At 34.3% G+C, this 141,466-nt stretch overlaps 22 protein-coding genes and 1 long non-coding RNA gene across 28 annotated transcripts; 11 read left to right on the forward strand and 12 right to left on the reverse strand.

Moving 5' to 3' along the window:
- The first annotated feature begins 5,664 nt into the window (after positions 1-5,664).
- On the forward strand, positions 5,665-8,518 carry LOC113774681 (WAT1-related protein At4g30420). Its single transcript, XM_027319281.1, has 7 exons — positions 5,665-5,884; positions 6,023-6,091; positions 6,183-6,299; positions 6,925-7,165; positions 7,237-7,395; positions 7,487-7,635; positions 8,090-8,518. Exons 1-7 carry the CDS (start codon positions 5,706-5,708, stop codon positions 8,313-8,315), a joined length of 1,140 nt encoding a protein of 379 aa, XP_027175082.1. The 5' UTR covers positions 5,665-5,705; the 3' UTR covers positions 8,316-8,518.
- A 6,569-nt stretch (positions 8,519-15,087) lies between these two features.
- Positions 15,088-17,308, reverse strand: LOC113773384 (tetraspanin-8-like). The gene is made up of 2 exons (XM_027318018.1): positions 16,605-17,308; positions 15,088-15,694 (listed from the first exon to the last, which is right to left on the reverse strand). Exons 1-2 carry the CDS (start codon positions 17,100-17,102, stop codon positions 15,392-15,394), a joined length of 801 nt encoding a protein of 266 aa, XP_027173819.1. The 5' UTR covers positions 17,103-17,308; the 3' UTR covers positions 15,088-15,391.
- Positions 17,309-20,291: 2,983 nt separating this feature from the next.
- LOC113775576 (cytochrome c oxidase subunit 6b-3) lies at positions 20,292-24,867 on the reverse strand. The gene is made up of 4 exons (XM_027320516.1): positions 24,757-24,867; positions 21,633-21,721; positions 20,910-20,991; positions 20,292-20,576 (listed from the first exon to the last, which is right to left on the reverse strand). Exons 1-4 carry the CDS (start codon positions 24,763-24,765, stop codon positions 20,523-20,525), a joined length of 234 nt encoding a protein of 77 aa, XP_027176317.1. The 5' UTR covers positions 24,766-24,867; the 3' UTR covers positions 20,292-20,522.
- Positions 24,868-26,719: 1,852 nt separating this feature from the next.
- Positions 26,720-28,216, forward strand: LOC113773634 (tetraspanin-15). The gene is made up of 2 exons (XM_027318267.1): positions 26,720-27,439; positions 27,887-28,216. Exons 1-2 carry the CDS (start codon positions 26,720-26,722, stop codon positions 28,214-28,216), a joined length of 1,050 nt encoding a protein of 349 aa, XP_027174068.1.
- A 696-nt stretch (positions 28,217-28,912) lies between these two features.
- On the reverse strand, positions 28,913-32,711 carry LOC113776434 (protein FLX-like 4). 4 transcript variants are annotated; one of them, XM_027321587.1, is made up of 5 exons: positions 32,582-32,711; positions 31,797-31,870; positions 30,042-30,665; positions 29,501-29,640; positions 28,913-29,407 (listed from the first exon to the last, which is right to left on the reverse strand). In XM_027321587.1, exons 3-5 carry the CDS (start codon positions 30,578-30,580, stop codon positions 29,142-29,144), a joined length of 945 nt encoding a protein of 314 aa, XP_027177388.1. In that variant the 5' UTR covers positions 30,581-30,665; positions 31,797-31,870; positions 32,582-32,711; the 3' UTR covers positions 28,913-29,141. The 4 variants fall into 4 exon arrangements, with proteins under 4 accessions (XP_027177388.1, XP_027177389.1, XP_027177390.1 ...); XM_027321588.1 differs by having other exon boundaries at positions 31,797-31,889; XM_027321589.1 differs by lacking the exon at positions 31,797-31,870 and having other exon boundaries at positions 30,042-30,656.
- Positions 32,712-34,265: 1,554 nt separating this feature from the next.
- On the forward strand, positions 34,266-35,054 carry LOC113776107 (glycine-rich protein 5-like). The gene has a single exon (XM_027321189.1). It carries the CDS (start codon positions 34,386-34,388, stop codon positions 34,818-34,820), a length of 435 nt encoding a protein of 144 aa, XP_027176990.1. The 5' UTR covers positions 34,266-34,385; the 3' UTR covers positions 34,821-35,054.
- Positions 35,055-37,187: 2,133 nt separating this feature from the next.
- LOC113774663 (glycine-rich cell wall structural protein 2-like) lies at positions 37,188-38,077 on the forward strand. Its single transcript, XM_027319260.1, has one exon. The coding sequence runs from the start codon at positions 37,300-37,302 to the stop codon at positions 37,840-37,842; it is 543 nt and encodes a 180-aa protein (XP_027175061.1). The 5' UTR covers positions 37,188-37,299; the 3' UTR covers positions 37,843-38,077.
- Positions 38,078-49,725: 11,648 nt separating this feature from the next.
- LOC113774777 (UDP-glucuronate 4-epimerase 1) lies at positions 49,726-51,563 on the forward strand. The gene has a single exon (XM_027319395.1). It carries the CDS (start codon positions 49,931-49,933, stop codon positions 51,230-51,232), a length of 1,302 nt encoding a protein of 433 aa, XP_027175196.1. The 5' UTR covers positions 49,726-49,930; the 3' UTR covers positions 51,233-51,563.
- Positions 51,564-56,686: 5,123 nt separating this feature from the next.
- LOC113773635 (protein DOWN-REGULATED IN DIF1 11-like) lies at positions 56,687-57,199 on the forward strand. Its single transcript, XM_027318268.1, has one exon. The coding sequence runs from the start codon at positions 56,687-56,689 to the stop codon at positions 57,197-57,199; it is 513 nt and encodes a 170-aa protein (XP_027174069.1).
- Positions 57,200-58,020: 821 nt separating this feature from the next.
- On the forward strand, positions 58,021-63,671 carry LOC113776054 (HD domain-containing protein 2). Of its 2 annotated transcripts, none has more exons than XM_027321125.1 (8): positions 58,021-58,426; positions 58,781-58,905; positions 59,010-59,047; positions 60,453-60,536; positions 60,649-60,728; positions 60,962-60,998; positions 62,855-62,896; positions 63,224-63,671. In XM_027321125.1, the coding sequence occupies exons 1-8, from the start codon at positions 58,172-58,174 to the stop codon at positions 63,289-63,291; spliced, it is 729 nt and encodes a 242-aa protein (XP_027176926.1). In that variant the 5' UTR covers positions 58,021-58,171; the 3' UTR covers positions 63,292-63,671. The 2 variants fall into 2 exon arrangements, with proteins under 2 accessions (XP_027176926.1, XP_027176925.1); XM_027321124.1 differs by having other exon boundaries at positions 58,024-58,426; positions 60,426-60,536.
- Positions 63,672-68,075: 4,404 nt separating this feature from the next.
- LOC113775850 lies at positions 68,076-68,928 on the forward strand. The gene is made up of 2 exons (XR_003468944.1): positions 68,076-68,128; positions 68,481-68,928. It is a non-coding gene; the product is annotated as an uncharacterized LOC113775850 (long non-coding RNA).
- Positions 68,929-75,085: 6,157 nt separating this feature from the next.
- On the forward strand, positions 75,086-75,571 carry LOC113773637 (pectinesterase inhibitor-like). Its single transcript, XM_027318269.1, has one exon. It carries the CDS (start codon positions 75,086-75,088, stop codon positions 75,569-75,571), a length of 486 nt encoding a protein of 161 aa, XP_027174070.1.
- Positions 75,572-78,338: 2,767 nt separating this feature from the next.
- Positions 78,339-78,932, forward strand: LOC113773638. Its single transcript, XM_027318270.1, has one exon. The coding sequence runs from the start codon at positions 78,339-78,341 to the stop codon at positions 78,930-78,932; it is 594 nt and encodes a 197-aa protein (XP_027174071.1).
- Positions 78,933-80,298: 1,366 nt separating this feature from the next.
- Positions 80,299-84,281, reverse strand: LOC113775235 (transcription initiation factor TFIID subunit 13). 2 transcript variants are annotated; one of them, XM_027320025.1, is made up of 6 exons: positions 84,091-84,281; positions 83,326-83,448; positions 83,189-83,226; positions 82,107-82,166; positions 81,926-82,000; positions 80,299-80,586 (listed from the first exon to the last, which is right to left on the reverse strand). In XM_027320025.1, the coding sequence occupies exons 2-6, from the start codon at positions 83,426-83,428 to the stop codon at positions 80,476-80,478; spliced, it is 387 nt and encodes a 128-aa protein (XP_027175826.1). In that variant the 5' UTR covers positions 83,429-83,448; positions 84,091-84,281; the 3' UTR covers positions 80,299-80,475. The 2 variants fall into 2 exon arrangements, with proteins under 2 accessions (XP_027175826.1, XP_027175825.1); XM_027320024.1 differs by having other exon boundaries at positions 83,326-83,517.
- Positions 84,282-102,558: 18,277 nt separating this feature from the next.
- On the reverse strand, positions 102,559-103,930 carry LOC113774738 (putative GDP-L-fucose synthase 2). Its single transcript, XM_027319349.1, has one exon. The coding sequence runs from the start codon at positions 103,785-103,787 to the stop codon at positions 102,849-102,851; it is 939 nt and encodes a 312-aa protein (XP_027175150.1). The 5' UTR covers positions 103,788-103,930; the 3' UTR covers positions 102,559-102,848.
- Positions 103,931-106,136: 2,206 nt separating this feature from the next.
- LOC113773639 (late embryogenesis abundant protein At1g64065-like) lies at positions 106,137-106,784 on the reverse strand. Its single transcript, XM_027318271.1, has one exon. It carries the CDS (start codon positions 106,782-106,784, stop codon positions 106,137-106,139), a length of 648 nt encoding a protein of 215 aa, XP_027174072.1.
- Positions 106,785-108,734: 1,950 nt separating this feature from the next.
- On the reverse strand, positions 108,735-109,382 carry LOC113773640 (late embryogenesis abundant protein At1g64065-like). Its single transcript, XM_027318273.1, has one exon. The coding sequence runs from the start codon at positions 109,380-109,382 to the stop codon at positions 108,735-108,737; it is 648 nt and encodes a 215-aa protein (XP_027174074.1).
- Positions 109,383-111,402: 2,020 nt separating this feature from the next.
- Positions 111,403-111,936, reverse strand: LOC113773641 (late embryogenesis abundant protein At1g64065-like). Its single transcript, XM_027318274.1, has one exon. It carries the CDS (start codon positions 111,934-111,936, stop codon positions 111,403-111,405), a length of 534 nt encoding a protein of 177 aa, XP_027174075.1.
- A 2,470-nt stretch (positions 111,937-114,406) lies between these two features.
- LOC113773642 lies at positions 114,407-115,000 on the reverse strand. The gene has a single exon (XM_027318275.1). The coding sequence runs from the start codon at positions 114,998-115,000 to the stop codon at positions 114,407-114,409; it is 594 nt and encodes a 197-aa protein (XP_027174076.1).
- Positions 115,001-117,808: 2,808 nt separating this feature from the next.
- LOC113773643 lies at positions 117,809-118,402 on the reverse strand. Its single transcript, XM_027318276.1, has one exon. The coding sequence runs from the start codon at positions 118,400-118,402 to the stop codon at positions 117,809-117,811; it is 594 nt and encodes a 197-aa protein (XP_027174077.1).
- Positions 118,403-124,294: 5,892 nt separating this feature from the next.
- Positions 124,295-124,912, reverse strand: LOC113773644. Its single transcript, XM_027318277.1, has one exon. It carries the CDS (start codon positions 124,910-124,912, stop codon positions 124,295-124,297), a length of 618 nt encoding a protein of 205 aa, XP_027174078.1.
- A 5,314-nt stretch (positions 124,913-130,226) lies between these two features.
- On the forward strand, positions 130,227-130,859 carry LOC113773645. Its single transcript, XM_027318278.1, has one exon. The coding sequence runs from the start codon at positions 130,227-130,229 to the stop codon at positions 130,857-130,859; it is 633 nt and encodes a 210-aa protein (XP_027174079.1).
- Positions 130,860-135,488: 4,629 nt separating this feature from the next.
- On the reverse strand, positions 135,489-137,758 carry LOC113775685 (S-adenosylmethionine decarboxylase proenzyme-like). The gene is made up of 3 exons (XM_027320663.1): positions 137,514-137,758; positions 137,206-137,363; positions 135,489-137,097 (listed from the first exon to the last, which is right to left on the reverse strand). Exon 3 carries the CDS (start codon positions 136,912-136,914, stop codon positions 135,751-135,753), a length of 1,164 nt encoding a protein of 387 aa, XP_027176464.1. The 5' UTR covers positions 136,915-137,097; positions 137,206-137,363; positions 137,514-137,758; the 3' UTR covers positions 135,489-135,750.
- Between the last annotated feature and the right edge of the window lie 3,708 nt (positions 137,759-141,466).

The raw sequence follows: 141,466 nt of genomic DNA on the forward strand, positions 1-141,466 counted from the left end.
TTTGTTCTCCTCCAATTCCCACATATTTTTATATATGCTCAAATTGCTTCCGCTGTGTGGGGCGCGTGATTTTTCGTGCCAATAAGTGATATCAGAGCTCTAGACTTTGATCTTGGGGCTTGTTCGTGAAATTAAAGTATGGATCCGTATTATTGATCATGTTGTGGTATTTTTATCTTTGATGGTAAAAATGATTTTGAAATTTGGAGTTTGATGATGAAAAGATTTTTTCATGTTATTGGAATTTGGGATACTGTTGAGAAGGGGTTCACGGAACCTAAAGCAAGCTCAAAATCATTAAACGATCTAATTAAAGAATTAAAGAGGAATAGACAATTGGATTGTAAGACATTTCACTATCTCAACACTCAAATCCAGTTGCATGTAGCGAATAAATTTATACACGCAAAGACAGCAAAGGAGGCTTGAATATTTTTAATATATTTCTATAGTCATGGTAGAGAAGAAATTTGTGATGAAAAAGAAAAAAAAGAATATTTTAATAAGTCAAAGAAAGAAGAAATTGCAGGAACACTTAAAGATGAAGAATTTGTGATTGAAAAAAAAGTTCGCAAGTGTTTAAGAGAGAAAGTGAAATTAAAGATGTGATTGAAGATTATGACAATACAAAGATTATGACAATACATAAGTTATTAATTTTGTCGAGATTGATGATTTTCTTGAAGAGAAGTGATAGAATTGATTAAAAACAGTTTGTGAAGTGGACAAATTAATCGAAAGTTGTGATACTGTTAAAAGTGATGCAGTTGTTAGTGCTGAAAAAGTAAAGGAAAAACATGATGATGTTAAAAACATTGGTAGCGGCAACTATGATTTTTTGGTTTTGGGAGATTTTATTAGTGATGTAGCTAAATTAAATTATGAAGCATTGAATGAAGAATGGGTGGATATGTTTGAATTTTTTCATAAGAGTAATCAAGTCAAGAAATTGATCGAAAACTACAAATTTCGTCCATTCTTGCGCGTGAAGATAAAATTGGAGATCAATTACAAGTTGGAGTTCCACGTCATCTATACAGCAACCAAGTTGTTCATGGAGATTCAAACTCATGATGGCATTGGAGATGACAACATTAAGAGCTTTGTTTAAGGGAAGCAATGAAGAAAATTAAACCAAACTACTTTAATATTTATTTTCCTAATTTGTTTTGATATCTTATTTATTTAGTTTCCGTATTGGTTTAAGAAATCTAAAATTAATTTTTCAAGTAAGTTTCGGTTTACAATTATATTTGTTGTAGGAAATTTTGGAGTTTATAAATACTACCAATTTAGTAGGTTACTACTCAAAGAATTAAGTTGAGTCTTGAAAGTAGGTTTGAAAGAAAGTCTCATAATTGAAATTTATGAGTTGTCATGAGCCAAAAGCTAAAACTTGATATTGTTATTGGTTGGGTTTTGTTGAGATTTGAGTTAATTAAATTATTGAGTATTTATTATTCCTTCTCTTCCCACATATTTTTATATGTGTTAAAATTGCTTTTGTTGTGTGTGCGCGCGATTTTTCGTGCCAACACTCTTTAATAGAGTAGTTCATGAAGTAGACTATTATAATTAATCAGTATGATAGTAGAAGTTTTTCTTTAATATGAACCATCTAATTGCCACGGCCAGTCATGGTAACCTACAATTTTGAAAAGAACCCGCTTTTAGTAGCACGTAATTAAATTAGATTGAAACTTTCATATTGTTCCGCCAATCACCTAGGGCTGTCAACGGGCCAGGTCCGGGCCGGAATTCATTATTCCGGATCCGGACCCGAATTACTATGCCGGATCCGGATCCGACCCGTTTACCCGACGGGTCTTTTATTCTATGTTCCGGATCCGGATCCGGGTCTACCCGAACAAATTTACCAAATTTATAATTTCTAATAAAAATGAGAAAAAAATATATTTGTAAACTAATTTCTAACTAATGCAAAGAAAAAACCAAATAAGAAAAGAAATCAAATTAACTTTATTAAAATACATCACCCTAATCAAATTATATTGATAAATATATATTTTTTAAATTATTAATTTATTTATATCCGGATTCGGGTCTAATACGGGTCGGAATACTATATTCCGTATCCGACCCGTTTTTTTGTTTGACAAAACGGATCCGGATCCGGGAAACGGAATTAAATCCCTACCCATACCCGCAATAATTTCACGGATCGGTCCGGATCCGGGTCTAGACCCGACCCGTTGACAGGCCTACAATCACCACAAACCAAGTGTCTTAAAATCACTAGCCTACACTGGGGATCATTGTGAAAGTTAATAGTTGTCAAAAGCACTAACCAAGAAGCAAGTTTCTCCAACTAAAATCAATTTCCAGCATTATGCAGTAGTAGTGCAAAGCCACAAACGGACGTAGACTTGATTTGACTTATTGATTAAAAATCAAAATGAATAATACAATTGATTTGAATTTATAGAAGAAAAATTTGAAACCCAAATTTTCAGAGCATGTTTCTATTTAAGCAATATATACTAAACCACAAATTTTTAGTGGTTTAAGTAGCATTCCATTAATTCTAAAGATCCTACTAAGATTAGGATCCACTTTATAAATTAGATCATAAAGTTGTAGGACCATGAAAGCAAGATGAAAATTCTAACTATGCCCCACACTCCCTCTCCCCTCAAAAAGGGCAAAAAAAAAAAAAAAAAGATTCCGTCTTTTCTATAATTTCCATTAGTGTACCACCCTACAATTTTTCACACCAAATGTCAATACAACTTTTTCTGGCATTTGCTCTATACTACTTCAAAGCAAAGATAAATTATCATATAAGAAAAAGGAAAAAGTATTTGAAGACTTAAATCCCTACACTTACCACAATTAAACATTGCCAATAACTTGACTCTAGATTTTTTGTGATAAGGAGGTCATAGAGAGACGGTGGTATCATTTTCTATTCTCAACTTCCCTGGAGTTTACTTAAAAGATATGTGAAGGGATTTATTAATGAATTGTATATGCCATGCATGATGCCTAACCAAAATTTGGAATAAAATATTTTTGTATGTTTGTCCCCTGATAAGAGAGACTCCATCATTTTTAATACATAGTGGGCAGTCAAGAATTTACGAATAAACTAGGCATCTTCTGTTCTCGTTCTTTCCAATCATTTGTTAAGTGGCTCAAATGTCCGAGAGGAGAGGGGGACAACGTCTTACTTTTGTTTTAGTGGTTGCAATTTGCAAACAATGAAAAGCCCAATGACAATTGAAGGCGTTAGTTTGCCTTAATAGTGTGTGATTCCGGTTTGGTTTCTGGGCTGATCTGTTTTGGATAAGGAAGCAGCAAGCCTTGTGTGCTTTATGTTGCTTAGGCCCATCTAAAAGGTCGTTTGAAGAGATGATCCAGTTCTCAACAAAATCTGTCGGCAAGTTTCAACATGTGTGGGCCAACGATTGCCTCCGAAATCAATAGGGTAGGCTTGATTGGGATGTTACTGGCATCCTCTTGGAATTCGCTGACTAGTGATTTGACAACTTTTGGCTGGAATTCGCCCCATTTTCCACTCCATTTCAACTCCAGCAGCGGGCACCTGTCTCCGTCGCCAGCATATTTTAGTTAGTGTTGTGACATGGTGGGCTTACCCGTTTTGAATGCGTCCCCTTTAGATTTTTTTTTTTTTTTTAACTTTTCTAACGGGCACTCGTTAACACATTTAAATCACATCTAACTTATCATATAAATATACACACTAATAATTATTACCCTTCTTTATATTTATAGATATTCTCTAATTAACTTTGCTTTTTCAAAATTTTAGTACCTTATTAAGTACAACTTAAGGAATGACCACGGAGTGCCCATTAGGTAGATTTTTTTTTTTGTTTTTAATAATGCTTTTGATGCATTTGGCTTTGACTATGATTTGAAATGAGGACGTCACAGCTCCTGAGATAATTCCAAAATCACTGGGGCTAGAGTTCATTGTTCCTACATATCATCATTTCGTTTACACACAAACTCTAGGGGGGGAATGGGGGAGGGGCAAAAAGGCAAAGCTACAAACGAATTACCCTGCAAATTTAAATATACTTCCAGCAGTTTCAAGTAAGGTTGTGCATCACAAGGAAGTACGTACTATGCTTTCTTTGTTCTAAAAAAATTTAGAGAGTACAGTAATGTATTTGTTTGATCTTGAGCTTCCTCTTCATTTCTAATACAAGTCCAATTGGACTCCTCTACTCTTATACATAGTTATTAAACCCGATCCGACCCGACGTGAAATATATAACCGAAGCTGTAAGCATGGTGTTACACTGTTACTCAAAGGGCCTAAGCTACTTCACGCAGAGTTTCACTTTGATCCCATTCATTCACTATTCAGCAAGGGAGGTGAGACTTGATTGCTTGGTTGTTTACTACTCTTGGGAAGCAATTGTTGCTGGTCCATTTGGATGATTCTGCTGGTATTTAATTAACACGATGTTATGCGAAAATCACCTAAACCATGTTACATTTTTTTTTTTTTGTAATAAGTCCCTGTATCGAAGAGGTTTGCATCCAACTGAAAAAGAAATAATTAAGCTCAAAAAATTACACTTTATAGACCGCTGACTAATTGATAATACGCTCTAGGCTGGAATGTCAGCAATTCCATTCTTTGTTCAGTGTTGGTGCTTTTCTAAAAGAGGGCTGCCTTTGAATTCATCCACAACATGACAAGCTTGATTTGGATATCTTGGCAGACAATAACGCTATTAGTGGTTTGTTACAACCCACAATATGCAATTTTTTTTTTTTTTTATTGTTCGAATTCATACCATTTTGTAACTGTTTAATAAGACATGATATGACAAGCAAAAAAAAAATTTTTCAGCTTGTTAGGTGCAATTGCTGTAATACTTGGTCTATACAATGCGTAGTAAGAACTTCTGTTGGGATGTACGAATTATCTTTCTAATGTTTTTCGGGGAGAGGCATCAATTTCAAAGGCATCATCATATGCATGGTTTCTCTTGGACCAATTGACCCGCGAAAAAATATTAATTATTCTATGACAAATTATAGTGCTATAAAACATTAGTAATTTACTCGGTTTACTAAGATTTTCTAACATCATTGTGTACTTAAAGTGTAACAAAGTATTCAAAATTATTAATCCCAATCGTATTCAAAGTGTCCAACCGATAGACATGTACTAATCACAGTCGGTAGTGTTATTATTAGTGTACAAATTAAATTACTATAGCACAATATTGTGTACAGATAATCAAAATGACAACTGCAAATGGAATATTCCCATTATATATCATAAACCGGGTAAATGCCATTGTCCAACTCAGCTCTTCATCAGAGCCAACCCGGCCTACAAATATCACGCTCGATGAGCATCATTTTTTTGGAAATATGCTTTGGCTGATGAAGCCTTCCTCATGACCCATCAGAGTTATTGAATGAATCATGATGGATGTGCCAAAAAAAAAAAACAAGAAGTTTTGTGGTCCTATCTGTTCATCTTGGAGGTTCATATGCACTACGTAACGCATATTGGCAAGTGACAAGAAACTTCCGAGAGCTTTAATTTGTCCTTTCAAGAAGCTGCATGATTAGTTGTATATCTTTCAGTACACAGAATTATTGTACAAAGAATATAATAAATACAGCGTGGTTGGAAGCCTAGCTATATAAGAGCGGTGCTGTCTCTAATTGTTTCAAATCAAGCATAGGCAAAGATGGGTTATGAAGATCAAAAGCCTCTCATTTTCATGGTTGTTTTGCAGTTTGTGTATGCAGGAATTACTCTATCTACAAGGGCTTCGCTCTTACAGGGAATGAGTCCCAGAGTTTTTGTGGTTTATCGGCAAGCCCTAGCCGCTTTGCTTGTAGCTCCTGTGGCATTTTTCAGGTCAAGGTACATTTATGGGATATCCAACTTCTTTCTATTCATCTTATGACATGAAATATATATAGATTTTTGAAATTAGGCCAAATCTAGCTCTGCTTTGATTATTTTAATTCTTTTTTTTTTCTTTTTGATTTTGGGGTGCAGGAAAGGAGGAAACACATGTTCTTTAGGATGGAAGAACTTCTGGTTAATATTTCTAGTTTCTCTTGTCGGGTAAGTTTTAGTTAAAGTATGAAACTGTATACATTCCGGACGGTACATGTGGCTGAATACTTGATTACTTGCCCATTGATTTCCTCTGCAGTGTGACGGTGAACCAGAATATTTATTTTGAGGGACTATACTTGGCGTCATCATCAATAGCAAGTGCAATGGGGAATCTACTACCTGCAATTACTTTTGTTTTGGCATACATTGTGGGGTAATTCCAAATAATTCAAGAATTAAGAAAAGTGTAATTAAGAAGTTGATTGTTAAAATGATCTACATCTTTGAATATAGACATTCATCACGAGATAACTTAAAGCTTTAAATGGTTTTTTTTAATGGCTTTCATCTTTCTTTTTATTTTCTTTGAAATAACTAGAGCTTTATTTGAGTTTAAGGTGTTTTTTTTTAAAAAAAACTTTTTTATTTTTCTCAAGTCTAGAGCAATAAACTCTAAAAGTAACTTCAACAACTCTAAAAACACAACATCTCAAACAGGAGGAGGGAGGAGGGAGAGGGGGGAGGAAGGAGAAGAGAGGAGGAGGAGGAGAAAGAAGGAGAGAGAGGAGAGAGGAGGGAGGAGGTGATGGATAGGTGGTGTAAATTTTTTTTAAAAAATATTTTAAAAAAATTATAAATTCTAAAAATATTCCAAAATACATTCGAAAAAATCCCCTATAAATACCCTTAAAACATCCTAAAAACATTTATAGTAAAGTTTTTTCATATGTAGAGTTACGGTAAGGTTTTTTAAAAAAATCCCCAAAAACAGCTAATAATAGAAATAACCCAAGAATATATTGTTCTAGTGTTCTTAATTCATATTTTTATATTATCAGACAAGAAAAAATAAACATCCGAAGCTTGAGAAGTAAAGCAAAATTCTTCGGCACGATCATATGTGTTACCGGAGCCATAAGCATGGTGTTACTCAAAGGGCCGAAGCTACTTAACAAAGAGTTTCACTCTGATCCAATTCATTCAATATTGAGATTGAGCAAGGGAGGTGAGACTTGGTTGCTTGGTTGTTTACTACTGTTCGCAAGCAATTGTTGCTGGTCAATTTGGCTGATTTTGCAGGTATACAAGTTCGAACATTGTTGAGATCATATTATGTGAAAGTCACTTAAACACGTTATATCTTCTCACAGGCACCGGTGTCCAAGAGCTATCCTGATCATTTATCTCTAACAGCATGGATGTGCTTTATTGCTGCCTGGCAATCGGCAATTGTGGCATTCTTTATCGAGAAAGACTTAGATGCTTGGAAATTACAAACACCTCTGGAACTTGGATGTCTATTCTTTTCAGTAAGTGTGAGGTTTGCATTCAATTGAAAAAAAAAAAATTATGTTCATAAAATTTTACTCTTAGACCACTGATAAATTAATTCTATTATAGGCAGGAGCATCAGCAATTTCGTTCTTTGCTCAGGCTTGGTGCATATGTAAAAGAGGACCACTTTTTTCTGCCATGTTTAATCCTTTATCCACTGTCATTGTGACCTTTATCGCCTCCACATTCTTTCGAGAAGAGCTCTACATTGGAAGGTAATACCTCTCGCTGTAATTTTGAACATCATATATTGTCATGGAGGGAATATTAGATGAATTTGAATGAAAAACATGAAGTGTTAGCATGTTAAAATCTCAAACAAATTCGAGTGTACAGAATTAGTAGCAATATATTCTCTCAGCATGTTACACAAAATAATGCGTTCGAATTCAAGCACAACAGAACAACTTTGATTTTAAATCCAGGCACACAATAACATACATTTGTTATTTTTTGGGCCCAACCGAAAATCCCAAAAGGTTGATTATAACTCTACCACATAAGGTTTTAAAAGCAAGTGATTGGTAGCAAATATGATTGAGATATAGATTGTCTTGAGTTTGGAATTGGCTGAGAAAACCACTTTTCTCATTAGTTCTTACCAATGCTTTGATTATTGTTTGTGATGGTTTAATATGATATCATCTGACAGAAAGACATCTTTTTCAGCTTGCTCGGTGCAATTGCTGTAATATTTGGACTGTATATTGTGCTATGGGGCAAAGCTAAAGATCACATGATTAACAGCGATGTAGAAAAGAAGCCAGAGGAGGAAAAAATTAATTATACAATCGTTGTCGATGAATCCACAGACAAATTGAGTTGTAGAATCGATTTGGAAGAACCCCTTTTGCATAAGCAGACAATAGATCTCAAAGATGATCAGAAACATTAGTATTGATGGGAAAAGTCTGTATTTCTACATAAATGAGGTTCAATATTGTGAAGAAGACAGGACTCCTCTTCTAAGAAGAGATTTTGTAATTGCGCTTCCGGTTCTAGGCATTCATCATTGGTGTTATTAGCCTTTATCCCCCCGGCAAGGGACAACTTGATTTGAAATTTCTAATAATCATTTGAGATATTTGATGGGATCTATATACAAAGAGAATTTCTTTTAGGGATAACTTCAGAAACCTCCCTCGAGGTTTCTGACAATTTCATTAAGCTCCTCTAAAGTTTGAAAAATAATACTTACCTTCCTTGATTTGATAGTTTTAGTAACAAAATCTTAAAATAATATTGACTTGGACAATTTTTTAAATGAATACTCAAAAATGCTCTTGTGGAATGAGTTTTAATTACTTCTCTACACAATTATGAGATTATTTAGTATAATTATAAGGAAAAGGTGCCAAATTTTTCATGTCTATATTTACTATTTGATAAACAACTATAATATAATTTTATTACTATGATATGATATTTTTTATGGCATTTTATTATGAATTTAAATTTATAAGATAGAAAAGAAAATGTTTAAATAATTCATTTGGAGTTTATAAATTTTTGGAATAGTGGTATTATCATAATTTAGTAGTGCTTTTGGGCCATTTCTTTTTGATTTATTGTTAATTTTAATACTAAAAACTAGAAAACGAAGATCAGCAAAAACATTGGATTACATATAAAATTACCTCGTCAAAAAAATCACTAGTTCGACATTTGGTTATAGTAGAAACTTAGAGGCATTAGTGGTAGTTCTACAATTTTATTGGCAAAAAATTTTAAAAAAAGGAATAAAAAGGAAAAAGAATGAAAAAATAATTTTAAAACTCATTCTAAGTATAAGCATACCAAATAAGAGAATTTCTTTAAAATATTTAAGGGTAAAATTGTCATTTTAAATGACAAAAATGACAAGGGAGGTATGTGTAATTTTTCGAACCTTAGGGGAGCTCAGTGACATTGTTAGAAACCTCAGGGGAGGTTTCTGAAATTATCCCTTTCTTTTACCATGTACAAGTTATTTTTCTCTTTCTTTCTTTTCTTTTTTTTTTTTTTTTTGGTTTTTTGGAGAGTCGAGTTGGTCGCTAGAAAATTCACAAAATAGTATCATCTCAAAAGCATCATGTAAATTCAAAGTTTCTCTTCAAACTTTGTGGTTCAACCAAATCAGTACATTTTACATGTGAATAATATTAATCAAACTTTCCGCAAAATTAGGTATTGACGATTCAAGTGCCAATCTCAGCATAATGAAGCATGAACCATACTAAACGCGCCATTGTTATTAACACAAATTACTCTTGTCATTCAACCACAGTTGTGCTCTTATCATGCTAGAAGTCTACTAAATGACATTTTCCAGCTCACTTCTACATAAGAGCCAACCTCGTTTCTACGAATGATCATGTTCGATAAGGATCATTTCGAAAAGATCCTGGTCCGACAAAGCCTTCCTGAGATGATTCATTATCAAATATTTATCATTCAATGATGGATGGCAAATTGTTTTACTGGCTTACGTTGACCAAGAAACAACATTTTTTGTCATCTTTTGTATAAATCTTGTAAGTTCATTTGTATTGCATCTGCACATTAGTTGCTGACAAGATACTTCAAAAAATTTTGGTCATTATATAGTTTGATAAATTTTGTACAAAGTGTGCCCACCCACATGCATGCTTGAAGCTTATATACAACAAAATGTACTCCGACGTCAGTCTTCATATGGTCTAACTTTTTCGTAGAATCTGCAAAATTGCAAATATGGGTTTTGAAGATCAGGAATCACTTCATCACTAGAGCTTCCTTGTTACAGGGAACGAGTCCAAGGGTTTTCGCGGTCAGCTATCTATAGCCACTTTGCTTGTTGCCCTTGTGGCTCATTTTAAACAGAGGCGTATTTATAGGAATTTTAAATCCTTTCTCCTCGTCTCAGAATGTGAAACATAAATTATGTACCGGATCAATTACACGAAAACCTATAGCCTCTTTGGCCGTTGGGTGGTCAAGTTTCGACCCTTGTCTCCCAACACTTGTTACTAATAAGTGGATTCTACAAATTCAAACGGGTGTGTAGTGCACCCGTCTGATCCGATAGTGGTTCAATCCCCCTTGATTCCCCCTAATCTAGCTAAACCCTCCCTTAGATAGGTTATAGTGTAGGAGCAAGAGCAGTGCAGAAAGTGATGATTGACCCAAAAAAAAAATTTACACAAAAAATTTTTTTTTTTTTTGGTTGGGGTTGCCCGGAGTAAAATAAGTAGATATTCTTTAGGATGGAAGAGGTTGATATTTTAAGGACAAATTCCACTTTGCACCTTTGAACTTATATCACTTTCTCACTTTGTACTCTAAACTTCAATTTTGAACACTTTACACCCTAAACTCTCAATTTGAGACACTTTACATGCTAAATTCTTAAGTTCGTCATATTTAAATCTAGTTAATAACAACTTTTAAAAAATTAACTGCGTAGAGGATCTAACAAATCAATGATAATGTGCCAAAAGTAATCAAAAGGTGCCAAGGTATTATAGCAAAAATAAAACAATACATTATCATTAATTTGTTTTATTCTTTTCATTATCATTGATTTGTATCATCTTTTATCTCATTAATTTGCTAATAATATTAATAATTGAGATCATATAAATAAATGATAATGTGCTAAACATGAGCAACAAAGCTAAGGAATCGTAGTCGAAACAAAACAGTACATTGTTGTTAATTTTTATCGCTCTTTATCTCATTAATTTTGCGAATATAATAGTTGATTGGACTTAAACGGAACAACTATGAGCGTTTAGGGTGAAAAGTGTCCAAAATTAAAATTTAGGGCGCAAAGTGAGAAAGTGATACAAGTTCAGCGGTGTAAAATCAAATTAATCCTTTTTTTAATATCGTCATATTTTGTAAGTTATTCTCTTTTGAGTATCTGTGTGTATGTGGAAGCTAAACTAATGTGAGTATCCAATTGATTAAGTTTTTCCTCTATACATTCCTTGTGCAGAGTAACATTTAACAAGATTCTCAATTTTAAGGGCCTATATATATTTGGCCTTATCTTCAATAGCAAGTGCAATGGTCAATTTACTTCCTGCAACTACTTTTGCGGCGGCCTACATTGTCGGGTAAGTATCAAGGAGATTAATGCAAATTTAAAGAGGACTGAGTTTACATTCATCATGAAAAAGTAAATGATTCTATATACAATAGATGATCTCATCCCTTTTACTTTTGATTGCATAATTATTATGTTATCTCAAAGCAACAGAAATCTATTAGCACAGTAACTTATATAAATTCTTTTGAACTCTTTTTGTCTATAATTATTTCTTAAATTTCACTCGAATACCGTACCTTAATATATGTCAATTACAGATTAGAGAAAGTGAATATCCAAAGCTTCAGGAGTATAGCCAAGATCATCGGAACAATCAGCTCTGTTGCTGGAGCCATAAGCATGCCATTACTAAAAGGGCCAAGAACTCTAAGCATGGAGCTTCAGCTAATGCATTCGTTATTCAAAAAGGGAGATGAGACATGGTTGCTTGGTTGTTTCATCCCCTTAGCAGGCACAATTTGCCGGTCAGCTTGGCAACTTTTGCAGGTGAAACCACCCGATATTTCTCTATTGGAATCACACAATTTGAGAATCAGTTAACAGTATATCCATATTTGTGTTGCATTTTCTCAACAGGTGCCGGTGTCCAAGAGCTATCCCGATCATTTACCTGTAACAGCATGCAAGGATGTGCTTCATGGTTGCCTTGCAATCTGCAGCTGTCACGTTTTTCACTGAGAAAGATTTCACAAGCTTGGAAATTGCACTCACCTTTGGAAATTGGATGCCCTTTATATACTGTAAGTTTTATACTTTAATTTGATAGTTTCCATTTTACAACCATTTTGTATCGAAGATAAATTTGAAAGAGTTCATCAATATTATACCTGGCTGGAGCACCAGCTCAATCTTGGTGCATTTCGAAACGAGGTCCAATTTTCTGTGCCATGCCATGTTTAATCCCGTAAACAACGTAACTATCACCATGTTCGCTTGTACGTTCATCTACAAAGAGATTTACTTAGGAAGGTATTACCTGCATTGCAAAAATTGATTAATACCTTTTATTCCTTAAGACTCCAGTGTTCGGATTTCTTTATTCTTTGGATGATAAATAATTGGGAAAATGATCGGTTTCATCCTTCACATTTCACAAAAATATTCTTTTCGTCCTTCACTTTTAAAACGAAACAATTTCATCCTTGACATTTAAAAACTGAAGTTCTTACATCCCTGAACCCAAATTTCAATGTGAATCAAACCACCAATCAACCTGATTACAAATTTTGAGAGTGTAATTGGTAGATCATTTGGTTAACTCAACTTGATATTCATGTAAAATTTAATGAACCAAAAAAGAAAAAAGAAAAAATTATAACATAAAAAAGAAAGATTAATACTTCCTACATTATCATTGTATACATTGACGGTTTTATGTACCGCCATATCATTTCAATTTAAATTTAAACACCAAATTTTATATTTATGATACACATCTAGATTCGCAAGCGGATATACTAACGGTGTATGAAAAGATTTACCAAAAAAAAAAAATCTCACTATTCCAAGACAAAGAATGGCCTTTTATGTTATGATTTTTATTTTTTTGGTTTAATAAATGTCATGTGAATATGATGAAATTGACCGAGTGATCTATCAATTCTATTTTCGAAATTTATTACTGGGCTATTGAATGGTTTGATTCAGATTGAAAATTAGGTTCAGGGATGTAATAGCTTTAATTTTTAAATGTCAGGGATGAATTTGCTTTATTTTAAAAGTGAGGGACGAAAAGAATATTTTTGCAAAATGTGTAGGATGAAACATGTCATTTTCCCTAAATAATTTATATATTTACTCATATTGAATTTTGAAGCCCTTTAAATTGATAACTTATCGGTTCCATCGGCCCCGAGGAATTTATGGCCTCGTTTTCATGTACCAAAGAAAGATCTAAAACTAGCTTATTTTCTAATCTAAGACGCAACTTTACCGCAATAAGCTAGAATTTCATAATTACGTATTACTTTTCCAAACAGCTCTTGGAAAATATCTTATACAGATTTGCCCAAAATATCAGTTCCTAGTTTCATCTGCTGACCAAGTCGAATTTGAGTTGAAAAATACAAGTTTGTTAGCTTGCGAGTCGGTTCGAACTCGAATATATACATATATATATATATTATTTTTTATTTTAATAATAAAATTATATATATATTCCTAATATTTTATTATTTATTAAGAAAAATTATTATTTTATTTATTTATTAAAAATAAAATATCTATTTTTTATCTTTTTAAACTCGAACTCGAATTTGAGTTTCGTAAAATTATATTGAGCCTCGACTTGATTAAGTCGAAGTTGGACTCGACGAGTCACCCCTAACTTGGCCTATACATTATGGAGGAAAAGGAATCTTAGAACATTTCAATTGATTCTTTATGAAATTCTTGAGATATGTTCGTCATGCCAATAGCTGGATGGAGGAAAATTCCAAAGACTCGAGAGAATTGGGAGCTGACTTTACATTGGAACTTTTCAATGCAAATTTTCTGTTGATTGTATAGAATATAGTGATTGTGATCAGTTTTATTTTCTTTGCTTAGTTGTATAGATTCCGGTACTATGTGGTGACTGTGCAAGTGTCTATATTTAACTTTTATTTTTCTTTGCATATTTCTCAAAGCTAAGTAAGTACTAAATGATTGTTTTGAGATGAAACAGTAGAAGGGGATGGTTGAAAGCCACATTACACCAACAACAGCACTAACAAAATTGAGCTACTCTACCATTCAGTCTAGCCAGCTTTTGAAATTTTAAAAAAAAAAAAAAAAAAAAGTCATCATAAGAAAGGCCAAATATATTGACTGGCAGGGAACATTCAATTGACTCTTGGGTGATGGTAATTACTTATTTCCATCAAAAAGCAAAAATTACATGTACGACCCCAACGAACAAAACCCACCAACAATGGTAGGTATGGAGGGGAGTGAACGACCAAAACCCAGAGATGATGGGTCTTTACTCTTTACAGCTTTTCATTGTTGGTCCTGCAAATAATTGGAGAGACAGAAAGGGACGTCGACTTCCATTAACTCAAAAGGATAATTTGAAATCTGACCCCAGTGTCCGGTGGGCTATTGCAAAGTCTGGTGGTGAAAGAAGAAAAAAAAAAATCCTTCACCACACAATTGGGGATAAAATCAATAAGATGAGATAGAAGCAAATGAATGCATAATCAGACTCAGAAACCCAAGGACAAGTGCGATGCATCCTAATCCACCTGACAACCTCAATTGCCTAGCCCTTAATAATATTTCTGCCACATGGTAGAACTTTTGGAGTGATCTGGATTTTGGTCAAATTGAATTTAGCATCTAAATCACAATAACGTAGACAATTAACAAACTGTACAGGACTAAAACTGGAGCCCGCCACAAAAGAAATCAATGCTTTAAGCAAAGAGAGGAAGAAGGGCATATCTAAATCAATGATTGTTGGCCACTACAATGACAGTGAGGAGCAACTTACCCTGTTTTTGCAGGTAATCAAGCAGAAAAATTTTTTATTTCTTAATTAGAAGAAAAGCACCAGAAAACATGGCATTAAGTACAGGAAGTCTTTCCTGCATTAAAGAGAGAAAGAATGGACAAAAATCCGACAAATTTTGAAGGCCAAAACTTTAGAGATCAAACTCAAGCATGCAGAGCAGAACCTGTTCAGAAGCAGATCTGAACATGGCAGGGAAATCTGCCAATGTTTTTGTCAAAGACTGAAAAGTCTATATAGAAACTAAGCATTAACGTAGGAAATTAATCATCCAACATGGTCTGAATGAGCAAAATCAAGCTATACATAGAAGCAACTAACAAATAGGTAGGAAGTTGTATTGCATACATTATTACAAAACCAGTTTCACTCCAAACTCTAATATCTACTCAGATATGAGCTTGATCGCTCAAGGGTAGCGCTTCCATGCATTATCCTCCCTGTTGTTTCTGAATGCGCAGCATCCTATAGAGTATACTATGATGAGGAAGACCAGCACTATAATATTCAGAATGGCCTCCTTCTTCCAATCACTCTTGATATTGTCCAGCAGACCAGCCTTGCATGATTGGCAGTTGTAGCATAGAACTTTCTGATCATTACCCCAAGCCGCGCAGTCTGGATTAGTAGACCCTGCTGTTCCTGGATTGGTCCAGTTGGTTGGAGTGACATAGGTGAATTTGCACTCATCTGGTGGCTTGCAGCATCCAGACTGGCAAGAGTAAATGAACAGAGAATGAGAGAGACAACATAAAAACGATTTAACTGCAAATGAACTAATTTCAATCTAGTCATATATCTGTGAAGAACCTTTCCAAGACATCGAGTTTAGGCACAGAAGCTGAAAATTTTACAGATTCTTTCACAGAAATTTGAGGCGCGCAACTAGTACATCAACCAGGAGACGATTCTCAAAATCACAAAAGGAACATCTTAGTTTATAACAACCTAGCAGTTCAACAATGTGTCAAATGTATTAAAAACAAGCTTCGAATTCAAAAATGAAAAATGCAATCAATCCAAAGCAGGACAATTTATGATTTTACAGCAAATAGTTGAATGCCATTATTCTCCTCTGGAGATACTTTGTTTGAACATGTATAATAGCAAAACAAAAATTGACAGAATAAGCAATAGGGTTAAGTAAATTGATATATCATTATTCTTAAAGGCACCACTTTACGCACCACACCACTTTTTGCAACAAGAAATATATACAAGCAGCATCACCAATCTGTCTCAGACAAAAAGCAGAACATTTTAAGTCGAGATTCTAGTCAAGTCTCTCAACTTTACGAAACTACTCAATAACCATCATTCAAATATAACAGATCCATGGCAGTTAGTGATTCCAAGTGAAGATCAATACCCTTTCTCAAGAAACTTAAAAGAGTAAAATTGCTATACCAACAAGAACAAACTACTGACATACAGTCACAGACCCTAAAGATATCTTCCAATTGAGTATCCAGATCTAGAGCGAGGCAGAAAAAACAGAAAACCCCTTATCCCCTCAAGTGAAAAACTCAAGTTTGAGCTCAAAAAGAAAAAAGAAAAAAGAATGACAACCATGCAGGTATGGAGAGCAACAAAAGATGCAATACTTATGAATCTGTACATACCTGAAGAGCAGAAAGCGTTTCCTTGTTAAATTGTCCTAAAGGAGTGGCACCTTGTTCAATCAGGCGCTTGCAGATCTGTGAGTCCTGAATACAACTTCTAATCCTGGGCCAATTTTTGTTCACCCTTTTCTGCAACCAAGTGTTGTAATCCCCAAGCCTGTACTCCTTATACCCCTTACCTGCAAGGGCCTCACCAGCACCTTTATTTGTAACCACAAACGCAAAGATTGTGAAGCAAAAGAGGAGCAGAATCAACAGAAACATGACCAAAAGGTACACCCAAAGAAGCCATGAAACTCTGCAACATGATCCAATGAGTCCTGCCAATGAAACCAACAGCAGAAACGCCCCCAATACTATCACTGGCTTTTCAAGAAAACGTTCACATTCAGTATTGGACTGCTTTGCTAGCCAAATCCCACCTGCAATTATTGGGATTGACAACAACAACGTCAGAAAATTCAGTATCCCAAGCAAACTGTTGCTGCAACGTGGCATTTTCTCTGGTATTCTTGAAAACGAACCAAAAATATCAGTAGTAACTTCTCAAGAAGCCAAGAAGCAAAAGGGATGATTAAACTCCAATAGTTATGTGCTTCTTAATGGTGAACAAACCTAGTTAATGGTGAACAGTTTTACTAGTTTTTGTAGTAGGATCCGATGGAAAATTGATCTGGGTTGGAGCTAAGAAAGCGAGAATCTGGAAAATAGAAAGGAGGATATGATGAATGGAATAAAGGGTAAGGGTGGTTATATTGGTGAAGACGGGCCGTTTAATTGCATTCTTAGTCCTCTAAGTTATCATTCTAGTCCATGTATCACGGAGTACCCTATTGCGCGTAATTGATTCATTAGCATTCATTTTACTATATATGATGATTGAATTAACTAAGAATTAATTTCACATAAATTTATGTCATCTTTCATAAATTGATTCTAATTTTTACTTTTTGTTTGCATATTTTTTTGTTTGTAAAGTCAAAGAACATTTTGTGTAAATTATTAGTAGTACAACTTTTTGTTTGGTCAAAAAAATTTAGATGGATTAGTCTTGACTCAAATGGAGTATCTATATTAGCAGGAGCGAATGATCAATTGTGATTAATTATTATGTATATATTCACAATCAATAAAAAAATTAATCCAATTTAGATGCTTACACATATTTAAGAGTAGGAAGGAAGTGGTATCTCTCTAATTTAAAGCTGAAAGATGTAGTCCCCTATGTTTCAATAGCTACAATTGTTTGTAGGTTTCAATTGACAAAAATGGAGAAGATGAGAGACTTAAGGTAAGAAAACCCAAAATGTTGGGGTCCCAAAATCGGTATGGGGAAATGTGAAACTCGTGGAGGTTGAGTTGGTCTGGAATTTGCTAAGGAGTTTCGGAGACGTGTGGCCGTTTCCAAAAAAATTTCAGCGTCAAGCGATAAGCCCAGTGCGCCACGTGTGACACGTCGTACTCGCCGTGTGAATTAATTGGACAAGCGCAACAATGAATCGAAACGGATGGGAAAGCGTGGGACCGGACTAGCAAAGCCAAAAGACTAGTAGTGTTTTTCTTTTTCTTTCTCTTTTTTGAGCCCATTAGAAGCCAAAAATGTAACAATAAAGTTTTGACGCTATGGTAAACTTGATCATTTTGGCTAGTGACTTATCTTGAAGGATGATGTGACTTTTGATCAAGGACAGGAACATTAGAAGATTTCCAAAATCTTTTAATTTTGAATGTCCCTTCCCTTTTATCCCAACCATTATTGTCTCGATGGAAGATGATTGAAAAATACTTTTGTTACAAGTGTTTGGATTAAAAAAAAGTAGACGAAGAAGAAGAAGAAGTCTTTATGATGTGATGTATTTTATGATAGTAAAAAAATGGTTAGAAAGATTTTTAAAAAAAGTAATAGAAAAACAACGTTTATTATGCATAGGATTGAAAAATAAACCAAATTACTTGATATTTGAATCGAATTTGACTCGTTAAGAACTCATTCAAATTTGGATCGCCAACTAGTCAAGTTAAGATTGAACAACATTTTATGTTCGCCAACATTTAAACTCGATAAAAAAAATTCCTTCAAACTCGATTTGGCAAAATAAATAAGTCAAATTTGCATAAAATTTCAAATTCGTTAAAATAATCAAACAAACTTGAATACTAGGGTATTTAGTTTGATTAGACTAGTTTATACCCCTAATTATGCATGTGAAAAAAATCTTTTTTTTGCAAAAAAGAATATATCCAAAATCTTTTGGTCACTTAATCTTTGAGACTAATATTCAATGCTGACTGACTCAATGCAATTTATGATACAAATTCAAATATCCACTTCATTTTTTTTTTAAAAAAAGAGTCTTTATACTTTAATTGCCTAATACCTTCTTGATTGGATTAATTTTGGTCTCACTTAGATTACAATTTTTTAAAATTTTTGAAGAAAAAAAAAATATATTCTAACACTGTGATGTACGAGACAAAAAGGTAATTTAGAATTATGTCAAAAAAATATTTTTTTTCTAAAAACTCACAATCCAAACGGGCTCTCAGTTATTGGAAGTCGATTTTAAATAGGAGAGATTCTACAGGATCATACACGCAAGTTAAATTTACCATTAAATGTGAATTAAGTGATGTTAAATTTCTATAATTTCACAACTTTAAATTTTCAACTGCTATTATCATTAAGGAATAGAAATTGAAGAAATGATTCCACGAAGGGACCATACAATTTCCCAAAGATTAGTATCAAAGTAGGTCCTCCAAAAGAAAGAAAAAGAAATTGTTTAAAGAAGAAATAATTGTTTGTAGCCATATATATATATATATATATATATTTTGTTTCTTGTTTTTCTCCTATTTGAAATTGGACGCTGACTTATAACTTGAAATCTGGTGAGTCCCGCGCGCCGTGTCCATCGTTTAGTGCATGTGCGTGTTTAGTAGTAATAAGTATAGAATAAATGAGTATGATGAAGTTACTTGGAATATTCCAAAGGCAGAGGACGATAGTTAAAGCCAATCAACTCTCTTAAGATCGTCTCTTTGTTTACTCAATTCCTTATCACACGTTAAGAGGCTTTTTTATAGTCTGGCGAAAGTTGCTTCTTCTTGAGCGGATACCCCAAAAAGAATGAGTTGTAAGTAAGTAATAGTTGAATTGACCAAGACATGTCGTTTTTGCTTAAACCTGAACCATGTTGAATAACGCGTAATCAAAACCAAACTTTTTGGCTGTGCATTGCAAAGGAGACAAAAGAAAAACAAACAAATACTAATAATAATAATAATAGACTGAGCCCTTCTTCACTTTTAGTCCATTTTAAGAATTATTTTAATACTTAGCTTGATAAATCCTCAACTAATGTAAATCAATATAAGTATCATGGACCAATTCAAAGGAAGATAGGAAATTTCCGTTTTTTTTTTATTATTATTTCCTCAAATTGGAAGATAGGAAATATTTTATTGTTCATTATGTGTGTCAGACGTTTTAGCCAATTAAAAAGGCATCAGTTATTTATGATCCCTAATTTTGGGGTCAACAATCACCACACTCCATAAAAAAAAATCTGATTTCACTTTGTTTGTACTGAATATAATTGCAACGGTTACGTGTTTTTTATGAATCAGTACTTGCAGCACAAACACTTTTCTCAATATCAATAAAGAAAGAAGAAACACACAGTGGAGCTGCATATCAAAGTTCCAAAATAATATGAATATGGACAAGCGTACAGAAGATTGGAAGGCCACAACAAGAACCTTAAACCCTTCCTTGTACAGTTGTTGTACATTGGAAATAAATACTACCTTATTGATCCATAATGCTGAAACAAAAACCCACAGATCAGCATCAGACAAAAGACATGCAAAACTCAGCTCCCAACGCAGGCATGAAGGCCTAAAGCAGTTTCAAAATCAAAGGGGCCCTGGGAAAGTTCCATTCTCCCTCTGCTCGTTCCATCTCTCAACCTGTAGAAATATAGCAGAAACTAGTTAGAATAGGGGATTTGGTAGATGCATTCAAAACTATGGTAAAATAGTTAGAATGTTATCATCCTATTGCATATGGTAAAATAGTAGTCAAAGACATTTATATAATAATAAACATAAAAAGTGGGAACGGTGGAAAGCCAATAAAAGATTTTGCAACCATTGGTGTTGTACCACTTGGTAATTCAAAAAGGCCATGCCCAATCACCCATTTAATATATCTATCTTCCTCAAACAACTAGTCTAGAGGTTTTCCATACGTCATTACCATGTCAAAAACCTCTAGACAATTCTACATATATACTTACTTACCCATTCACCAGGACAGAGGGACCTATAGTACTTGGCAAATTTTTCACATTCTCCAGAATCATCACCCTTGGCAGCCAAGCACCTGAAATCCAAAAAAGTGTTGAATCTGTGTAAACCAAATCATTATGATAGACCAACAAAAGCTTTACTGTGCTCTAAAGAGAAAACCAGGCAAGAGTAAAACCTATATCAATTACATATTCAACCGATAGAAAATCATCTTGAGTACGAAGATATATATTTCTGTACTCACTCTTTTCTTTTTTCCCCCCAAACATCAAACCCTATTCATGAGCTTCTAGATTTAACATGTTAGGGAGTAGTAATCTAGTCAAGTAAAAATATTTTAACTTAATCAGGCACTTTCAAAAGATATTTGCCTAAAGGTTTCAGCCTACACCTTCTTAACAAACACAAAACTAACTTAAGATTTCTCTTTCAACAACTGAGGGCTAGAATCAAAACTACATAAGTTCAATGGTTTTACCGGAGTTGTTCCATGACACAGAAAAAAAATTGGTTTCTATGACACACTATTAAGCAATCAACAGCCACTCATATGTAACAAAGTCCAATGACCAGAAAAGCCTTATGCAGCCACAACTGATAGAGCATGTCCTTTTAAGATAATTGGTTTTATGGCATATTATTCAACAACCACTGGTGTGTACCTAGTCCAATACCCAGAGATGCTTCATGCAGCCAAAACTGATAGACCATTACCTGTGGAACTCAATGTAGCGTGTGAAACAGTGTCTAGTTTGATTAGTTGTTGGGAATCGGAAGTCAGCTGGTGCAGTCTTCAGTTCAATCTGACAATATTAGCATACAAATATTACTAAGAAGAGTGTAAGACAACTGTTCAACACTAAATTGCGTCTTCCGCTTTCTCATCATAAATCACACACTTAAATTCACTACATAAAATGAAAAGGAAAACTATCAAAAGTTCAGAGAAGCAAACATTGTCACTTTAGAAAAAAGGTAAAAAAGAAAAGTATTTTAACAAGTTACTTAATAGTTAAAATATTGAATAAGCATGTTTCCACTTAAGACGGCGTTCTCCTCCATCATGCTTAGATTTCATTGTAATATTTCCCAAGGCATCATATCCTACCAGAATTCCAATAGTTTCGAGGCAGGAGACATCCACAGCAAGAATACATAGTTTGACCCGATTGTAATTATGAGATAAATCATGCTTTGCATGCTAAGAAGCTCTAGCCTAGGCACAGATAAAACATCTTTTCTCAGAATTAAAATTTCAACACATCATAATCATGAGATAGAAGACATTAAGAGTGTTCAGAACTAAGGCTTTCAACAAAACTGGATGCACTTCCATGCTTTTTTGAGTAAGAATATCTAATTGATAAAGAAAGAATTTTTTGAACAGGCAACTTTCAAAGAATGAATCAAAAAAATCACAACCTCAAGAAAACCTAATTCCTGCATATGACAGTTCTATTCTGAAATCAAAAAGAAGGAAAAAAAATTCACTCTTGAGGCTAAAGGACAGTCCCTCAGGCATTAAAGGTCAGACGAAAGAAAAATTGTTTGTGTCTATTGTGGCAAATGAAAAATACTTTAGCAGCAGACCTCACACACTCTGACATGAGATAAGCACCTCACACACTGTGAAATGAGATACTATTTGGCCCAAAGGACTAGAAATAAAAGTGCATTTACACAAAGGGCCAGCTATGGCTCCCTTTAGCTGTCAACAAGACTAGATAAAGAAAACATTTTACAATTGAGTCAAGAAAAGTAAACCACAATTTACATTCTCTTTCTATAAACAACTATTTGGCTAAAAAAAATTAACAAATATAAACCACAACCAACATGCTCTATGATGAGCAACCATTTGGCCAAATAATTAATAAGTAGACCATCTGGAAATGAATAAAGCCTAGGTATCAGAACCAGTAACTTAAAAGAGCAGGCAAGGATATAGAGATCCCCAGAGTAATATTCCAAGAAGGTAGATTTCTTCTCTCAGTCTGTACTAAAGAAGAAAGTCTACTTCAATCCTTATATCACCATGAAAAGAGAAGGGGGAGTCAACAACAAACTATGTCACCTTATAGGGATTTTAGGCTGGATTTTGAATTTTAATCTGCTTAGTATCCTCATAGTCATGAGAGAACTTAAACTATGAAAGCTCTTGCTTGGCTATTGGAGAAAGTGGGAAAGAAGGCATTCTGTCTCTTGGTATGGAACCCCACATTCACCTGTAATCTGAAACATTTTCAAGTATGACAATTAAAAAACAGAGCTTTGAGAGCATAGAGAACCAATATGGGATTAGCTACAACAACCCAATTTTCCATCGGCATTAGGAGTACACAATTCTTCCCTTCATGTATGGATACTCATAAGAAAATCTTCCTGACTTGATGGCACCCGTGGATGGGGTTTTCTTGTTTTTTTCATTTTTTTTTTTTGGGGGGGGGAGCACAAAGAAAAGAAGGAAAGAAATATTAAAAAGTTTACAAAGAGAAAGAAGGAAAACAAGTCTTTTAGTAATTTCCCATATCATATCTCAAATTCCAAACATCCAGGTAGCAGGACATTTCCCTTTCCTCAATAAATTTACTATCAAAGGAAACCCAAAACTAAATAAAGGCACAAACTTTTCTCTAAGAAAAACATAAAAGCAAATGTGCACAACATCCAACTAACTCTATGGTTTTGTTATAAAAACAACTCCATCATCCTTTCATACAGCTGCTTGCTTTCAACAAGAGTTCGTTCAGATTTGATAGCAATGTATTTCTTTACAAATACTTTGCTTTTAGGCCTCACTAGGTTTAACTTTTCAGAAAAGCTATACCAACAATCACTTTTTAACCTCTCAATATCAGCAAAATTCAGTACATTTCACGTTAAAAGAAAGCACTGCACCTTTTCTGAAGCTGTCTATTTATGCTTCCCCTACAATCATTGGAAATTTATTCTACCATGAAATTAAACCCCTAGCACTCCAAAATGGTTCTTGACAACAAGAAATTTGGGCTCATCTCTCACCAAGGCCTGACAAGGCACAATATGGCAATCCAATCCCAAAAATTCCAACTTTCTTGAAAAAACTAAATAAACATCCACTGCTTGACGTAATACTGGATATTGAAAGATAACACTTCAACAAGAACATCTACTGAATATCTGTTTGCTTGGGATTTCCAACAAGAAGCTGAAAACCCAGGATCATATATTGCATAAAAGCTAACATCTTGTTGAAATTCCTAACCACACCCATCTTAGAAGCAACTATACCATAGCTGCAACTTTGCCCCCTGGTAGGCATGAATGCCAACCATCATTTGCTTTTCCTCTTTAATTCTGAACCATATAAGTTCTATAACTAGATTCAAAACCAATTTCTTCTGTGTTAAAACTGAATGCCAACACCGCACTCTTTTAGTTCCCAATTTAAAATACCCATTAACCAATGCCTTTTACTGATTAATTCAACCATAAATCTCCATAAAATCATTCATTTCTTGGATCTCTTGCACATTGTTTTATACTAGCTTTTCACCCAGAATTTCCTTCACACTTAAACCATATTTTCACAATTTTCTGCCAATAAAATACATGCAAAGATAACAGAAAATACATTGACTGAGTGGGATATATATACATAACCACGTTGTATGAGTCCATTGTGTACAGAACCGGCAATTGAATCAAATCATTAACAGATCACATAAAAAGGATAATGTACATAATCTCATCAGCAATCAATTAAGACGAAATTGAAACCACAATAAAACAAAAGTAGAAAATCATAGACTAAAATCCCTTAAAAATTAATGGATTAATTTCATTATTTTCAGTTTACCTCAGCCATTTGACGAGACGGGATCGATCGAAAATGATGTGAAAATGAGACAGAGCACTTTCTTCTGGTCGGCGGGAGAGAGTGTTGGAAACTAGAATTGTTCACGTTTTGTTTCAGTGATTAGTAGTAGTAGAATTAGCTTAGATTAGTTTGCAACCCTTAATATTTTCTTAGTTTTTACTTTTCACCCTTCACCTTTTAGTTTTTGACACATAGCTCCCAACTGTCTTACAAAAGCTCTGGTAAAAATATTTTTTTTTTCCCAAAATAAGATTACATATACCTTACAACTGCAAGATCAGTACAACAAATTAGTTGTCATTTAATTTACAACTAATACCCGCACTTGATTTAGAGAAATGCCAAACTAGAAATAGAGCAATCTCTCATAATTAACTTGTATACAACTTATACACTTAATTTAATTTAATAGAAAAGGCATTCTTAATGCGTTTGTTCAAGAAAAGTAAATCATGCGGGAAAAGAGCAAAAAGAAAATGAGAAGGCAAAGGTGATTTATGCATTATTCCTTGGTTGGCAGTTTTTTTTTTTTTTTTTAAGTCACAAGTATATAAGTAGAATTTTCAAAACTATGACAAACGGGTCATATTGAATCTCTTGCTCCCAATTTATGCATAGGAAAATAGTTCTTGAAATACATTTAGCTCCAAATATAGTAGGGACTAATGAGCGCTGATTTTAAATATAAGGGAATAAGTGGCTAAGAAAAATTAAGACTACGCGTGGGTAAAAATTGAAGATATATTAGAAGTATCAACAAAACGTGTTTATTTTGCATGTTGGAGGTACACAACTCTAGACTTTTTAGCCAATTTCCTAATGTGTGGATTTTTTGGTATGAAGTTATAAGGATGGGAAATTTTGGAGATTAGTTATTGTTTTTGGTAATTGATGAACAACAAAAAGGTAAAAGAGTGATAAACCACATAAATATGAGGAAATTATAATGGTAAACGCAAAATTAGGAGGAAAACTTATAATTCAGCTTTCTCTGATCAATTAACTGTCTATTTTAGGTAGCATATCTTTTATTCTTGCTCCCACAAAAAAAAAATTTTTTTGTTGTAGAATAGCTCTAATTCTCATTACTTAAATCTTGCCAAATCCCTATAACACATATATTTAAAATATCATACCTCTATACTTTTTCTCATAAGTGGTAATGATATACCTCTTCGAGTATTCCTATCTTCCACATGTTTAGGTGAAATTTCTCTGATAGGCTTCGGCTTTCCCCGTTTAATAGGTCTCCATATTTAAGAGGAAGTTTGGGTTTTATATTGTTAGAATTTCAATTTTTGCTATTCATTCTCTTAAAAGAACTTAAATAACATTATTAACGATAATTTTTAATGCTTTTAGTTTACAAGAAGATGATAGCTAACAAGTAGCAGCATGTTCTTCAACTGATGATCAAATTACGAGACAGTGATACTTTATTACGAGACAGTGGTACTACTACATAAGTAGATGTGTTATTGCTGTTTCTAAAAATTGATATGGAATTCAGGTTAGTGAAACCCTATATGTCTCTCCACCGATGCAAAAGTTCAAAGGTGTCTCTAAACCAAAGTTTTCTTTTGTACACTCTCTCTTTTTTCTTCTGATCAATAAAAGCATGAAAGTTTACGTGTAAAAAAAAGTTTTTATTACATGTCAAATATCTTTATGATGAGTAAACCCTACATGCTTATTTACTCATCCCCAAACCACCAATCCTAAAATGTCTCAACCCCCGAAAAATTGCAGTTGAATTCGCATCACCTAAAAAATAGTAGACAGCCTCTTTCATGCACGTTGACTGACTAAGTAAAATGCTAAAAGAGAGAGAAAAGGAAGAAATGTTCAACAGAGTCCAGTAATAATACTTCATAAAACTACCTTCATTGATTTGTAAACCATCTTGGAAAGACCATTGTTGTTCCATACTGCATATTTGCTCATGGCTCAGAATTCTGCTCCCCCAGAAGAAGTTGTAGTGCCTGTTCCAGAAGAAAAAAATGAAGCCAAAGAAAAAGAAGTCGCAGTGACTATTCCTGAAGCAAAAAATGAAGCCGAAGAAAAAGAAGTTGCAGTGCTTATTTCTGAAGCAAAAAATGAAGCCAAAGAAAAAGAAGCTAAAGAAATCCCTGATGATACTACCACCACTGCTGCTGCTGCCACTACTAATACTAGTGTGGCAGCTAAAACAGATAAAATGAAGATTATTGTGCTTTCATTAACCGTACTTTCATTTCTTCTTTCCTTCCCAATCCTCTTTTCAATCGCTTGGTTGCTATACTTGAGACAATATGACTGTGAAAACCTTCTTGACTTGCCAAAGTTACAACTTGTGATTGTCATTGGTCTAGCAATTGTCTTCTTTGTGAGCAACTTTGTAGTGAAGTTTGGAAGCCGGTTTCCTATGCTTGGACTTCTCTTAGTTGTGGTGCCACTGATTTTGATGCTGATTGTTGGTCTTGGACTTGAGGGTGCTTTTGACATGGAAGCTCGTACCATACCCGGTACTCCTAGATGGCTTGAGTTCAGGGTGGATAATGACTACAATTGGAAGGATGTCAAATCCTGCTTGTATGCTACGACGACATGTAGAGAGTTGGCGTTAAGGTCTTATACCACCAAATCCTTTGACTTCACAGCAAGCAAATTATCATCGATTGAGGTACTAAGCTAATATAAATGTCACATGAAATAGTATACGTGTGCTTGAGTAGACACTACAGACAAAGAATTATTTGGCTGGTCGAATATATATATAGGTATATGTAAAATATAAATCACTAGTTTTGCATATGGCATATCCTAAAAACATGTTGAATGCTATTGGCTTAGTTTTGCATGAGAAAATTAGTTTTCAAACTAATTTCTACATTAGCAGAATACTTCTTTTTCAATGGTTCATACACATGTTATTAGGCAGTGTTTGATACTTTAATTCAACCAACAACTTAAAAAAAAAATTTATTATGATCGAATTTTTTTCAATAAATAGTGTGCTTAGTTTGAGTGATTTGTGTTTTCTTTGGTCATATCACTTCTACAATTGCACCTCTATTTACATTTTACATTTACTCACTGGACTATTTTTTACATTGGCGCAATTGTCTAGTCTGGTTGTTGTCTGCCGCCAACAAGCTGTGGAATGGAATACGTGAATGCCACATTCTGGAGGAAAGAAGATTCAACACTGGATTCGTCTAACCCATTGGAAAGGGATTGTGATCTATGGAAGAATGATGAAACCATTTTGTGCTACAACTGCCAAGCCTGTAAAGATGGATTTCTCAAACCATTACTTGGTAAATGGCAGAACATTGGGACCTTCCTCATTGTCATGGCTGCTCTGCTTTCAGCCTCGCATCTGTTGCTTTTTATTTCTACAATGTTGGAGCAACTTCGAGGATACCATAAAAGCAAATTAATCGCACTTTCATTTTAACTGACTAAGAGTTATTAGATGAGGTTTTGGATTTGCAAGCTATTTCATCCTTTGTTCTTTACTTTGTTGTACGTCTTTTTCGTGTATAATCGGGAACATCTTTGATGCTATGGTCATCCTCTGACAAAAGCAGAAGTTACCATTTTTTTCATGCTATCAAGCTCTTCTTTGATTGTCATATGGGCAAAAGTATGTTTTGGTTTATATACCACGAATTTTTAAGGAGTAGTAAGCTGTCATTTCTGGAACTCCAAAATCTTGGTTTCATCAGGCAAATCACACTGACTAATTAGGAGTGGTCAGTTATAAAACCTCCACCATTAGGTGCCAATGCGACAAATTTGTTTTATCATACACAAGCCAATTATCCTTATTAAGCTTTACCAAAACCAAAACTCTCCACCTCCCATCCTGAATTCATGCACAGTGCAGACTAGGATGAAACAAGATGATGCAAGGAAAACCACAGGATTGAAGAGACTGCATCTCTTCTGAGTATTCAATGACATGAATATCAGCATCCATGGGCGTCTCTTGATTGATAAGCACTTTCTTCAAGGTGATTAATATATTCCTTGCTATTTTCCAATCCCAAACCTTATTATGCCCCAACCTAACCCCAAGAGAGGGAGACCAAGCCGGAGAATAGAAGGGAGGAGACATAAGTCAAAATAAACTACACAAACATATCTGGACTGCAAAAGGACAATAAAAGAGGAAAGCTATATTATACAGAAGCTAACAACATGCTACAATTCTTGTAGTAAAATTTGGCTAAAGCCATGAAACAGGTTACGATAACTTACAAGGAATTCTCAGAGTTAACGAGTACAAGCCTACAAGCTAGTATTTGGTAAATCATCAACACAAGATTCTACTAAGTTGCATACGAAGGGACACCAGGATCCAGTTTTGGCTGATACATTCACCTCCGAGCATGCGAGGCATCATATGTTCCCGTCCATGAAGGATTCCCAGCAGCCCCAGTAACAGCTCCTGCTACAGCTCCAACTCCATCAGGAGCACCTGCAGTGACGGAACCACCATACGGGATCATTCCCGGGGATATAGGCCCAGCACCCATCGGAACAGCAGGTCTTCCATAATTATCAACATATCCACCACTACCATGTACAGCAGGGGGGTAGAATGTATGTGGATTGATGTTGGGTCCACCATACGTGTAGGGAGCTACACAGACAGCAAGCATTATTGGCTAAAGGGATCACATTGGAACTTGAGAAAATAATAACTTGAGAGGATTTCAAAAAACAAACTTGCTACCATGTGCTCTCTTCTCGACATTGAACACCTCGGCACGCAATCTTTCCAGTTCTCCATGCATGCCCACCATTTCCTTCTCCATGATTCGCATTTTTTCCACTTTTGCTATGTTTAAACCTTTTTCGTACTCAAATGTCATTCTTTTGCCCCAAAAGAAAGAAATTTGAATTAAATGCTTGCACTAATATCAGTTAATGGGTGATACCGACCAGAATAAGAAAGCCCAATATGTAGTAATCAGAAGCAACATTACTTTCCTGTTCACCAGAAAATTATTTATAAAACACACACATATCAAGCACAAAGCAACAGTTTCCAAATCTAAAAAGAGATGCAGGGTGAAAAGCACAAGTGATTGTTTCCACGCTTTTCCTGTTACTAACAAGGATAAATCACGTTTCGAACTGAAATTAAGCTTTACCACAAAACATAGCATCAAGGATTTCTTAGTCCATAACACGTAAAGAAAAGCTCAGAAGTGAATGTTTCATCTCATCAAAAAGATGATATTAAAACAATATGAACAGTTGACTCCACTCACCGTAACCTTTGATGTTCTTTCCTTAAACTATCGAGTTCAGTATTCATTTCCGGTAATTTTTTGACATCAGCACAGGCTTTCTCCAGCTCCTGACTGGCCTTTTGTACTTGAGCAGTCAGCTCTTTTCTAGCTAATGCCAGGCTCCGTGCCTCAGAATGTGCTTGCTGCAAGTCCTTCTTTACACTCTCACCAGCTCTGATGTCAACTTCCATTTTTGCTATCTTTTCCAATAATACACGAATCTGGATATCACTCTCAGTCTGCATGCTTCTAATATGATCTGCAAGCTTCTGTATTTCTTGCTGAGCAGCAACAAGATCCTGCCTCAAAGCCCCATGGGAGGCTGCCAACCTATGATTATCCACAGCAAGCTGCTCAATTTCCGCTGCCTGAACAGCCAATCTATTATCTAAAAGCTCAGGAGGAGGAAGTGGTTCCATCGGACGATGGCCAGCAGGCAATGCACCATGATGAATGAAAGCAGGACCTGGTACAGAACGTCCTTCATGTGCTGATGGTATGTGTTTTCTCGAAGTCATTGGATTAAAAAAAAGCCTCCTCAAGTTAGGGAGGCAAAGTATAACTTTCTCCCCGAGACTATTTAGGATAAATTACCTGCAATATCTTTAGAAGATGAACAATAAGAAAAAGTAAGAATCTCTTCCAGGTTCCATCTAGAGAGAGAAACACTTAAAGATGTACCCAAAAAGCAAGAAGCAGATACAGGAGAGTACAAATTATTCAGCTATTCGAACATGCATCATAGGACAAAGTGCACTTGAACTCATGGAGAATAATTTGGAATTCATATTTTAGTACACAAATTGAAGTATTGAATAAATACTTTAAATAAAAGCAACAACAACAACTAAAGAAGTTAAACTACCATTGGCCAATATCTCATCTATTAGGTCAACATCAGACAAACGAGCATCATTTACTGGGATTAGGCAAAAGAACGTTGTAGTGCCAACTATAATCATAAATCAGAGTCAAATCATTCTGATTGTATAGAAAATTTTCCTACCAAAGTAACCAAGCCAGATGCCTTTTTCTTCCACGATAAGCTGACCAGACAAGAAAGCAGATCCATAATCATTTTCAAACTCAGAAACCACACAAAAATTCTTCCTTCTGTGTCCTAGTACAGTTAAGGCCTGGGATTCCTGAGCATACTTTCAGAGACTACCATTTTGGAACAACTATGTAGTCTCTTTTTTGGGTGTAGAATCAAGCCATTTAAAGAATCACCCCAACAAAACAGCATTTTCCCCACTGAGAAGTTGTTCGGTGATACTGTTAATTTAACAATTAGAATTCCAAGTTCTTTCCTGAGAATCAATAATTAGCATGGTCAAAACTCCATTATCTAGTATTTGTCCTATTACATGACAAGAAGTCCACCTAAATGAGCATAAGGATCTAGGCATTGAGCATTCTCCACCCTCATCGAAGTTCATAATAATGAAGAATTTACCATCACCATTATTGCATGATGATATAGTGTCTATGGAAATTTTTGCATTGTAGAAGTAACAAAGAAACGTTAAAGAAAATCACAAACTCTCTCTTTCAACGACTATTAATCATCATTTGTCACAAGATAGCAAGTAGCACATTAAAGCATGCCTCAAGCGTCATTAACATGTTAATATTCAGAAAGTTTTAATATGTTGATTATATGTTCAACACATGCCTTAACATGACTGCAGTGTAAAGATCCATATCCTACAATGAACCAGAATTTAAACGTACCATTTATAAAAGTTGCCACGTTTCACACATCAGCATCTATCAAGCCTAGTTGCCATGCTTCACACACTGCCATCCTGCTTTTAGCACACGATTCTACATTACCACAATTTCTTATTACCTAGACTTCTCAATGGCACTTCCTAAAGATAGTCAAAATATTTAAGATCGAACTTCGCTCATATTTCCCCGTAATCTGAATTTGTATCATACTTCCCAATAACCTAAAAGCAACCCAAAAAAAGTTTTAAAAAAATCAAAACTTTATCCACAGTGTCCTGCTTTTCACGAAATTATGCATCACCAGTATTCCCTAAATTTTTTTCCAAGAGCCCAGTGAAAAAGCTTAACATTGAAGATACCTCATACTTTCCTATAATCTAAGAACAACAGAAAATAATAATACAACAAAAAATGAAAAAAAAAAGGATCAAAACTGTATGTTTCTTGTGCTCCTCCTCTAATTTCAAACCAAAGCCACAATTGCAAATGATCAAGATATGCCTATTTCACAGAAGGATGCAGCAAAAAGCTGCTGTCTCTCCTGAGCAGTACTCCTCCCGCATGCATAACCAATCAATGATTAATGCAACACAAACCCACGTAAAAATCTCCTTTTAAGGCTAAAATCAAGTGTCCCTTTTCCTTTTGCCATTAGAATGACAATTTTACGCTAAAGAAACAAGAATTGAACCCTGAACCATGAAAATTTTTTTCAAGACAAATTTTGGTTTCTTTAAGCAAATCGAAACAAGCCCAGATAAAGAAAACTGAAAGCAAGTAATTACCTGTTCTCAGGACTGATAAATCGGAGGGTTCACTCCAACCAGAGCTCATGAATTGGGAAAAATTGCAGCATTAGGTACCAACTCTCGTGGAGCCATGCCCATCATCTAATTGCACTCAAATCGTGGACTCGGGTCACCCAATTGTGGGCTTTTCTAACTCAAAACACTTATGGCCTTTGACGGGATAATTAAACAGAGGGCAGGGACAGCCCAATAGGTGTTGGGTTGACGAACCCTGGAGTGTATTAAGAGTGGAAAGTAAAGAAATAGGTGTCATAAAATTTTGCAGTTTTTATTAGTATCTTCTAGAGCCCTATTAATTTTTTTAAAAAAAAAATTTTCCAACAGGGAGGATTTGAATTCAGAGTGGAATTCAGAGGATTTGAATTAAGAGTAAGGGGATTTGAATTCAGAACTTCTAATTATAAGATGGAAGTGGAATATTTTTTAATTTGGGTTAGTACATAATAATAATCCAATTTTTTGGATAGTTAATTTGTTCTTCTTTTTTTTTTATTTAAGTTTTTCTCACATTACACATTCTATTGGAAGGTACTTGTAAACTTTTACTTTTACAAAAATGTTTTCCTCCCATTGCAATTCCCGTTTGTGGATTAAAAAGTCAAAACCAAACGAATTGATATTGGAAAGACACTCTAGTAAGAGGATCATGAGAACATATGGAAGATACTCCTTCCTTCCCATTTTGATAGTCCTATTTTTCTTTTTCATCTGTCTTAAATTATAGTTCATTTTCTAATTGAAGAATGTAGTTATCTTTTAATTTCTCTAAAATACCCTTGTTCAATGTAGGTTGTTATTAGTATAAACTACTTTATTTAATATAGATTGTTAACCTACCCCATATAATACATTTAGATTTAATATAGTACTTTATTTAGGTTGTTATTAGAATGAGGATTCATTCTTTCTTGACCATCAATTCAAGTTTTTATGAATAATTAATATAAAGTTGTATTTTATTTAATGTGAGGGTATTTTAGAAAAATAGCAACCTAATTTTGTTTTTCCAACAAAATTAACTATTTTTTTTAAACTGTGTGAAAGAAAAACTAAGACTATCAAAATGGGACAGAGAAAGTAATATTTTCAAACTAAGGCTCATAAAAACTATTTCTTTTGCTTTGAAAACAAATTAAAGTAGAGGGTTAAAGATAGGCTTAAAGCTCTCACACCTAAGTGCAATGTTAAATGGCATTTCATGGATTCACTTAGTTCATGGGAAGGAGGAGTTAATTCATGATACTTCCAAGTGTACCATCTCTAAAAAAAAAAAATAAAAAAAAAATCTAACGGAGACATTTGAAACTACAAGCTGTTCAGCAATTAGACATCCATTTTCCAACCCCACTTACTTAGTGCGAAGAATTAGGGCCGGCAAGGAGTGGACGCCTGTCAAAATAAGCAAAATCCCTGGTGTTTCAACTGATTATATTAGCCACACAAAATGCTGCAATGCCATTCTTGAGTAACAAGTCAGCTCCTCCATTCGAAAAATCACCAAATGTTTCCTTTGTGCTTCACTGCTTAGTTTACACGTACTAAGGTTTCATCATTCATTGTAAAATGCACCAACTTTGTAGTTGGCTCACCAACAGCTATAAATAGCTGAAATTGCATGCAATTAGACATGTAGAAACTAAACCTTATTCTACTCGGAGGATTCTACCAGCACCTTGTAAGTTACAACCGCATCACCCTTGACCGACTTTGTCTATCATTTTCTAGCCACAAGACATAAAATTAGACGATCTTGATTAGCTATAGACTTTGGTTGTGAGAAATGGCACCAATCAAGTCCTTAGCATTAGTTGCATTTCTTCTTGCATGTTCTGCTCTTATATCTGAGTGCAGGGTGGCGAGGAAAGACTTGGGAGTGGATCTTGGTGGTGGTATAGGAGTTGGAGTCGGAGCAGGAATAGGGTTGGGCATAGGAGGAGGTAGTGGTGCGGGTTCCGGGGCTGGTTCAGGATCTGGTTCTGGTTCAGGTTCCCATTCTAGCTCGAGCTCATCATCAAGTTCATCAGCTTCTTCTTCAGGGTCGGGGTCTGGATCAAGTGCAGGATCAGAGGCGGGTTCATATGCAGGATCTAGAGCTGGGTCCGGGTCTGGATCAAGTGCAGGCTCCGAGGCTGGTTCATACGCAGGATCTAGAGCTGGATCTGCATCGGGGCAAGGACGTGGTCGTGGTTCAGGATCTGGTGCTGGGCATAATTAAAGACTCTAGCTTTGTTCAAGATTATTGAAGTGGAAGTGGCAGAGACTAAAGATTCTCATGCAAAGCCTACTAGTAACAGTAAAATTTGCAGCAAATAATTATCGTCTTGCATCTAAATAAATTATGAGTAGCACAACCGCTTATCTACCACCTATTGTAAAAGTAGATGTGTGTGTCTTGAACTCTTACTTCAGTTGTAATCATTAGTTATGGATTGTTTAACAGCTTCTTCTTTTTTTTTTTCCTCCAAGTTTATGTTACCTCATCTCGTACAACGTTAGTTTCTGTTGGTTTATTGTTCAATGAGGTTCTAATATACACCTGTTTAATTAGGCGTAATACCAGTTGATCAGATCTCAAAATAATCATCAAATAAAAAAATGATGAAATTAAACTATATGAGAAATAAAGCATGGAAGAAAAGAGGTGGAAGCTAGTTATAATTTGTTCAATTTTTCCCTAACTTCGTACTGCTATTTACAGGGCAGTCGTGAAAACGAGACTTCGGAAGACAAAAACAAGATACTTGGCCAATCTGGGAAAATGTATCACTTAGGTACTAGGGACAAGGGGAGGATACAGGACAATCCCAATAAGAAACAGAACAAATTCGGCTCCTGAATTTATGTTGTTGTCTTTTCAGTACCAGGAGACCTTAAAGATAAATCATAAATGTGCTTAAACCTAGTGCTCTTGGCATATTCTCCCATCGTGATCTTTATAATGATGGAGATCACTATGAGCTACACACATAAGGATATGTTTTCTGATAGAAGAACACTTGCTTCAGAACAGACCAGCGCAGGTATTAGTCATGACAGGAACTCACGTCTGAGAATATCTTGGAATATTATTAACTAGGTTTCGCAAGGAATCCTCCAATGATTAAAAAGTCGACACCAAAAAACAAAAAAAAAAAAAATCAGATTTAACAGGTGAACCGCACCCGAAAAAACAAAAAATAAACCAAGGCTCTGGCATATGCATTCGTCGTAGGTAAATTATTTGGGATAAACATGTACCACTTTTCTTGGGTGTCCAGGTCATCTGTTCTAGCAGTTTCTGAATCGTTTGATACTTCACCCCATACTATTTAGAAGTTAATTAGAGTATTATGCAGCCCCTTGTTTTTCTTTTAAAAGTGTAAATTTAATTAATTAATGTAATGATTTTAGTGACTTCCCACATCTTCTTGGTTTGGATGGTTATCTTTACTTGCAATATCAGGCAACACCAATATCAAGCAAGCCCCTACCTAGCTGGACAATCTATGGCCTTACTCTCAGTTCATTATTTTAACTGGTTATAGATTCTAATATTGGATTATTAATTTTTATGATGCTCTCGATTGTTTTTGCATTCTGATTATAGATTTTTTTTATCACCAAAAAAATTAAAATTTATAATCATTCAAAGAGTAGCATTACTTGTTCTGATTTTCTCTATAAATAATTTCTATAATCAGATTATATAAAATCTAAAGCAATCGAGAAGAAGGCCTATGTGTAGAATTTAGAAAACAAAGCCCGAATTGTTTTGTCTAGAACAGACAGTTTTTAACATATTTAAGAACATAAATGAAGGTAATCAAGTCTACATTTTCCCTCCCCTTCTTGAACTGATTGGAGTTTGTTTATCACTTTATCCCCATTATTAAGTGTGCCAAAATACTTCTAGATTATTGATCAATCAACTTCCGAAAAATCAACCCATAGCATGATATAACAAGCCAAATTAAGCATGTCAATTGACAAGCCTCCATCTGAGAGGTTGACTTTGCGCTAATCATTTTCAACGGATTGCTTCTCTTACTGCACCATTTATAGCACTATAAAGGCATTAGAAGGACAATTATTGATACTAATACCAATTGTTAATGGAATTGTTACACCTCACCCTCCATTCAGAAGTTCCTTACTTTATCATCAATTTTCAATTTATTTTCGGGGGAATAATCATCCAATCTCAAGGAAACGAGTTTGACAAACAATTATCCTTTTACATTGTTTAGTCCCTTTCCATAGCACATTTTTTCATCCTTAACTAAAAATATTAGTACTATTTAGTGCATGCAAATACATCAAAAACTCTCCACTACGTTAGTGGAATTGTGGGTCGGCAGTCGGCACCATAACATGATAAAATGGCCGTCGCACATGACACTCCCTACAGCTTTTGCATTCCATGCGTTAGCTTTTCTCGTCCACAAACCTTGCTTCGTTTTCGTTCAACGTAAAATCTTCATCTTCAACAGTATTCTCAATAATATAATTTATACAATTGTCCCCCACTTCTTTTCTTTTGCAAGTTTGGAACTTTTCTCACCAACTTTGCTTCTTGTACAACTATAAATACCTCAATTTTTGATGAATGTTAGCACCAGAAAACATCCAAGCATTAGTAGCTATAGACAAGAGAATTGTATCATTCACATTGTTTAGAAGCTAAATTGTAATTTTAGCCAAATTTAGCATTAAAGATGACTAAGTTGAAGGCATTGTTAGTTCTTGTTTGTTTGCTTATTTCAGCTCTCGCTATGGTGGCTGAAAGCCGAGTAGCGAGAAAGGACTTGGGTTTGGACTTGGGGTTACCCATAGGGGTAGGGATTGGAGCCGGAGTAGGGATTGGTTTAGGAGGTGGGAGTGGCTCAGGAGCTGGAGCTGGCGCAGGTTCTGGCTCAGGATCTAGTTCTAGTTCGAGTTCAAGTTCAAGTTCAAGCTCGAGTTCATCAGGTTCCGGTGGTGCAGGCTCAGAAGCTGGCTCGTCAGCAGGATCATATGCTGGATCAAGAGCTGGTTCGAGGTCAGGCTCTCGTGGTGGAGGCTCAGAAGCAGGCTCATCGGCAGGATCATCAGCCGGATCAAGAGCTGCTTCAGGATCAGGAGGCAGTCGAGGAGGAGGATCTGGCCGAGGGTCTGGTTCAGGCCATGGTGAAGGTTATGGCGAGGGTTCAGGAAACGGAGGTGGCCATGGTGAAGGAGGTGGATCTGGATCAGGTTATGGTGAAGGAAATGGAAAATGAATACATGTCAAATGCATATATGTTAAAGAAGGAAATAAAGTGGTAGTCATGCAGTACTTGGACTCGTGCATTTTGTTTTAGACCTTGTGTAACTAAGAATGATCATTGCCTGCACTTTAAGTAAATTGAAGAAAGTTGAATGGTGTCGTATGTTTTCTTCCGTTTGTAGTAAAATCTATGAAATCCCTAGCTACAAGGGTAACAGCAATAAAATTATTGTCATTTTGTCACTGTATCAGTCAATTTCAGTTAAACTCCCATGCATGTCAATTGCAATAAACTCGTTGAAGAGGGAAAAAATCGTTTTCCTTGTTACTGTTTAAGACAAAATACCGAGCATGGTCATAAATCTTTGTTTCTTGATACCCTACCAAAATATATGCTTACTTACTAAACATCTCTTTTATTCTCTGATGGTTTTCTTCATTCAGGTCCGTCCCCTTCTTCTGTTTCTATCGTTTCCTCACTCTTACACAAGAAATTACTAAAGTTTTTCTGAACTTTTAGTTTCATCAACATGCATATTCTTAGATATCAAACTAAGTTTTATCAAGTTTCTGTTTAGCAAGCCATTAGGAGATTTTAATTAATTAGGAGGATTTCACCCCTCTTGTGAAGGATGCTGTGAGTCTGAAAGAGTTTGAAAATGAAACTTAAACAAAATTCGAAAGTTCATTGAAACTCTTTGAGTGTCGAAATATGACTTTCTTTTGTATTAAGGAACGGTTAAATTATGAAAATAGTATGTGAACATTTTACTACGACTACGAGAGATGCAGTTGAAAAAAGAAAGCTAAATCCAAACTACGAGAACCGAAAATCAAAATCAATTTAGAATCCTGAGTTTCCAACATATCGTTATGGAATGTCAATTTACAAGTAGATAAATTGTTAAAACTATTATTCATCTTCAATAAAGAGTGACAGGGCGTTAAACCCTCTGATCAGTTGATTTTTTTTTTTTTTTTGTTTCGAACTTCTTATCTGGGAGGTAAACCATGTCAATGTGCTCGTTATGAGTGTCTTTTGTAAATTGGCATAGCATCATTCATTTTCTGAGAGATTGTTCAGAGTGAAACACCCTTATTATTATCTTTGACACCGGTTTTCAAATTTCTAGGTTTGTAAAGCAGTAGATGATTAATTCTTCTACGGACTATAAACTGGACTTAGCCATTTGCAAGGATCATGAGTCTTTTCACAGTCGAATTTGTTGGTCAGAAAAAAGGAAAGGAAAAGAAAAAGAAAAAACGTAAGGACGTTAATGGCTCTTTAAAGAGTACAACCGAACAGGTAAATAGCAAATGGAAGATAAAGCTAGCAAAACAAATGTTTTTTTTTTCTATATATATATATGTTCGTGTATATATATGAACTTATCTGCGTGAACTTTTTTTGAAAGAAAATGCTTTCTTGATAGAACACTATTATTGAAAGTATTTTTGTTTTGATAGGATACTATTTTTGATGACCATAATGAAGTAGAGACGTGATTTTGACTGGTGCTTAGCCACCACCGCATTTGAGTTTAATGGGTCAGCCTTTCACAATTCAAAGTGTAAATATATGGTTCCACTCATTGATTATCCTTTTAATGGCTGCTTATTTTGTCTTCATTCTTCGTGATTCTGAAGTATCTTATATGCTTGTGACAGCTCGTTATTCTCAAGTCCTATCCTACGTGACTACTGATTTGAGTAATTATTTTCCTAGCTGCGGCCTATGAGATTTTCTTTTTTCCTGCAATTTCCTAAATAAAGCAATTCTACCCTTATCACAAGTCTCATTAGCAATTTTAAGCAACATTGTAGCTTCTATAATCAGGGTAAACTATTACTTATGAATGTTCAACTATATACTTCTTTGCAAATTTTGTCCTCAATCGTTGTGTAAGCAGCTTATCGCCAGTCTCTCCTTTGTTAAATCTGGTTCTTAGATTCTTGTTTCTAGTTTTTCTGTTTTTACTTTTCACTAGTTTGCTCTTATTGTTAGTGAATATATATACACACATACATATACATATATATATGTGTGTATGTATATGTATGTGTATATATATATGTATGTGTGCATGTATGTATGTATTAGTGATGTTACAGTCCTCGAGGACATGGATATCTTGATCACGGCCAGAAAATTCGCACTATCAGTTCTTTTTCCACTTCGTTGCCTCAACCTTCTTTTGACAACTTAGTGCGCTAAAGACGAGCAAGATTGATTGGAAGAGTCTTGAATCTCACCATTTTTAGCACCACTTCTGCTACACTTTTGGAGGATGCCCTTCCACTCGTCAAAACTCTTCTCGCGTAAAACCTTTCTATACATAAGGTCGCGCCGTTATGGATTGGGAACTCTACACTGACAGCAAATTGAATCATTCATAAGTTGACTTCATTTCCAACACTCTACCTTGTTGATTCATCTCTATTTGCAATTTGCAAAGGAAGACTGTGCCTCGTACACAAGGAGCAAGGGCAGCTTCTTGTTCCTTGTACTGATTGAACAAGTTCTTGAATTACCAAGAGCTGCGGTGCCATTGATAGCTCATTTGGCTGTTATGGTTTCTGATGCCATCCTTTCTACTAGCAGACATCGGATGTGAACTTCTCACATAAGCAAATAGAAATTTAATGAATGTGGTGATGTAAACTTGAATTTAGATTTGTCATGGCTTAAGTTGATGAGTGTGGGTATCATGGTTTATAAATATATGCAGTGATTTCGAACTTGGAATAAAAATTGTCTGGGTAACGAAGCAGGCTTAATCTTGGAACAATTTCCATAAAGACTTGTATTTTTTTTCAGTTCCTGTAACTGAGTCAACAAATCCTTCTGCTTTCTACGGGTTCCATGTTACTTTTCGTTGTTCTCTTTTTCCTTCCAAACAAGAAGAAAAAGTTTTAGTTCCTTTGCCATGTAAGAAGACCGGCAGCATTTCAGTATTTCTCCCTGCAACGGTCGTTTGAAACATATTGAACGATTTCATCTACTAACTCTGCCCTTTTACCTGATGTGGCCAACAAAGGTATGGCAAAGGAGGAAAAAAAGCCATACCTAAATAAAATGAACCCAAAAAAATAGTAGCTGTCACTCGTAAATATACATACATTTTTTTTTATAATTATGTATTTCACAAAAGATTAACAAGTGAGCTTGACAATACGTACTCAATAAAGCTTGAAACCTGGACATACTTCTCTGATTGGCGGGTAATAGACCTTGAACACATTTACCATTTGCCTGGAAAGGACTTTCGGCTGAGCTTAGAACTACCTTCTTGTTGCTCAAGATCACCCTGTTTAAACAAACACAGCCAGATGTCATCAAGCTAGAATTCTATATATTCTCAACAAGTTCTTTGCCAATATGTAACCATGAATGATGTCCTTTCATCAAAAACTGAGGCTTAATCCAGAAGACGCACTTTTTATAGCTGCTACGCCAAGCAAATTCGAGGCTGCAAGCTCGTGGAGAGTAGGCATCATAATTATAGTTGTATTCATCGTTAATTATCATGTCCATTTATTTGGCTGCAATTTTAATAGTTGCGAGTTTATCAAGCCATCAATTATATTGATGCAACGTGCAGTGAAATAAGTACTTTACAGTACGTACGTGGGGGCCGAGAGAGAGAGTGGAGACTCTGCTAATATTCTCTATTAACTTGAAAGTGTTGTACTGTGACGTACTTTTTTTGGTTTAAGAAAAAATAATAAAACAACCCCAAGTACTATGGCGTATTAGTGTTGTATTTCCATGTCACAATATTACACTAACAGATTAAGAATTCAGTTCAGTTTTAATACTGAAAGGTGTTTCAAGAAAATTTATAATAAGCTTTTGTCACTAAATTTGCTAGAAGTGGAAGCCGATGACTTATAATTAGCAATGTTTAGAATGGCTTCCATTAATTGAAATCCATGATTTAAAGAAGTCGTGTATATATAGTTACCCATAGAATGTGAACTAATTGATTACCTGAAATTTTGAAATTGATTGACAGATTTAAATTGTAAATTCTTATGTGTAGGGTCAAATCATACGCAATAAATTGAGGGTTATTACAACTAGTCGAATAAGTTTAACAAGCAGGATGAGATGATGAGATATAAAATTTGTTCTAGCTATTACATATATATATTTTGTAAATGAATATAGTGAACCACAAATAGGTAACATCACGTCAATTTTTGCTGTTCTATAGATCAATAAGTGGCAATAGCATTTCCCATAGTTGTGTTTCTTAAGTTAAAAGTCAGTTAAGAAGTGTATTAGATTATTAGTAAAATAAAAAAAATCACAGTCTAAACCTAAATATTGACTTTTAATTGTTGCAACAGATGGGCAAATTCATTTGTCTAACAAAGTTTGAGTACAATTATAGTAGATTTTTCCTTCCTCTTTCTTTGTCCTTTGCTCTTCCTTCCATTCAATAAAGTCTCTCCTAGGTTATCCTAGTGAGAGTTTTCTTCTCTCCTAGGGTGTCCTATTGAGAGTTTTAGTCTCTCCGAAACTATCTTAGTGAGAGTTTTATTTAGTTTTGTTCTTTACTTTTTCAGATCTTGGAGTTTTTTTAGATCTATATGTTAGATCTACAATTTCTTCAGTCTTCTCATCAGATCTCACTTTCAGTTTTGAGCTTGAACCAGTTGGATAGCAGATCTGAGGGAATATTTCAGATTTGGATCAATCTCGGCAGATCTCACCATCTTTATTGGACCTTACAACTGTTGATTAGCAGATCTGACGATTACAGCATGCACAAAGAGAACTGCAGCGACTTTTTCTATGATGAAATGTTTTTCAAATTTATGGTACTTTTTAGATTTGTTCTTAATTTCTCAAATTTTATGTATTTGTTAAATTGTAGATCTATAATTTTAGTGCATGTTTATCTGCCATCAGGGCAGCAATGTATCTCAATTGTACTGGACGATTTCCAGTAATCCTTTAATGAAATATGTTTTATTATCAAAAAAAAAAAAACAAAGTTTGAGTACATAATAGAATTTTTTGAATATTGAGAGATGTATAGAATCTTCAAGGGAAGTGACTGATTAGCAATATATAAACTTAGCCGAAGTATCGATTAAGGATCACGGCCAGGTTGCTCATCCTGATAACCATATATTTATTAGATTGAGCAAATCATAATCCACATGCCCAACGGTTCATGCTTCTAATCAATTAAGAAAACAAAGTAATTATGAGGGAAAATTGTTCAAAACATCCCTCGTATTTAGTTAAATGAATTTTGCCGTCATTCACTTTAAAAATTGTAACTTTACCTCCCTTACAATATCAAGTCGGTAAAATTTAGTTCTGACATAAATTTTTTTATTAATTTTACTCTAACTTTATCATATGACTCATACATGATCATTTTCTTTGGAGCAAAAAGATTAAATCTCATTTGTAATTAAATAAATGATCTGATCTATATCCATTGTTACCTCTAAAAAAGTAGGATTGGCCAGAATCATATTAATTTTTTCCCATAAAAGTAAAATTTGATCCAATCTATATTCATTTTGATCACTAAAAAAGTGGAATCTGACCTTTTTGTACATCAAAGTAATTGTATGTAGATCACTTGATGATTTCAAACTAAAAAGTGATTAAAAACTTAGGTTGAAATCAAAATTTTACTAACTTGAATTTGTGAATAACGTATAATTAATATTTTAAAAATAAATGATAAAAAAAATTCATTTGATAAAATATGAGCGATATTTTCAACTATTGTTCCTGTACATAAGACAACCATTTTCATCGACAATAATGTTAGTACAGCGAAGCATTCACGTACTTGCACTCGACTGCCGTGTGTTGACGGAATCGATGAGTGGTCAAGCATTTCTTCGTTGAACAAAATAAAAGGGATCCAGTTCACAAGTCTTGAGTACAAATTAATGAGCGTGTTCATATGGTGGTGGGAACTCGATTTTCCTGTAGTATTATAATTGAAGTTGCTTGTTAGGTTTGGTCTAGTCAAAAACTCTTTACTTGCAAGCAAATACATGATAATTAATCTCACATTCTATCTTATTTTTTAAGATTAATTATTTTAATACCACCACCACACCCACCAACAATAATATATATCAATCCATTGACCGTTAACTGGGACAACATTTATTTAGAAGAACAATAGCCATTATTTGCTTTAGAAAACTCCGAGATAAATGAACATGGAGGCACCAAATGTTTGTGGCTTTGCTTTGGTACTCCACTCCACATCCATCTTACATACATAAGCATCTGTTAAACACAAAATAAGCCCTCTATCTTGCAAGTATTGCTGTAGCATGGACTTTTACCGTTTCTTTTGGTTAAATGGAGTTTGTGTCTAATCAATATTTTACATTGGTACCTGTGGCAAGAGCTAGTGAATAGAAAAAGGAACTTCAAAAAAACTCTACAAAAATGTGAAAATGAACACAATTTTAAGATTTTTTTTGGGTATTACAGACAAAGAATTCACAATAATGAGAGAGCAACACATATAAATTACGATTCAACGATATTACAAAATAACAGACAAATGGTGGGATAAATACTAACATATAGCTACAAAAACTTGCATATGTCGCGATTTAAATCTAGATTGAGATGATTTCAGATAAAATAATTTGCTTCACGAATTTCAATCTTTTTTTTTTATCTTTACAATAATTATCTCAAATAAATCATCCAAATAAACTCTTATTCAAACAAACCCCTAGATCTCTAAGTGTCGTTGAAACTTCTGGTCACTGGACGAAAACCTCATCGATACAAATATACATGTAAAAGAAGATAAAGAAAAAAATACATTTTGTTTAACATACATTATGTGAATGAATGGATATGCCTTGCATGTCCTGCAATAAAAGCATTTATGAATGTGTGCATTGAAATTAAGGGATCATGGATTGCCAGTGAATATAACCCCCCAAAACAAAAGCCATCAATTAATCCGTGGTACAGTTATAGCTGTAAAGCCAAAAGCTGGCAAAGAGTGCTGCAGACTACATAGTACCAACTATCACACTGTACGGAGGGGATGGATTAGAAATTAGCAGAAACTGTGATGAGGGAAAGGATAGAGAAGTCAAATGCAGAAAAGAGCACCGCCCATATACTCCAAACCTGGAGAAGTGGGGACCAACACCGCCTGGCATTTTCCGGTTCCGCGTTTTTCTCTGGTATCGTCTCTGTCCAGAGCCAGAAACCGGTCGCCTCGAGTGCTCCTTGTAATTAAGTAGTTTTGATTAAACTGAAATTTAAAAATAAAAATATGAAATTTAAATTCGTCAAGTTATTTGATTATTAAATATTAAATTAATATATTTAAATATATATATCACATTAAGTGATAAATTAATAATTTATCACTTATTATTTAGAACAAATTTTATTTAAAGAATTTAGTGTTACTTTTATGTCCTATTTTTTTTATTATCAAATATGTTTGAATATATTAAAATTTGAATTCATTGAATTTAAATATTAAATTACAAGCAGGGGCTTGATGTCACGGTTGACGCGGGATCAGCCAATGAGATGGCCCCATGTTGTAGTGATGATTGCCAGGAGCACCCAAATTTACAGAAACACCCCGTTGAATGAATGATTCCACTAAAAATGGTTTTTACAAATTAAACTTTCTTTTTTCTTTAAAAATAAAGTCTTTCTTTAGCTATTGCACTCTTTTGAGGAGTATTGCTAGAAAAATCGACAGCACAAATCACGACATGCCTGTACTACTTATAATTTAGGGAAGTAAGAGAAAAATCATATACAAATAGAGGAGATAAAAAAATATACAAAACTATGACATGAGCACACATCATATTGTAAATTATCATTCTATTTTAGTTACATGACGACAGTTGTTTGCGTAACTCCTTGACATGTTAAATAATAGTTTGAATTTTTGGGCAATTTTTTTTTTAATGTTTTTAGGATGTTGACCGGTGGATTATTAGAGAAAAATAATTTGATTGATATTTCTTTTCCATTTCACGCCTTCGAGAAACTGACGTATTCATCAGTTACCACGCCATGAGAATTTTTTAGAATTGAATAGATATGGCTATTCCAGAATTTATACCCTATATGTTGTTGATGAAAAAGAGTTGGGCAAATGAAAGGTGCAAGGCACTAAAGTTCTTCAAGTTTGTAAAGGAATAAAATAGCATGGAAGTTTTGATCTGCACTCAAAACTTTAAAAAGTAACAGACAAGTGACATTTGACGTCAAATTTCCTACTACCTAATTTTGATAAACTCTCTTTTTTATTTCCTTCAATTCCTCCAAGAAGAAGTCCAAAGGCATGTTGAGCATTTGGTTGGAACCCAATTATTTTTATCTCTCTCTCTCTTTGATAAGATCGAGTCAAGTGAAGATAACTATCTTTTATCTGGATGTCTATCCATGAACGTGAGGAAGTGATACATATTTAACAATCCGATTGAGATGGTGCAACTTATTTTTTGTAAAATTGCTAAATAGTCCCTGAAGTATTTAGCATATAATCTCAACCCTACAAACATTTGGAATTTTTTGCCAAATAAAGTTAAACATTGCAAACAAATTATAGGTAAAAGAAAATTAGGGGATATAAGCTTATCAATCAACCCTAGACTCCCCATTATGAAAAATTTGCAAGTTGGGTAGGAAAAAGAAATAATATCTAACATCTCAATTCTCATATATGAAGTTTTAGCAGATATTGAAGTTGATTTGAAATGGATTGTTGAAGGCCTTTACATATGTTCAATTCCAGAGTATACCAATTGGCTATATGAAGGTGGTGGAGGGGTTTTTTTTTTGGTAAGAACATGCCTAAAGGAACAAATTGGACTCAAATAGAAAGAAGTTGGGGGCGGAAGGATGTATGAACAAAAGCTTTAGGACTAAGTAAAAAATCAGGGAATACTTTAAGACAAATTTAACCATTTGGCCAAAATATGATAGGATCCTAAAAGATCTTTTGGGATTGGAGCCGTTTATTGAGAAGTACTTCACTTAATAGAGATTTTTAATAAAAGTGCTTATTAAGTGTTTAAACACTTTTAACTATATTGTTTACATACATTATTCAATAAGTACTTATTGTATTGGACAATATGTAATTTTAAATAACTAAATTTGTTAAAATATAGGATAAAATAATACATTTATTTACTTCATAATATAGGATAAAATAATTAAATTTAATGTTTTATTTTTTAAAACACAAAAATTATTCCAAAAGTACCAAATTTTAGCTTGCTAGAAGCCTAGAAGTGCTTTTAACACCAAACATCTCAAAAGTTTTATGGAATTATGTTTACCAACCATCTCAAAAAGTGTTTTTAGCAATAAAATGTGCTTTTTTTTTTATAAAAAATACCGTAACTCCAAAAGTTCTTTTATGAGATCATATTTTTAGAAGTGTTTTTTTAACCAAAGCACCACAACGCAAATGAGGCCTAAATCTTCTACGAAGTATCAAATCTATGAGAAGTGTTTTGAAAGTCTTCAAGTGACATCTTAAATAAATAATGAAAATTACGAACTTGACAATCACAGGCCGCAAAAGTCCAAGCTCAAATTTGTCAATCACTGACTTTAAGTAAATTTTTAACTAAAAATTGTCAATTTACTTACTTTAAGTGAATGCTTAGCTCAAAATAATTCCATATACATACGTATAAAACACCAAAAAAAAAAGAAAAAAGAAATGAAATTTACACATAGTGTGAACTTGAGCCAAGTAAGAATTTAATTTACACATAAACGTGTATACTTTGCCAAGTGGAGCTTATTTAGAAACAGTCTAGTCTTAGGTGTTAAATTTTCCAAATACAGTTTAAATACAAGAATTTTGTGTGTAAATTAAGTAACGGACTCTCACGTCATCAACAAATAACTAATAACGAATAACAGAAAATGTTAGAATTTTTCTAATGGATGCTCTATAACATATCTAATATTCACCTAATATATCGTATATATATACATATTAATAATTATTATTTTTCCTTGAATTTATAGAATTAATCTTTCTTACACTGACAGTGTGACAGTGTATACACTTTCAGCGTTAGATGAATGATAATTATGCAAAATTTGAATTTGAAATTCGACTTTTGCATACATGTCATGAATCCAATGGTGATATTGTATACACTTTCAGTGTATATAAGATTTACTCAAATTTATATATTTTTTCTATTTAATCTTATCTACCCTTTATTATATTTATTTACTTTTTAATTAATCCCTTAAGGTACCCGTTGTACATGCTCTTTTTATACGTAATTATGTGTCTCAAACAACCACACATATTTCCTTTAGCAGAAAATTCCCCCCAACATTTTCAATCATTGTAGCGCGTACAGCCGTAGTCCCAACAGCTAGTCTTTGCAGTAATACACTTGTACAACACACAGAACACACACTGATCATTACTTTCTTGTCATCCTAATAGTCAAATCCATTACAGCGTTACAACACAGTCAATGCACTGCTATCTTTACTCGTTCTCACACATTTTCGCTTTTTCAATTTAACCGTGTAAACCAAATGCTACAACTAATATATATTAATATATGTACGCCTTGTACACCAATAAATTTAGTATATTTTAAAATGGGTAAAAAAATTTTAAGTTTGTTTAATTATTTTACCAATTCAAAGGTCATGTCTCCAACTACTCAGTTAAAAAAATTCAAAAAAAAGTAATTATTGTCACGAGTTAGTCAATAACCATTAACGAGTAGTTAGTATATCTTTGTAAGTGTGCTTCGCATAAATATTAACATATATACATCAAATTATTTTAGTAGTTTTTCTAAAACAAATGTAAAAATTGCTCATTTAACTATTTTACCAAATCAAGTTGTCTTATCTCCAGCAACAAAATAAGAAATTCAAAAGGTAATTCCAGCCAATTACCCTTGTTTGGATTGTGATTTTTTTTGTAAAAAGAATTTTATGTTTTTTGTAAATATATTTTTCAATCATTTTTTTACATCACATTCATCAAACCGTTAGAGTATATTTTTTTTTTATAAAACTTCTAAAAATAGCAATCAAAACGGACATAACCATAAAATATTTCATTTGCTTTTTGAGAAAAATATAGCAATTAAGTTTATTTAATTTATGTTATCAATTAAACCGTCATGTTTCTAATGACTAAACTAAGAAATTCAAGAAGGCAGATCAGTCAGATCGCAGATTACCTACAAAACAAGCCCATAACCTCATGAATATTCTGAGAATATTTTCGTCATGTTTTACTTAATATAAAAATATGCCTGATAATGATAAATTTTTTTTTTGAAGGACTGATAATGATAAATTGAGCTCGAAAAGAATTCTTTTTTTGTAAACGCCATAAGATGATAATCATAGTGGCTTGACGTCATAATCTTTATTATTATCATCTTAATTCACACGTCCATTATGTATATAAGTTGTCACGTACATCATATATGCATTCTTACGTATAATATACCATCCTCTCCGTAGGGGGGAAAAGTAATCCCAAATCTAAAATACGGCTTCTGTTCCCCTGCTCCCCGTCCCTTCCTTTCGTCGAAATTCCTTCACTGATTGGCTGTCCTCTGTGGCTGTCCCATTCCCCACTGACCCTTTTCCCTCTCTTCGGAATGAGATCCTACGCAAATACCTTCCCATACCAAAAATGAAAAAACCAACAATATAATAAAAAGAAAGAAAAAAATAAATAAAAAAGAAAAGTTTCTCATTTGCCATTTCTCATTTTCCAGTTCGATTAGTTTATTTCCTCCCTCGCATCCAGCCGTCCTTCCTTTAACGCGTTCACGCGTAGACTTGTCTCCTGCTTTTGTGGTCTCCCACTATATATATCTCACCACCATCCCCCTCCCCTCCTTAGCAGGTGCAGGCCTTTCTTCTCCGCCATCTCTGCATCTGTTAAAAATTTTTGGCTTTTTTTTTTCAAGAAAATACAATAATCCCATATTCACTTCCATTTCTCTTGATTCCAGCAAAAATATTTCGAGAAAAAAAAATCTTTTTCTGCCACTATATTCCTGTTGATAACAAATAAATAGTTAGCAAGAAACAAATAATGCCGTCATTGGAGGAAGAACTTTTCCCATCAACGCCGGGGAAGTTCAAGGATAGAGGAGGAGCCCATAGCATGAACCGGCAGTTCTACAGATGTTTCGCTTCGACGAGTACCATGTTCTTATGGGCTCTTTTCTTGATTGCTCTGACTGCGTCGTACTTGAGTTTCCAATCTTTCGTGGACTCCGGCTCCCGTTATTTCTCCTCCGCTTGGGGTGGCCACCATTGGGAGAAACAAGTTAAGAGCTCTGCCCAGATCCACCGGGCCAACGGGTTTTCCGTTCTCGTCACAGGTGCAGCCGGTTTCGTCGGGTCCCACGTCTCCCTCGCTTTAAAGAAACGGGGAGACGGCGTCGTTGGGTTCGACAACTTCAACAACTACTACGACCCGTCGTTGAAGAAGGCCAGAAAAGCGCTTTTAAACTCGCACAACGTTTTTATCGTGGAGGGAGATGTAAACGACGCTAAGTTGATAGCGAAGCTCTTCGACATTGTGGAGTTTACCCACGTGATGCATTTGGCGGCTCAAGCCGGCGTCCGATACGCCATGGAGAATCCTCATTCTTATGTTCATAGCAATATAGCCGGCTTGGTCACCCTTTTAGAGGCTTGCAAGAACGCCGATCCTCAGCCGGCTATTGTTTGGGCCAGCTCCAGTTCTGTTTACGGGTTGAATGAAGACGTTCCGTTTTCCGAATCGGATCGTACTGACAGACCCGCTTCTCTCTACGCCGCAACCAAGAAGTCCGGTGAAGCTATTACGCACACGTACAATCATATCTACGGGTTGAGCATTACCGGGTTGAGGTTTTTCACGGTTTACGGGCCCTGGGGAAGACCCGACATGGCGTACTTCTCTTTTACCAAGGGTATCCTGCAAGGTAAACCGATTACGATCTACCGGGGCAAGAACCGGGTCGACTTGGCCCGGGACTTTACGTACATTGATGACGTGGTGAAAGGGTGCGTGGCGTCGTTGGACACTGCCAAGAAGAGTACCGGGTCGGGTGGAAAGAAACGGGGCCCGGCTCAGTATCGGATCTTCAACTTGGGGAACACGTCGCCGGTGACGGTGCCGATGATGGTGGGGATACTGGAGAGGCATCTCAAGGTTAAGGCTAAGAAGAATTACGTGGATATGCCTGGAAACGGTGACGTTCCGTTCACTCATGCGAATATAAGCTTGGCCCGGAGAGAACTCGGGTATAAGCCCACAACCGATTTACAAACCGGGTTGAAGAAATTTGTTAAGTGGTATCTCGCATTTTACGGCCACAATCATGGCAAGTCTGTAAAGCTATGACAGGAGTAAAATTCTTTTCAATTTTTTTTTTTGGAAAAATTTTCCTGCTGTATTGTAGTTTTTTTTTTTTTTTTACCTCCTTTTTAATTCTTCTTGTCACGGGAAGAAGAAAGGAATGGAAATGGATAATCCATGTAAGCAGGATAAAAGGAAAAGAAAGAAAAGAAAAGATGAATAGTAGTTACGTTATTCTTTTCTTGAGGAAGAGGAGAGGTGAAGATTGACTCCTTTTTCCTCGGTTAGAGCTGCCGGTACTTTTTCTCTGTTTTTTTTTCCCTCTGTAAAGGATAACAAATTTCACATTTTGGCTGGCCCAGATTTTGCTTTTTGATCCTTTTTCTCTTTATTATTTCTATTTCTGAAATTTACTAACTCAATGATTTAATGCACAGCTTTTTAACTGAACATGATTCCTCATTTTATCTCAGTTTGATTTGGATTCTTGAATTATTTTACTATAATTGCGGCGGAAAGTTGGCTTTCTATATGTTCTCTCATGCATGTGTGGCCTCCTCTACTATATTAGTTTGAATTTTCATTTTGGCTGAAAATAATAAGTTGTAAAGATTTCTGGATCATAATTGAGCTTGATTGTTTGTTGTTGAATAGCTACTCCTAACTAAGTAGAGGCAGTTTGTTTGCTTACGTATGTTGACACCCTTTGTTTAATTAAACACTTCATTAAATAGAATTTTGAAGAACAAGCAACTATGCTTAATTATCGCAATAGGGAAAAGTTTTTAGAGTTTTTTTCACTGAATTTAATTCAGGATTCATTTGAATCCTGAGTGTTATAGTTGGACAGTTTATCCGTACTTTTGAAGAATAAACAACTATGTTTAATGTGTCGTTAAAATAGTTTACTTATAATAGTTAGGGAGGAGTCTGAGGAGAGTTTTTAGAGTTTTTTTCATTAAATTTAATTCAGGTTTTGAATCGTGAGTATTATAATTGGGATAGTTTATTCATAAATTTGCATGTAGTGTTTTGGTACTTGGGGTTCGATTTAGAGTAAAGTGTTAGTTTAAAGTAAAAGTAAAGTGTAAAAATCAACCACATCTCTAGTATGATGATGGGAATAATTTAAAATTAACAGACATATAATTTTGATAGTAACAGGTTGGATAATTTTTCATTGATCTCAAGGCGGTCAATCAACATTAAATTCAGAGTTAAAAAAAAAAAAAGAATTAACCATATTCAATCACAATTATCAAACAAAGGTAGGGTAGCGTAGCGTGGCCGTGGCGTGACGGTTTGTTTTTTTTTTTTTATTATCAAAGAAAAGATCAAAAGAAAAGAATTCCTTTTTCGTAATTGGGGAGATTAGATTAGGTCAGAAAGAATTTTCTAAGGTCGAAAGAGAAAGCTCCATCCTCCCATCAGTCGTCACAGCAAAAGAGACCGACAGCTAAGTTTGGATTGCATTAGGCCTTACGACAGCTGAGCAAGGAGAAAAAGAGGGAAAGATACCGTGAAAGACGGGTGTATGCAAAAGGGTCCCACACCATGTGACTGATGTGTAGGCTTCTCTTTATCTCAGCCGTTGGATTGGATGAAAACTGGGGTCTGCGTCACATCCAAGGGTCCAACTGTAAAGGTTTTTAAAGAAACGAGCTGAGTAATTGATTGTTTTGTTGATGATGGATGATGATGCTCTTCTAGCTCGTGGCTTTTTCTTGCCGACACTTGTGGTAGATTTGGTTATTTGATCGGCTGTTAATTTTCTTCATTTTCATCTCAGAAATTGTCATCTCCAAGATTTGATACCAAAAACAAGTGAGTAGTAAATAGTAAATAAGAGGTGTTCTTGTCCTAAAGTTTTGATAAGTTAAAATGATAGAAGCAAATAAATAATAAATCAAAATAATATATTCATCTCGTATATCAAACTATATATGATTGCGATTGATACGCATAAATCTAGCATATCTTCTTATAAATTACTTTTTTGTTTTGTTGTCAATACACATTTTTGTTTCTTCTTTCTTTTGCGAGTAGGGTGTGAGTCAAGTACTGATTTTTGTACTATTCTTTTGTAGCTGGAGTATTGAGATTTGGCCATTGCAGTGTCCTTATCAACTAATTATTTATTCAGCTAACAGGTGTTAAATGTCGCACCTCTTCGATTGGAATTATAGTAAGTAATGGATATGATGCATACAAAGCGTGGCAAAAACCTAATTATGTCACCTAAGAAACTTGGAATTTATGTCCATTCAACGCAGACTTTGCCTCCACCGACAGTTTGTGATGGTCCCTCGTGTCGATGGTTTTTAGTTCTTTGAAAAATAATTGTGCACGCTACCACTATATTACAACTTTCGTCTTTTGCCAATAATGAAAATCATGTAACTGAGAGTTTAAAGATCATGAAAATCATGTAACTGAGAGTTTAAAGATCATGAAAATCATATAACTGAGTAACTTTAACCATTAAATTTGGGTTAAAGAACTGGGGTAAGTAAAAGGGAGGATAGCAGGGATGGGATAGGCTTAGCCTCTTATTGGCCAAAGATGACCCCTACCCCTACTAAAATAGTCCAAATCTTACTACTATATTGGCCAAAGATAACCGATGGTCTATAACCCATACATTGATACAGATGATCTACAAGTAGTGATAGAGTATTACTTGAAATAATTACTATAATACTTTTTGTGATGTGATGTACGTGAGATAAAAAGTAATTGGAAATATAAGAAGGTGAATTGAGAAATGTGTTTATGATGCAAACGAAATATTATTTGGGATAATTTGACAATCCAAACACACTCTTAGATTATCTACGATGATCTACAAGTAGTGACATAGATGATCTACAAGTACCAAGCAAATATTTAAGTCTCGATCCCTCTGATGGATACTCATAGTGCATTCGTTAAAATATATTTCATATTTCATATTTTTAAAAATATAATATTAGCTTGGAAAAGTAAATAAATATAAGAGAGAGTAGATAAGATTAAATAGAAAAATTATATAAATGTGAGGGAGAATAATAATTATTAGTGTATGTGTATATATATGATAGGTTAGGTGGATGTTACATATCGTTCAAAAAATCCTAATATAGGACTCAGAATAAACCAGGGTTTTTTTCTTTTTTGTTAAGATTGGACGAGAATATGAATAAGCGAGAATATGTTTGTGTGTGTGTGTGTGTGTTTTTTTTTTTTTAAAGATTGGACGAGAATATGGTTGGTTTAGACTCAACATACCATTTGAACAAATCATAAATAAAGACAATGCAAAGAACATGTCAAGCTGCCTAATTCATCAACTAAAACTCAATTAACTTTCTTCCTGACGATTTCTTGTCACGTAAGGTTCGTACAATTTGAATTGGTAAAAAACAATTTGTAATTGCAAACATAATAAATAATAATTATGCACGCAATCAGATCAAAGTCATAAGTCCTACGTATGTAGTAATTATATCGAGGAACTTCTCAAGTAAACAAATACGAAATAGATCAATGCTCGCGAATGGAATGACGTGTACCTACAAGAAGTATGTAATTAATTTGAAGCTGGCAAAGAATATTAAGCAAATGGCTAAATCTAGAAAGACGGATACCGCACTGACTGAAATTAACATTTAACGTAGTAAATGCCACAAAAAAGAAAACAAGTTATGGTTTTGTTTTAAAAAACAAAGTTAGGGTTTTGTTTTATTGCGCATGTTTTGTTGCATGAGCTTCCGTTGATTCCGTTGATTAGTTCGGTTGGGTGACTCTAAATCATCTGCACTTGCTTCAGATCCCCATATATGTTCGATTTAGCAGATGCTAGACGGCAAATTTTGCCTCGCGAAATTTGTCTCTGTGTGTGTGGTGGAGGGAGTTTTTAGTAGGGGTGTCAATCGGATTTTCTGAGTCTGAATTTTGATAAGTTCAAATTCGGTTCACAAATTATATAGATTTTTGGGTTTTGGACTTTTGGATTTTGGATTCAAATTAAAAAGTTCATGATCAATTCACACTATTATATGAGTTTCGAACTCAAATCGGAATCGATCCAAACTTATAATTAAATACACAATTATATATAATATATATTTTATAATTATAAATTGTTATCATTTTATGTCATAAATATGTATAATTATAAATTATAGATATTATTATAAATATATTATGGATTAATTTTTTATACACTGACAGTGTATACACCATCACCATTAGATACATGACAACTCATCTGAATATAAAATTAAAATTAAAATTTTGCTCATGTGTCATACATCCAACCGTAATAGTGTATACGCTGTCAGTGTATGTAAGATTTACTCATATATTATAGGATTAATCTTTCCTATACTGATACTAGTGTGTATACACCATCAACATTGAATGAATGACAATTATACAAAATTTAAATTTGAAATTCAACTTTTGCACATGTGTTATAAATCCAATGGTGATAATGTATACACTTTCAGTGTATATAAGATTTACTCTATATTATATATATAATTATACTCATGTATGGACTGGATCTTAATTGATTCTGAGCCTAGTATGACACAAATTTGGCTCACATCTTATTTGGGTATAATATTTAGGCCCAAAATTTGCCCTGTCTAATTACAACTTAGGCTTAGTGTATTTTTTCGGGCCAAACGGGCCAGACTCAAGCTAGTCCGGTCATATTGGCTGCCCAGGCTTTTTGGGGTAGACCCCTTCAGAGAGCTACTCACTCCCGAACCTTTTCTTCTTATATTTTTGGGGTCAAATTGATTCATGATTTTCGTTTGGTTTGAACATAATATTGATACAATTATTGGTTTATTCCGCTCCATCTTTTACTTTATACCAAACACGTCATGCCATATCCAACCTCTACCATATGCAATTAACTCATCATGTTGGAATAATATTATTTTGAAAAAGTTTTTTTTTAGTTCAGTCAATCTGTTTTTTTACTACTTTTCATGTGTTTTTCACTGGATAGGATGACTTTTTGCCCAAGCCCAGACTAATTTAGATGGACACAGGGTCAAATATAGCAGATGGACCCAGTTTACGCAGGCATCGGGCTTTTCCTTGGCATGGGATCTTGGCAAGCTCATAGATATTAAGGGGGTTAAATCGTAAGTCAACCTTTTTATCTACCTTCCCATAATTATTCTAGGTAAAACTCAATCTTTATTTTCTCTCTTTATAGAATTTTCTCTTTTTTTTTTCAAAGAATTTGGTCTACAAGGGGAAAAAAAAGAGTCCCAAAGTTATCTTTGATTGTCAGTTATAAAGATTCGCAGATGAATGTCTAAATACGTTCATTCAATACTTAGCTAACATTATTAAATTTCAATCAATAAATTGTGTAACATAACCGAATAAAGCATTAATTCTCAACTCTATCTTATATCACTTTATATAAAAGAAACTTGAATTCCCTGCAAATAATCTACTTCTCCGGATTAACAAGTCAAGGCAATTAACATTGAAATGGCAAAGCCCGATCTCTCCTCCACAATATTGGCTGCATTGATTATTGGCGGAGCCCTAATGGCCATGGTTCCTCCGGGGCTAGCCCAAGAACTAAAAGTAACGGCACCACCTAAAGAACACCATCATCCTCATCATCATAAGAACCATAGTCGTGCTCCTCCAGCTGAAGCTCCGTCGGCCGAGTCGCCGGAGGAGGCATGTTTGGACAGCACACCCGAAAGTATTCAAGACTACATAGATAATTGTACCGAAAATGTAAGTCCGATATGTGGTGAAGAAATTGTAGGTTCTTTGTTTGGAACAAGAAACGTTTCAATCCCTTGTTGTTGTCAACTCCTTAACATTGGAATGGAGTGTCATGCTGCCGTGGTCAGTGTGTTTGCTGGCCTGCCTGATGTCAAGCAAGGTGCACCAATTATTAAGGCCAATAGTCACAAGGTTTTCAATGCCTGCCTTAAAGAAGTTAGGAAGAACCGCAAACTTAAGGCCAAGGCTACTGCATGCAAATAAGCAAGATCTGCAGAATTGGTTTGTGAAGTTCAAAAAGCAATAAGCTCCAATATGATTCTCAAATAAAGAAAAATATGTGCTGCATTTGAAATTAATGTTATGGTAATTTATTGTTGGCTAATAAATGTGGAATAAGAAAAAAAAAAAAAAAACTAGGGGTGCTTGAATTTCTGTATTCATTAATATTTGGGATAATCTCAAAACCCTCCCCTGAAGTTTCTGATAATTGCAATTACCTCCCCCAAGGTTTGAAAAAAATTTATAATTTCCATATTTATCTTAACTTGTAAAATTTATTTCTCAATTTGACATCAAAATTCGATTTTGTTTCTAATAGCTATCTCAAAATAATCTACCTTATCATCTAAATTGATGTTCCTATACATTAAAATTTCTATTAATCGCAACTTCAGATGGTATGCGAGTAAATTACTCTCCTAAATGTGGGATTCGTTCAAAGATTATAGAAAAATATTGGAGAAATGTTCTTTTCAATATTCTCAGTTATATGCAAAACCTTAAGAACAGGATACATTTAGCTTCATAAACGATGTAGAGTTAATTATGAGTGGTATTGTTTTGTTACAAATTTTGGTAAAATGTCAAGGGAGGAATACGAATTAGGAAATTAATGAGAGTTCACATGGCAAAATAATTTTAAACCCAAAAAAATAAATAAAAAGAAGGAAGAAAAAGAAAAGTTCTCCTTTTTTACTAGCAGCATTGTTTAGTTGAGATACGGTTCCGTTGTCAACCAGTATATACTATATACCGCAGATATTCTTTTTTTTTTTTTTTCTGTCAAAATATACCGCAGATATTCACTTTCACAATTTTCGTTCTTTCCCCCGGAAAGCGCATATCCAAATAAATCCAATACGAGTAAGTAATTTTCCGAATTTCCAAATCCAAAAAGCCCCTCGGAAATTCGTTAACAGAGCTGAAAACTAAAATTAAAATCAGAAAAAACAAATGAGTCGAGCAATTTTCAAATCGACGTTGTTAGCAGGCATCAGCTGCTCCACTCAGCTGAGATTCACTATTAACGGTTCCAGTTTCCGAGCATTTGGAAAATCTCCCTCTTCTTCTTCATCTTCTAGGGTTTCTCCAATGGCCACTTCCGAACGTTCAGATGCTGCTGCTGCTTCTTCTCCTTCTTCTTCATCCCCTGCCTCTCGTTCCGCTACCTCCGCTATCGATTTTCTCACTCTCTGCCACCGCCTCAAGGTAATTGCGATCATCTGTACCTTTCGCCTGTTTTTTTTTCTGCTCCTTTTTTTTTTGTTTCACTTGGATGCATTTTTTACGCTTCACACATTTCGTATCAAAGCGGGTTGAATTGCGTTTGATATGCCGGTGCATTGTTCAAAATATCTTGGAAATTTAGTATTTTGGGGAGATAAAGTGTATTTCAAGGTGCAAGGAGATATGCTTGCCTCCAGAACTTTGGTTTGTTATTGAAACGAAAAGGATTAAGAAGTAGTGTTTTGAATAGGGCCAGTATTATGTTTTTTCCGTTGGTCTGTTGCATCCCATGCTTTTTGAAGTTTATAACTGTGATGGAAGTGTCCTGATGCTTAGACGACAAAGAGAGCTGGATGGGTAAAGAAAGGGGTGGAGAATCCAGAATCAATTGCTGATCACATGTATCGGATGGGAGTAATGGCTCTAATTGCTGCTGATATTCCTGGTGTCAATCGAGACAAGTCGGTTACTTGTCATGTTATTATTATTATTTTTTTAATTTTCGACTTTATTCAGGCTTGAATACGAGAAATCATTTAAAAGTTTAAATTTTCTTGTTATGCAGGTGCGTAAAAATGGCGATTGTGCATGATATGGCTGAAGGTAAGAGTGCATTTTAGCAACTCAGATTAATATTTTCTGATCGATTATCTATTTAGTACTGCTAAAATGAGTAAAAGTTTGTAATACAATCCAGTATCGCTTTCAGTGAGTTAATTTTGCTTTCTCAATAGTATGAAATTCTCAATCTACTTAGCGAAGTGGGGGAGCAACTTTTAGCAGTACTATGTTCGCATATGTACGTGTGAACTAATGTCTGTTTTGTAATTTGATGATTAACATCTTGCATTTGTTTCTCTTTGTAAATTATGGACAGAATCCAAGCAATAATATCTTTTTGGAGGCATTCTAAGTATCGTCACCTTTTTGTTGTCTTTGTAATGGCGTGTCATTTTAGAAACCTTAATTGCTCTTGTTTTTCTATTCCTACCTTTTTGAGGTTAGAGAAGGTATTTTCTGTAGATGGTTGAAGATCCAATATTATACTTAAATTAATTACTGAAGATGTTTACGTTTACGATTCAACTTTAAGACTATCGACTTCAATTTTGTAGCTACTTATTTCGGCTTAACATGCATAATCAAGAAATCAAACTACGAAATCAGAATTGAACTACAACATTGTATCGTAATACATCTCTACTTGATCACTGGAATTGAAAAATAAATGAGCTACTATATTGGGATGCTTACTTATACAATATGCGTTATAAGTTTAGATTTTTGTGCCTAGTTATTGAATTAACTATGCCCTCATTACATTCCTACTGTGCTAGAATAGCATCTTGATGTTCTTTTGGTAAGCTCATGTGGTTAAAATGACCTAGTCATCTATTCGGTACAAGGAAAACATATAGCTATATGCAGTGGCAGGCATCAATAGATTAGAGTTATTTTTTGTTCTAAGTTATATAACAACAATAATATCCACATGGTAAAGTGATAAGAATTAGCTACATAAATTATCAATAAATAAAACAAGAGGATGTAAAGAACCGTATGTGCCCTATAACCCATTAAAGTACCATTATCATTTTGTTTTCTTGCGTATAGAACAACTCCCTAAAATAGACTTATAATCATCAATTTTTTTTATTCAAAATGTTTATTAGATTACTCATTAATATACAATTCTATTGAATTTCTACCAATTATCAGGGACCAGACAAAATGTTTAACAACCCAATACCTTAAATGTATAATTTGCTTTGGTCAGTGGGGCCACATGGATAAATTAGTGGGGTAAAAATAATTTTTTTAAAAAAATTATATGCCTCATACATGGCTCAGCCACGAACCAGATAAATGAACTATTAGATCATAGGTGTTTCTGTCATGTTATGTTGCCATATTCTGAGTATATTTTTCATTTTGCACCTCTTATCTGCAAGCCGTGGACCTTATTTATTTCCTCCAATAGCTATTGTTGGTGACATCACACCTTCAGATGGGATTTCTAAGCTTGAAAAGAGTCAGAGGGAGCAAGAGGCGCTGGAGCACATGTGCAAATTACTTGGTGGTGGCCCACAAGGTATCTTTGTTCTGCCTCGCTCTCCCTCCCTCCCTGTTTGCAGTGTATTTGCGTGTAAAGACTCCAAAGCATGTCAAACTCATTTCTTGCTTTATGATTTTACTCATTGCAGCTAAGGAGATAGCTGATTTGTGGACTGAATATGAAGAAAATACTTCATTAGAAGCTAAGGTGGTTAAGGACTTGGACAAGGTAAGACAAGATTTCATTGAGAGTAGGAAGAATGTAGGATCTTCAATGATTTTGATAATTGTTAAATGGATTCTACCTCATTTTGCATTTACCCGTGATTTCTTGCACCCTCATTATCTTCTCTCTGTCTCCCCCTCCCCCCCATAAAATGTGTCTTTGCATGGTTTTACGTCCTTCACATATGTAACCCATGGACAGTAGCAAGGCCATCTGATCACTGTTCTTTTGTTCAGGTGGAAATGATTCTTCAAGCCTTGGAGTATGAAAATGGTAAGCCTTGTATGCTTGTATCTATAAAGTACTTGGTCGCTTAGCTATAGCAGAATTTTAATAGCTCAATATTATATTTATTGTTCTTTTTAATTTTAACATTGTCCTTTGAGTCTTTATAAGAATGCAAGTATTGCTTATTCTGGGTGATCTTTCAGGTGTGTAAAAGTAACTACATGAATCTTGGTACTTTTCATCTCCGTTCAGTTAGTTCCCAATGCTCCATCTTGAATTTGTTGTATCAAGTCCTGGACTGCATGAAATTAGGTAATTGTTAAAAAAAAAAAAACACAAAATAATAATAACAAGAAAAGTTGGAGGTGGTATGAGGATGATTTAGCAATCTCATTCATTCATTATAGACAACAAAAGTTTAATTTGAGGACTTGAGATAGGAAATACACATTTATCCTTCAGGCTTGAACAATTGCATGATATGCAGCACCACAGTGCATTGAAAATTTAATGTTTTTGTCTAAGTTGAGCCTACATACAGATAAAAGTTCACATCCTGAAAGCCAAAGCACTTATTCTTTTCTCCTTTCCTTTTCCAATAAATTAATGATGTTTTATGGGGCCGGAATAACTACCATGCTGACTCATATCCTGCATTAAAATATATTGTATTTTGTGATTAGGCTTCAAGGTCTGGGACAGAGCTGTCTTCTTCTTCGTCTTCCTCTCTCATTTTATTTTTTCAAGAGTTCTCCGCAAGAAATGATTTTGCATGTCTGGTTAGGAGAAAAGCGATTAATCCTCCCACACAAATTTAATTTGGGCAGCTGCAATTTGAAAGTAGAAAATGAAAGTCCTTAGGCTGCTTGCTCTTGATCTTGTAGCAAAATACTCTCGACTCTTCTGTTTTTGTTGTTGAAGGTTTTCTGTTTTAATTGTCCTACATCTTTTTCCTCTTCAGTTTATCATTAATTGCCAAATTCCTTGAAATGTCCTTATATTTACCTTTTTCTACTTCTTAAATCTGCCTAGTTTCGAAATATTCTGACAATCTTTTGAATAAAAGGTAATTTAGGCAGGCAGAGACCTAAAAAAAGTGGGGTGCAGCTTATTAGCTGTACCATCTTTTACACCAAAAACATGATGAGCCTCTGATGAATGCTTCCTTTCTTAACATAATATGTTTTCTATGCTTTTGATGCCTTTTCTTAATTCCTTGATGTGGATGGCATCTAAATATAATTATTAGTGTTGGTTGTGTGGCAGGGAATTGCAGTTTGAACAAACAATTTTGCGTCTGTTAACATTATGGAGTAGGAAACCAAATCTGAAGAACTTTTCCATACAAACATGTTTGATTTATTTATCTAGAAATGGGGGTAGGTAGTAACTAATGCCGGAGGATTATATGTTAAGGTTCAAAAGTAGATGAGATTATGAATTTGATCCAATCTGAACTGTAGAACTGCTTGTACAATTGTATTACTGTCTTGGCTGGTAAGGGGTTCAAAGGAGATTATTTGTTTGGTTTTCACTAAAAGATATTAGAGTTAATAGATTCTGAAGGCCTATACTGAATTTGTGATAGAATGAACATGGCTTAGCTGCTGTGAAAGATTCTGAAGCTTGACTGCGAGTTTGGTAGCATTTGTTGAACTCAATGTTCAGGCTAGGCTTAATTCTTAAATGTGGTTGTGTTGCTGCTTTTTCCTACATTCTAATGTTGTCTGGAATATGTAAGTTTTGCTCTGGAGTTGGGTTTCAAGTATGAAGCATTTTATAATTGTATTTACTTGTAATTTCGTCTTAATCTGCTTACCCTGGATTGTGCTATCTAATGCATGTTTTCGTTTTTGGAGAAACTTGTATAGAAACTGAAAAGACATTCTTGTATTATGCAGAGCAAGGGAAGGATTTGGACGAGTTTTTCCAGTCAACAGCAGGTATGTTGTATTGGCTCATTCATATAACTTTGGTTCCAATTCTTGTGATATTTGTTCCATTTGGATACTGATATTTTACTCATTAAAGTTTTTACTGGAAGAACAGGATGCATTTTCTACGGTTTGCATTTTGTTGCTGAATTTCTGTTTTCCCTTAATATATTGTCAGTAATTGTTTTAGACTGACTGCATTTCCATGTAGTTTATAAACATGAAATCTAGTATGTTATAGGTTCTTGGCATTTTTCTCCAAATTTAAATGCATCACTTTCTCGAGTTTCGAGTGTGAGGAACAATAGTTAATTTGTCTGTTGTTCTTTCTCGCAGGGAAGTTCCAAACGAACATTGGTAAAGCTTGGGCTTCAGAAATTGCATCAAGAAGAAGGAACCATTGACACATTAAATTTTTCTTGTATACTGTCACAATCTCCTATTACTTTCAAAGAACTAATTCTAACCAAGGCAGGCTGACGCAGGCTTTTAAAGTCCTCTGCATCAGTAATGTTACTCAGCAAGAGAATAGTACTCGGCTGAGTAAACACAGAACTTGGTTTTCTTGTTATTGTTTCCAGACTGACCCGATATATCACTTAGGATGGCCAATGTAGCCAAAGGCTCTTGTTTGTGCAGTTAAAAACGGCATATTATGCTCTTCATGCATGAACGACAATAATTTGTCTGGATAATATTCCATCAATAGTTTCTGTTAGAAATTAAACCTGCAGATGCTTGTACTGTTTATTTATGGTAATCTTTTCCAAGTTTGGCTTGTATAGCTGATGATTGCTTGAGAGCATGAGAATATTCATTTATTTGCCTCACCTTTCACTGAAGGTGGAAATTGGTGGCAGAATTTAAGCCTGCGAATCAAGTAACATTTATTGGGGTTAATCATATGTTGTTGAATCTTGAAGGTGTGTGCAAAAATAGGAAAAATGTTGTTGAGGCTCTTGGCACGAGTCCTTTGCTCTAGCCAGCTGCGTATGCTGAGATGGGAAAAACCATGAAGATAGACCAAAATATTATTAGGGGGCGCATCATCGTGACCAACATTGTTATGATTAATATTCTGGCAATGTTACTGAGCAATTCCTTATGATTGTGGTCGTCTATATAGGTACATAGATGACCAATTCAAGATGGGGTATATCGAGAAGCATTCCTTCGTTTGAGTAGAATCAGAAATTTTGGATGCTATTAGGAGTTGTGTAAACTGAACTAAATGTCACAAATCACAGTGTTCCTTTACTTGTGCCTAGTTAAGGTTTTGATTAAACAAAATTCGAAGTAAAAAAAAAGAACCAGTAATATAACTCACCACCGTTTCAGTAATAATCAAACTCTCAATGGTTGAGACTCTAGAACGTAGAGGTTCTGAGTTCTAATTTTCTTACTTTCTTCTCGTTTTTTAAACTTCATCTCCCCTACTAGAAAAAAATTTGCCTTAGTATAAAACTTTTTTTTTTCAATTTTCACAACTTGCTAGTAGCCTGTATAAATTTCCTCCTATAAAGCAAAATTTTTTTTATGATTCCAATTGAACAACTAATGAACCCACCACCTGTCGAGTAGATTTTGGTCTAGTGATTAAAGTTGAGATCTCGATAATGAAAGATTTAGGGTTTAAATCTTCTTTTCCCTTCTCCATTTCTTAACTTCCATCTCTCTCTTGCTAAAAAAATATAAAAAAGAAAAAACTAATGAACTAATGAATCCACCACCTACCAAAAGAGGAATTTGACCCTATAAACTTCTAAAATTTCAACTACTATTTTCATTTTCTACATATTCTATTATTCTTCCAACGCAAGGAATTCTCCGTTTTCTTGTTTTGTAAATCATTTATCTCTAGGCATTCATGTTGACAATGCTTTTTTTTTTTTTAATGTTGTTTGCTCTCATGTTCAATCTTCTGAATCTAATTTTAAGCGAAAATCTTCCACTAGTTGGATCAATATTATTTCTTTACACTGGTTTATTTCCTCACAATTAATACTAGAATACAAGTGATGCAAAACTTATGAGGAGGGAGAGTGATGGGATATTGGAATTGGTTTGGGCACAAAGAATTTAGCAATTAGGGCTACACAAGCTAATTCTGTAGAGTTGGAACCAGGAGTAAATGTGCTGGAACTCCTCCAACAAAAAAAAAAAAAGTGCTGGAACTGTTGAGTTTGTGTTAGCTGGATGCGTGTGCATGTGTCCTTGTGTGTGAGTTGGTGACAGAGGATAAGAAAAAACAAAATGGTTCTTGTTTAGGGGCATAACATGAGCTGAAATCTTAGCCATTAATTGGGTAGACTATGGGTTGTGATGCTTTTAATTGAAATGATTGATGGTGTTGATTAGGCGAGTCTTGGCGTATCGTGGTGCAATAGGTAGGAGATTAAGTGTTCGAAAATTTTCAGGAAACTCACCACTCATCACACATTTTCATTTTTCTTAAAATTAAGGATTAAAACTTGCTTCCAGGGATATATATGAAACAGTAAAATGATTATATCATCGCCACATGTCATAGCTAGAATAGATAATAAACCTAGCCAAAAATATGAGGTAACCATAATTGGAACCGCTAATATTATAAGTTATAGAACACCTAGGCATAAAAGTGGAAAATAATTACTCGCTAAACAACATTGATCGGAACTGAAAAACTATTAATCAAATAACCAAATATGTTGTTTAGACCTGGACATACGTGAATTCATGCCATAATTGACGTAAGATTTAGTAATAAGCATCTCAGATAGAAAGCATGTTATTTTGGTAGGTAGTTTTTTAGTGGCCCAAGTTTCCATCTTCCTTCTCTGCTAACCACCTGTAGTTTTTCACTCGTTTCCTCTTCTCTATTTCTGGTATCTATTTTGTGGATTTTCCAGATAGTGGGTAGTCTACCATCTAGCAACTGACTTCCTAATCTACATTTAATCCTTTTTACTAAAATTGTGTGCCTCGCCCTGATAATCAACGTGTATGACTCTTCAACTTTTTTCTTGGAACTTAGATCAGTCTTTTGTCGCTTATATGGTATTGGTGAGCATTTTGGTCTACAATTCACCCTGCTATTTAATCGTTCTCCAACCCAGTTTAGCTAGCAAAGTTTTGTTGAGCATCATCTCTGATGATCTTGCAAGATAAACATATAGGAAATTATGTTATGTTCTGTATTTTGTGTTAATGGGACAATTCATACAAGATTATTTGTATTATGAAATTAGAACTGATTGGTTTTCATTAGTTAACTTTCTATTGTCGTTACAACTAGAATGCAATTATGGTATAGGAAAGGAAGTCAATCAAAATTTCTACATGGTTCTTGATAATTTCTTTGATTTTAAATAATTTGTTCGATGGAATTGAATAAACTTTTCAACTAGAAATATGTTTATTAAATTCTCCTCAAATTTTAGTTTGATTATGTTTGTTAACCCATCTCTATTCTCATGCACTTTTGGATATAACTAAATGAAAGCTTATAATGAGGGAAAATGCTAGTTATTATCCCTAAACTTTGATCCATAGATGCACTTCATCCTCAAATTTTTTGGCATAACACATTTAGTATTTGAACTATCAATTTTTGATCAATTTATTCCTCAAACGGAAAATTAATCAATTTGAATGGAAATTGGAATTGGAAAAAAATGTATTGGAGTTGGGAGAGTGAAAATAGCCATTCTATTTTGCTAATTTGAAGTCGTGCAAGACTTTTCACACAATAGACTCATGCTTATGAGGTGCCCAATTCCGGTTCAAATTAATTAGTTTCCTATTTGAGAATGAAATTGGACAAAAATTGATAGTTCAAATACAAAATGTGTTATGTTAGAAATTTTGGTGACGAAATGTGTCCATGACCCAAAGTTTAGGAATGAAAACTGGCATTTTTCCCTTATAATGAATTTGTTTTCTAATTACAAGATGTTGCCTCCGTGTGCCTTGTGCTGGATGTCTAAACGGGCCACGCTGTTCCAATCTGGTTGCATCCTCATCACTGGTTCATTTTCCTCTCACCTCTTTGTTGGATTTGGAGGATCTGCGCTTCTATGATCCTGTTTTGATTTGTTCTTCCTCTTGATGAACTACAGATATTGGTATATCTCTTATATGGTATTTCCAAGTTCTCTTCTCTTTGGGTGTTCAAGCTACCTTGATACCGTTCTGGATATTGGTGGCTACAACTAATCATGGTTTTGAGCGCTAGTGGATGAGGAAATTTATGTCCGAGCATAGATGGACACTTGTGAAGAAGTGCTCAAGGAGTACCCACTTATGTTGACATTCCCCGGATATTAGTGGTTACTGCCATGAGCCATTTGGTTGCGAGACATTTGGAGCACTTGATTCGGATTGCATTTGATGGGGAAGCACAGATGAGAGACAATTATGTTATCTGTGCTTTAGTTTTTGGCGAGCCATAGCTTATTAACTATGGAAGGAGACTGGAGCTTGCCTTTATTATGTTTACAATGTTGATGCTACTTGTGGCTACGGATATGGCATTGATTGATAGTAGTGTATTGGAGGAAAGGGGCACTGCCATCTATTGATGTGCCACCAAGAGTGTAGGGGCTAGTAGTTGGGGCAGTTGAGGAAGAGTATGGGCCATCAGTTGAGCTATCTAGTTCAACTAAGGACTTAGACATTTTAGTTTAGAGAAAATGATCATTTTGATCCGTTATCTTTAGAGTTTTGATCAATTTAATCCTTCATCTATTATTGTGATTATTTTAGTCCCTCATCTTTACTATAAAAAGTCAATCTAAATCCTTTAACGAAATATTAAAAAATTTTAACAGAGCTAGTTCTGTGCACATTTCGTGCACAATATGTGCACCATTAAAAATGACCTTTAGAACTAGTTCTAACTTCTAACCAAGACATGCTGAATATATAGGCTTTTAAAACTCTTGTGCATCGGAAATAGCACTCAACAGAAGAATATATATATATATATTTTACTTGGCTCAGTAAAAACAGAACTCATTTTCCTGCTATTTTTCTGGAGTTACGCCATCATCACATAGTTATGTACTCTGTTCCTTCCACAACCATTTTGAGGCCATCATATTGTGGTACTTGTAATTTCTTCTTAATCTGCTTACCCTGGTTTGTGATATATAAGGCATGTTTTCATTTTTGGAGAAACTTGTATAGAAATTGAAAAGACATTCTTGTATTATACAGAGCAAGGGAAGGATTTGGACGAGTTTTTCCAGTCAACAGCAGGTATGTTGTATTGGCTCATTCATATAACTTTGGTTCCAATTCTTGTGATATTTGTTCCATTTGGATACTGATATTTTACTCATTAACGTTTTTACCGGAAGAACAGGATGCATTTTCTACGGTTTGCATTTTGTTGCTGAATTTCTGTTTTCCCTTAATATATTGTCAGTAATTGTTTTAGACTGGCTGCATTTCCATGTAGTTTATAAACATGAAATCTAGTATGTTATAGGTTCTTGGCATTTTTCTCCAAATTTAAATGCATCACTTTCTCGAGTTTCAGTGGTGTACATTGAAAGAACTGTAGAGTGTGAGGAACAATAGTTAATTTGTCTGTTGTTCTTTGTCGCAGGGAAGTTCCAAACGAACATTGGTAAAGCTTGGGCTTCAGAAATTGCATCAAGAAGAAGGAACCATTGACACATTAAATTTTTCTTGTATACTGTCACAATCTCCTATTATTTTCAAAGAACTAATTCTAACCAAGGCAGGCTGACGCAGGCTTTTAAAGTCCTCTGCATCAGTAATGTTACTCAGCAAGAGAATAGTACTCGGCTGAGTAAACACAGAACTTGGTTTTCTTGTTATTGTTTCCAGACTGACCCGATATATCACTTAGGATGGCCAATGTAGCCAAAGGCTCTTGTTTGTGCAGTTAAAAACGGCATATTATGCTCTTCATGCATGAACGACAATAATTTGTCTGGATAATATTCCATCAATAGTTTCTGTTAGAAATTAAACCTGCAGATGCTTGTACTGTTTATTTATGGTAATCTTTTCCAAGTTTGGCTTGTATAGCTGATGATTGCTTGAGAGCATGAGAATATTCATTTATTTGCCTCACCTTTCACTGAAGGTGGAAATTGGTGGCAGAATTTAAGCCTGCGAATCAAGTAACATTTATTGGGGTTAATCATATGTTGTTGAATCTTGAAGGTGTGTGCAAAAATAGGAAAAATGTTGTTGAGGCTCTTGGCACGAGTCCTTTGCTCTAGCCAGCTGCGTATGCTGAGATGGGAAAAACCATGAAGATAGACCAAAATATTATTAGGGGGCGCATCATCGTGACCAACATTGTTATGATTAATATTCTGGCAATGTTACTGAGCAATTCCTTATGATTGTGGTCGTCTATATAGGTACATAGATGACCAATTCAAGATGGGGTATATCGAGAAGCATTCCTTCGTTTGAGTAGAATCAGAAATTTTGGATGCTATTAGAAGTTGTGTAAACTGAACTAAATGTCACAAATCACAGTGTTCCTTTACTTGTGCCTAGTTAAGGTTTTGATTAAACAAAATTCGAAGTAAAAAAAAAGAACCAGTAATATAACTCACCACCGTTTCAGTAATATTCAAACTCTCAATGGTTGAGACTCTAGAACGTAGAGGTTCTGAGTTCTAATTTTCTTACTTTCTTCTCGTTTTTTAAATTTCATCTCTCCTACTAGAAAAAAATTTGCCTTAGTATAAAACTTTTTTATTCAATTTTCACAACTTGCTAGTAGCCTGTATAAATTTCCTCTTATAAAGCAAAATGTTTTTTATGATTCCAATTGAACAACTAATGAACCCACCACCTGTCGAGTAGGTTTTGCTCTAGTGATTTGGAGGATCTGCGCTTCTATGATCCTGTTTTGGTTTGTTCTTCCTCTTGAAGAACTACAGATATTGGTATATCTCTTACATGGTACTTCCAAGTTCTCTTCTCTTTGGGTGTTCAAGCTACCTTGATACCGTTCTGGATATTGGTGGCTACAACTAATCATGGTTTTGAGTGCTAGTGGATGAGGAAATTTATGTCCGAGCATAGATGGACACTTGTGGAGAAGTGCTCAAGGAGTACCTACTTATGTTGACATTCCCCGGATATTAGTGGTTATTACCATGAGCCATTTGGTTGCGAGACATTTGGAGCACTTGATTCGGATTGCATTAGATGGGGGAGCACAGATGAGAGACAATTATGTTATCTGTGCTTTAGTTTTTGGCGAGCCATAGCTTATCAACTATGGAAGGAGACTGTAGCTTGCCTTTGTTATGTTTACAATGTTGATGCTACTTGTGGCTACGGACATGGCATTGATTGATAGTAGTGTATTGGAGGAAAGGGGCATTGCCATCTATTGATGTGCCACCAAAAGTGTAGGGGCTAGTAGTTGGGGCAGTTGAGCAAGAGTAAGGGCCATCAGTTGAGCTATCTAGTTCAACTAAGGACTTAGACATTTTAGTTTAGAGAAAATGATCATTTTGATCCATTATCTTTAGAGTTTTGATCAATTTAATCCTTTATCTATTATTGTGATTATTTTAGTCCCTCATCTTTACTATAAAAAGTCAATCTAAATCCTTTAACGAAAAATTAAAAGATTTTAACAGAGCTAGTTCTGTGCACATTTCGTGCACAATATGTGCCCCATTAAAAATGACCATTAGAACTAGTTCTAACTTCTAACCAAGGCAGGCTGAATATATAGGCTTTTAAAACTCTTGTGCATTAGAAATAGCACTCAGTAGAAGAATATATATATATATATATTTTACTTGGCTCAGTAAAAACAGAACTCATTTTCCTGCTCTTTTTGTGGAGTTTCGCCATCATCACTTAGTTATGTACTCCTCTGTCCCTTCCACAACCATTTTGAGGCCATCATCTTGTGGTACGTAAGTTATGTACTCTGTCCTGTCCCTTCCACAACCATTTTGATGCCATTTTGAGGCCAGCATCTTGTGGTACATAAGTTGTATCCAGATGGGTCAAGATCTTCAAAATTTGCTTGACATAATAATGCCTGAATCTTTACAAGAAATGTGAATCCATATTGTTGTCACGCTACGTATCATAACTAGAATAGATAATAAACCTAACGAAAATCATTTGATGATTGCATTTGAATTGCTAAAAACATGTGAAGTGTATGGCTAACGCAATAATAAAAGTTTCGTAAGGGCATTGGAGCAAGTTACAATGAGACAAAAATCTTATCAAAACCAAGATTTTCTAAATCGTTGGATAAAAATTCTCGTCTAGTATCTTACTTGTTCTAAAAAAGACTTCTTGATTCTGTTCATAAAAAAATGAAAAGCTATCAAGAATTTTATTATAAAACAAAAAATAAATAAAGAGTTTTAAGACAATAAAGATCGAGAAAATTAACTCAAGAACAATTTTCATTACTAAGTTTCGTTGTAAAATTTGGACCTAAACATTAAAGTAAGAAGTGATGGGAACAATGGAAACTGTAAATCCAAAAGATTTTATTAAAAATGAATTTTAATGATTCACCGGTTGGGATGGTAGAACAAATCAGAGATCAATTCATCTTTACCATTTTCTCCAAAACTCAGAAAGCCAAATTCTCCAAAGTTCAGCACCTACGGCTGAAGAAAGCCGGTCACGCAACCATAAAAGGTGCGTAGACACGGGGGAATGGCATTAGAATTGGAAAATTTGTTAGCTTGGGAGTTGGGTCTTGAAGGTTAAGGACTAAAATAGCATACATGAGTAGATGGATTTTGTTGCGACTTAAATTTTGGCGATCTATTTAACGTCATTCAGTTGCAGTTCTTCTGAAGGATGCCTACAATTAGCATAATCTTAGAAAAAAAAAATCATCCACTTATACAAAGTTGGTCTTTTTTGAATTTTGTATCTAGTAAATTTTATTTAGTTGAAAAATTATCGCACAATATATAAAGAAGAGTGTAGAACAAAGTTAAATAAACAAACTAAATGATATAAACAGAAAAAGCAATATTGAGGTATTTAATTGGGGAAAAGAGCTTTTCTTAAAAATATAAATAAAATAGAATTTATTAAATGTTTGGGCTGGCAAAAAAAGGAATATTGAAGTATGTGAACGAGGAAAAAAGAGTTTTCCTTAAAAAAAAAAGGGATTTATTAGGTATACGGGTGTGATCAAAATGAGTTTAACCCATTTTAGTCTCGCCCATATTGGTCCTGTGACTAATATGAAACTATTTTATTAGGCATTTTCTACGGTTTGCATTTTGTTGCTGAATTTCTGTTTTCCCTTAATATATTGTCAGTAGTTGTTTTAGACTGACTGCATCTCCATGTAGTTTATAAACATGAAATCTAGTATGTTGGAGGTTCTTGCCATTTTTCTCGAAATTTAAATGCATCACTTTCTCGAGTTTCAGTGGTGTACATTGGAAGAACTACAGAGCGTGTGAAGTATATGGCTAACGGAATAAAAAAAGTTTCATAGGGGCATTGGAACAAGCTACAATGAGACAAAAATCTTATCAAAATCAAGATTTTTTAAATCGTGGATGAAAATTTCCATCCAGTATCTTACTTGTTCTAAAAAAACTTCTTGTCGGCTAATGTCTTTGGGAGCTCAAAGAATAAATTGGGAACAAACTTTGTCGTCAGAATTTTCAATCAGGCCTTTTTGTAAGTCACTTATTAGTCACGACCGGGGCTAATTTTATTACCAAAAACCAACGTAGTATTTCAAAATTAGAGGGGTACAAAGTGAAAATATCAGAAAACATCACAGTAGGTTTCTGAAATTATCTAAAAATATAACTGATTTGGCAACATTTAACACTTGTCAACTAATGGATGAGACTCTTGTTTAGAGAAGATATGGACTGCCACCGGTCTTGGATTTTCACAACTCAAACTGACCGAATTCATGTTGCAATCAATTGCTGGTTGTCGTTTCTGGAATCCTTAGATTTCATTATTTAAGAGAAGAGATCCAGGAGTTCTTCATTTCAATTCTCGTTCAACAGTTTTTGTTTGGGTAAGTTTCTCGTCGAGGTTTTTTTTTCATAATTTGCTGTCTTTACTCCATTCATGGATGATTGTTTTAATTTCTCTGCTATAGTGATTATTTGTCATGTAAAGTTGATGTTTTCAAATACTTTCTTGATCCTTTCACATACGTACATGGAGTATATTTCTTCCCATCACCATGAATTTATCTCAACAGCCCGTTAATTTGATATATGTCCAAAACACTGATTTCCTAAAACACCGTATTTCCCCCTTCCTCACCACTACCACCTCCTCTGCCACCCCTCCTCCTCCCTTTTGCCTACTACCTGCTACACCTTCCTCTCCCTTATTTTTTTATCCCTTCTCCCTCCCTCTCCTCCACCTCCATTTTCCTCCTTCTCCACCCTCTTTCTCCCCTCTTTCCCGCGATCCCTTCCCTTTTTCCCCTATCCGATTTGGACCAGTGGTGGGAGGGGGCGGGGATAGATAGAAAGATGGGGGAGGAAGGGAGCAGAAGGGGGAAAAAGGAAGAAAAGAAGGAGCAAGAAGGTGGCAGTCGAGAGTGGCAGTGGTGTGGAAAGGGTGAATTATTTTTATTTTTTTTTACAGTGGTATATTTGTTTGTTGGTGTTTTCTTAAATCTTCTACAGCCAGAAACGCACTCATGTTAATTAATGATTCTTTCAATTTGATCACGAGTGCAGCAAAATCACATGGCTTCATTTGGCAAAGTTTATCTGTTTGCTTGGCTCTTGTGGGGAAGCTTAGGGGTTCAAGTGACAGGCGATGATTCCGAGATCAGACGTGTCTGCGACAAGACAGACTACTTTTACTATTGCTACGATTGCTTGAGTGGAAAAAAGGGATTCAACAGCAACGGAGCAGACTTCGGTGGCAAATCCATCTTGTGCACTAGTAATGCATTTGTCATCGTGCGAAGAACAACTTTAGAGTTTTCATTAAATTCTACCGGACATTTTCAAGAAACGACAAAGGTCTGTTTGGAAAAATTTGACTCATGCATGGGTTATTGTAGAGCCGCACTTAAAGCATGGAGACTGAAACGAAAATCAGATGCCATCCAGTTTCTTAATTTTGGTTATGAAAAGTATTTCGACTGTGATAAGCTGATAACAGACCCCATCTCGCAAGAATATGTCAAACAACTAACCAAAGCAAAAAATCTCATTGAGGTGTCTCTTAGAATTGTCGCTCTCTCATGATCAGCATTAGTTTTGCTCCAAATTAATTTGTAAAATTGGAGTGTATTATTATTATTATTATTATGTTAATGTTCATGGACTCCAGTTGACTTCAAGGCTGTATTATTCTTGTTACTTGATTTAAATTTACATTTATAGTATTGTTAGCAAATTTATCTGGTTAAGCGTGGTGATGTTATTTAGCGGAGTCCAAAAAAAAAAAAACTTCCACCTGATTCTTGTGTTGTAATTTTAGCTTGCCCGATGTAGTGAAAAATTTTGCATAAAGGGTACAAGATTTCCCTTATACACTTCCAGAGTTTATCAAGAGAGATGGTCATAAAGGCACATAGAGAGAGAGAGAGATGGTCATAAATAAGAACAAATTAAGCTGGATTAGTTGCTAGTCTTATCCCCTCAACAACCCAAGTGTATGATGATGACACATATTTGTATAATTTCTCTTTTTAAAAAAAAAAAATTAAGCCACTCCCGGAAGGTGAATTTGGCTTACACCATAGGCTTTGGAGCCAATTAAATGGCTTGGATTTGTTTTTTTAACTGAAAAGACTCAAAAGACTTTAGAAAACTACGGACAAAGAACCAATATGACAAGAACCTAATAACCAAGCCAAAAAAAATTATATATCCTGTTTAACATTTTATGTGGAGGGTAAATGACTCTTTCCTAGCTCAAATATTCATGTTCATGCCTCGTAACAAAAGCTATGAATGATTTTGTCCTAATTGATGCGAGATAGGAAGGCCATTATCATTCAGTATTCAACTTCCATACGATATTAATCCTGCATTAATTTTTGTTATTTTTTTCCAAAAAAGAAATAAAAAACTTTTCAATGCCTTTAAATACCACTAAATCGATGCAATAAATCTAATCACCTTAGATTTAGATTTCTGAGACTCCAACCTCGATAGCTTTTGCAATTTTATTTGAAATACAATGTTGAGAATTGCCCTTTTAACCTTGTTTTGCTGCCTCATGGCTGCACCATACCTACAAAATGTGAGCGGAGATGCAGCTCTAATAACCAAAGTTTGCTCCAGAACACCGCAATTTGACTATTGCTACGTTTGCATTCAAGGTGATGCTACTCGCGATAAAGAGGATGTAAAAGGGCTTGCAAGACAATCAATCACTTGTTCTGGGATACAAACGTTGTACGTTTATAATGATTTCGACAACTTGTTGAAGAATGCAACCGATCCTACGTTCAAGAAAACATGCATCCTGTGCAAAGAATTTATACTTGGCGCATTGTATAATGTTGGAGAAGCACGACAGAGCTTTAGGGATGGGGATTACAAGGACGCGTCAATTCGGCTTGAAGTATCTATTGCTAATTATAATAGATGTGACGAGGCAATTAAGAAGGTATGCCCACCTATTTCACAAGAGCTGCGTATGAACTTGGATAAGGTGAAAGGTTTCTACGAAGTTGCTATTGCAATTCTGTTCCAAATTTAACGAAGGAGGCCTTTATTTAACTTTTTGATATATAATGCTGATCAAGAACAAGCAACGCAAAGAAATATATTTGCGGGCCGGGGCATGATTCTTGAATGATTTGTTATTATTGTACCTCTTCAAAATGTTACACTATTATTCTGATCCGAAGTCAAGTATTACCTATAGTTTTGAGGATATGTCAAGATCACTGCCATATGTTGATGTACTATATTAGTGGAGCTATACAGGGATTACACCAAAAACTAACCAAAAGGACAAATTTATTGATTTGTGAGGTAATATGTAGAGCAGTGTTTAAAGTGGCGATTTACATGATAACAGATTAGATTAGATCTACTATATATAGTAATTTTGGGTGCTATGGTGCATAATTGTAGCTCTAGAAAGCATACAGTTTGTCTGGATATAAAATAATGTTATTTGAAATTTTTTTAAGAATAATACAGTAGTACATTCTATGATTTGATGTATGAAATAAAATGATTGAAGAACGTGTTTAGGATGCTTAGTTTATTTTGGGAAAAATTTAACAATTCAAACAAACTCATAATAGTTATATGCATACACTTCGTTTCGGTAGGGTGAAGAGCAAAGAGCAGTTTCAGTTTGTTTGGCCTTCCCTTAGGACTTTGATAGATTGAAGTTAAATTCGTCCCCATATTTTTTTCTGATTTCATATGCTGCAAGTCTGTAGGCAATTCCACTCACCTCTTCCTCCACCGAAAAAGCAGTCAAGAGGGCATTGAGTGGGAAGGAGGACTGACGAGTGACTATATTTTGCCTTCAGATATTGTTCTGAAGCTTGGTTCCAGATGAAATATTTACCTTTTTTTTGTTGGTTTTTATAATATAAGTTGTATACAATGTTCAATGCTTTGAAATTTGGACATTTCTTACTGATTTTTATCTAAGGAGATAATATCTCAATTTGCAACATGCTCACCATCTAGTGCAATTGTTTCTTTATTACACTTACTTGAAAATTGACTTTTATTTTTTCTTCAACGCTGCATACTTGACAGACTAAAATCAAAATTAAATGTCGGACAAAGGGCTCGACAACAGTTGATTATGTATATGACTAATTTTCAACTCTAGTATTTGATCGGAAAAGCAAAAAAAAAAAAAAAGAAATCGAACATGAAGAATCATAGATAAGAATACTAAAAAAAGAAATCATAAATAGATCAAAACTGGATTACTTGCTGGTCTTATCCCCTCAACAACACAAGTACATGTATGCACCTTTACATAATCTTTTTCTTTTTTTTGGTTTAAACCACTTCGGAAAGGTGGGTGGTTTGGCTAAACCCCTACATTCATTCGTTAAATAAGGCTTTGGAACCAATTGAATGTCTCAAAATTGTTTTTTGCAACAAGTCGGAATATGATTCATGGAAGCTCTTATCTTTCATACTTCAACCAATGTCAAATAACTCATTGTCATTAGCGATTTCCTATCTGCCCACGGGATATATAGTTTAGCCGGTCATGTAGTCCTTCTTTAAGGCATTGACCAATGTTCGAGTCTCGTAGTTACCGTGTTCGGAATGGGTTGGAATGCCCTCTCCCGAGCCGCAGGGGGATTAGTCAGGCCGAAAACCTGAATACCCTCTGTGTCGAGAAAAAAAAATTAGCGATATCCTGTCCTTTTTATTTTAATTTAGGCCCTTATGATCTATGATAGGTATTCTCTTCATACTTTAAACAATGTCAAATAACTTAATGTTATTAGAGATTTCCCTTCTTTCCTTGTGATTTATGGAAGTTATTCGCTTCATTTTTCAAAACAATGTCAAATAACTCAATGTTACTTTTGAAGAATTAATGCATGGAATTTTTTAGATTTTAGTGAGATAGCTGCTTTTCAAGCCATAAAATATTTGAAAAAAAAAAGGAAAAAATCTATAATATCAACTTGATTTCAGAATAAAATCTACCCGATTTCAGATTTGAAGAAATGCTTTCCTTAGCTCGCGTTTTTATATTCATCAATAAATCTAGCTAGTTGGAGAATACTACTACGTAAGAAAATAGAGAAAGGTTAGAGGGTTTGGATAAACATGAGATTGAGCAAATATTAGAGCAACTAACAATTAGACATCTCTCTAGGGGAAAAATTAGAATATTCAACCTAAAACAAGGTTGTAGGCAGATTACCGATTGTCTAAACTAAGAAAGCCAATTTAATTCAAGCAATTATGCTATGCGTTTAAAGTTTATATAAATCTGGCAATTGCGCGCCGCAATTGGGTGAATGGACATATCAAAGAATCTTCAAATTTAGTGAGAGTAGCTCTCGATGATTATCAAAGATGTGCCCAGACATTATGGACCTTATCATTTCCACAACAATTTGTTATATATTAATTTTAGTACGTTAAAGGGATATTATATATAGAGTTGCTATAGTTGTACTCCATCAAATGTAATTGTAGCAATTCCTTACCCTTTTCTGGTTTCATTTCACCATAAACATTTTTATCTTAGACAGATTATGGAAGCAATTTTACTTCTTCACCCATCTGATTCCAGTATGTGGTACTAGTTATAATATGATAGGGATGTTTGAGGATAATTATTAGTCATTTTTCTTTTTCTTTTTTTTGGTGTAAGACATGTAATTAGTTCGTCCAAGAAAGATCAGGAAAGTATTAAATGATTTGGTTTAATATTGCCGAATTTGCAACTAAATTTAGCTATGCCTTTTGTCAACTAGTCACATTTCATTTAATCTGGTGAATGAATAAGCTTATAAGTGCCAATGAATGCAGAATCACAAATCACAACCACCCCACCCCCATCCAACCTTGTCACAAGAAACAGTGGCAACAAGATGCTGAGATTTGGTCTTTTTGGGTTGTTTTGCAGCCTCATGGTAGCTCAATACATACAAACCATAAGCTCAGATGAAGCACTTGTCGACTACATTTGCTCAAAAACACCAGAATATGCATATTGCCAAATTTGTTTTTCGGAGGACGAGCATCGTTACGAAAGGGATAAAAGAGGGCTTGCACTATTAGCCATTTCTTGTTGTCAATCACAAAGTGATAGTGTTCTTATAGATCTTGAAGCCTACCAAAGAAATTCAACAGATACCGGCTTTAAGGAAACATGCCGATCATGCCAAATTTATGTTAAATCTGCTCTGTTGAATATACTAAATGCAAAAATTTATTGCAACCATGGACGTTATCATGTAGCTTCAGCAGTCATACACAATGCTATACGTGATCATCAGAGATGTCTCAAGAGAATTGGAAGCAAGCAGATTCCCCCGGTTTTTGATGGTGAATTCTTTTTGTTAAAGGGCTTCTATAGAGTTGCTAGAGCAATCCTCCTTCATATTAAATGAAACTGTCAGTTTGGAACTGTATTTGATTGGGTAGTATGAATTTCACTTGAACTATCTCCAGTTCCAGGAGAGAACTTAGATCCAATACTGGGTAAGTCGAAATTTTGAATCTCCGGATCTAATATGAGTAGCTAGCTCTCAGTAACATAAAAAAAAATGTGCCTAGAGAATGGTTACCTTGCCATTTTCACCAGAATTTGGTATTGATTTCACTATATTAAAGGGACACTAGAGAGTTTCTGTAGCTCTACTTCTTGAAGTATAAATAAAAATATAACAATTCTTTACCCTTTTTTTTCCTTTTGCTTTCATCATAAGCTTTTTATCTTTTTAAAAAAAAAAAAAAAAAGCATCTTAGCCAGGGATTGCTACATGTTGCCTTTTAACCACCTTATCCATATGAATTGAATATACAGTCCTAGTTAGACCATAGGGATGTCTTCTAAATATAATTCTTAGTCATTAGTTTAAGATGTTTTCTTATTCAGACTTGTCATTGACTCATCCATCAAAGATGAATATATGGAACCAGTGTGGTTGTCATTGATTGCCAAGCGTGGTGAAGAAAGATGCACGAGTCACAAGAAAGTATTAAATGAGTTCGGCTTCATATAGCCAAAACCATTACTGAAATTAGCTATGCTTCATGTCAATAAGTAGTAGTTTTTCGTGTACGTTTTGTAAATCAACAGAGTTTAAAGTACCAATGAATCCACAGCTGCAACCACCACAGCATTTGATCCCATACACAAAACAGTGACAACAACTTGGTCTCCTTGCCTCAATTTGCATCCTCTTAGCAGGTGAATACAAAGCAATTTGTAGATGCAGATGAAGCACTGATTAATTAGGCACATGCGTTCAAAAACACCAGAAATGGATCCGTATCACAACGAAAGGGATGAAATAATGCTTGGATTGTGTCTGCTCTTTCTTGTTCTCAATTGCAAAGTTATAGCGTTCTTGACGATCTTAAAGCCTACGGAGAAAATGCAACAGATCCTGAAATTGGGTATCCATCGGTCCCGTTTTTATTGAATTGTTTTTTTGTGGAAGTCAAATTCAACCAATGTTGCATCTAATTGTACAATCTTTAGCATTCAAGGATTGTCTTGTTAGATGATAGTGGTAAAGAAAATCGGTTCAAGATTTTCTTGTGACAAAATCTTAAATTGATTGGGTTCAGTTCATTTGAAAGACTGTTCAATTGTCGGTCAACAAATATTTAGGAAATAAATTTATGTAATGTACACAGCAGGGATGGTTTTTACCCGTACTATTAGTGCTAAATAACCTTAAACTAACTACACTCTCTACTCAAATTAATGGTTTTGCAGCCTAAACTTCCTGCAAAGAAAACAAAGAATGAGGAATAAAATGCAGGAATCTGTAAACCACACCACTCAAGCAGGTGAATCGTCTTTAGCAGGATCACTTGGGAGAAGCATAATTTCCAAAGCCTAATCTCATGTTTATTTACAATTCTAGAGCTTTAATAAAAAAAATTCCGGTCGATGACAAAATGAATTTGACTATCTTTAATTCATTCAGTTGATGCCAATTTCTCTTCATCAACCTCGAAGGCTTTTCTGGCTTGTTTCAACTCTTCATTCATAGACAGCAATTCTGTACAACGATTAAGCTTCGGGAGGTCCTGCAGAATCAGATAATGACTTATCATTAGTCCAAACTGGCTGTAGCCAAAATTTTGTAACATACATAAAGCTTGTCAATTGAATTGAAATAATCATAACACAAAAACTGAGGATATCCAAATTTAAGTACAGCGGCAAAGATAATTGTAATACAGGTATTGGTAATCCTCAGGGAGAGTCTAACACAATTTGGAGGATTTATCCAATTTTTGAATTTGAATGGCATCAAAAAGGTAGCCGAGCAGAATATACTCTGGCTAACAATTGTCAAGAGAGCTATTTGTTCAGAATCCCTTTTGAACCAAAAACAAAAGCAAAAGCAAAAATTCCTCCAAGGTAGCAAAAGAATTAAACAAAAATTGAGACATAAAAAGGATCAGACACGTCTTAAAGCCAATCGCACATCGAACGGACAAGAAATGCAGATGAAGAATAAATCTGGCAGGGGAAAAAACATTGTGTCATAATCCCACCAAGTCCTACTCCTGGGATAACTTTAGCACCCCCTGTGACCAGAAAACAACTCCATGTATGGGGAATGATGAAATGCAAGTGAAATAGTCATCACAGGTTAAAAACAAACACAAAATGAAACCACTAAGATTAAGGATTCTCCAATCAGAAGGAGCCAATTAAATTTTTATCTGACCAACTACATGAGAGCCGAGAAATCAATGTCTTAATCTCCTGTATATACTGCTAGATGGAATTTATGAAATTATACTTCTTGGGCTGCAAAGATGCTTTCCAATGAGGTGCCTAGAATTATAAGTATCAAGTTTTTATGTCCTTTTTAATTCAGTGAAAAAAGAATAAAATGATCCGTAAACCTTCACTCGCCAACAACTAAACTCTTTGGGACGAAGATAAAAATTGTCAGATGTGCTGCTATTTTGAACATTAAGAATCTCACATGCTATTCTAGGCAACTTGAAAATTCCAAGTATGTTATACATCTAACAGCTATATAACACAACAATAAAAGCCCATCAACTCATATCCTTATATTCTGCAGCAACTTCATAATTCTAAGGATCTGGTTTAAAGTTATAGTTTTATCTTCAACCATTTGGTGAGATATTTAACTTCCTCAACAAGAATGGCCATGCAATACACCCACTACATCACAAGTAAACACTCTACCCAGCCAACTCCCATTACCTTTTCTGGTCTGACGGAGCTGAATTGCAAGAAAAATGAATAATTTCTTAAAACAACTAAATTCATATGTCAAATAAGTCTTATAAAAAGTAAGGCTAAGCATACATGGAGGAAAATGAAATGGCCAAAACATGCATTATACGTGGTATTAAAATCATGTGCTGCAGGAAATTTTACCTTCCTAATTAAAAACAGAAAGTCCTCAGTCAGAAGCTTTCCTCTTTTTGATGCAATATCTTGAGCTTTATGGACCTGCAAAAGTTAAATATACAGAATCAGACCAAAAGGAACATACAAGCTCTCCATTGTAAGTTCCCTGAGTAGTTGTTTATCTTGTATATGAAGGATTTTAGCTTACCATATCTGTGACATACTCCACAACAATGTCTTCCACAAGTGCCACAGTCTCGGGAAAAGGCTGCAAGTACAACAGAAGAAGGTATGACACAAGTAAGATTTTTTCCTAAAAAAATAACCAAGAAAAAAGGACACACATGATTTTACACCAAATAAAGCTAGAACAAAACCATTTCATGATATCTGCAACAATATGATTGCTAAGCCTATAAAATCATGTCCTAAAGATGATACTTAATACCAATTTGACCAAAAAAATGTCCATGACCTCAGTGTGTTACTTATACACAATTACACATTCTAAACATTCAAACCACGCATCCAGAATAATTGGACCTATTTGGAAAATAACATCATCTACCAAGCACACTATACAGTGCTCATTAATTTACTTAAATGATATCAATTACAAAAGGAAACAGAAAGAAACTTTTGTTTATTTCTTTAAGATTGACAGTAGAAATCCTCCAATTCACGACTGAAGTAGTAGCAAGCAATGCACTGCAGATAATTTGTAAAGATATCAATAGAAGCAATCAACATGGTCAAAGACTGAAGAAATTAAGACATAGTTGATTGCCCAAAACTTCAATTCCCCTATATTTCTAATACAGAGGGGCATTTATGTGACCTACCCCGAATTATTGATGTCACATACCCTATCCTCTGGTTTGTGTTACATTCATAAACATTTGGCAGTCCACTAATGCCATCAAAATTTGCCACAATTATGAAAAAAATTCATCATACTACTAAAACTACATTATTAAGGAGGTCATTAGCAAGCACCACATAAAGGTGACTGCCAAAAGGTATCACCTAATGATAATAGAAAGAGATATAAGGCAAACCTCATGAAGGTTTGGAAGATTGGTTTTATGTACCCTTATGATAAGATCATAACTCCTTGCATTTTTTCCCCCAAAAGAGAAACCAAATACTTTCCCCCTGGTCTTCACTAATGTGAAAGAGATAAGTATATAATTCTTAAAAGTAAGATAAAACCAAGTTTTGACGACTAAAATTTGCAGCAGGAAATAAGTATTGAGTGAAAGGTGATTAAGCAATAGAGATAACACGTACATTTGGATCATCGCCAAAGCCATACATCATGTGCTGCACTGTTACATCAAATCAAATAAATAAAAAAAATTAAAACCAAGCATACCTGTCTATTCAAATGAAAAGATGAGCGAAAGTAACAACTCTCCATTACTTACAGTCTTTCTGAAACACTCCACGCTTGCGCTTAAATGAAGTTTCAGATGATTGGGAAGACCCCACTTTTGTTTTTGACGATGCTCCTGCTGAAGGGTTGTTCATCCTCTAGGTGCTGCTACCTCCTACCTCAGAGCAAGATGAATGACTTAAATCTCCATTTGGTACTCAGAAAGACACATATGATGCAGCACCTTCAACAGTATATGTAACCACGGTTTACAAACATGGAAAGAAAAAATCTTTTCATTTCATAACTTTGTCTTGGATGTTTCAATATCTCAGAAAACCAATAATGTCAAACTTAAATATTTCTCTAAGAAAGATACCACTTGCACGAGAAATTGCACAAACAAAAGAAGGATAATCAACCAAAAAGAGAAAAAGAAAAAAGCTCTAGTCGGTATTTTTAGCACTCAACAAAAGCAACACCTGGCGTAATCAATGGACTTGATCAAGTCCTACAGGCTGAAAAATGAAAAAGAATAAACAACATTTCCTTTTTTAACCCAATACTTCACGAAGCATAACTTTGGTTGAAATTTTTAACAGAATAGTTGAACATACAACCATCAATCTCAGAATAAACCACTTGGTAACAATCCTATAACATTTGTCGAGTCGTATGAAATACAAACGTCATATTTTTGTAAGTTACCACAAAATTTCCAAATTCAAATTCAATTCATAATAAACTAAAGAATGAAAACTGAAATATACAAGAAAGTTTTGGAAAAAATAGAACACGTTTACGAAATATAACCTACTTGTTTTGTGCACGGAGATGAGCCAAATCAGCTGCTTTGAGGTGAAATTTATGAACCCAGAGGCCAATTAAACTGAAATTAGCAGGTTTCCGGTGCAATAAAAAGAGAGAGAGGGCCAGAGAACGGTCACCGGAGGAGTGCGGAATACAGTCGCCGGGAGATTAGGGAAAAAGAGGAGAAAGCAGCGGCAACGGCAACTGTTTTTATGGTTTGGGTCTGACAAGTGAAAGCTGTATTCAGCTTTGAATGTCCATTAGAGCCCATTTACAATTGGTAGATAAGTTACACTCATCTTAAGTCCAAACACTTCGCTTTTCTTTTCAGGCCCGGTACGTATCATTTATGTTTTACAAGCCCAATTAAACCTTGTCATTCTTTTGGCACCACCTTTGGGGCACGTATTGGGCCTTTTGAACATTATATTAAATTTCAACTGCAATCAAAATGGACACATTTTTTTTTTTTTTTTTATCAATCTTTCCTACAAAGACAATGTTCAGTATTGAATAAATGATAACTATATAAAATTTGAATTTGAAATTTAACTTTTGCATATATGTCAGGGATATAATCATACAACAATGATAGTATATACACCTTATATAAAATTTGCTTTTTTCTTATTTTTTTAATCCTAGCTATCTATATCACCAGGATTCTTAGCCAAATTTCAGGATACAACAAAGCATATTCATTAATTCCATCCAAAATAATGATGAATGATCCACATACAAGCAAGCTATCCGGTTAAGAATATGTCAAAATTTGATTCACATAGAATTTCAATTCACTTAATTGTTATATTTAAATTAGACTTGTAGAACATTGTACTTTTTTCGAGAATACAATCATCCAACATATAAGTGGACAAGTAACTCATATGGCAAGGAGTTAGATTGGGTTGTGTGTTAAGATGGGAGGGATTGCAAATAGGATTGAAAACAAGTCTCAACCAGCCGGATAGAGGTATGTTTAGAATTGGTTTGAAGATTAAAATAAATGTTTGAATTTGGCTTGTGTTCGAAAATGTTTTGAAAGAAACTGATCGAGTTTGGTTTGAAATTTTATATGCATGTTCACAGAAAGTTTGGTTTGGCTTATTAAAGTATTAAACTCAAGCACATACAATCAAAACTTGGCTTGGTTTGAAATTTCATTTTGTATTACATAGAGATTTTCACCCTAATTTGTTGCTTTTTTTTCCTTAATTTTTGCTCTCTAATATTCAAGAAATTTATTATGATAAAATAAGGATGTGATTAAAATCAATTATGCCTATTCAAGAGACAAGAGTATTATATGCTTGTTATTTTAGAAGATAGGCAATATATTGGAAAGAAATAAGCGGAGTTAAAGGAAGAAAATTATAGGTATATTTTTATGAAATTTACTTTGCTATTCCTGAATATATCGAGTCGAACAACATGAAAATCGTGATTGGTTCATTAATATTTGTAAACTTGAAATCATGCTTGAATTTTGATTGATACCTAAACAAATAAAATTGAATGAGGCTGATTCGAGTCGAGTTCAAATTAAATATTAAGTTACTTGGTTCGATTTGTAATCCTAATTGTAAGTAGGAGGTTCTAGGTTCTCAGGACCTCAATAACAATTTAGGCTTTATATGTTGAGTAGATTTAAGCAACGCTTGACTTTTGACTTCTAGTCTTCCTAGATAAAATGCTTGTCCCCACTAATCCACTCCAGGGGGATATCACACGGCCAACAACTAACAATGATCTTGTATATTATTTATCTTCTTTAATCCAATATATTACCTGGATAATGCAAACAACTTGCTCAATGCTGATCAATTCATTTAGAAAGTTCACGGCCTAATTATCATCCAATTAAAGATCATTGAATCATAACCACATGGTGGTCCACCTGACTTCTGCATCTGGTTTCCACTCACTGGTTATACTAAGCTCACTTTTTCGCTTGGTAGTCGTGACAAATCTGAAATCTGCATCTTGACTTTTTTTCTGCAGTATTAAGCTTTTCTCTTGTTTACTGCCATTTTAGAGGTCCTCAGATTAGGGCCACAACAATGATTTCGTGAGCCCTAGTTTGGATGCTACATTAATTCTTATGCAATAGCTCAATACGTTTACCTGAATGCACATTTTAGATTGATGTTGTGCAAAAAAATCAGTGAACTTCAAACCATTTTGTCTGTATCAAAGTCTTAACAATTCCTTTAACTCTATCAGCATTATAATCACATTCTATCTTATCAAACAATCAAATCTTCAGTCAATAGTTTGTGTCAGAATCATTAGAAATTGGATAAGAGACAATGGATATTGATGAAATTGTATCCTAAGCATACAAGTAAAATACAGCCTCTCTTTATAGTTTCTAGGCATAGAATGTACGTGAAAATAGGAAACCTGTAAACTATATAAGTTAGGAAAATCAATCTCCAATCAAGAATCTAAAATTAATACCACGAATGCATCACAGAATTTGATGAGTGTAAACAGTAAAATAATGTCTATGGACACAACATATACATCAAGCATTTGAAGTCCTTGACGAGATGCACATGCATGAATACATGTTCTATCAAGATTGGTTCAATAACGTTCCAATCTTTATCCCCCTCTCCACCATGTTTCCTGGTACCAAAAAAGGAATTGATTTGTAAAAGAAACACAAGAATTAAATTTAAAAAAAAAAAAAGGAAAAGCATCCCTTTATACAAAATGATAAGCTACTACTAAGAGTTCAGAAAAAAAAAGAAAAAAAGAAAAGCATTCTTTGGTTCAAAATGATAATGCATAAATCCGTATATATTATATGGTACACCACAGTCACCTGCAGATCTTAGAAGACCTGAAGGTTGTTCATGTGGGTAGCAGCATCCCATGCAACGTGGTCATCATAACAAAATCATCTTTTACGACTTACTATTCATGAATCCTGAGTTGCTTCTCTTTTCCTTCTTTTTCTTTTCCATATCATTCATGGTTGAACACTCTGATTTCTTTTCTCTGATCTCCAGAGTCATAGAAAACGGCTGCTCTCAGATATTGACAATGCAGAAAAAATAAAATGAAAAAAAAATATTATTCTAATGAGAAAGGCTCTGCTGCGGCTTTTTGGTCCCATTACCCAAGCCTTTCTTTATTGTGCTTTTCGATCTTTCAATATGGCGTGGAGTTTTGGTCTACGTTCTTCATTTCTGCATCATCTGGACATAATTAACTTATTTTATAATCCCTTGTGTTTTGTCACTAAGTAAGATTAGATGTACTTAGGACGAGAATTTATGTCAACCTTCTATTGGTTAATACTTTGTCCTTTCTTCCTTTGGGTCTTTTTCTTGTTTGCATATAACGGTGATGATATGAAATATTAATTAACTGCAATTAGATGTGCTTCCATCTAGGATCGATGTATAGTAACTAAGAAAAACCTCATAAATTTCACAATTAAAAGAAATTTCCATTGGGGAACTATTACAGCAAATTATCACTGGATTTATCTGAAGATGATGTCGAGTATCAGAACTTTGTAACTGGACTTTATTATGGATGTGATCGAACGGTTAACATCAAGAAGTGGACAAACTAAGCTGCCTTGTTGACCAATAAATCAACCCTGTTCAGGTTAAGATTATGATAACTTTTGGTGAAGTATGATAGTTAATCATATATTTTCAAGCTTGGGATCATGAGAGGCTACGTCAATTTTATGTGTAACACCACACCATGCAACGGAGGAACAAAGTAGGATTTTATTTATAAGCTTACCAGAAAGTTTTAGCATCTAAATAATGAACTCTAGAGAATAAATTTGGAAAGATTTATATATATATATATATCTTGATAACTTCGATATTTTGCTCATCTACGTAGTAACTTGCAATCTTCTCCAGAATGCAAGCAACCGATGGAACAAATAAGAACAAGGATTGAAGCAAAATAGAAAGGAGGTTGTCTATACTTTATTCATAGCAATTGGATTTAAGAAGATAGTGTTTACTTCATTCACGCATTGGTTAACACTTAAACCACGAACTTGGATAATTCTACTCTGATTGTAGTCTAAAGGAGTGTTAAGATATGTACAGTTATTAGTTAAAGCATTTGGCAGCGGCATTACAATGGAATAAAGTGAGGCCATGAGGGTGGTCACTACTCACTAGCATTGCATTCACAAAAAGGCCTTAAATCTTGGCACCTTTTGCCATTCTCTGCTTCAAGATAAAGAGAATAGCAAACTGTAAAATCAAAAAGCTTCTCTAAAGACTAATTCAGTCAGTAAAGTGCAAAGATATCCAACCTTTTGCTTTTTGGAAAAGTAATAATACTCTAAATTGTCCCTTGGCTTGGTTCCTTTTCCTTCGGATTTCTTTCTCCAGTTTTTTTCCTTTTTTTTTCTCTCTTTTTGGGCTAGAGCTGGCTGTAGGGCGGTACCCTCAAAATCCCTTTTAACAAATCATAGCCCGTGTATCTATTTATTTTACCAAGTACCACTGGATAACTTTATGAATTTTAATTTCCATTACCAAACCCTCATACTCATGGGTTCGGATTGCCCATCGAATATCCTCTACCCAGTAAACTGAATAGTTCCAAAATGTAAAATTAATTTTTACCAAACTAAAATCAATACAGATATCATGTTAAATTAACATACTATGTTGAGTTTTTAACTTAGGTAAAAACATAGAACTTGCATAAGAAAAATTCAAAATTTAATGAAGGGTTAAATCAACATTTTTCTGTCTTTAAACATTAATTATTTTCATTTATGGCATTGCGTAACGGATATTAGATTTTTAGGATCCTCTTATCAAATTCTATCGGCTTACCTATCGATAAACCCTTATCAATACTAAACCCTAATAGATAACTCTTTGGTCATTTAATTGGATTAACCATCGAGTTAGATACTTGAGGGTATCGACTTTTACCCTACCCCTTACTATCCTTATTTTTCATGGCATTTATTAATAGAATTTTAGGTAAAAATAATTATCATTATTAGAATGCTAAAATTTTTTTTAGGGAAATTCTTGGTCCTTTTAGGATTACATATCCTCAATTTATTTCTTTCAATGATGATAATGGTTCATATTTTAAAATTTTCAAGTTATTATTATTTAATGATTAAAAATACTTGTTTCACTATCCAATGGTGGATTTAACTTGATAATATGATACTAAAAAAAACTGTAGAACCTTCCTCAAAATTTTTTAAATATGGCTGATCTTAATTAACGTACTCTTTCATTTCAAAATATATATATATATATATGTACGTATTTATGTATGTATGCATATATGTATGTATGTATGTATGTATTGCAAGGAGGGTTTTTAGGATGGTTAAATCAGAATGTTTCCAACACCTTATTCTTTTTTTATAGAAATTTGAATTTTTTAAATTGTTATAGATCTTTTCATGTCTTTTGAATTTAAAAAGTAAGAAGTGGCTTCACTTATATAGGAATTTGATTTGAAATTTATTAATGTGAGGTAAATAAAGAGGAAACATAACCGATTACTAAAAGTATACAAATAAATAACAATATTTTATCCTTCAACTTAGTAATCCTAACTAAAAGGACAATTTATATAGAAAACAAAAACAAAGTCATATTCATTGGTCATGGATTAAAAAATCAGGAATGGCACCATTCGTGAACCCTAAATTATGAAATCACTAAATAAAAAACAAAGTACTACTAGCATTTCAAAATAAAAATTTTTATTTGAAATATCTATTTTAGATGAAAAATAATACAGTAATAAAAATAGCACCAATTCTACCAAAAATTAAAAAAAAATAACAATGCAATTTAAAGAAAAGATATAGAACTTTTGACCCCAAACTATATATCTATTTAATTGTATATATTTAATCCAAATTCGACCTTAACTAAATTTGAATAAGAGTGCAACGCCCAAATGCTAAGAATAGTCTTGGGTATTATTGGTTATTTTATGTATTCTTATTGTTTTCTTCATATGTAAATCTACAATTACTATGTCATTTTTATATATTATTTTTGTAGTAGTTAGGGTTTTATAAGATATTATCAATGTTTCATTTGCATTTTGAAATGCCAATATGTGCAACAATTGTGATTAATCTTCATTTTTATATGCTTTTTATATTTTGAGAGGTAAAGTTAAATATATTGTAAAAATGTTCAATCAAATTGCAGGTTATGGTTTTCTTTTTTTCTTTTGCTTCAAATTTTATATTTTCAAATTTATTTTGAAAGTACAAATATAAGTATATTTTAAAATTGTAAAACCAAATTGCAATTTATGGAAATTTTTTTTTGCTTCAAGCTTTAACTCTTCAATTTGTATTCAACCTCAATATTTCTCCTTTGAAAATTTGGAATCATTCAATTCAAAATTAATATGAAAAATAACTAAATATGATGTGTTTGTACTTTTGTATTGAATTTTCATTTTTATATTTTACTAGCCAAATTCACTTTATTATAGTGTAACATAAGTATATGTTAAGTTATATTTTGAATAAATAAAAGAGAAATAGTAGGTGGCAAGGATAGGAAGCTAGAGGCTAACTATATGCAAGGGAAAAGGGAATAGTAAAGAGACAGAGTGACTAAAAAAGTTGAAAAAAAGAAGGTGAACTACTACAAGGTTAGACGAAGAGAGGAGAGAAGAAAAAAGGGGATTGTTGGGACATAACCGGAAGGGCGGTTGTGTGGTAAGAGTTTTGAAAGTCATAGAAAGTAACGGAGAGCCAGTTATCAAGCAAGAGAGGATGTAAAGAGTGATAGTTTTTAATAATTTTAAAAATTTTAAAAACACATCTTACAAAGATTTTTAAAAAAAAATTTATATTAAAGTTTATGAAGAACACTATTTTATAAGCACTCAAGAATTTTAGGATTACAAGATGGAAGAAAAAATTTTCTAAAAATGAGGAAAATGAATTAGTTAAAATTTATATTTTTAATATTAAAAATTTTTATGTATGGGTATAACATGATATATTGATAAATAGGTTTACAATTGCTCTATCATGTAAATCCTTATAAATTAAATTATTTTATTCAAATTGATATCATGCATTGATAGAGAATAGGTAAACAAATTTTGATTTCAACTTATTTAAGATACTAAAATTAGCAAAATACATTTTGTACTTATGAAATAAACTTTTTTTAACATGTTAAGAATATACTTATTTGAATTTTTTTGCCTTTTTCATATACTTTATCCTATACTATAATATATAAGTATATATATTATTGTTTTAAATTGAAATATAAATCCGCTATAATATATAATTATATATATTAGTGTTGTTTTGAATTGAAATATAAACCCGTGCATTGCACGAGTGAGAATGCTAGTTGTATCCTAAGGTCAATAGCCAAGATGTGTGATAAGATTAGCTATACACATTTACGTTACATATTTGAGGATGTGATAAATTCAAACAATCAAATGCGACCAAAAAAAAAAAGCCAAGATATGTGATAAGATGATTTGTAGCTGTGTGATAAGATAAAACTGTACACATTTACGTTACATATTTGAGGATGTGATAATTTGAAAGAATCACATGCGGCCAAAAAAATCCAAGATATGTGATAAGATGATTTGTACCCATTTACGTTACATGTTAGAGGATGTGAAAAAACAACCGATCGTGTTTGACAATTGTTTCAATCCTCGATCTCGGTAAGACTAGTTCTTGGTTTTTTTTTTTAAAAAAATTAATTTGGGTATTTAGTCATATTGGCATAGAATACTTAGAACTTTGGTTTTTTTTTTTTTTTTTAAAATAAATGAAAGGTTTTGAATCCAAAACCTCCTACTTACAATTCTCTCACCGTACCACCCAACACGACCCTAAAATCAATACATATATCATAATAAATTAATACACTATATTGTGTTTTAAACATGGGTAAAGACACAGAGGTTGCATAAGAAAAATTCAACATTTGATGAAGGATTAAATCAATATTCTTTTGTCTTTAATCATAATTATTTTCATTTATGTCATTGGGTATTAGGTATCAGTTTTTAGAATCCTCTTATCAAATCCTATCGATTTATCTATCGTAATTTCTCATCAATTCCAAAACCTATCAAGTAACTCTTCAATATCTAATTTAATAAGATTAATCATCGAGTGAAATATCCATGAGTATGAACACTTATTTTTTGCTTTACGAAGGGTGTTCATATAACCCTTTTGTGGTTTATCACTGCCGTTCTGCGTCAGCTTACATATGCGACAAGATGCTCCGCGCACATTTACGTTACATATTAGATTCAAACAATCAAATGTGAAAAAAAAAAAACAAAAACAAAAGCTAAGATGTGTGATAAGATGAGTTGTACAGATTTACGTTACACATTAGTGGTTGTGAAAATCTAACCGATCATGTTTGACAATTGTTTCAATCCTCGATCTGGGTTAAAATTTGTTTTTTTTTTCGTTTTTGGTTTATTTTTTAATTTTAATTGGGATATTTTGTCGTATTGGCATAGAGTCCTTAGGCCTTAAGGTTAATTTATTCCAGTTCCGTACTTAATTCTTAATAACATCCACATGATCTGCCACATCCTCAAAGATGTTACTACTGGCAGAAATACAGCGTATCAAGTTTTACGTATAAAAAAAAGGGAAAATCGTTCAAAACATCCCTCACATTTTGTGAAATAAATTTTTTCGTCTTTCACTTTTAAAAATATAATTTTACGTCTCTTACAAATTTACATTGATCAAATTTGGTCCCTACTTAGGTTTTTGACTAATTTTTTGTCAGAATTCATCATGTGCCTTGCACGTGATCATATTTTAAGGGCAAAATTATCAAATCAAATTTCATATAATTCAATTCATAACCCCTCACATTTCATAAAATAAATTTTTTCGTCCCTTACATTTCACAAAATGAATTTTTTCATCTTTCACATTTTTCAAAATGAATTTTTTCATCTTTTATTGATCATGTGCTTAATAATTTTTTTTAAATCCATGTATATATCTATTTGATTTCACTTGAACAGTACGAATAGCATGTGAAATCAAATAGAGATATATTACATACTATTCGTACTGCTCAAGTGAAATCAAATAGATATATACATGTGTTTAAAAAAATTGTTAGTTTTTCACTTATATTCATTTTCTTTTACTCGAAATTTGAAAATAAAGATGACATTTAATCCTAAATATTATCGAGTGTTTATATCGAATTAAATTTGGATAGAAAAAGTAAACAAAAGAAAAGTATGACAAAAAGAAATAAGTGATTGGCACTTTCAAAATTTAAGACAATCACAAAGCAAGTAATTCAACTGTTGGTCTTAAAAGTGTCGAGTAGAAATTTCAGATTTAAACTGAAATTTGTTAACACAATTATAGAATTCGAGTTAAGACCCATTAATTAGATGACTTTATTATACAACTCAATAAATAAATTATTACCAAAAGAAAAAAGTCACAAATATTGAATAGGTTCAAATGATGAAATCATATAAATATATACGTGGGTTTGAAATAAAATTATTAGTTTTAAACCCCAATATATATCTATTGAATAACATGTGTATAGCTATGATTAGCATGTTTAGATGAATCCAATAGAGATAAATTACTTGTTATTCATACTGTTCAGGTAAAATAAAAAAGACATATACGTGAATTTATACAAAAAAAGTTATTCGTACACATGATCAATGAGGGATGAAAAAATTTATTTTGAAAAATGTGAGGGATGAAAAAATTCATTTTTTGAAATGTAAGAAACGAAACAATTCATTTTGTAAAATGTTAGGGACGAAAAAATTCATTTTATGAAATTTGAGGGACTATGAATCAGATTATATAAAAATTTGATTTGATAATTTTACGCTTTAAAAATGATCACATGCAAGTCACGTGGTGAATTTCGACTAAAAACTAGTCAGAAACCTAAGTAGGGATCAAATTTGATCAATGTAAATTTGTAAGGGAGGTAAAATTACACTTTTAAAAGTGAGGGCAGAAAAAAGTCATTTTGTAAAATATGAGGGACGTTTTGAACGATTTTTCCTAAAAAAAAAAAAAACGAAAGTTGTACGTATAAAAAGAGAATTCTCAATCGCAAAAACTATGGCAGATTAATGCACTTTTCTTTTTGTTTCTGCTGCTCCTCGAGAACTGAAAGGCAGGTATGCCCTTTATTCGCCATTTTCCTCTTCATTTTCTCACTTCTCTTTTTTTGTTTGTATCTCCAGTGGTGCATGAAACATCTATGACTTTTTTATATATGCATATATAGCATACCACATAGTGAGAGGCTCCAAGAAGCGAGAAATACAATAATATTTGTTGTTGTACTCTCTATAACATATATGGCATGGCTTCCAGTGGTATTCAAGAAAGTTGTGTTTGATCTTTGAAGATCTGTCCTGAAAATGATTGATATCTTTGCACTTTATTGTCACTGATCAAATTCAGATCTCAAACATTTCTTTGTTGTCTTCTTCTGTTTTTTAAGACTATCATTGTCTGAAACTCCTGGTTTGGTAAGAAAATTATTGCACCAGACCAAGTCCCCTGGATGAAGTCTTGTTGGACTGGACACAATCTTAATCTTGGGGTCCTAATTCTTACGTCCTTTTGGTTTTTCTTGTTTTTCCTCCGCTTAATTCTTTCTCTTTTTCTTTTGAGTTGAAATGTGTTCTTTTTCCAGGTCATAGCGTAATCAAGATCAGGTGATGATTGTGATTCTGATTCTTGAGTCTTTGTTTGCCTTGAACTAGGAGCTTTGTCATTCTTGTTCTTCAGGTACTTCTCTTCTCCTTTATGCGTTTTGGCCTGGAGAATTTTGAAGCTTTTTTCTGAATTCTGAGTTGTCCTGATCAGGCATTTTGTCCCTTGCTGTTCTAAGTTGTGCTATCGCATATAAGCCTGGTTTTTTAGGCCAATCTTCAAGCTTAATTCCTCGTTCCTGAATCACAATTCCTCCATGATGAGGTGCAAAATTACTAGTCTGCATTACGCTGGCAACCATCCCTGGTAATAAAAGTACTACACGAAATAGAGGAAGAAAATTTTAGATTGGTCATGTTTTAGTCACCATATGTATAGGCCTAAAATTTTTAAGGGATTGATAAATTAAAATTTGCTCCATCACAAACTAAAATTAAGATAGACCCAATGGGCTAAAACGGCGAAATTCATTCCAGCAATTCTTCTTGTTTTGCTTGTTCATCCAGAAATTTTGCAGTGAAGAGAGGAACAAACATGAACGTGATACGAGAAACGCGGGGACGATCTCACCCTTTGACTGAAAGACCAATTAAGGCCCATGAGATTTAAAATAAACTTCAAAATGGGACCCCAAACGGAGGTATGATAGTAGTAATTTTGATTGACTAAGAGGTCAAAGTAATTCATTGAAAATGGCCAAGCCTGCTAATTAGCCTCAGCTGCTGTAGCGCCCCCCTAGAAAACTCCACACAAACGAATGTTAGGCCATAAACACTCCTCTTGGTCTTGGGGTTGGGAGTTTTCACTTTTCAGTTTTGTGTTTGGTTGTAGTCTCGAGAAGAAAAAGTCCTCGAACTTGATGCCTGCATTTGGTGTCGGGAGAGTCAGGTCCTTCAATAAAATACTTGCATATTACTGCAAAGCTGAAACTGTTGCTTAACATGGCAATGGTTTGAATCCTAAAGTGTTGTTGTTCACACTTCACACCCTTTAATCTCAAAATTTTCCACCTCTTTATCTGGCGTGAGGCGAAATTTTAAGAGGGATACATGTAAATTTAGCTCTTCCCTTTAAATTTGATTTATTAAAGAAATACAAATTTAATGATATTCTAAGAAAATTTGGACCTGTTTGCTTATTTGAAATGTCACACTTGATAATTGTCTATAGCTTTGGTAAAGAAACAAGATTAATGTCCACATACATTTAACATAATGGTATTGTACTAGTCAATTGGGAGGATTTAAGGAGAATATTTGTGAGTTATAAAGGCTAAGCAAGGAAAGGAAGTAGGACAGAGATTGCTTGAGCAAATCTAGCTAAAATGGGCATAACTCATTTTCGGGCAAGTCTTGCAAATTGATTCAAGACACCATATACAGACCGTACAACAATCAATATCTATTCATTTTCATGCTTATTTACTGGGAGTCGCATCACTACGTTAAGACAGCATAGTGACACATAGCCCACATTCGACTGTGTACACATACTCACATAGTAAGCAAAAAGAAGCAAAAAGAAACAAAGCGTCTTGAGCTGTTCTCCTCCTCTTCATTTTCTCATGCTTCTGCTGCCTAAACCATGTTTATTTTGCTTCTGATTTTCAAGAATAGACACCTAAAAAAAAAAAAAAAAGGAGCCCATCATTTTTTTAAAAAAATAATATGGTTCCCTTCCATTCTATAAATATCTCTCTGGCCTTGTGTTTTACTTTTTCCTTATTCATCTGTCATGTGAGCTAAACTCATGCTAGCTAGACACCCTTTAGTCTTTTAGTTTTAGCTGTCCTAGCTAGCAGACTTTTAAAGTGAAGACTAGACAACGAACCTCACTTTCTAGTTTCTACTGGCTGGTTTTCATCTGATCAAACAGTTTTCCTTGGCGGTGGTGCGACAGTCGTGGAAGAGGCTGAGCTCTGTCTGAGGCTGGTGGCTGCAGTTAAACGATGAAAGCTTTGGAGAATATTTGGGTGTTCTGGAAAATGGCTTCATTTTCTAGCAGCCATTTGCGCTCAAGGGCAACTGTAAAAGCTCCTCCTTCGCCGGTACTTCATGTTTTGCAGGGCGCTATCCATTTCCTTTGATGTCACATCACATTAGATATTGAGGGTTGTGGTGCTGGTGGAGGAGGAGGGGGACCGGCGGCGGTGAGGGGTGGTAGCCAGCGCAAATGGTGGGAGTGATATTGGCGGGACGGCTCAATCTGATTATGTTACATATGGTAATATATATGATCTTTAATTTAGTTCATGGTAAACTAAACTATGATTTTGCCTAATGATGGTGTTTTGTAAAGAATGGTATGTCAAAGATTTGTCCCAAATTATTAGAATTTTGCAATTCTTTTTTCTACACCAACAGATTGCTGCATCCTGGGAATAGAAAGCTATCTCTTCAGTTCTGGAAAATGTGAAAAATGATAGTCCAAGTTTTGCTGTCTCATTTGGGCTTTGATCTATCCTCAATGTTAGCTATAATTTGGCTTACAAGTTCCACTGTCAACCGAGGCATGATTTGTCTCTACGGCTGCTAACCATAGTTACAACATTGCTAATCTATGCTTGCTAATCTCCATTATGAATACTATCTTTTTAATCAAATTTTTTTTGCTTGTCTTGACTCTTGACTACTAATACTAGTATAAGGTTTACAAAAGAAAACGGAAAAAAATAATAATAAATTGAGCTGGTAATGTGATCAATTCCATGAATTAACTGGAGTGTTGGATTTAATGAATCAATGACGAATGCTTGATGTTAATTTGCTGCCGGACGCCCATATTTTTTGTAGTTGTATGATTTGTCTTTTACGTTCAATTGGACAACTGATGTGGGCTGTGGGGTAAACTTGAAAATGATCGATGGAATAATGATATATTTCTAGCAAAAAGATTATTGATTCTAGCAAGCAACGAGGTAACAGTTACTTGTGTTTGGTAGGTACCCTACCCTATGCCTAGATTTGGACAACACTTATTTTAGTTGTTTTATTTGCATTTATCAAACAACATATAATAGTGTCTAAATTTTGTCCACAAAAGCAAAGACTTGTCGGTACAATCATAGAATGGGAGATGGATAAACGGATTAGCCATAACGTTGTTGGCTTTCCATGAAGCAAAACTAACCCTTAAAATTTTTTTTATTCAATTATTTCTTTTTTTTTATTCAATTATTTCTTTTTTTTTGGTTTCCTTCTTGGGCAGTAGGATTTGCAGCTTTTTATTTGTATGCATGTGAATTAAGGTGTAGCTATTTGGTTCTTCAGTTCCCTTTTGTTGCTTTGTTCCAAAGCTTCTTTCCTCCGGATTTATGGATTGGTGGGGGTCTTTGGACCCGGAAGGATGATTGGAGTACATAAACTTGAAAAGAAGGGAACAATGAGTACTGGTACTGCATAAAATTGGTGACAGGTACCCCTTCTGTTGGCCTGTTATATGCAAAAACTGTTCACAAGCTTTTGGATTTTCTCCCCTGGCAAAAAACCCACAAGATTTTTTTGAGTTTCTTTCTAATAAATTGAATTGATATCAGTGGTGGTGAAGGGATGAAGTCAGAAGTGGACTGTTTTTACTGTGTGTGTGCGGTGTTGGTGGTTGCATTTACTGAGCTTGATACAGAAATTGGCAGCTTGGTAGGGCCGGAAAATTTATGAGGGTGATTAAAAAAATGATCAGTGAAATGTGCAATGGGATGAAGGGAACAGAAAGGTCTGCAGTTATTGCAGACTGCACCATATCTAACAGGATAGATTTCTGCCTATGCAATTGCAATTCATTTGGCTTGCAGAGCTCAGTGAACTGTCCCATTTCCTCTGCGGAGTGTGTGTACCGTGAAAATGGTTAGTTAGGAGCAATTTTAACGTTTTCATTTCAAGGTAGTATTAACAAATTGAGACTTTTTTTTTTTTGGTGGGAAATTTCCGGGGCTACAGATCACAGTGGAGTAGTTTTGTTACATGTAATAATACTAGCTCATTGTTAGCTGTATTATTCTTTCTTTCCTTTAACACTTGCAATTGATAACGAGCATGGTCTAGTTGATAAGACGTTTTACCTGTAATCGACAGGTCACAGGTTCGAGTCATTAAAAGGTAAGCGGGAAATCACTCTTAATCCTCATTGGAGGAAGAAAAATTTGCAATTGGGGAAGATTAGGGGTTGGTAAAAATCAAATGCAAGCATATGTCCTGCATATATTTCTTTCACCTCTATTCTTTAGCCCCCCTTTGGCTAACATTTGCTCCCGTTAACTACTTCCTCTTTGTTGACCATGCTGTGTAGAAAATTTTGGTAGTCTAGTTGAGTCTGGTAAATAATTTAATCAATTTTGCTTGATCTTCTACTAGTAGGCTCTCTCAAAAATTATCCAAAAATAAAAAGAGAAGAAAATGAAACCAATTGACATTTGATGGCATTGATGAGAAATGATGGTGGTTTTTCTCTTTTGGGTAATCAAATGCTGGGCTTGTATGAAAATGCAACGCAAAGGTTTACTGCTGGTGACTGACTTGTGGCGAATTCCACCTTTTGAGCCACTGTGCCTCAATGTTGCTTGCAGTGTCAGTACTGGCCCAAAAATTTTTTTTCTTTTCTGTCTAACTCAGCTTTAGGTGGTGACCACATTGATGTGACAGTACGGCCCATCATATATTTAGAAAACTTCAAGGCCCAAAACAGATTGTTACATTACGAATGACGACGTGGCTATACTTGATTGGCGCTTTGGTTCCTAAATTCAAAATTAGGATGCTTTAGTCCCTAAATTATACTTTGATTTCTCACTTTAGTCCCTAAATTCTAAATTTAAACACTTTAATTTCAAACTATACCTTGATTCCAATTTCAATCCCAAAATCCTTTCCTCCCTTTAACTTTGGGTTTATCCGATTTTCCTTTTATGTCCTTGCAATGTGCAATCATGCTGCTCAAATGACCAGTATTTAGTTAATTTTGAAAATTTGGTTAATGATTGTACTTAATAGGACAATTTTAATAGCTTACGGATTGAAGTGTTCCAATTTGTAATTTAGGGACTAAAATAGGAAATGATGTATAGTTAAAAGGTGCAAAGTGCAATCAACCCTTGAGAATATACGTCCTCTTCTTGATATTTTTGCCCATGTATTTTGATGAACCATTAACCGCGATTAAAGATTGATCTGGTAGTGCAGTGACTTGGGCTGCAAATTCAGTACCGTGAACACCTCTCTCACGAAATATTGCCAGTTTAAAGACACGCGAACCTTCTGATGTTAATCATTAGAACTCAAAAGAAGAACCATAGAGCCCAGAAAACAAAGGAATGGGTACCAAAAGAGCTGCCCTTAGACAAAGAAGGCAACTTTGCAAAAGTTTTAATGCGGCCCCTGAACTCATTAGATTCTCACCGTACCGGACCACTTCAATTGCTCCACTCCCGCAACAAAACATCCAGAAGTTTGCAACAAAAACAACCAGCATTCACTGGGACATTCACAGAGCAATATCATGGTGGCAGATAACAATCCAATTCCTGATGCAATGCCTACGAATATGCTGACTCGAACGTTCAAACTAGTACTTGACAAATTGTCTTTTTATCTGTTCATTGCGACAAATACATGTATCTTCAAAAATTCAAGCAAGTATAAATCCGTCAAAGAAGACAAAGTTCATGATGAACCGAAGCTTGCACATCTAACAGAGTAAGCCAAGAATGCATGCATTGCTTGAACCATATAGAAATTTGATTGATTTATTCGAAACCTAACTAATTGGACATCTACCGTGAAAGCGACAAGTTTATGGGAAAAGCAGGCAACATTCAAAAGCATGAGCAACTAAAGCGCCAGCATGTAAAAAACTAATCCTTTCCTGTGGTAGTTATACTGTGGTATTATCACGAAGTGTTCTATGCTCAAGACAGTAAAATTAGAATGCGCGCTCAAGGTGATTTCACATATGGGATTACGTTAAAAGAAAAGATCCTTGCAACCAATGGCAATCAAGACCAGCTAAAGTGACTCTCATCTGAAGTCTCAAAACAAACTTAAACTTCTAAGACCAGACATGGCAACTGAAAACAATACTCCATCTGTTTCACTTGCAAACCTTCTTTCCCTACATCAAACAGAAGTTGGCTATTGACTGTACTGACACGTACAAACAGGCACTACAAAACGTCTAACACAGTCTAAATTGTGAATATAATGTCACTTATTTTAGACAAGAAATCCAAATAAAAAACACTAATATATTACAGCTAACACTTATTTTAGACAAGAAATCCAAATAAAAAACACTAATATATTACAGCTAACATAATCAGACTTCATAAAAAGCATAGATACAGCATCTGAACCAGTGAAACTAAACTCCTGAAAAGAATACATATCAGAAAAATATTTGAAGCCTCATTAGTATTCTATTCTAAAATGAGTGAGCTAGTTCCATTCTAATAATAATATAGGAAACTATCATGCATAAAGCATTGGAACAGATTTTACATGCATTTGAATGATTAGCTGCCAAGATTTCCAAGACCAAGCAAATCTCAAATGGCTAATCTAGATTTACTTTAATTCCATATTATGGAGATCAAACCACTTGCACCTAATATACATTAATGGAAACTATCATGTCATCCGTTCAAACTGTATTCAACCGCATAAAAGTTCTCAATTTCTGAGAAGAATCATGTGTCCACATCTAAAGAGATCAATTAACTAATACCATGAACCAAAAATTCCAATTAATTTGTCATCTAGAGCATTTCAGTATCAGGAAAATGCTTTTTGGGGCTATCCTGAAGCAGTCATACTTCAAGGTCGATGGTTATCTATCCTACAATAGAGAAGCATCAACAGATGCAAAGTTCTAAATCCCAGATAGGCAATTTAACTGCATACAGAAACAGAGATAGCCTTAAATATCAGTACACACACTCCGGTAATTCGGAATTTCGGATGGATAATTTTATTGGTAAAACTCCAATAACAACAAAAAAGTATCTTAAGTAGCTAGTATAAGGATTTCAGACAAAGCTCATTTCAGCATTCCCATTTTCTCCTACATATCTCTCTGAATGACAGCTGCTCTCTTTTTCCAGCTCTTGGCACTTCTACTCTACCCTATAGTATGGTACCACAATCTGCATCTGCAAACCATCTCCTTAACAAAAAAGAACCAAAAAAGCAAACTCTTGCCTGATGATTTCATCATAGCACTAACAAGTTTAAGACAACCAGGTCTCACACTCTCTGGTAATCATAATCAGCTAGTTCATCTTAAGACTTTTAATCAAGATATGAAAATATTCTCCCTCCCTCTCTCTCCTAAATTTCAATATATACTCTCAATGTCAAGCTTTCCAACATTTTCCAGTAAACTTCACCTCCACACTCATAAATATGACCACCTCCATGTTTTTGTCTTGATAAATTGGGATGAAACACAAAAGCAAACAAATGCCACCCAGAGAACAAGTCACTGAAGACACATGTAAACTCAGATCAAGCAGTTGTGAGGCAAAAATTTCATTCAAGAAACAGCCTTTCCTCTCAAATTTCACAGGCTAGGACCTTTTGAAATACGTTAAGCTTGTCTAACTCAAAGTAGCAAATTCACTATTTACGAGATGGAAGACGAGGCAAGGAAAAAAATTCCCAAAATAAATGACATAAAACACGTTCACGCTATTAGATTGACAATTGCCCAAGTTTCTCATTCCATAACCAACAAACAACAATATAGAATAACTCCAGCACATCACAGTGAAAACATAAGAGAATAAAGCTGGTCTATAATTGGATAATGCCAAGTGTCATTATGATTACTACAAAATGTAACTTCAATTCCTATATTGATCTAGAGCAACAAGTCTCCTACAACAAAGTAGAAGTAAATACTCCTAATACTCTTATGTAGTGATAACTGATACAAACCAATTTTCAGATCCACTGGTTCAGAAAAATAGAGTACAACATGAAGAATTTCGAGGTAAAAAACTCACTAATTTGACAATACAGAACAAATCTTGTGTAAGATCATGACCTGCATCATTGCTGAACATTCTCCAAATACCACTTATACGTGTCCGCAAGCCCATCTTTCAGCGAAATTTTCGGCTGCCAACCCAATGACTCAATCTTCGAATTATCCATAAGCTTCCTAGGAGTTCCATCAGGCTTACTTTTATCCCAAACTAACTCCCCTTCAAATCCCACCACTTCCCTAACTAATTCAGCCAATTCCTTTATACTCACCTCCTTCCCACTTCCCACATTAACATGCTCCAAACCACTGTAATTCTCCAGCAAAAAAACAACCGCGTCCGCCAAATCATCAACGTGTAGAAACTCCCTCAAAGGCGTTCCACTCCCCCAAACCACCACTCTCTCATCCCCTCTAACCTTAGCCTCATGAAACCTCCTCAACAAGGCAGGCAAAACATGCGAATTCTCGGGGTGGAAATTGTCATTTGGTCCGTACAAATTCGTGGGCATTGCCGAAATCGCATTGAATTTGTGTTGCAGTCTATAAGCCTGGCACATTTTAATCCCAGCAATCTTGGCAACCGCGTACCATTCGTTTGTGGGCTCCAAAGGACCCGTCAACAGCGCGCTTTCGGGGATGGGTTGGGGGGCGAATTTGGGATAAATGCAAGAGGAGCCGAGGAAGAGGAGTTTCTTGACGCCATGGGAGAATGAGGAAGTGATGATGTTGGTCTGGATTTGGAGGTTGATGGTGATGAAATCAGCAGGGTAGGTGTTGTTGGCGTGGATGCCGCCGACTTTAGCGGCGGAGAGGATGACGTAGCGGGGCTTCTCGGCGGCGAAGAAGGCGTCAACTGCGGATTGGACGGTGAGATCGAGCTCGGCATGGGTGCGGAGGAGGAGGTTTGTGAAGCCCAAGGCTTGGAGCTTTCGGACGACGGCCGAGCCGACTAAGCCACGGTGGCCTGCTACGTAGATTTTGTCGGATTTGTCTATCGACATTGGATCTGTAACAGGGAGGCAGAGAGTGTGGGAGAGAGGTTTTAGGTTTTGGAGAAATTAAGGAATCCGATTGGGGACTGGACTTTTGAGCGAAATGGGAATTTCAACTGTCAAAGACTGGTTACAGTTGGAGAGACGGATATGGATTGGTTGTTTGTCTTGTTTTATTTTACTTTTTGGTGACTAGATGGAGAAAGAAATTGTTTTTTTTTTGTTTGGTGGGGAGGGGGAGGAAATGATGAAATTTTCTGGAAAAAAAGAAGTTAACACATCTCATGTTAATCGCAAATTGCCACCTATAATATTGGATGAATGACAAATTGTCCTTCATAATCTTAGCCCATAGACAATTTGTCAAACATGAGATATGTTTTGGATTTTTGAAGGACAAAATTTTAATATGTGTATCATATAAGGGGCTAAAACCCTTATTTGATTGAAAATTATTATGCTTGTCGTGAATACATTTTTTTAATTATTTTTTTATTTCATATATATCTAATCGTTATAATAATTTATTTTAAAAAAATTTAGAAAAATACAATCCAAACATTACTATATTTTTTTCAACAAATATCAATATAGGGGGATAATCTAACTACACTCAACGCACATCAAAGAGAGTCTTAGGCCATGCTTGGATTGCTTGCTTCCGTCGGAAAATATTATCGTTTTCCGTGATCACATTTCCCTATTACCTTTTTCCCTTACATATATCAAATCGCTACAGTAATTTTTCCATGAAAAATGACGGAAAATGCAATCCAAACACAACCTTACTCAATCTAGGGGGAATCCACAAAACTTACCCATCCAGGCAATTGCTCAAACATGACTATGTAATGGTAAATATGAAGGATCTAGGGCTTCTGCAGCAGCGAAGTACAATGTAGAATCTAAGTAAATGTTGACATTAAACTGACTGATGTACCTAGAAACTAAAATAATGAAATGTAAAAACACAACAACTTTTGTCACTTATTGAAATTTGTGCCAAATCTACAATTCAATCATCAAATTGTAAATTATTTCAACTGAACCATTAATTACAGCGTAGTCCCAGCGTGAATAGTCCAGCGGTAGCGCTTCTCACCGGTGACCCTTGAGATCCCAAATTCGAGTCTCCGCTCTATTGGATTCCTCCGCGCACTTATCGTGTTCAGGTCGGGTTGGGGCGCCGAGCCCGAGCCGCAGGGGATTAGTCGGGCCCCGTAAGAATTGATCCGGACATCTTTGTGTCGACAAAAAAAAAAAATAAAAAAAAATTACAGCGTACAGTTGCCATTACAAATATAGACGATATGGATCCCATGGTCAATTACATTTTCTCCAAAACTAGGACTTTAGTTGGGGTTCATGGTCGTGGTCATTGAGTCAAACAAAATGCCAAAATATTTTAGAATCTACACTACTAAAATGGAAAAAGAAGAAATGTTAAAAATTTTATCTTCCAACTCCTTCCCAATAGAATTATTATTATTTTTTATCAATTAGTAATATCTATCTCACTCCTATCCCTACTTCTACTATAGTCTATTTTAGGGAGAAGCCCAACGAACTCCCATCATTTTATCACTACATGTAACTTCTTCAAATTTACACGAATGTGTAGTGCATTTATTTGGTTCGATAATGATTGAATCCCCGTCAGTTCTCCAATCGACTCCAATAGAATTATGCTCATGCTCTTTATAAGATAGTCTAGTATTAGCTTGGAAATGTGATCTTCTCCCTCCGGAAGACAGTAGTACTAGCTTGGACATTTTCCCTCCGAAAAATTAGACTACGGAAAAAGGAAAAAACCAGCAAGAAAATTTTCCCTAGAAGAATCAGCAATTAAGGCCAACTTAATGAGTGAGTTTACGGACTTTGGGTTTGTATTTAGAAGATTTCGCCCGAATGGTGCAACAATAGCACCAAAAGAAATTACACAACGCCTCGATTCCGTGTCTCTAACTGAAGCAGATAGTCGCATTACATTAGGTGCGCAAAAAACGCTTTCTCCCTGACTCTAACTTATGACCAATCTCAAGTGTCCAGCCTTGTGGCCAGAAGGCCCAAAACCGAACAAATAAGGTACTTGAAATTCCATAGTGGAGATAAATTTCTTTTGATTCAGCCTACAAGATACACAAAAGTCACATGAGAAAAAAAGGTACTTGAAACCCTAACAAGATACACAAAAGCCAGATGAGAAAACATTTTGCAATATTAGATAAATTGTAGATTTATTGTATAAGGTACTTGAAATTCCATAGTGCGAAGAAAAAAGAAATCCAGCGAACAAGCAAAGAAACACACACTCTCCTCTGACAAAATATACAAGAACAGATAATTTTGCAGTCAAAATCATACACACTCCAAGTCTTGGAGCTGCTTGGAGGAGGTATTGAGGTTCATGGTGCAACTCATGTTGGTGGACTTTTTCTTCGTGAAAATCAACATTAGCCTCACTTTTCCATTCAACGTTGCTCGACTGGTCAGAGGGATCCAAGCGTGTTGACTCAGTTCACTTCCAAGCACATCTCCGGGCACATTGGTAGAGGACAAGTCCACTGGAACAGCGAATTTCTTCGTTGATTTGAAACTAGCCTTTCCCTTGGGAATCGCAGCTTCCCCTACCTTGTAGTTCTGATAGAAGAATTCAACAGTGCTATCTTGGTACTTGTAGCGACCAAAGTTCGGATTCTTGACACAGAGTTCTGCAAACATCTGGGTACTGAAGGAAGAATTTGTGGGCAATGTTGCAGCCTTGAAATCCTGAAATGTGGCCGACCTCACGCGGAATTTTGGCGTCCTAACCTTCATCACCACGAGGGAGAAGACCAATATAACAGCAGTTTGGAACACAACAAAGGCCGCACCATATGCAACATACTTCATTCGCTTCTTGCGACGCTCTTCCCTTTGGGCGACCGAGGCCAACTCTTCATCCACTCGTCCATAAGGATTGGCAGTTGCCGCGGCATAAACCTTTTCTCCCCCGTTCTCTGCCATTATATTTGATGCTTTTGATCAATATTTAACAAGAGACGGTTCTAGGCTTTTTACTTGCTGCTCAACGAAAGCTGAAAGCTGACTTTTGTATGGCTACAGATCTAGGAAGCTTCAGTTGGTGATGAAAAATTTTCGGCAGTCACTGGGAGTATTTGTAGTGTCCTATTATTGAAGACTTGCATAATTAGAACTCCTTTCTTGAATTTTTCTTGTGAAAACGAGTAATTAATGCTAAAGGCGGTAAAGGTAGGAGTAGACTTTGTAGACACGTTAAAGGGCTTTAATTTCTCGACTTTCCAGATGTTTGGGAAGTTGCCCTGAAAACCCTGATAAGCGGTTTGTTGAAATTGAGGTTGTAACTTCGGAATTGGGAGTACCATAGATTCTGTCTTGTTGATGTTGCATAACTGGTTATTCTTGGCTCTAAGTAATCTGTTGCTCTAGAATGTTTAGAAATAATTGTTTGTTTATCGTACACTTCTGGCACTCGAAACATTTATGTGGACTATTATTATCTAACCAGTAAGTTTATAGGACAGTCACTTTGAAAAGTTGCCATATGTAGCCAACTTGTTAGAAATAATTTCTTTGCACAAAAGCAATAATATATGTACAAGACTCAACTTTGATATCCACTCAATGTCTAATGACATATGAAAATGATCATTCCAATTAAGATTCTAAAAATTAGAAGTTTGAAGTACAAATTCTTTTGTCCTTCTTCCTGCTTTTTAAATTTCATCCCTTAGTTACTAAATCTTTTTTAAAAATCATTTATTAAATTAGTGTTTTCTCCTTTCTCACTGTCACATGCATTTGCTACCAATCTGTGTAACATATGTATCATTTAAACCATGTATGAATATTTCGATTTAGTAGAATTAGTTAATCTACAGCAATTCTCAAACTTCATAATTGAAACACATCAAGCGTCCCCATTAAATACTTTGACTAAAAGATGTGTGCTCCTGGTTATATACAGTAATGTATGTGTGTATAATAGGTATATGTATATGTACATATACAAACCATGTGATCCAAATACTTAAGAGCTAATTTGTAGAATCTAACTTTTCAAATGCATTAGAAATTTATAATCGTTTAAATCTAATAATTTAATTATTAAATTTCAAGCTAAAATTTGTTAGGGGATTGCAAGAATCCAGAATCAAAGATATACTACAATATAAGCTGATATTTCTTTCTCATTCAATAAGTTTGACTGAATTTTGCCCTCTTGTCCCCTCAACTTTGTTTTAGTTTGAAATGAACCGAATAAAAACTGATTGATTATTATCTTATAGAAAGCAACCGTAAAAGCACCAAATTAATGGTGTACATGCTAGGTCGAAGTCCAACATGAAATTTAATCGTTACGGTGTTCCAATAACTTTCCAAGGAGTTAGCTTATGCCCTTATCACAGGTGGATTTTTGGTCGTGTATTTGAATTAGATTATGATAGTTTCTAATTGGTAATTTTTTGGATGACGTAGTATGTCCAACGCACCCCCAATATCAAATTGAGCCTTTTCTTGTTTATTATTATTTTTTAAAATTTTTTACTCTACTAGAATGATAAGCTGAACTAAACATGGGAACTGTCATTTGGAAATTGAGCAGAAGTCCCTTTACATACCACTGGTGTCACGGAATGTGGTTATTTCGTGATTATGAGTAATTGTTGTAGATAAACTTAATAGCAATAACCTGGAAAACTCGAAAGTAGAAAGCTCATTACCAAATAAGAACATTTACCAAAAGGACAAATACTGCTCTATAAAATTAGATCGTACTGCAGAAGTGTAGAAATTATTACAGGACAATAAACAAGACACATTACTCCCTCTTCAAACAACAAATAAAAAAATTTGTATGTAACACATGAAGACTAGCATATCTTCATCAGACAAACGATAGTATTGATACAAACTGCCAGATATGTAATCAAATCATTTGCAGCTCAATTCCTGGAGCTGCCTCGATGAAGTATTGAGGTTCATGGTGCAATCCATGCTGGTGGACTTATTTTTCTTGAACATTAACATTAGCGTCACTTTTCCTTTCAATGTTGCTCGGCTAGTCAGAGGGATCCAAGCATGCTGACTCAATTCACTTCCCAATACATTCCCGGGCACATTGGCAGAATTCAAATCCACCGAAACGGTGAATTTCTTTGTTGACCTAAAGTTAGCCTTTCCCTTAGGAACCACTGCTTCCCCTACCTTATAGTTCTGATAGAAGAAGTTAACAGTGCTATCTTGGTACTTGTAACTACCAAAATTTGGATTCTTGGCAGAAAGTTCTGTAATCATGCTAGTGCTGAAGGAAGCATTTGTGGTCAATGTTGAAACCTGGAAATCCTCAAATGCAGCAGACCTTACGCGGAATTTAGGCGTCCTAACCTTCATCACGACAAGTGCAAATACTAATATAACAGCGGTTTGAAAGACTGCGAAAGCTGCAACATAAGCAAAGCATTTCATGCGCTTCTTGCGACGCTCGTCCTTTTGAGCCAATGAGGCCACCTCTTCATCCACACGGCCGTAAGGGTTGACTGTTGCTGAGCCATAAACCTTTTGTTCGCCGTTCTCTGCCATCGGATCCGATACTAGGTTAGTAATATTTTTGTTGGCACAGGGATGTTTAATTTTGGCTGTCTATTAATGAAGCTGAAAATGTAGATATGAAGAAAGGTTTAGTGGCGGATGAAATGTTTTGGCTGTCGAACGGGAGTATTTATAGTGCGATAAAATAGTTGTCAGGGCTGTCCAATTTATTAGTATTGATTACTTCGCCTTGTGAAGAACCGCGACGGATCTTCCGTCTCACTTTCTGTCCCATTTTTTATTATATTACTATTTTTTCTTCATGAATATTATATTTTAATTCTTTTTTGTTTCCTTAAAATCTAATAACTATTAATTGAGTAAAAAAATAAATACAAAAGTTTCAAAAAAGTAATATATAATAGAAAATTTAAAAATACAACAAAAAATTCATTAAAAAATCTCATTTTTTATGCATTTTGATTTTGTGAGTACGTTAAATTTTATGTATTACCCAGTTAGTAGTTATTGGATCTTAAGGAAACAAAGAAGAACTAAACTATAATATTTATAAATGAGAAATAACAATATAATACAAAATGGAATAGAAAGTGGTGCAGAAAATAGGACAGAAAACGAGTGACTTAAAGCTAACGGCAAAGGCAGGAATAGACTTAGCAAAGCCAGTTCTCGGGTGATTCCTTTGAACCACACGCTCTTAACGGCTTTGATTTGTTGACTTTCCCAATTAAGTTTCCAGATATTAGGAAGTTGCGCTGCAGAAGTCTACCAGATAAACATTTGCTTTAAAGTTGGAAGTTACCCACCATTGAGTCAATGACTAATTCACATCCACTTAATTCTGCTAGTGTTGACTCTTGGGTATGATTTCTAGAAGCATTAACTCAAAAATGTACTACCATCAATACCTGTCATTTTTCCTCATGAAACAAAAGGATATTAATTGATACGGTTAAATGTACATTTCTAAACTTGTTTTGACAAAGCTTATGTGTAGGTGAAAGACGGGTGAACAAGGGAGAGTTGTTAAAGTGTTTCCTACCATTACAACTGCCTAGACAAATTTCAAAATAGTTAGCATCTAAAGTAGTTTCCTAATATCTTTTTTATCTATTAAAAAATATATTTTTTAAATTAATTAATATCACATCGATCAGACATGAATGATGCAAGTAAATTCAGCTGAATTTATTTTCAATTTCGGAATCCTGGAAAATTCATGCTTATTGTCATTTTTCAGGAAAACCCATGCTCGCTATTTCCCAATTTCATTTAAATATTGAATCCAGTGATTGAGAGCAAATTTTGCAAAATTACATTGGTCGTGATTTTATATGATTCATAAGAACTCAAAAATCTGTATAAAACGTACGATTGAGGCAATACACCCCAAGGGTTCAACGAGCATTTCTGGGAGCCAAATCCCTAGATAGATGTCTTCCCTTTTAACAAGTCATCTTCTACAAGAACATGACATGCCCAAAATCTAAAGAACGACTGTCTCGATAGTTAGGCAAGTGGTTCTCCTCAAAAGCAATGGGTATTTTATTCAAAAAAAAAAAAAAAGTCCTTTATTTTTCAGAAAAGCGCAAGTAGAAAGATTTTTTTTTTCAGTTTACGTTGAGCTTAATTATCTTTGAGCATTGGAAAATTTAACTTCTTATTGCTTGTTTTAGCACTATAGACTTGAAATGTTTTCTTAATTATATCTAATATTCGAATTTACTATAAGAAAAAAATAATCCTTTGAAAATTGGAAGCGCATTTGGGAATAACTTCTAGCCGTATTTAGACAGAAATTGGCAGCAGTAATCTTCAACCAGAAGTGGAAACCTCTGTCAATGACAGAAAAGCGTTTTAAATATTCACTAAAACATTTGAACTGCAAAATAGTACATACTACAAATAATAATGACTAATTGGAGATTGGAGTAAACTACGTTACTCTCCCAAACAATCACAAATAAAAGACTTTCTATACAAAAATATCCCCAATAGACAAATATGTTACATTAGGATAAACTAGGACGATCGAGGGCACTTGATGAAATCATTTGCATTCCAAATCCTGGATCTGCCTAGAAGAAGTATTAAGGTTCATGGTGCAATTCATGTTGGTGGACTTGTTTTTCTTAAAAATCAACATAAGTGTCACTTTTCCTTTTAATGTTGCTCGGCTAGTCAGAGGGATCCAAGCGTGTTGCCTGAATTCATTTCCTAATACGTCTCCCGGCACATTGGCAGAGTTCAAATCCACTGGGACAATGAATTTCTTGGTCGACTTGAAATTAGCCTTTCCTTTGGGAGAAACAGCTTCTCCTACCTTATAGTCCTGATAGAAAAATTCAATATTGCTGTCTTGGTACTTGTAGCGACCAAAATTTGCGTTCTTGACGGAAAGTTCTGCATTCATCCTTGCGCTGAAAGAAGCATTTGTGACCAATGTTGAAACCTGGAAATCATCAAACCTGGCAGATCTTACTCGGAATTTAGGGGTCCTGACCTTCATCACAACGAGTGCAAAGACCAGTATAACAGCTGTTTGAAACACAGCGAAGGCTGCAACATATGCAAAACACTTCATTCGTTTCTTGCGACGCTCTTCTCTTTCAGCAATTGAGGCCACCTCTTCGTCATAGGCCTTTCGTTGCTGACCGTTCTCTGCCATTGATTTTGACAATCTATTTGCTGACCGTTCTCTGCTGCGGGTAGGATATAAAGGTGAATGAAGCTTTTAGTGGTGAACTGGTGATGGAAAACTTTAGGCAGCCTGTATTTATAGTGTCATAGTACTATGACGAGGTATGAGATTCGGCGATAAGATTTCCGCATCAGGAGATAACTTTTTTGAAGTTTTCTTGAGAAAACGAGTGACTTTTGCTTAAGTCAGATTTTGTAAAATTTCTCTTGTCGTATACGCGCTTGAGAGATTTTCAACTTGGTGATGTTCCAGAGACTACGAAGCTGCCCGGCAAAAGTACTCAAGAAGGACCCTAGAAACCATTAAATATTCTTTCTTTCTAAAGCTGGAGACTATTTTTAGATTAATAATTCAGAAATAATTATAGATAGTCAAAGAAAAAAAATTCAACAAGAAGATTGACAAAAGTTCCTGGAGCAAGTCTCAGGCTCTGGGTCTTTTTGGTTACAGAACCAGAGTTTTTTTTTTTTTAATTATAGATAGTTAAATAAAATTTTCAGAAATAATTATAGATAGTTAAAGAATAAAAATTCAACAAGGAGATAGACAAAAGTTCTTTGAGCAAGTCTGCAACTCTGGATTTTTTTTGGTTATAGAACCAGAGTTTTTTTTTTTAAGAAAAAATTTTACTAAAAAGAAATACGTTATGCTATAAAGGTTTATTGGACACTTAATTTTCAACAAGTAATTTTTCTTTTTGGGAAAAACTTAAAATTTAGTCTTCAATTCTCATTATCAATGATTTATTCCGGAAATAATTAGTAAAATACCCACGGATTAAGGCACTTTTTGATTATTTGCCTAAGCGATGTTATTGTAGAGAAGTTATTCGTTCAGTCACATTAAGTGGCGATCGCCTTAAGCTTAATGAATCAAATATATTGTCTGTGTTCAAATCGATTTTCACATTGAAAACATCCTATCTGCCATTCAAAGCAATCGGCTATTCTTGTCATCCCTTTCCTCCTTTCTGTTTTTTCATTAGAACATTTTCATTACGAGTTAAAAGATCATGGGAAGTTGATAGCAGTGACACACTATTTGGCAGCATGTGATACTATGCCTTTTTATTTGTCTTTGTACGATTTCCAGATCCATATAACATAAACTGTGAAATGAGCCTCTAAAATTACAAGGTCTTTCAATTTTCCCCTTAAATTGAAGTAAAAAAAAAAATCAATCAATTCATCTTTTGTTTACACAACATATATATGCTAGGAAATCAAGAGCTTTTGGTACACATTATTCAATTTGTATGCTTAATAGAAAAAAGGTACAAAAAGTTTATGGGTAGCCAAAAAACTACCTTGAAACATTGTTGTAGATATATACCTTGTATGAGCGAGGTTTGTAAGGTCTTGTCCTTCGCTGTAGAAGTAACATTGGTATCTTTTAAAAAGTGACAAGATGATCAACAGGTAGGAGTTATTCAGCTGTATATGGAGTTATTTAAATTAGATACACTACCAAAAATCACTTGCAGAAGTTCGAACAATGCTATACATGCTGAAAACTACTTCAGAGGACAAGTGATTGTAATGAATTCAAGCCAATTTCAGTTACGGGTTGATGAAGTTTGGTGCCTACAGGAAAAACCCAAGAGTGGAGGAAAGCTGATAAAAAATCCTCTTTTGTTCCATTGATTATGCTCGAGCATCTAACTCGTTTGGATTGCAGAAAAATGTACATTAGTAATTTGATGTATGTGGGATCAAAAGGTGATTGAAAAATATGTACACAAAAAATATATAAATATTTTTACAGAAAATCACAATCCTAATGTAAGTACGTTGGTATGTATGTACACACACATATATATATATATATCCCAACAAACAAAAAAAAAAAGCAACTAAGATTCCGCTTTTGAATTATTCTAGAAAAACATGTTCTCATTCTTGACAGAGAACCACAGCATATAAGTATTTTTTTCATTTCAGAGTCCTATCTTTTTAACGTAATTTCCAGAATTCTTGGCAGACATGCTTGGCGCAAACCTCAGAATGGTAAACTGCTTCAAATTTTGATATTTGTCTATAACTTCTTTTCTCAAAATTTTGAATAATACTGGAATTATACTGTATTACAATTCTTCTAGAACATGGAAGATGGATCGTAATGAGCAACGAGCGAACATTTTAAGCAAGCCACTTATGGAATATATTTGCTTAGTAAAACAATAAGGGGGGAGATAGCCGTCAAGAAACATGCACTCTCCAGTCTCGCCTCAGACAAATCAACAAACAAAAGAATTCGTATATTATAATAAATTCATCCAAGGAAATCTATGGAAGGGATGCATGATATTAACCAGAAAAACAAAAAAAAATAAAAAGGGTATCAACATGACAAATTATGAGCACTTCAAATCTTGGAGCTGCCTTGATGAGATATTGAGGTTCATGGTGCAATTCATGTCGGTGGACTTATTTTTCTTGAAGACCAACATTAGCGTCAATTTTCCCCTCAATGTTGCTCGGCTAGTCAGAGGGATCCAAGCGTGTTGACTCAATTCATTTCCTAGTACATCCCCGGGCACATTGGCAGAGGACAAATCCACCGGAATGACGAATTTCTTGGTTGATCTGAAATTAGCCTTTCCCCTGGGAACCACAGCTTCTCCTACCTTGTAGTTCTGATAGAAGAATTCAATAGTGCTATTCTGGTACTTGTAGCGACCGAAGTTTGCATTCTTGACAGAGAGCTCTGCAATCATCTTGGTACTAAAAGAAGCATTTGTGTTTAATGTTGAAACCTGGAAATCCTCAAATGCGGCAGACCTCACGCGGAATTTAGGCGTCCTGACCTTCATCACCACAAGTGCGAAGACCAATATTACAGCGGTTTGGAATACAGCAAAGGCTGCAACGTATGCAAAACATTTCATCCGTTTCTTGCGACGTTCTTCCCTTTGAGCCACTGAGGCCATCTCTTGATCATATGCCATTGATTTTGATTCTTTTTGGTGCTGGAATGTATCTATTTGCACGAGATGTTTGTTGAATTGTTTTGATTGCTTGATGCTTGGCGAAGTATATAAAGCTTGAAGGAAGCTTTTAGCGGTGATGGAAAAGTTTAGGCAGTCTCTTGGGGTGTTTATAGATTTATAGTACTAAAGAGAGGTGTTTATTGATTTTAGTTAGAGGTCCACTTTTTTTGAAGTTTTCTTGTGAAAACAAGTGAACTTTTCTGCTAAAGTTAATGACTTCGTAAACTTGCTATTGTAGTTTACGCGCTTACGAGGTTTTGACTTATTTGATGTTCCAGAAGATAGGAAGTCGCCCAACAAGACACTAACATGATTTTTTTGAAAATAAGATTGCTTATCCAGTTTGCGGTGGATTTGGGGTTGAGGAGTGTTAATGCGCCAGTATGGTATTACAGAACCTTCTTTATGTTTTATTCCCTTTTGGGGTGATGCTCGTTTTTCGTTTTCCTTAACAATGGGATATAACTCAATTTTCTTAGCATATATAAACCCTCTTGATACTACAGAAGAAGTTTGCAATTCTGGTAACCCCCTTTCCCATTTGTTTTAGCAAGGAAAAAAAGTAAAATATTTTCATATATATATATATTACAATTAAAAGTATAATATCTTGTCCATTGGCTTAGTATACATCGTAAGTATATTGGATTAATGTGATACTGCAAAATTGTTAGATGACCAATGACATAAAATTCCTAAAAGAAAAAAATTGCATCAAGTTAAACTATTTGTGTTGCAAGTAAATTTTTTGACCTCTAAAACATCTAAAGGAATTAAATTCTAAAATCGCCCTCTAAATTGCAAGAAAGTGTCATTTGAGCCTCTCCAATTGTGACTCTTTCAATCTTACCCTCTTAATTGATCTTCTTCAGTTCATGGTTCATTTTCTATTCATCAAACATGCATGTGAAAGGCCAAAAAAAACATTTACAAGGCCATTTATTTTAATTTTTTATATTAATTAAGCATTTGAATTTTAAAATTGTTCAAGTTGCAAAAAGCACTTGCAGAAGTTTCCAACGAAGTTACACATTAGAGAATGACCATTTAGAAAGAAAGTTTATTAATACATCCTTGATGATGATTTTCAATGCACTAGTAATGCCTAAAATATGCCAAAGATTCATTTTAAAGAGTAGAGTGAATTTTTACCCAAAAAATAAAGTTAGGTGACTAGACCATGCCAAACTAAATAGTTTAGTGATTATTTTCGACGTTTACGCTATTGTAATATTAACCTTAAGAAAAGATTTTGATATTAAGTACTTGCCCACCCTCCTAAGCTTGAAAAATGATATTTGGTAGATATGTTATTTACAATTTACTTTTGCTCAATAAAAAATTTGAAAATCTTATATAAACAAAGACAATCAAGCTAAAGATTGTCTATCTATTGTTATGAGATTAAATGAGACTTGTTTATCTATCAAATCAAATGCAGATAAGCTTTTCAATATTATGCTAATCAAACTAAATTCGAACCAAAATAAAATGTTTCTAAATACAAAGGATAGGGGATTCTCTTTTTACTTCAAAAAAGGTGGAATGCTGATATTGTATAGTTCACTGAGAAAAAAATCTACACGATGATAAAATATTTTTCAATGAGAAAATTCCAAGTTTATAACATCAAAGATTACACAACGGATTAGATTTAAAATTTCCATTAAAATACAGAAAAAAAAATTGTAAATTAAGCTTCTGGAATTGTAAGCCTTTCGGTTATACCCCTTAAATTGATTTTCTTCATCAATTAAAATTTTTTTCTTTAAACAACATATACAAGGCCGTTACTAGTGGCTCTAGCACACCCTATGTGTGTGCTTAATTAAATTAAAAAGCAAAAACTTAAAAAAAAAAGGGATGGGTGGCCTTAAAACTACCTTGAAACATTCTAGAGCTAGGAGGTCATTGCTTATAATATGATCTGGTGTGAGCGCCTTGTACCATTTTGTCCTTTCCTATAAAGATAATATTCGTATTCAAAAGGGGTGAAAAAACTATTTATAAAATGGAATATATTGCTCTGGCTTTATAAATTGGATAGACATCTTTCTTATATTGCTACTCTGATCAAGTAGCAAAAAATCACTCGCAGAAGTTTCTAAAGAATGTGACAATTGAAGCCAAAAGCATACGAAGTTCGATGCTTACTAGAAAAATCCAAGAGTGAAGGAAAGCTGACAAAAAATTGTGTTACCCACGTCATGTAACCTATATTTTCTTTTGTTCATTTTCTTTTCTTGCGCTTGAGCAGCTTAACTTCCGCAAATCAAATTTTACGTATGGCTTTATTCTTACAGAATACCCAAACTAATTCTCCAGCTGCAGCTCAAAAATGGAAAAAAAAAAAAAATTTTCTCCAGCTGCCATGCCCATATTTTATGTATTTTTTTTTCACCTAATTTCCAAAGTACGAATCTCTGGGGTAAATTAAACATGCTTTGGCGAGCCCTCAGATTATTATATCAAATGTTATATTTGTTCATAATTGCTTTTTACGTAGAATATTGAAATAATGCTGGCATTGTATCTGTACTAAAATTTTTCCAAAAGAAGGAAGAAAGGGAGCCACTGAATAATAGGGGAAAATGTTAAGGCAAGCAAATTATTGTATTTACAGAAGCGACCAGGGGCGATAGCCGTCAAGAAACATGCACTATCGAGTCTCCCCTCAAACAAATAAACAAACAAAAGAATCATCTACTCTAAATACTACATCCAAGGGAAAAAACAAAAGATAACAAAGGCAATCAATTTGGCAAATTATGAACACTTCAAATCTTGGAGCTGCCTAGATGAGATATTGAGGTTCATGCTGCAATTCATGTTGGTGGACTTATTCTTCTTGAAGATCAACATTAGCGTCAGTTTGCCTTTCAATGTTGCTCGGCTAGTCAGAGGGATCCAAGCGTGTGGACTTAATTCATTTCCTAGTACATCCCCGGGCACATTGGCAGAGGACAAATCCACCGGAACAACGAATTTCTTGGTTGATCTGAAATTAGCCTTTCCCCTGGGAACCACAGCTTCTCCTACCTTGTAGTTCTGATAGAAGAATTCAATAGTGCTATTCTGGTACTTGTAGCGACCGAAGTTTGCATTCTTGACAGAGAGCTCTGCAATCATCTTGGTACTAAAAGAAGCATTTGTGTTTAATGTTGAAACCTGGAAATCCTCAAATGCGGCAGACCTCACGCGGAATGTAGGCGTCCTGACCTTCATCACCACAAGTGCGAAGACCAATATGACTGCTGTTTGGAACACAGCGAAGGCTGCAACGTATGCAAAACATTTCATCCGTTTCTTGCGACGCTCTTCCCTTTGAGCCACTGAGGCCACCTCTTGATCATATGCCATTGATTTTGATTCTGTTTGGTGCTGGAAATGTGCGATTATTTGCACGAGATGTTTGTTGAATTGTTTTGATTGCTTGATGCTTGGTGACGTATGTAAAGCTTGAAGAAAGCTTTTGCTGGTGATGAAAAAGTTTAGGCAGTCTCGTGGGGTATTTATAGATTCATAAAACGTGTACCAAAGAGAGGTGTTTATTGATGTGTTAAGAGGTCCGCGCTTAGGACAACTATATTTGAAGTTTTCTTGCGAGAACAAGTGAACTTTTGCTGCTGAAGTTAAAGACTTTGTAAACTTTGATCTCGTCCTATACGCGCCTGCAAGTTTTTTGACTATAGCTGCCCAGCAAGGCTTTAGTATGATTTTGTTGAAAATAGGCTGCAAACGAGCCAAGTCGAGTCGAGTTTTGGGTTAATCGAGTCGAGTATCGACTAAATTTGATCAAGCTCGAACTCGAGTTCGAGCTCGACGAGCCGGCAATTTCGAGCTCGAAAAAAATAAAAAAAATAATTATTTTATTTTTTAAAAAATAAATAAAATAATATTTTTTAATAAATAATAAAAATATTAAGGATATATATGTAATTTTACTATTAAAATAAAAAATATATATATACTTAAAATAAAAAATATATATATACTTAAAATAGAAAAAATAAAAAATATTATATATATATACTCGAGCTCGCGAGTCTGAGCTTAATATTTTGAGTTCGAGTTCGAGCTCGATTTCGACTTGAACTAGCTCGAGCTTGAATCGAGCCGCTCGCGAGTGGTTCGATTCATTTGCAGCCCTAGTTGAAAATAAGATCGTTGCCCATCCAGTGTGGGTGGGTTTGGGGTTTGGGGGTTATATATATACATATATATATTTTTTCAGTATAGAACCTTCCTTAAGTTTTATTCCTTTCTAAGGTGAGGCCTTTTTAATTTTTTAAGTGAACAATTTAATAATTCTCTAAACATAAGGAAAGAATGTGAAACAGGAGAAAAAAAATAAAAGAGAAGAAGAAAAGTTCCTTTCATCAAATGTAAATCCAAATTTCTTGGGTAACAGAGCTACATATGTTTATGAAGTCTAGTCTTCAGCTCGTACTATTAATATTCTATATTAAAAAAATATAAATGTCCATATATTGGGTTAGGACCTTGCCAATATCTAGTTACAAGCAGGGAAATTGATAGATTTAGTCTCCGAAAGTTATCTTATTTAAATTTATGCTATCTGCAAATCACATAACACCATGCTGTATAGTTATCTCATTCAACTTTACTGCAAAATTTGTTAGACGATTGATAAAGTAGAATTTAATAAGAAAAAATTTGCATCAAATTATACTAGATTTGGGCGCACGGATTAAATGTTCTTGAATATAAAATGTGTGCAGAGAAACTACCATGAAACATCCTACGAAAGTCACTGCTTACAATGTGTGCAGAGAAATGCAATTTTTGGTTCCCGATATTGGCTTATGTGCTAAATTGGCTCCTAAAGTTTCCATCAAAACTAACTGGGTCCTCAAAGTTTCTCATTTTAAGTAAATTTAGGACCACTGACTGAAAATCATAATAATTAACTATCGAAATCAAATTGCTATTACTCAAAAGTGTTCATTTTGCAATTTTTCTTCATAATATTTTAAGTAATTATAATTAGCATTTTAAGACAAAATGGAATGTGAATTAATTAAATAAAAAATAGATGTGTTCCAATTAGTTGAAGAAAATGAGAAAATTTTGGTGTTAATATATAACTTTATTAATTACTACTAAACAAATTCTTCCATGACTAGTGGAATAGGTTGTAAATTGGTAGTTCGTAATGGTGATTTTAAAAAAATTAGTGAATGTAAATATCTATATGATGTGTTTTTAGGAATTTTTTTTAAAAAAACTCCCTTATATTTTTTATTATCTTTCTTACCTATTAAAATTCCAGGTTCCAATAGTAAAGTTTTAAAATATTTATTTTGCTATTTGTATACATTGATAATTTTATTGAATGATTAAAATAATTCTACAATATCAACTTCATCTTAATTGATAACCTATCGAAATGTGAAAAAAAATTATCAACCTAATTTACATATAGTATAGATTCTTATATTTTAAAAGGATATTTAAATAAATGTTTAGTTATTAATACTAGTAAAAAATGACAGACTTGTTATCAATTAATTATTTATAATTCAAAACAATAAATACACACATAATGCTAAATTTGAAACTAACTATACAAAAGAGGAAGAAACATGTGAGAAATAGTTGGATGAATAAATGAGATAAAAATGAAAAAAAACAAGAAGTTTGATTCATTTTTGCACTTTTTTTTAAACAAAAGTTTGACCTAGTTCATATTTCATTTCATCCTAAAACCACAATATAACTATTTAAAACTTAATAGACCGTAATGATTCAAATTCAAAACATTTTTGGGGAGCAAAAAGGCAAAATCAAAGTTGTTGACTAATTAAAATTTGTTTTTATCACTTTTTAATGTTTAATTTCCGTCAATTGTCCGAAATGTATCTAAAATCAGAAATTTTAGAGACCAAATTTGTTTTGATGAAAATATTATCGACCTAACTACTTGACACACACGCCAAACATTGGGAACTAAAACTACTACGGCTGCGTTTGGATTGAGTGTTTTTGCACCTGTTTTTGAAAAACTGTTTTTCACATTCCAAATGCTACAGTAATGTGTATTTCAAAAACAACTTCAAAAACACCCATATCCAAACAATATATCAAAAACAACTCCAAATATATTTCAATTATGTATATTTAATTTGCATATTTTAATAAGTATATTTCAATTTATATATTTTAAATTATGTATATTTCAATTATATTTTAATATATTTTAATATGTATATTTCAATTATGTATATTATATTAATATTAAATATATATTATTTCAATTATGTATAATATTATATATATTATATCAATTGAAATAAATATTATATATTTATATAAATACATTTATTTATACATAAATTTATAAATATATTTATTCAATTTTGTTTTATAATACATATATATATTAATATGTATATTTCAATTATGTATATTATACATAAATTATATTAATAATAATGTATATTATATATATTATACATTTCTAATATTATATATTTATACATACATATTATAAATATTTTATTTTATTTATAATATATTTTTATATATTTATAATATATTTACATAAATATTATATGTTATATAAATTATATATAATATAATGTATAATATATTATACATTTATATAAATGTACATTTATACATAATATATAAATATTTATTTATATTTATAATATACATTTATATTATGTATAATATATAATATAATACATTTATACATTTATATTAATATACATAATATTAATTTTACATTTATACATAATATTAATACACGTATACATTTATATTAATTATATTAATACATTTCTACATAATATTAATATATATTTATAATTTATTAATTTATACATTTATATAATATTCATTTATAATTTATACATTTTTAATAATATACACTTATACATTTAAATATACATTTATATTATGTATTATATATATTAATACATTTATACATTTATATTAATATACATAATATTAATTTTACATTTATACATAATATTAATATTTCAATTACATTTATATTAATTATATTAATACATTTCTACATAATATTAATATATATTTATAATTTATTAATTTATACATTTATATAATATTCATTTATAATTTATACATTTTTAATAATATACACTTATACATTTAAATATACATTTATATTATGTATTATATATATTAATACATTTATACATTTATATTAATATACATAATATTAATTTTACATTTATACATAATATCAATACATATATACATTTATATTAATTATATAAATACATTTCTACATAATATTAATATATATTTATAATATATTAATTTATACATTTATAATATTCATTTATAATTTATAAATTTATAATAATATACACCTATAATTTATAATATATTTATAACATTCATTTATACATTTATAATAATATACAGTTATACATTTATAAATATATTTATATTATGTATTATATATAATATAATACATTTATATATTTTTATATGAATATATAAATATATTTATTTATAAATATCTATAAATGTATTATAAATGCATAAATGCATAAATGCATATTTATATAAAAATATAAATTTATAATTTATAATTTATACATTTATATAATATTCATTTATAATTTATTCATTTATAATAATATACATCTATACATTTGTAAATATAAATGGATTATAAATGCATAAATGTATATTTATATAAAAATATAAAAATTATAATATTCTAAAAATACTCAAAAATATGTTTCCAAAATACCTCTAAAAATAATTCAAAAAAATCTACAGTAAAAGTTTTTCATATAGTTTTTGAAAAACAACCCCAAAAACAACTAATCCAAACGGACTTGTTTTTCAGATTCAAAATGCTACAGTGGTGTTTTTGAAAAACAAACCCAAAAACAGCTAATCCAAACGGAGCCTACATTTTTGCATTAAATGTGTTCTGGTGTGAGCGCCTTGTACTATTTTATCCTTTTGGGTAAAGGTTATATGGGAATTCCAACGAGTGAAAAAATCATTTATGTGGAATATATTACTCTAGCTTTATACATTGGATAGACATCTCTCTTAAATTACTAGTACTTGATAAAGTAGCAAAAAATCACTCCCGGAAGTTTGTGACGGTTTATGTGTTATGATTTGAGTTGGTAAGGAGAGAGAGAGAGAGAGAGATAGAGAGTAGAAAGGAGGGAGAAAAGAGCAGAATTCTTACTGCGAGAAATGAGTGACGATTGACAAAGGGATAGGAATAGGGATGACGATTGACAAAAAAAAAAAAAAGGAGTGAGTGTACAATTTGAATATTCTCAGATGCGTCCTAGTGTACAGAAAGCACTTTATTAGTTATACTCCCTCCATCCCACTTTGATAATCCTGTATTCCTTTTTCATCTGTCCCAAATTGTAATCCACTTTCCAATTGAAATATGTAGTTGTATTTTAATTTTTCTAAAATACCCTTATTCAATGTAAGTAGTTGTTACTATAAACCTACCTCATTTAATGAGAGTTGATTCTTTTTTTACCATCAATTTAAGTTCCCATAAAATTGTACCATATTTAATGTGAGGGTATTTTAGAAAAATAACAATCTAAATTTACTTTTTCAACAAAATTAACTATTTTTTCTTAAACTGTGTGAAAAAAGAAACATGACTATCAAAGTGGGACGGAAGGAGTAAAATGTATCTGCCCTATATTTCCTTCAATCAATCTGCTTTGGTGATAGGCTGATAGCTAATTGTTACAATTAACAAACTAACTGCTAGTAACGGCTGGTCCCACTAATTGCTAACTAACTTCCGGCTGGCGTTGAAATTCCGTGTCATAACAGTACGTTACAGCTGCATGAGACTTCCTAAAACAACCGACTTCAGTTAAATGCTGACGAAGTTCGATGCATCCCAGAAAAACCCAACAGTGAAGGAAAGCTGACAAAAAATTGTATTAGGCACGTCACGCAACTATATGTTCTTTAGTTCCTTTTTCTTTTTGGGGAACATGTTAAAGGCAAGCAACTTATTGTGTATATCACTTTGTAAAACGGTACAAAGGACACAGAAACCCACCGGAGGAGCTAGCCGGCCGTCAATACATATGCACTATCCAATCTCCTCTCAAAATTTTTTTTTCAAAAAAAGAATCTTCTACTGTGAATACTACTTCCAAGGAAAATATATATCTATATATATATATATATGGAAGCAACTGACATTAACAAGAAAATGAAAACTGTAAAAGGAATCAAATTGACAAATTATGAGCACTTCAAATCTTGGAGCTGCCTTGATGAGATATTGAGGTTCATGGTGCAATTCATGTCGGTGGACTTATTTTTCTTGAAGATCAACATTAGCATCAATTTTCCCCTCAATGTTGCTCGGCTAGTCAGAGGGATCCAAGCGTGTTGACTCAATTCATTTCCTAGTACATCCCCGGGCACATTGGCAGAGGATAAATCCACCGGAATGACGAATTTCTTAGTTGATCTGAAATTAGCCTTTCCCCTGGGAACCACAGCTTCTCCTACCTTGTAGTTCTGATAGAAGAATTCAATAGTGCTATTCTGGTACTTGTAGCGACCGAAGTTTGCATTCTTGACAGAGAGCTCTGCAATCATCTTGGTACTAAAAGAAGCATTTGTGTTTAATGTTGAAACCTGGAAATCCTCAAATGCGGCAGACCTCACGCGGAATTTAGGCATCCTCACCTTCATCACCACGAGTGCAAAGACCAATATGACTGCTGTGTGGAATACAGCAAAGGCTGCAACGTATGCAAAACATTTCATCCGTTTCTTGCGACGTTCTTCCCTTTCAGCCAAGTCTGAGGCCACCTCTTGATCATATGCCTTTCGTGCACCGTTCTCTGCCATTGATTTTGATTCTGTTTGGTGCTGGAAATGTGCGATTATTTGCACGACATGTTTGTTTAATTGTTGTGATTGCTTGATGCTTGGTGACGTATGTAAAGCTTGAAGAAAGCTTTCGCTGGTGATGGAAAAGTTTAGGCAGTCTCGTGGAGGATTTATATTTTATAGTGCTAAAGATAGGTATTCATGGATGCTCGTTAGAGGTCCAAACTTGGGACAACCTTTTTGAAGTTTTCTTGTGAGAGAATAAGTGAACTTTGCGGCTGAAGTTAAAGACTTTGTAAACTTTGCTTGTTCTGGTCGCATACGCGCCTACAAGGAATCAGCTCTTATTGAGCCCCTTTTCCCATTTGTTTAGCATGAAGATCGAACTAAGTTAATTATTTACTTATAAAGGTATTGAAAAAATATAAAGGAGGGACTAAATCCATACTCTCTTCCTAAATTTTTCTGAATCCATATTTATGCTTCCACGATAGAAACAGTATGCCTTGCACCGTCCTTTTACCTATTTATTTCTATTTTTCAAATTTTTTTTTTAGTTTTACTCTATTCTAATTTATGTAAGCTATCGGGTGTTGGTCATTTTCCTAACCAACGTTTCATAGGTTTTGAGATTTTTGGGTCTATCAATTATGTAATACATCAAACTTTGATTCTCAATATGTAACAATCAGACTTGACAAGTCTACAGCATTCCTTGTAAAAATTTTCCGACAGTTGTATCTAGCTTCTCGTCAAGTTTTTGGTTACTAAAATGATCAAATGAAGTAGTACGATATCTTTTTCTATTTTTTCACCATTAAACAATGTTAGTTTTGTGATTTATTCATGTGTGAGAAATCTGTTCCTTACTGTGATCACTTTTGAGAACATACCTTTGTGTTATGGAGGCAGATAATTTTTGTAAATTTCATTATGAAAAGATAACTTTAGAATCTGCAAAAAATAACAACTAAACTTACTAAATGACAAGGGTTTTAATGTCATATGAGTGTTTAGGGTGTGGAATTAATCCCTCCAAAAATATAAATGACCATTGGATTAGTACCTCACTAATAACTAGTTACAGGACGGGAAATTGATGGAGTTATTGTCCGAAAGTTATCTTACTTAAATTTATGGTACAATTCATGTTGGTGAACTTATTCTTCTTGAAGATCAACATTAGCGTCACTTTTCCTCTTAGTGTTACTCGGCTTGTCAAAGGGATCCAAGTGTGCTGGCTCAATTCATTTCCAAGTGCATCGATAGAGTTAAAATCCACAGGAATAATGAAATTTTTGGTCCATAGCTTATTCGCCTTTCCTTTGGAAACCGCTGCTTCCCCTCCCGCATAGCCCTGATATAAGAATCCAATGGCGCTATTGTGATACTTATGGCAACCAATGTTTGCATTCTTGACTGAGAATTCCACAATCATCCTTGTGTTGAATGAAGAAGCATTTGTGACTAATGAGGAAATGTCGAAATCCTCAAACGTGGCAGACTTTACCCGAAATTTAGGCTTCTTGACCTTTTTCAGGACGAGTGCAAAGACCAATATAACAGCAGTTTGAAACACCGCAAAGGCAGCTACATATGCAAAACACAAATTCGTTTCTGGCGACGCTCATCTCTTTGAGCTAATGAGGCCACCTCTTCATCCACCGTTGTGGAAGCAATGACGTTTTTTCCCCGTTCTGTGCCATTACTTTGGGGATCTAATTGAAGTGTGTCCTGCATATCTTTTTTAACTTTTGGCAGGAGATGTTTCTTGCTATATTTTTTATAGGGTTAATATATGTATCAATTTGTTAGACTAATTAGATTTATTTTTACACAATAAATGCATAAATATGATTAGAATTACCTAATTTTGGTTCCCTTACAAGTTAGGTACATTTTGAAATAATAATTTGAACAAAAAGAGCAACTTGACATTTGGAGGCAATTACCTAATTGTAAGGTTGGCTCAAATGCAAGAGCTCAAGATTGTCGAAAATTGAGAAGTTTTTTTTACTCTTGGTTTTTATGTATTGTGTTTCAATTTTTGAATTCTTGCATCTCATAATTATTACAAGTAGCTAAATCATTAATTAGGGCAAGGGTTGTAATCTTTGAAGAGTTGATTGGTTTACTTATGGATTAATTTTGATATTTATGAATTAATTGTTTAATCTTATGCCCCTGATTTGTACCTTTTGATTTAATTTATATTTTCTATACTTGATGCAATAGGAGTAATTATATGGTTTGTGTGAAGAACTGAAATGTGACATACAACCATGCACTAAAGGGAGAAACGCATAAAGTCAAGATTCGAGATATATTTGGAATCTATTTGATGACACCTTTAATTACTTACACTCTTAAAGGAGATAATTGAATTGTTTGTAATATCGACAGGGTTGCAACTTTCATTTGTGCATGATCTTAATTGTTGTTCATGGTAATCAAAGTGATCTGGTAATAAATCAATTGATTCTTCCTAGAAGAAACTTGTAGCCCTAATTTCTTTTTGATTTAGCAATAATCACCCTTCATTCATTCAGTTTCATTTATTTGTTTTTCATTGAAATAATATATTAAATATTTATTCCTGTAGGTTTAACTTCTGAAATACTCCAAATGATTATTACTATATATGGTTAATCTTGTACACTTACAGAATTCTATCAATGAATTTCGTTGGTCGCTTAATGAGAAGGTGCTAAAAGAAAAGCTAATTCAGTGTGATGGAAAAGTTTGAGAAGTCACATGGACCATATATAGTCTTACCTTGCATAGAAGGATAGCAGATTTTCTAATTAATTAGTGTCAGTTAGAATTGCTTAGGACTACTTAATTGAAGTTTTCATCCGAAAAAGACTTGAGTATATATTGGGTCCGAAGTACCAAATGGTTTGTTGACAACTTGACATCTGGTCACGCGTTTAAAGGCTGTGATTTCTTGATTTTCTAGATAGCTGGAAGTTACGTAAGAAATTCGAAAGCGCTAGGTTTTATGTAACGAAAAATCGTTCAAAATCTTCGTCAAATAAATTTTTTCATCCTTCAGTTTTAAAATGTTAACTTTACATTCCTTACAAATTCAAATTAATAAAATTTGGTTTCAATTTAAGTTTTCGACCACTTATTACTTTGAAATTACCACGTGATGCACATGGAGTCATTTTTTATGTATAGAAAAGTTAGATTCCGCAAAAATGAATATGGATTAAGTCAAATCTCACTTTTTTAAGGAAAAGAGTAAATATGATTTAGGTCCAATCCCACCTTTTTAGAACTAAAAATGAATATATTTCTAGTCATTTGTTTAATTATAAATGATATTTAACATTTTTCCCTTAAAAAATGCTCATATTTAGGTTACGTGATGGATTCAAGGTAAAAATTAGTCAAAAAACTAGGTTGAAACCAAATTTTATCGCCTTGATTTTGTAAGAGATGAAAATTTACTATTTTAAAAGTGAAGGATGAAAAAATTCATTTAGCGAAATGTGAGAGACATTTTGAACGATTTTGCCTATACGTGACATAATCTAGATGAGTTCGTTATCCAGGTCTCCTATGTGGTGCTTTCTAATTGGTGAGTCCTTTTCTTTTTTTTTTTCCCGAGATATGAATCATATGTTTCCATTTCCAAGGTAATTGATTGGGAAAAAAAACTCCTAAGTTTGTCTTTCAACATGAGAATAATTTTAAAAAAGACGACAAGACCTAAAACTTTTCTAAAATAATTGCTACCATTAAATTAGATAGGTGTGCACCCGTATAGATTTAGGAAAGTTATATAGTATAATATTTGTTTATTGACGAGAACTGAATCACCATTAAATTAGATTGAGTGCGCATTCGTATAGATTTAGGAAAGTCATATGTTGAGAAAATGATGAGACGTAAGATTTAAACATTTGACCTCTTATCTCGCCAAGACTTTTAAGTCATTGGTGGTGGTGAACGGCCCAAACGACTGTCAACTATTGGTTTCTGTATATTATTGTAAGACATACCAAAGTTTGGCCGGTTTAAAAGTGATAATGGTCCCAATCTTCCAGATGACCTTCTAAACAGTAATTCCAAGACCAAGTTGGTAGGACCATTAGATTTGACTTTGGACTTGAACACAAAATATGAAAATTTTAGCTTTTTTTAAAAAAAATAAAATATCATAATTTCATTAAAATTTACACTAATAGTAGAAATTATATCATCAAACATAACATATATATATATATAAAGAAAATAGGAAGGATAGATGCTACAGATTTAAGAAACAGATAAAACAGATCTAATGGGCTTTGTTTTGTTTCACATGATGCACCGCAGAATAAATGTTCAAATGACTATTGGAGATATTCTTATTAGTTATAGGCAACTTAATTGCAAAGGAAGTTTTGAAATTTTCTTAAACTATAAGCACTGATTTGGGGCAACAATGAACGGCAACGTCGTAATTAGCACAGGAATTCTTCTTTCGCTTCAGAAATTACAAACAGAACATATTGGAGAGAGGTTGATTTATCGTCGTGAGCCCTTCACTTTCATTACATCAATGTGGATTGCGGCGAGAAATAGCAGTAGAACTTTTCCAGACATTTGAACGGCAACTTCATAATTAGTACAGGAATTCTTCTTTCGCTTAAGAAATTACAACAATTTTAAGACAGAAGTACAGAACATAATGGAGAGAGCAAGTTCACAAGGAATAAATTAAACTTGACAAAAACACAATATATCCACACCAAGTCATTACAACAATTTTGAAAATGAAACCCAATGGAGGAACTTGTTAACGAGGAATATATTAGGAAACAATTCCAGAGAACTTGTATCACGACCAAGTCATCTTGCTAGCATAACGAACTATTGGAGTATATCAAAGACTTCCCAAACTAGCTGTTGAAAATCGTGATCAATCAATACAAATATCTTCAAGGTCCCTTGTCTTTTTTCAAATAGAAGCGTCTTTTTTGACAATTCTAACGTAGATTTCAGTGTAACTTGAACGAAATGTGTGGAAAGTCAAGTAAAAACAATAACTGCAGAGCGCGTTATTGGCAGGAAAACTTTTGAGGGCTGATGTAGAAATTCCTGAACGTTGGGCATTGGTTATACGAGAATTCTTCAACAAAGGAGCTCTCATGCTAATTCAATTCATCTATAAATGCTCCATTTCACTGCTAAAGTTTTTCCATCACCACCAACTAAACCTTCAACATCTTCTCATTAAGCAAGGGAAAGCCAATACACCCCACAGAAAAAAAAGAAAAAGAACAAGAAAGAAAGGTTTACTCCTGATTCATTTCCCACTTTTATTCAAGCACCAAAGTTCATGGCAACGAACGGAGAGCACAGGATGAGCGGTGCACCACCAGCAGTCAATCCTTATGGCCGAGTGGATGAAGAGTTGGCCTCGGTAGCTCAAAAGGAAGAGCGTCGCAAGAAGCGAATGAAGTATGTTACATATGGTGTAGCCTTTGTTGTGTTCCAAACTTTTGTTATATTGGTCTTTTCCCTCGTGGTGATGAAGGTTAAGACGCCTAAATTCCGCGTAAGGTCTGCCACAGTTGAGTATCTCCAGGCTACAAATGCTGGCTTCAGTGCCAATATGCGTGCAGAACTCTCTGTCAAGAATGAGAACTTTGGTCGCTACAAGTACCAAGAAAGCACTATTGATTTCTTCTTTCAGAACTACAAGGTAGCGGAGGCTCCGATTCCCAAGGGAAAGGCTGGTTTCAAATCAACTAAAAAGTTCACCGTTCCAGCGAATTTGTCCTCTGCCAATGCCAATGTGCCCGGAAGTGAACTGAATCAAGGCGCTCTGATCCCTCTGACCAGCCAAGCAACGTTGAACGGAAAAGTGAGGCTAATGCTGATTTTCACGAAGAAAAAGTCCACCAACATGAATTGCACCATGAACCTCAATACCTCCTCCAAGCAGCTTCAGGATATAAGCTGCAATTAGAGACCTTCCCATGATCTCTAGTATCCAAGTTTAGTAATGTTTTTAAGTGTTTTTTCATGAAGAGAGGTTTAGTACTGTTACAAATTCTTTTATTCTTTTTGTTTGAGGGGAGAGAGCAGCTAGCCAGCGTCTGTGTTTGTTGCTCTAGCCCCCAAGTTTTGTGGTCGATATGTATTATTTTTACAGTTCAAAGATTTATACGCTATACTTCTTTCTGTTATTAGTAAAGTGCTTGATTACGCTGCTATGTTCTTTTTAATCCTCATGTCGTTGTCATCTTTTCTTGAAATCACAAGGCAGCATAGTTATATATCTAATGACCTCATTTCATGAATAAATATCACGAATTATTCAAAAATCGAAATATAAGTTTTTCTTTTTCTTTCTATTTTGACGCCCTGCGTTCAATCTTTCTGTGCCGATTCTGCCATGTTCTTTGGGAAATGATTAAACATCTCTTTATATTTTATATGTAAAGCATAAGTACATAGTTTGGCGTCAGAAAATCGTTATTCCAAATCTACTCTTTCAAGATTCATTATGATACATATACATTTCATCACCATCATATTCTTCTCATAAGTGCTATGGCTATACTCTTCCCATTCATATTAATCAGCAAAAATCACCAAAATAACCTTCTTTCTTTAAAACAAAAAATACTTCCATTTTTAAGACTAATAAAATTTATCAACAAATTATTTTTTGCCCTTTACGAATAATCCAGCGTATGTCTTTGCCACTAGTTTGAAGAATGTGGAAGCATTACTAAGGTTTGATGTGAAAGAAACGATGACAACTGGAAAAGAGCATGTGGGCTGCAAGTAACGATGCAAGGTCCCCATTTCGGCTTCATATGTCATTCTCAATATAAGGCCCCCATTGTCACCTCGATACATCTCGTGGTACTAAATTGCCAATATAAATCCAATATCTTTGGGCTGAACCACTTTAGACCCAACTCTGGAGGACTCGATTGGAATCTGATTCTTGCGATATTTGCAGGTGCTTTATAATTTATCGTCAACATATAGGCACAAGAAGAATCTGCTGTCGAACATTTTGATCCAAATTTGGAGGAACATTCTTTTCCTCGTAGCAAATTGATTTATCGTGGCAGGGAATGGAAAACTTTTTTGGCACTTTTATTAGCATAAATTAGATAACATTTTGTAAAGTTTGCCATAATTAGATTGGCCTTGTTCTCTGTTGTTTTAGATTTTACAAAATCTGATTATAGAAAATAATCAAAATCAGCAAATGCTACTATTTAGGTGACGATAGATTTTAACATTTTTTATTATTAAAAAATCTATAATCAGAATACAAAAACAACCGAAATATCACAAAAATTAATTATCTAAAATCAAAATTTATAATCAGTTAAGATAATCAATGAAGAACAAGCCCATAATATATCTCTTTTCCTGCTTGCCCTCCTGGCTTTTCTAATCCAAATTCTGCCCTGCAAGAAAAATATCTCATTTGATTTCTGTGGTTATATGGCGTATTTCACTTTAAACTTGCACACCACATCACATAAAATTTTCCTAGAAATTGACCCCAACGAACAAACTTTTCCTCAGACTTCAAAGTGACGCTCATGCATTTTCTAGAGCGGCGAGATTATTAGAACTCAACAACTACAGGGAATTATTTTTTAAGAATAATGATAATAACATGAGAAAAAAAATAGTTGGAGAGACAGCTCGAATCGTTCAAAATCTTATATCACTTAGACCCTGTTTGATAACTTAATTCAGCACTTAAATTTAATGGATTCAGATCTTAACATATTCAGGCCATTTTGATAACCAAAAATTGAACATTTGAATTAATTAAATGGCATTGAATTTTCTAGACATATCTTGCTCCCAAAATTAAGTGAAGGCTATTCACTTATCATTGAATATGATATGCATTCAAATATATTAGATTTAATATTGAACAATTTAATAATTTAATGGATTCATACTTCAGATTTCAGATTTTAGATTTTAGTTTTATCAAACGCACCCTTAGTTCTTTTTTATGTTTTGCTCATCACTTTTCTCTTATAAAAGCTTCCACTAGGATGACAACTCGGTTTATGGTCAATTGATTCGAGTAAACAAGTGGAAAATGACTAGATATAGTGATAATTGCAAATTATTTAATATAAAGAAAGTAAAAAGAGTTATACGAGCTGTTCTAAATTTCATACTTTATAGGACAATTATACCATTAACTTGCACTATGTTTTGAATATAGAATAGCATCGTGATATGGCGATTTTTTTAAATTCATTTTAATGAAAAAAATCTGAAGTATTCGTTGACAAAACGAGTTCTTTATCATAAGCATGGCAGCTGATGGCACAAACATATATTATATGGCTGAGAGTAGAGGTTTCCAGCTATGTAATTTGAAGCAATAGGCGTTCAGTTGAATTCCAGCAACCTTCTATTGTCTATTTTACTTTTGATGGTTCGTCAAATTATCAAAAGATGAAAAGATACAAGTTTATTACAATAATAAATTCTTACCTACAGATACTATCTTTTTTTTAAAAAAAAAAAATTTCTAAATGTATATAAAGTTACCCCAAAATGTCTAATTGATACATTCTTGACTCCTAATTACAAATCGCTACTAGAAGAGTAAAATGCATGAAGAGGCTAAACTCGTTATCTAATGAGATAACAGAAGCCGGCCCTTAATGAGCTAAGCAAAGATGCATGCTTAAAATGATATGTTCTAAAGTTGACCTAAACATGTCTGATTTATCGTACGTGCCCCAGAATTTGCATGCACTGATAATTTATCTATCTGATGCTTAACAACCTTGGCGCATGCTAAACTCTCATAGTTGACTTCATATCCGACCTAACTCATCTCTGTGCCTGTCTGCTTGTCTGTGCAACGTTAATTACTCATCTTGCCCACCAAAAAAAAAAAACAACAAGAAGAAGACTGTATGCCATGAAATTAACAGAAGAATGTTACTGGAAAAAAAAAAAAAAAAAAGAGGATAACTCAATATTAAGATGTGAGGATTTGTACGGATAAAAATGAGAGAACTAATTATTGCAGTTGTTTGGATATCAAATTTTTTCAAATGATATTTCGCTTACGTTATAAACATATTTTCCAACCTACCTTTTATATTTTTAAAGAAATATTAATTTTTTCCATCATAGACCAGTTCCTGGACGGGGGTCTCAGTTCTTGAGCATGTTAGTGGATGAGACAACAGTTGAATGGCCTACTCAAAAGTTCGATGAACAAGCGAAAAAAACCCTAATTATATTTTAGTCTCTATTTTTAAGATTTTTTCTTCCTTGCTTACTCAAGTGGTAATTGTCGTCAAGAGTTTCTTGGAATGAGACTTGAGACGATTATGGGGACGACATGCAGTATTTACGTATCCATCCTTAGACACACACTCAGTACTATTTTTTGTATAAAGGTCCAGTGAATTCTCAGAATCTGTATTAGCCTTTGATTAGGTTTTACGGTACAACAATAGATCAATGAACTTTCTTAAGTTTCGCCCGATAATTTCTTTCCTCTCTTTAAAAGATTGATCTAGAACACTGGAAGAAATTAAATATGGCAAAAACAAAAAGGATTTAAGGCAAGACCGAACACGTTTGCTTGGGGAATCGGGCTGCTTCCTGGAATGATATACCTCTTAGTTGCCATGGAATAGAATATATGCAGATACAAATTGAAGGAATTTCTATTACGAGCTAGCTTATATATGATGTATCCTTCCTTGTGTTTCTGTCTAACATTTTCTTCAATTCCTAGCTTTTGGTTCTTTTCTCTTATATTTAATTTTCGTCCAGTGCATAAACCAATAGATAAAGAAATAAAAGAGGAAGCCCATTATAAACTAGATAAGCTATAAAACTTGTTTTACGATAAAGTATTGTAGATATATAGCAAGTAGGATGCAAGAACTGTGATAATGGAACATATTCTTTTCCAGGGCATATGGAACCTGACCACAACTGATCCAAGACACAAATTGTCTTCATACAAACAAAAGCTCCGTTGCTTCTCCGGTCATTCTCAGAATTACAGAATCCAAGTGATGCAAGAGTTCTCAAACAACTTTCACATTCCGAATTCGTGGTTCATTCACCTTTTGTTTTGGTGCTGTTTAAATTCTCTTAGCACATGCAGAATTCGCACATGATTAAATGAACAGTTCCGATTGTGATCGATCTTTGCAAGAATAACGCAGAGACTCTAAAGAATATGTGAATGTAAGGCCCCATTTCAAGAGTCTCTTATTGAACTCGAGGAAAAAAAGAGCTTAATGTACAAATTTCAACTCTTGAGCTATCAAATAATTTGGATTAATCATTTTGAACCCGTAATTTTTGTTCCAAAGTTATTTGAACCAAGCCGTGAACATGAAGCGTTCCATATATAGGCACGTCTTTCTGAGCTATTAATTCTCTTGTTGGCTGCCAGGTGATTCTTGTTCCGTGGTTACTTGTATCTTCTAGTATTGTTATTGTGTGCGTAAGAGAAACAACGTTGTTGTTAACATCAATAATACTGTTGTGATCCTCGAAATATGTGTTTCTTTCATCAGCCCTTGTTATATCATCAGAGTCAGAGTACAAGCAACTCATTTTTCACAAGCTTACCACAAGAAAAATTGAAGAATGATAAAACATAAAATCCTCCATTAATGATCAAAGTTACTTAGCACTAGGAAACACTAGTTAATTTAACCCTTCTACTCCACGCTACTCCAAAAGTGGTTCCAAGACAGCTAAAATCCCACGCTCGGAAGTGCCATTCTTCTAAAATAAAAGGACAATAAGAAACTTTACAATCTCCTAATTGAGCAGCAATGGACAGCCAACCTAAAATTAACAAACCATTATCCAAACTAAGCAGACCCCACAAACGGGCAGGACACCACCGCACCACCACCTACAGGTCCAATCCCCACCACCTCCGCCCCTTCCTCCGCCACTTCCTCCCAGCAATGCAAAACTGATTTCGGGGTCCCCACTCTGCACTCCCCTTTTCCTCCCCTGAATGCGGCAAAACACCGGTAGAACACACAGCCGCCACCTGGCAACTCTTGCCTCACCCCAGTCTCACACCTGTATCCCTCCACGTCACCACCCCAGAACTCCAGGTGCTCGTCCCCACATCTGTCGCCACCTCCCAAGCACGTGACAGCGACACTGAACTCAGCTGGTCCGAAACACCTCAGCACCCTATTCACCAGCGATCCCAACCCGCCCAGATTCTCCGACCCGAAGTCCAAACCCATGGATTCATAGCTGGCGTAGCTGAACCCGTCCTCTGGGGTCACGTGCACGGTAGAATAAGCTGAGCCCTCCATCCCATTCATTGAGTACCCGCATGGCTCAAATTCGTAGTCGCATATCAAGTGACTTGGAATTATCTCAGAAATCCCGGACATTTTCGTCATTTGATTGTATCCATCCGATGTTTTGAAAAACACGGCGGCTTTTTCTCCGTCCAAGCCCGTCATGCACACCTCCAAATTAAACACGGGCCTCGGATGGTCGGACTTTAGCGGGCCCACCTGTGCCACGTAGACATGCCAGTTGCGATTCGGAAAGTTCGGATCGGCGAGGACGTAGCCACTCCCGTCTTTGAAGTAAGCGTTCAAGAAGGCCACCTCTTCAGAAAAGGTGCGGTGAGGGGCAGGTTGGGCATTCGGGAAAACGAAGGTCCCACGCGAGTACTTAACCGAGTTGACACCGAGTGAGAGCGAGTCGGCAAGTTTCATGATTGGTGGGATGGACAGAAGCAATTTGGTGGTGCCACATGTTTTGAGTATGATTTTGAAAGGGAAAACGAACAAACTCGACTCGGAGAGCACGTACGAGTCAAACTCAGCGTTGGATAGCTGGGAAACTATAGTGCAGCAAGCGGGCACGAGAATGGAGTCGAGTTGAGACCGAGTCAGGGCCCGAAGGCCCTGCCCATTCGGATCTCTGAACACGGGTGGCTCCGAGAATGTGATTTCCAGGCGTTTCTCAAAGCCTTCGAAACCAATAGCTGAAACAGCCATTTTGAGAATATCTCACAAAAAGCAGGCGCCAAAATGCAAATAACGAAAGTTTGATGCGACCTTAATTCTCTGAGCAAGGCTGATGGATGGCTAAAAACTCCTAAAACTTTTGAAGAAAATTCCCTACTCTACTGAAGCGTCCATCGTCTAACGAAAAAGAGATCAGGATGGTTGCCTCACGCACTGCAACAAAATCAAGAAACAAAAGGATTACGTAAAAAACATTTTACAAACAATTTGCATAGGTAAAGAGCATTATGATAGTTGATTGATTTTAGTACAAGTACTGACGTTGGAATAAGCAGCAGATCGGAATTTCTCGTTGCCGCCGTGGGGACGAACGTCTTCAATGATGTAATCAAGGGGGGCTTCGTATTGGGTTCTAGCTCTAATACTAGAAGACTTTTTCTTGTCACCACCTTTGGTCTCCATTACAACATTAAACCTCCCTGCAAAAAATTTTTTTTTTTGTTTTTTGCAAGAATAAGGGTCCAGTTGGAATCAAGAAACCTTGGTTTTGTGAATGCTAGAGAAATTAGATAGCCATGCATCAATATATTTATACAGGGAAGAAAAGCCACATGATTTAGGGAACTTACGTTAAAGTTTGGAGAATCAAACAAAAGAGAAGTGAATAGTGACCGCCTTGAAATGAGCTGAGCTCTTCTTTTATCTCTCTGCTTCTGGTGCTTATGATTGTAATGTCGTATGGGAAAGGAACAAAAGCAGGATTGGGATTTGTGCTTTGTTGAGAGCAAGAGAGAAGGGTAGGGACTCTCTGGATTGTGGAGTAGAGACGAAACCGGGAGCCAAACGAGGAAGACAAGCAGGAAAATAAGCGGTAGTAATATCAGGGGTGAGTAGTTTTGGTTTGGGGAGAGTGAACGGATGCAAAACTATTTATAATGGCTGGGCATCACAAGAGTACGGCAAACAAACAAAAAGCCCGGCCCCGAGATCAGGGGTGCTGGTTTTTTTTCTTTTAGATTTTTTTCTTTTGTTTTCTGAATTTGGTTTGGTATTCCTTTTCTATTCTTATTCTAATCTTTTTGGGATAATTGGATTTTGTTTAATTGATTAATATATAATAACACTTTCTTAAAATGTATGCAATATACACTAATAAAATTAAATAACGCGTTATTAATTATGTGTAAATTTTAAAATTTATTATAGTCTAAATTCTAAATTTTAAATTTTAAAATTTATATTTATATATATGTGTGTGTATATATTCAGTCCGTTAATATAATATATATAAATGTAAAAAGAAATTAATTCTTCGTATATAGATTGACAAAGGCAGAGAATTGGGGGAAGTTTGGCTCCTTTTGCTAGGGCGAGCATCTCAAGGGATACAGGCTTGTAGACGGCCTCTAGTGAAGAAAATAAACAAGACGGTAGAGAAAGAGAAGATAGTTTGGAATTTTTTTTTTAAGGCTTAATTTTTAGTTGTATTCTTGTCTCTTTGTATACTAGCCCATAGATTTCTGTTCCTAGGCATGCGTGGAGGATTTTTTATAGTGAGGGGCAGGGAAGAATATGCCCGACAGAGGGTATCTATATTTGTTCAAAGCCACACCAAGTATACGTTTTCGTATTGAATTTTTTTTCAAAGAAAATAGGTACTGAATTCTTGATTTGAAAGAGAAATTAAAATTGGCCATAGGAAAATTTATAGAGGGAACATGAGTCAACGTGCAGCTATACAAATGTATTGCTAGATATATACAAGTCAAAATTTAGTAAGGTTTTCTACATTCAATTGTGTTCTTTTTTTTTCTTATTTTGGTTTTTCTTTTGTCAAAATTTATGATCCAATGTTCTTGCTTCATTCATTTGACCCAATAAATATTTTTTTAACTATATGTTATTGAGCTCTAGACGTTAATTCCAATTGAATCCCTTATAATTTTAAACAGCAATTAAAGCATCGACAATGTGATTTGCTTGCAAGACTAAAATGATCAGCAACTTAGCAAAATACCTTATTTACATGTCACAACTTTTTCAGAAACAATAAGTAAGGCAAGAAATGCATTTTTCACCATACGAGTTCTTCTTTTCATTGAAAAGGTAATGGTACTATGTAGACGAAAAAACATATGGTTTCACTTGCTTTTTGTATATTCATTAACTTTTACCGCTCCATATTGGATTTGTAGGGATTTACCAAGGTTAAATAACAAAACCACTAACTAAATTTCATGTATTAGCTAGCTTTTGAAGATGATTAACATGATTTCACCCCAAAAGATTAAGAATCCCATTAGAATTCTGCAAAAAAAAAAAAAAAAAGTTAATGGTACTATACATAAGTTAGTTTTAAGAGTCAAAATGAGGGACATATAGTCATTGCCTAATGGCACTAGCTATAAGTTCCCATTAACAAATCACGTCCTCTTGTGTTTTTGTTTTTCTTGTTTGTATTATGCATGCGGGGAACCAATCACATTCTCATGATAATATCTGTGCTTTTCATGCGTGGCAATGAATCATATGCCCTTAATATTTTGCTGTAAACCAGCAGCCACTGATATGACCGCCATAATATTAATGGGGTTTTGTTTCCTTCGATTGAAATATCATTAACCGACTCCATTTTTCTTTTTATTGGTATCACTCATTGATTTGACAAAACTCTTCAAAACATCTTCATTTAAATGTCTAGAACTAAGCTGCAAATTGCACTCTTTGCTACAATTAAGTGACCACGCATCTCTCTGACTTCGTAATCGCGAATTAATTAGTTGTAAAGGCAATTTCATGGCCACCAGCCAGCCAACTTACATAAGAGGAAAATATTCAATTAACGGATTCGAGCAAAGCTTTAATCATATGCCAAAATCTTTCTACGTATTAACCTCCTAACTCCACTGTACATACGATATTCAAATGTAGCCATCATCACTTTGGAGGGAAATAATATACTTAAAAGGGCACGTATAAATCATCCGAATAATAAACTGACACGTGTTTATCAGGTGTCAGTCGGTAAAAAATGAAAACACGAGTCACTCAACACAATTAAATAATGGAGGTTAATCTCCAACGATACATCACTCAAGATCTAGAGGTCGAGGTCTTTGGATTACATGCTGCACTGTAGCAAAACCCACTATGAAGCATGCAAACATAAACAGATTGATTCAATTTAAGGAAAAAGACGGATGATCCTCTCTCCTGCAACAAACACACACAATGCTCAGTTTTATAATCTTTTCCTTCCTCTTGCCCTTCTAACTTGGGTGTAGGAGTCCCGCCAAGGAAGAAAGTCCCATTCTTTTCTTTTCAGGGCAAAGACTAACTAGATCCAGACCAGTCTCATAGTGAATCAACCCAATCTGAGATACTTCATCATTAATCCAGAGCTGCATATTTACAACTAACAACCTTAGGAGGAGGGTTAGATTGGATGGTAAGATGGGAGAGATTGTAAGTAAGAAATCTTGAATTCAAGACCTCCTACTTACAAAAAAAAAAAAAAAAATTCTATCAACCTTATATACTTAGCAACTAGTGAGCATTGGCTTGTGAAATCATTGCCACTTGCAGTAGCTACTCCTACCAACTCTATGATTTCCCGTTCTCCACTGTTAGCTATAACCTTAAACCAAATGAAATTTGTTGATGGAGTATTAAACTATAGCAGCTAACAGTTTCAGTAGATTAATTGAAATTTGAAATCCTCTTGGTTTGCATCTGCCATGCATGCACTTAGATCCATTACTCCTCCATAAGGAGGATGGGCAAGTAAAGCAAATGAAACTTTTGTTGGCAATGATGGTCAATAATTGTTATCTTTCCAAATGTAAGACAAGCAAAGTTTGATCAGAAGGACATCTAATGATGTAGTAAAGCAGTGACTAGTCACTAGTTTGATATTTATAACACGCATGCTTTGCTCAACCTTTAAACAAATTTTCCAGCAACATGTTGAATTTCTCATGGGGAAAAACTTGTGATAATTCGACTATATTTAGACCCCCCATCCAGACCAAATCGACAATCTTTTTTTTTTACCCTAATGAACATCGCAATTTCATTAAATCTACACTAATAGCAAAGTTACATCAGACATAAATAGATGTAACAGATCTGATGAAGATACTACATACCAAACCAACAATCTCCGTTCAAAAAAAGAAAAAAAATAATAACCAACAACCTCAGCCATGCATGCGCCCAAATGATTTATCGCTAATTATTCTTTTCTAGCATCAATAATTGGGAACTAGTGGTCTTCATGTTTTAGCACTAATCACAAGCAAACTGAACGCTGCCCACCACAAGAGCAGAAGAATAAAACAAGAAAAAAGAAAGAGGAATTCCCAAACAATAGTAGTAGCATATAAGCTTATCCACAATCAGATCCCAGTCAGAATTGTGTCAAATGTGCCTGTGTTTTGGAGCCGTGGAAATGATCTTGAGATGAGGCCAACACTAGTGAGACCAAAACAACGAATTCAGATTGCATCCTTTTTCGTGAGATTGCTACCAAATTATGCAGAAACAACAGAATATACTTTTTTTCCTAATCTCTCTTATGCAG

The sequence above is a fragment of the Coffea eugenioides genome, chromosome 6 (assembly GCF_003713205.1).
Source record: "Coffea eugenioides isolate CCC68of chromosome 6, Ceug_1.0, whole genome shotgun sequence".
Lineage (NCBI taxonomy): Eukaryota > Viridiplantae > Streptophyta > Magnoliopsida > Gentianales > Rubiaceae > Coffea > Coffea eugenioides.

Excerpts from the sequence above, each read along its gene's own strand:
- LOC113774681 (XM_027319281.1), top strand. The coding sequence starts at position 5,706 with ATGGGTTATGAAGATCAAAAGCCTCTCATTTTCATGGTTGTTTTGCAG. Across the intron at positions 6,300-6,924 it reads GTTTTGGCATACATTGTGGG|ACAAGAAAAAATAAACATCC; the intron begins GTAATTCCAAAT and ends TTATATTATCAG. Across the intron at positions 7,396-7,486 it reads TTGGATGTCTATTCTTTTCA|GCAGGAGCATCAGCAATTTC; the intron begins GTAAGTGTGAGG and ends ATTCTATTATAG.
- LOC113773384 (XM_027318018.1), bottom strand. The coding sequence starts at position 17,102 with ATGCCACGTTGCAGCAACAGTTTGCTTGGGATACTGAATTTTCTGACG. Across the intron at positions 15,695-16,604 it reads AAACGCTTTCTGCTCTTCAG|TCTGGATGCTGCAAGCCACC; the intron begins GTATGTACAGAT and ends TACTCTTGCCAG.
- LOC113775576 (XM_027320516.1), bottom strand. Across the intron at positions 20,992-21,632 it reads CGCTACATTGAGTTCCACAG|GTGCTTGGCTGCCAAGGGTG; the intron begins GTAATGGTCTAT and ends TTTGGATTTCAG. Across the intron at positions 20,577-20,909 it reads CCCTCTGTCCTGGTGAATGG|GTTGAGAGATGGAACGAGCA; the intron begins GTAAGTAAGTAT and ends ATATTTCTACAG.
- LOC113773634 (XM_027318267.1), top strand. The coding sequence starts at position 26,720 with ATGGCTCAGAATTCTGCTCCCCCAGAAGAAGTTGTAGTGCCTGTTCCA. Across the intron at positions 27,440-27,886 it reads GCAAATTATCATCGATTGAG|TCTGGTTGTTGTCTGCCGCC; the intron begins GTACTAAGCTAA and ends GCAATTGTCTAG.
- LOC113776434 (XM_027321589.1), bottom strand. The coding sequence starts at position 30,580 with ATGACTTCGAGAAAACACATACCATCAGCACATGAAGGACGTTCTGTA. Across the intron at positions 29,641-30,041 it reads AAAGAACATCAAAGGTTACG|AATGACATTTGAGTACGAAA; the intron begins GTGAGTGGAGTC and ends TTGGGGCAAAAG. Across the intron at positions 29,408-29,500 it reads TGTCGAGAAGAGAGCACATG|CTCCCTACACGTATGGTGGA; the intron begins GTAGCAAGTTTG and ends CTGTCTGTGTAG.
- LOC113776107 (XM_027321189.1), top strand. The coding sequence starts at position 34,386 with ATGGCACCAATCAAGTCCTTAGCATTAGTTGCATTTCTTCTTGCATGT.
- LOC113774663 (XM_027319260.1), top strand. The coding sequence starts at position 37,300 with ATGACTAAGTTGAAGGCATTGTTAGTTCTTGTTTGTTTGCTTATTTCA.
- LOC113774777 (XM_027319395.1), top strand. The coding sequence starts at position 49,931 with ATGCCGTCATTGGAGGAAGAACTTTTCCCATCAACGCCGGGGAAGTTC.
- LOC113773635 (XM_027318268.1), top strand. The coding sequence starts at position 56,687 with ATGGCAAAGCCCGATCTCTCCTCCACAATATTGGCTGCATTGATTATT.
- LOC113776054 (XM_027321124.1), top strand. The coding sequence starts at position 58,172 with ATGAGTCGAGCAATTTTCAAATCGACGTTGTTAGCAGGCATCAGCTGC. Across the intron at positions 58,906-59,009 it reads CCTGGTGTCAATCGAGACAA|GTGCGTAAAAATGGCGATTG; the intron begins GTCGGTTACTTG and ends CTTGTTATGCAG. Across the intron at positions 60,999-62,854 it reads AGCCTTGGAGTATGAAAATG|AGCAAGGGAAGGATTTGGAC; the intron begins GTAAGCCTTGTA and ends TGTATTATGCAG.
- LOC113773637 (XM_027318269.1), top strand. The coding sequence starts at position 75,086 with ATGGCTGCACCATACCTACAAAATGTGAGCGGAGATGCAGCTCTAATA.
- LOC113773638 (XM_027318270.1), top strand. The coding sequence starts at position 78,339 with ATGAATGCAGAATCACAAATCACAACCACCCCACCCCCATCCAACCTT.
- LOC113775235 (XM_027320025.1), bottom strand. The coding sequence starts at position 83,428 with ATGAACAACCCTTCAGCAGGAGCATCGTCAAAAACAAAAGTGGGGTCT. Across the intron at positions 82,167-83,188 it reads GCTTTGGCGATGATCCAAAT|CCTTTTCCCGAGACTGTGGC; the intron begins GTACGTGTTATC and ends TTGTACTTGCAG. Across the intron at positions 80,587-81,925 it reads TTCTGTTTTTAATTAGGAAG|GACCTCCCGAAGCTTAATCG; the intron begins GTAAAATTTCCT and ends CTGATTCTGCAG.
- LOC113774738 (XM_027319349.1), bottom strand. The coding sequence starts at position 103,787 with ATGTCGATAGACAAATCCGACAAAATCTACGTAGCAGGCCACCGTGGC.
- LOC113773639 (XM_027318271.1), bottom strand. The coding sequence starts at position 106,784 with ATGGCAGAGAACGGGGGAGAAAAGGTTTATGCCGCGGCAACTGCCAAT.
- LOC113773640 (XM_027318273.1), bottom strand. The coding sequence starts at position 109,382 with ATGGCAGAGAACGGCGAACAAAAGGTTTATGGCTCAGCAACAGTCAAC.
- LOC113773641 (XM_027318274.1), bottom strand. The coding sequence starts at position 111,936 with ATGAAGTGTTTTGCATATGTTGCAGCCTTCGCTGTGTTTCAAACAGCT.
- LOC113773642 (XM_027318275.1), bottom strand. The coding sequence starts at position 115,000 with ATGGCATATGATCAAGAGATGGCCTCAGTGGCTCAAAGGGAAGAACGT.
- LOC113773643 (XM_027318276.1), bottom strand. The coding sequence starts at position 118,402 with ATGGCATATGATCAAGAGGTGGCCTCAGTGGCTCAAAGGGAAGAGCGT.
- LOC113773644 (XM_027318277.1), bottom strand. The coding sequence starts at position 124,912 with ATGGCAGAGAACGGTGCACGAAAGGCATATGATCAAGAGGTGGCCTCA.
- LOC113773645 (XM_027318278.1), top strand. The coding sequence starts at position 130,227 with ATGGCAACGAACGGAGAGCACAGGATGAGCGGTGCACCACCAGCAGTC.
- LOC113775685 (XM_027320663.1), bottom strand. The coding sequence starts at position 136,914 with ATGGCTGTTTCAGCTATTGGTTTCGAAGGCTTTGAGAAACGCCTGGAA.